Source organism: Pseudophryne corroboree, chromosome 4 (genome assembly GCF_028390025.1).
Source record: "Pseudophryne corroboree isolate aPseCor3 chromosome 4, aPseCor3.hap2, whole genome shotgun sequence".
In the NCBI taxonomy this organism is placed as follows: domain Eukaryota; kingdom Metazoa; phylum Chordata; class Amphibia; order Anura; family Myobatrachidae; genus Pseudophryne; species Pseudophryne corroboree.
In genome coordinates, this window is record NC_086447.1 from 544,749,560 (window position 1) to 544,893,738 (window position 144,179).

The 144,179-nt window shown below is 45.0% G+C and overlaps 1 protein-coding gene across 4 annotated transcripts; it reads left to right on the forward strand.

The window, feature by feature from the left end:
- Positions 1 to 4,705: 4,705 nt before the first annotated feature.
- On the forward strand, positions 4,706 to 112,235 carry MTCL3 (MTCL family member 3). 4 transcript variants are annotated; one of them, XM_063917351.1, is made up of 8 exons: positions 4,706 to 5,502; positions 6,003 to 6,227; positions 11,063 to 11,221; positions 23,588 to 23,659; positions 36,731 to 37,906; positions 43,526 to 43,628; positions 54,091 to 54,215; positions 71,962 to 72,049. In XM_063917351.1, the coding sequence occupies exons 1-7, from the start codon at positions 4,729 to 4,731 to the stop codon at positions 54,105 to 54,107; spliced, it is 2,526 nt and encodes an 841-aa protein (XP_063773421.1). In that variant the 5' UTR covers positions 4,706 to 4,728; the 3' UTR covers positions 54,108 to 54,215; positions 71,962 to 72,049. The 4 variants fall into 4 exon arrangements, with proteins under 4 accessions (XP_063773421.1, XP_063773422.1, XP_063773424.1 ...); XM_063917353.1 differs by lacking the exons at positions 4,706 to 5,502; positions 6,003 to 6,227; positions 11,063 to 11,221; ... (2 more) ...; positions 43,526 to 43,628; positions 54,091 to 54,215 and adding exons at positions 54,688 to 55,340; positions 73,291 to 73,542; positions 74,478 to 74,807; ... (1 more) ...; positions 96,227 to 97,424; positions 109,387 to 112,235 and having other exon boundaries at positions 71,962 to 72,129; XM_063917352.1 differs by lacking the exons at positions 54,091 to 54,215; positions 71,962 to 72,049 and having other exon boundaries at positions 43,345 to 43,618.
- The last annotated feature ends 31,944 nt before the right edge of the window (positions 112,236 to 144,179 follow it).

Consider the following 144,179-nt stretch of genomic DNA (forward strand, 5'->3'; position numbering starts at 1 on the left):
CTATGGAGGGCGCAATGGGGTAAATTCCCCCAAAACTGTCTTTTTTAATTATCAAATGATGTAAATAATAGCTTGATTATGTATAACTAGGTGCTTCATCGCGCCCTACGGGCGCTCTTCACACCGTCGCAAGGGGCTACGCCCCCTTAACCCTTGCATGCCTTTCTGGGGTTTAATATTTGTATTATATGGAGTATTACCTGCATTCCTTTGTTAGTGGTTAAATATTGCACAATGAAAGGGCGTGCGATGGTGAAGGAGGCGCAGCCCCTTGCGACGGCGTGAACAGCACCTGCAGGGCACGATGTACAGAATGTAGCGGGTGCGGGGGGGACTGCGGATGGTGTCTGTAGATGCTGCGGGTGGAGGGGAGGCAGAAGTGGGGGTGGGGCCCAGATGGGGAAGGTTCGGGAGGTGCTGCGCGTGGGGGAGGGGCAGAGGAGTGGGGGATGCAGATGGGGGAGGGGTCCGGAGGCACCGCAGGTGGGGGAGGGGCAGGGGTGCCACGGGTGGGAGAGGCAGGTGTGGGGATGTTGTGGATGGGTGAAGGGTTCCGGAGGTGCTGTGGGATGGGAAGGGACGGGTGTGCCGGGGGTTGGGTAGGGGACCGCAGGCACCATGGGTAGGGTAGGGGCAGGTACGGGTGTTGCGGCGGATGGGAAAGGAGGTCCGGAGGTGCTGCAGGTGGTGGAGGGGCAGGTGCAGGGGTGCCATTGGTGGGGGAGGGGTGGGTGAGGGGGGGACCGCTGATGGAGGAGGGTGTCTGCAGATGCTGCGGGTGGAGGGGGGCAGGTGTGGGGGGAGACGTATAAGGGGGGTGAATGGTGGAAGGGGCCTGGAGGTCCTGTGGGTGGTGAAGGGGTGGAGGAGTGGGAGCCACGGGTGGTGTAGGGGGTCTGGAGGCACAGCATGTGGGGGAGGGGTGGAGTGCCGCATGTGGTGGAGGGGAAGGTGCGGAGGTGTGGTGCATTGGGGAGAGGTCTGGAGGAGCTGCGGGTACTGTACATGCCATAAAAGGTAGTTGGAGGGTATGCAGTAACAGGGCCAGGACAGGGGTGACAGGGTCAGTACAGGGTTGACGGGGCCAGGACAGGGGTGACGGTGCCAGGATAGGGGTGACGGGGCCAGGACAGGGGTGACGGGGCCAGGACCGGGGTGACGGGGCCAGGACAGGGGTGACGGGGCCAGGACAGAAATGATAGGGACAGGATAGGGGTGACAGGGCCAGGGTAGGGGCGGCAGGATCAGGACAGGGGTGACGGGGCCAGTATAGGGTTCACAGGGCAAGCACAGGGGTGACAGGGCCAGGATAGGGGTAACAGGGCCAGCATAAGGGTGACAGGGCCAGGATAAGGTGAAAGGGCCAGAATAAGGGTGGCAGGGCAAGGCCAGGGACATGACAGAACACAGGGCACGGGAGAGATTGGTATTAGGGACAAAACAGTGGTGACAGACAGATGTGTCTTACCGGAGTCACTGCTGCTGGCTGCTGCTGTTCCATTCCAACCTGTTGGGATCTGCTGCTGCTGGAGACTTGGCATGGCTGACTCTCTCAGGCTGGAGTCCTGCTTTCTCTGCCAGTCCGCATCCCTCCCCCCCCCTCCTCAGTCACACACCGCAGACCTCGCGCAGCTGCCGGGCACTGTGGTAAGGTGAGACTGGAAATGACTGGTTAGCCCCCAGGAGATGCTGCGGCTGGAGGGAGGAGGGGGTCATAGCATGCACGTGGCGCGGACCTCGCGGCTTTCGGGCACTGTGGTAAGGGGAGACTGGGAGTGACTGGTTAGCTCCCAGGAGACGCTGCGGCTGGAGGGAGGAGTGGGTCAGAGCCTGCAAGCAGCTCGGATTTCTGCAGCGCTACCCGCCAGCTAAAGTGTGTGAATGAGCTGGGCGCACTCCACTGCGGGTGGCAGCGCTGCAGCTAGCGGTGGGGTTGCCGGGGCTGGAGATAACAGAGGTAGTATGGAACCTGCACAGCGGCAGGTGCCTCACTAAACTGCAGCTAAGAAGCGTGGAGTGTGTCAGAAAGTGACGCTCCTCCGCACCAGAGAGACCCTGCTGAGTATGCCGATGTGGGGGGTCAAGCACACAGTGAGCCGGTGCCCGTCTGTCTGTATGACATACCCCTCACACACCCCCATACCTCCCAAATGTCCCGATTTTTGTGGGACAGTCCCATTTTTTGGGGTCTGTCCCGCTGTCCCACCCGCGGGTCGCAGTGTCCTGCGGTGGGGGGGGGGGCAGTTGGAAAGCTCCTGTACTCGCTGTTCTGCTTAGCAGAGCAGCGGTGAATAGTGGAGACAGAGGGAGAGGGGGCATCAGGGGGTACGGATTAATGGGGGGGTTCCAGCAGCAGAGCCGGATTAAGGGGGGGGGGGGGGGGGCGGGGGATACGTACCGTTGGCTCCACAGTTTTAGAGGCCCCCCCGGCTGGAGTAGCTCTGTCCCAGCTCAGAAGCTCCCCCCCCCCGTCCTGCCAGCAACAGTGGCAGCATTGTGCTACAGTCAGCACACGCTGCTGCATATTGGCAGGTCTGTGGTGTTGCAGGGAGGCAGCAGTCTCCCTGCTTTCTTCTCCCTGTGCGGGTGTGTAGGGGGGAGCGACCACCTCCTCTGGATTTAGCCCTAGCTGAGGGGCCAAAATCCCATAAAAAAAATAAAAACAAAAACCGGAATTTGCATAAGGGGGCGTGGCCGCGCGGTCCGCGATTAGGCCACGCCCCCAACCCCCAGCAGGCACAGCAATGAGATAGGGCTCCCCTGTCTCAAGTGCCCTGGGCCCCCCGGACTCATAATCAGCCGCTGGGGGCATGCCAGCAGCTCACAGAGCGCTGGGCATGCCCCCTCACTGACGAAAACGGGGACCCTCCCGTGAAGCCACGCCCCCTTTTCGCCGAGTGTGTTTCCCTCCTTCTGCCTGGAGAAAGCTCCTGCAGAAAGCTGGGAGGTATGCAGCCCTGTCTGTGACATGCCCAATGTCCATGCTATCTGCTTCTGCTCCTAGTCTCCTGTAGATTTGGCCAGATCTCTGTGACTCATTTGAATAACTCCGCCCACTGTTGTGACTCCGCCCAGCGTTAGCAAATGAATCACAAGGTCACAGAATAGGGCTATTATATAGGAGATTGTATTGACAAATCTGTAGATTTATTAAAAATTATACTTAACCAAGTTTGAATAGCTATTGCGCATGCCCCGTCTACCCGCCAAAAGAGTTTGTGTACTACTCTAAATCAGGTCCAAAATCTTTTGGGTATTCATCTGCCTAAATTGTGCTAACTTTATCATTATCTTTAAAATATGAATATACTTTCTTAGGTTTCTCAAATCTACATTATGTGCTAATTCATTTATTTGAGTTACATTTACAGTCTGCTTTTTCTTTCAGTCAGAAAAGAACTGAAACTCAGATTTTTATATAGTCCATATAATCCAAAATTGTACCAATAAATGAACATGGCCAAAGGTTTGGAAAGTTAATATAGGTGTATTGATAATTAAATATAATAATAATTATTATTATTATTATCCTTTATTTATATGGTGCCACAAGGGTTCCGCAGCGCCCAATTACAGAGTACATAAACAAATGATCAAAACAGGAAAATAGTGACTTTCAGTTGAAGAAAATATAGGACGGGTGTGTGTCGGGTTACCGGCGGCCGGGATCCCAGCGGTAAGCATCCCAACGCTGGGATCCCGGCCGCAGAATGCTGGAGGGGAGCAAGCGTAACAAGCCCCTTGCGAGCTCGCTGCACTCACCACACCACAAGTGGAAATAGTCCCTGTTGGTCGGCATTGTGATGGGGCGGGATGTAGGGGGAGGTAATGTGACCACCAGTCTCCTGACCACCGGTCACATAACTACATCCCTATAGGACAAGTAAACTGTAAATAAACATAGTTACATCAGCAGATGACACTGACATTAGTATCAGGTGGCAGAAGACTGCTGGATTTGGTGCAGTTGAAGATTATAAAAGTAAGAAAAGGATAAGCACATGTGGCAAGAAGGCCCTGCTCGTGAGAGCTTACATTCTAAAGGGGAGGGGCAGACAGTAATACAGTATATGTATAAGAACATAAGTTAAAGTCTGTATTGTCTCACGGTCACCCAACTGTTGAGCTTATTATCTTTTGAGGTACAGTAACACTGATTGAAGTGCTCATGGCAGTATCCCAAGAGCAAATGCTATAATTTCTACGACCACTATATTCATTTGGATATTTTCTGTTATCATTGTTACTTTGCTATTTTTTCAATTTAAAAGGGAAGAACAAAATTACCAGTGGTGTGATTTCAACTACTGTATGAGCATGGGATAATGTAAGCTGTTATTCTAGTGCATTTTATGTCAAAAACATTGATAGTCACATGTTGTTTATTTTAAACAATGACAAGCACGCCATACTGTACTAACGTGGCCAATGGTGCCAATGTTTAATATGTACAGATACTGTAACAAGCTATTGCACGTTATTAACTGCAATCCGTCAATGTGTAAGCATAACATTGGTTAGAGCCAGCATGTTGAATCCATGTCATCGATGTGTATATGTTTCGTATACTGTATATGATTTCCTCCCACAACAGCAAACACCCTTCAGATGACTGTCATTATATCTGCGCTCCTCCCTGTCTAAGAGGGACTGGGTGGAGAGGAGAGTGACCTTTTGTGATGGATTTTTACATTCTCTCTGTTAACCAAGCTCAGTCCCAGTACCACCATGAGGCGGCCAGCCGGGGGCGCTGCTGGGACTGTTCCTGCTGCAGCTGAGCCTCGCCTGCATCCGGAGGGCAGCAGCAGCAGCATTGGCAGAGCATCGTCACCAGCCAGAGCCGGGGACACCGCAGCCAAATCGGTGGCCGGTGTGGGGGGCAGGGAAAAGCGGGCGATAGGAGCCAGGTTGCAGCTATCTCCCCAGCTCAGCGGCGATACGGCAGGCTCACAGCGGCCTCAACAGCAAGGAGCTGTCCCGAGCAGCCGTGGTGCTGAAATCGCAGCATCCAGGGCGGAGGCCGGCGGCCGGGAGACATCGCCAGGAGAGCTGGAGGGTCACCGCAGCAGGGACCCCCCCGACCTGCCCCCCGCAAAGACGGAGCAGGCACGGGCGGGTACTCCTGAGCAATCAGGGAATGGATCCCCAAAGAACGTAAAGGGTAAAGGTAAAACTGCAGCTAAGGGAGGAGATGGGGCGCAGTCGCAACCCGCCGCCGCGGTGGGGAAGAGCCCAAAGAAGCACAGCAGCAGCGGCGGCGGCTACTGGAAGGAGGGCTGTCTGCAGACAGAGCTTATGCAGTTCCACCTGAAGAAAGGCCTGGCTGCGGCCGGCGCTAGTGTCACCCCCAAAGGCGGCGGCGCTGCTGAGGCCGACACCGCTGAGATACAGCTCCGGGGGGGAGCACAGGAGCAGCTCGGTGAGGAGGAGACCGGGGCCGCCAGTGGCCCGATGCTACAGGATGAGCTGGAGCAGCTGCGGGATGAGAACGAGAGCCTCAAGGTGAGGAGGGAGCGCTGCGCCGCACTATTGTCTGTGCTGCACCAGGCGGTGATGTCATGTGTCAGGGAGACAATGATGAGTGGCTGCACGCAGCTCCTTCCCCGTCTGCTGCAACAAGGCCTGCAGCCGCCCATCTGCTCCGCTGCAGCACTGACACGTCACATTGTCACCTCTCCCGGCTGCAGTTTTAATACATCCCCTACATATATATATATATATATATATATATATATATCTATCTATCTATATATCTATATATATAAATATACCATGTTCACACGTCATGCACTAGCAATGACTCGCTATATACATATTCCCCTAGCTGTACCTCTATAGATAGGCCATACAATGTCTTTTACCATATACTAGCACTATCCTGTTCTTATGTCCTCAGTTAGGGAGTATCCTCATTGCACTGTGCTCCTAACATGTCTCCTTCCCCTGTATTTGTCACTCTCTTCCTCCCTTCTCCTTATTACCCCCCCCGTTGCCGGGAGCAGCATGAGATAGACGAAATGCGGACGGAGATGGACGAGATGCGAGACACCTTCTTTGAAGAGGACGCCTGCCAGCTGCAGGAGATGCGCCATGAGCTGGAGAGAGCCAACAAGAACTGCCGGATCCTGCAGTACCGCCTCCGGAAAGCAGAGCGCAAGCGCCTCCGCTATGCACAGACCGGGGAAATAGATAGCGAGCTTCTTCGCAGCCTGGAGCAGGATCTAAAGGTGAGACCAATCTGGTGATACAGGGGTAGATTTATTAAGCCTGGTGAAGTGATAAAGTGGAAGGTGATAACGCACCAGCCAATCAGCTCCTAACTGTCATTTCTCTAACGTCCTAGTGGATGCTGGGGACTCCGTAAGGACCATGGGGAATAGACGGGCTCCGCAGGAGACTGGGCACTCTAAGAAAGATTTAGTACTACTGGTGTGCACCGGCTCCTCCCTCTATGCCCCTCCTCCAGACCCCAGTTAGAATCTGTGCCTGGACAGAGCTGGGTGCATTTTAGTGAGCTCTCCTGAGCTTGCTAATAAGAAAGTATTTTAGTTAGGTTTTTTTATTTTTAGAGAGTTTCTGCTGGCAACAGACTCTCTGCTACGTGGGACTGAGGGGAGAGAAGCAAACCTACTAACTGCGGCTAGCTTGCACTTCTTAGGCTACTGGACACCATTAGCTCCAGAGGGATCGAACACAGGAACCTAACCTTGGTCGTCCGTTCCCGGAGCCGCGCCGCCGTCCCCCTCGCAGAGCCAGAAGACAGAAGCCGGCGGGTTGAAGCAAGAAGACTTCAAAATCGGCGGCAGAAGACTCCTGTCTTCATATGAGGTAGCGCACAGCACTGCAGCTGTGCGCCATTGCGCCCACACTAACACACACACTCCGGTCACTGTAGAGTGCAGGGCGCGGGGGGGGGGGGCGCCCTAGGCAGCAATCAAGTACCTCCTGGCAAAAGCAGCATATATACAGTTGGACACTGTTATATGCATGAGCCCCCGCCATTAATTTCACACAAAATCGCGGGACAGAAGCCCGCCGCTGAGGGGGCGGGGCCTTCTTCCTAGGCACTCACCAGCGCCATTTTCTCTCCACAGCTCCGCTGAGAGGAAGCTCCCCAGGCTCTCCCCTGCAGACTCACGGTAGAAAGGGTAAAAAGAGAGGGGGGGCACATAAATTTAGCGCATTAATCATATATACAGCAGCTACTGGGTAAACACTAAGTTACTGTGTGATTCCTGGGTCATATAGCGCTGGGGTGTGTGCTGGCATACTCTCTCTCTGTCTCTCCAAAAGGCCTTGTGGGGGTCCTGTCCTCATATAGAGCATCCCCTGTGTGTGTGGTGTGTCGGTACGCGTGTGTCGACATGTTTGACGAAGAGGGCTATGTGGAGGCAGAGCAAGTGCAGATGAATGACGTGTCTCCGTCGACGGCGCCGACACCTGATTGGATGGATATGTGGAAGGTGTTAAATGATAATGTAAACTCCTTGCATAAAAGGTTGGATAAAGCTGATGCCTTGGGACAGTCGGGGTCTCAGCCCATGCCTGATCCTACAGCGCAGAGGCCGTCAGGGTCTCAGAAGCGCCCACTATCCAAAATTGTTGACACAGATATCGACACGGATTCTGACTCCAGTGTCGATGAGGATGATGCAAAATTGCAGCCTAAAATGGCTAAAGCCATCCGCTACATGATTATAGCAATGAAGGATGTTTTGCACATATCAGAGGTAAACCCTGTCCCTGACAAGAGGGTTTATATGTATGGGGAGAAAAAGCAAGAGGTGACTTTTCCCCCTTCACATGAGTTAAATGAATTATGTGAAAAAGCGTGGTATTCCCCCGATAGGAAAGTGCTGATTTCCAAAAGGTTACTTATGGCGTACCCTTTCCCGCCAACGGACAGGGTGCGCTGGGAATCCTCCCCTAGGGTCGATAAAGCTCTGACACGTTTATCTAAGAAGGTGGCCCTGCCGTCACAGGATACGGCCGCCCTAAAGGATCCTGCAGATAGGAAGCAGGAAAGTATACTTTAGTCTGTTTATACACATTCAGGTACTCTACTGTGGCCGGCAATTGCGTCGGCCTGGATGTGTAGTGCTGTAGCAGCATGGACAGATAATCTGTCTGAGGAAATGGATACCTTAGACAAGGATACCATTTTACTGACCCTGGGGCATATAAAAGATGCTGTCCTATATATGAGGGATGCCCAGAGGGACATTTGCCTACTGGGCTCTAGAATAAATGCAATGTCAATTTCTGCCAGAAGGGTCCTGTGGACTCGGCAATGGACAGGTGATGCCGACTCCAAAAAGCACATGGAGGTTTTACCTTACAAGGGTGAGGAATTGTTTGGGGACGGCCTCTCGGACCTAGTTTCCACAGCTGCGGCTGGGAAGTCAAATTTTTTGCCATATATTCCCTCACAGCCTAAGAAAGCACCGTATTACCAAATGCAGTCCTTTCGATCACAAAGAAGCAAGAAGGTCAGAGGTGCGTCCTTTCTTGCCAGAGGCAGGGGTAGAGAAAAGAAGCTGCACCATACAGCTAGTTCCCAGGAACAGAAGTCCTCCCCGGCTTCCACTAAATCCACCGCATGACGCTGGGGCTCCACAGGAGCCAGGAGCGGTGGGGGCGCATCTCCGAAATTTCAGCCACCAGTGGGTTCGCTCACAGGTGGATCCCTGGGCTATACAGATTGTGTCTCAGGGATACAAGCTGGAATTCGAAGTGATGCCCCCTCACCGTTACCTCAAATCGGCCCTGCCAGCTTCCCCCATGGAACGGGAAGTAGTGTTAGCGGCAATTCACAAGTTATATCTCCAGCAGGTGGTGGTAAAGGTTCCCCTCCTTCAACAAGGAAGAGGATACTATTCCACAATGTTTGTGGTACCGAAACCGGACGGTTCGGTCAGACCCATATTGAATTTAAAGTCCCTGAACATATATCTGAAAAGATTCAAGTTCAAAATGGAATCGCTCAGAGCGGTCATTGCAAGCCTGGAAGAGGGGGATTTTATGGTGTCTCTGGACATCAAGGATGCTTACTTGCATGTCCCCATTTATCCACCTCATCAGGAGTACCTCAGATTTGTGGTACAGGACTGTCATTACCAATTCCAGACCTTGCCGTTTGGGCTCTCCACGGCACCGAGAATATTTACCAAGGTAATGGCAGAAATGATGGTGCTCCTTCGAAAGCAAGGAGTCACAATAATCCCATACTTGGACGATCTCCTCATAAAGGCGAGGTCCAGAGAGCAGTTGCTGATCAGCGTAGCACACTCTCAGGAAGTGTTGCAACAGCACGGCTGGATTCTGAATATCCCAAAGTCGCAGCTGATTCCTACAACGCGTCTGCCTTTTCTGGGCATGATTCTGGACATGGACCAGAAGAAGGTGTTTCTCCCGGCGGAGAAGGCTCAAGAGCTCGTGACTCTAGTCAAGAGACCTCTTAAAACCGAAACAGGTGTCGGTGCATCGCTGCACGCGAGTCCTGGGAAAGATGGTGGCATCATACGAAGCCATTCCCTTCGGCAGGTTCCATGCGAGGATCTTTCAGTGGGATCTGTTGGACAAGTGGTTCGGATCGCATCTTCAGATGCATCGGCTGATCACCCTGTCCCCGAGGGCCAGGGTGTCTCTTCTGTGGTGGCTACAGAGTGCTCACCTTCTCGAGGGCCGCAGGTTCGGCATACAAGACTGGGTCCTGGTGACCACGGATGCGAGCCTCCGAGGGTGGGGGGCAGTCACTCAGGGAAGAAACTTCCAAGGGTTGTGGTCAAGTCAGGAGGCTTGTCTGCACATAAATATCCTGGAACTAAGGGCCATATACAACGCCCTGAGTCAAGCGGAGCCTCTGCTTCGCAACCAACCGGTGCTGATTCATTCAGACAACATCACCGCAGTGGCTCATGTAAACCGCCAGGGCGGCACAAGAAGCAGAGTGGCGATGGCGGAAGCCACCAGGATTCTTCGTTGGGCGGAGAATCACGTGCAAGCACTGTCAGCAGTGTTCATTCTGGGAGTGGACAACTGGGAAGCAGACTTCCTCAGCAGGCACGACCTCCACCTGGGAGAGTGGGGACTTCATCACGAAGTCTTCACTCAGATTACAAATCGATGGGAACTGCCACAGGTAGACATGATGGCGTCCCGTCTCAACAAAAAGCTACAAAGGTATTGCGCCAGGTCAAGAGACCCTCAGGCGATAGCTGTGGACGCACTGGTAACACCGTGGGTGTTCCAGTCGGTCTATGTGTTTCCTCCTCTTCCTCTCATACCCAAGGTGCTGAGAATCGTAAGAAAAAGAGGAGTGAGAACAATACTCATTGTTCCGGATTGGCCAAGAAGGACTTGGTACCCGGAACTGCAAGAAATACTCACAGAGGACCCATGGCCTCTGCCTCTCAGACAGGACCTGTTGCAACAGGGGCCCGGTCTGTTCCAAGACTTACCGCGGCTGCGTTTGACGGCATGGCGGTTGAACGCAGGATCCTAGCTTTTTAGCATATTATTGTACTATTATGAAAACTACTTATACTCAATTATGTTTCTTTATCTTGGGTAATGAGTGCTGATGATTTATCATATGTAATATGAATATGACTTATTGGCTCAATTTTTAAAGCATATTATACATTTTTTAAATTGTTCTTTTGTTTCATAAAACATATTACTAAATGCTTCTTGTTTATGATTATTGTTATGCAGTTATCATGTATTGTAATATTATTTATACTAATATAAAATATTTTCCAGATTATTATTTAGTATTAGACTTATCTATTCTATGAAAAGATGCCAATATCAGAATTAGGGAAGATTAAATTGAAAACCATATTACCAGCCAACCTACTGGCTTTTAATGACAGACTGAAAAATATGAAATTAATTGTATAGGTAGACACTGTCATCTGTATAGAAACCACTCCACTGTATGTTTTCTATTTAGTATGTACAGAACATAGTTTAGGTAAATAACTAAGCTCTCACAGTATCATAGTACATTATTTTGTAGAATCAGTGCACCCATATACACCTGTGTTACTATATGTAGGTAGCCAAAGATGTATCAGTGCGACTTCACCATGAGCTGGAAAATGTAGAAGAAAAGCGGACTAAAACAGAGGAAGAGAATGAAAAGCTACGTCAGCAGCTTATTGAAGTTGACATAACCAAGCAGGCTCTGCAGAATGAGCTGGAGAAGCTCAAAGAGGTCAGTATGGTGAAGCACACTCTCTGTCAGGACGCACACAGTAGAGAGATAGACATGATTCCCACTACAGCATTTTTTCTTCTCGCTATATATATTGTGTAAATCCATCAACATGCGGGAATAGCTAATGGATCAGTTTTGCACAGTCATGAGAAGCTGCAGTACCAATTTCCACATGGTTGCTTCTGTTCATATACTGTTTAATGACATTACATTTATTATTCATGCCCCTTTAAACTTGCTTTCTGTGATGTTTTGACTTTGGAATTTTTAGAATTGTAGTATAAATCTGTGCAATGTAGAAGTTTTCCAAAAGGGAAAGTGTGTCCAAAAATAAAATAAAAAAGAGCTAATTATGAAAGGATAATTTAGGTAATATTGGAAGAGAAATGTATAAGAGGACCACTGGGATAGACACGATAGATGACAAGTCTTACCTACTATCCTTTTTAGACCATCTGCTGATTAATTACAGCTTGCATGTTTTTATGCTCTTGGAGTGCTCGATCATTATTTGTATGTCGTTTATGACTAATAAGGGGATATCAGTACATTATTTCATGTTTCATTATTGTACCCAAATTTGTTGTGTTTTTACATTATTAAATTTGCACCTGTCAATGTGCTCTTCTGTATACGGGTAGCAGTTGATTTACCGACGGACACAATACCAACGGTCATAATCCCGACAGCCATTGACCGACAATCAAAACACAGACATGGTCAAAATACAGACATTCATTATGCTGACATGTTCAAAATGGCGACATAGAATACCGACATTTGAAATGCTGACATGTCAAAATGCTGAAATGCGTTTTTCTTAAGGAATGTTTGCCCAAAAACAGACTTGTTCATACTTTACCATCCCAGTGGACATGGTGGGGGAATATAATAGTGTGCCCAAAGCATGGCGAGCGCAGCGTGCCACGCGAGGGGACACGTTACACTTAGGCGGTGTCCATGTCAACCTACAGTATGTCGACACTGACACAAGAAAAACAGAGAAAAATCGTGTCGGTATTTCGACATGTCAGCATTTCAAATGACGGTATTCTGACTTTCGGCATTTTGAACACATCAGCATAATAAATGCCGGTATTTTGACCGTGTCTATATTTTGACTGTAGATCAATGGCTGTCAGGATTATGACCATCAGTATTGTGTCCGTCGGTAAATCATACTGAACCCCTGTATTTACTCCACCAGGTTAATGCAAAAGGCATTTCGTAAAAATGTATTTGCTACTGTATTATCCTGGACACTTTCACTTGTTAAGCTGAGTTTTATAAGGTATAATGTCAGTTGTTAGATCTACTTTCTGAACAATAGACTCAGCCACTCAGCCCTAATTTTCTTATACAGGTTGAGTATCCCATATCCAAATATTCCGAAATACGGAATATTCCGAAATACGGACTTTTTTGAGTGAGAGTGAGATAGTGAAACCTTTGTTTTTGATGGCTCAATGTACACAAACTTTGTTTAATACTAAAAGTTACTAAAAATATTGTATTAAATGACCTTCAGGCTGTGTGTATAAGGTGTATATGAAACATAAATGAATTGTGTGAATGTAGACACACTTTGTTTAATGCACAAAGTTACAAAAAATATTGGCTAAAATGACCTTCAGGCTGTGTGTATAAGGTAAAATGGTGGTATCTGATTGCGCCAATCTTTAACGGTAATTAGAGATGTCTATCGTCAAATTCTTCCTAAAACTGGTTCATCTGTCCTTACCAGTATGTGGGTTCCTCAAAGAAGAATGTTCATATGAAAGAAAACAAAAAGGAAGTCCCAATGTGTAGTAAGGTCTTGATAAAAAAAGGGTCAAAGAAATAGTACGGGGGATCTTCAAATCCTCCACATATGTAGTGAGGAAAAGGTGTATGGGATCACCCAAACTGTGTAGAGATCAGAGAAGGTGATGCTCACTTCAAACCTTACTTTCAAAAGTCTGGTCCATGCATATAAAGGTATCTTTATCGGGGTCCTGGGAAGCGTTTTCTAAAAGCAGTCTTCTGTAGGCACCTTTTGTGCTTACACTGAAAAGCTGGATCAATACATATAATGGTATCTTTAAATATTCTTAATCGTCCGGTGTAAAATCGTACATGTATGCTTACTTGAAGTCAGCAAAGTCCACTCCTATCGCGGTTTCTTTCATGTGTCCTTCTTCCAGTGTATAAATAAGAGATGAAGGGCCGTTTAAACATAAAAAAACGGACTTTATTAAAAAAAGGAAAAATAAAAATGTTGTATTTCACAGATACAGCCGCCTGTTGGCAGGGGAGATGTAAACAACAGCAAAATGTGGCCAATGAATAATTATATGGGCCCAATAATTACCACTACCACAAAAAGCCGTATCCCTCAGGTGACAGATCTGAACAACATGTGAATAAACAACCACCAACGCGTTTCAACTATTACTGTCTTCCTCAGGGTGTGCTGTCTGATCCCAGAGCAATCTATTTATGCTTTGTTAAATCCAGCCCCTTTTTTGTGGGGGTATATGGGGATAAATAGATAATGATATTTGATAGTATGGATATTAAATATAGACCCATTCTAAGGTTCATACATGTATAAGAAAAATTAAATTAAACAAAAAATACCTCTTAAACTGAATAAAATAGTCTAATTGCTCTTAAAAACGGGTAACCATGGTAACCGCTATTATACCAATCAATGGAGACCCTCTTGATGGACATAGCATTCCTCCAATAGTATTATACATACAGTTTCCGGGTCAGACCAGACGGAATGTGCTGGCCGAGGAGACAGGCGTTGTTTCCGCCGTCCGTCCTCTCCCGTCTGGAACGCACAGTGAGTTCCAAATCCCGGAAGTGTCATTTGACATCAGGTCCTGTTGTCTTGAAACGCAAAAAGCGTTTCACCTTAAAGGCGGAAGTGTACCGCATCTAATAGATCGCGATGGATTGCAGATTTAGAGTAAAAAGGGTTACACGGACCTGGATATTGGGAAAACACTTGGGGGGCCATAGAATATAAAACCAGAAACATGTATATTATATAGTAATTGTAAACATATGAATGATGTAAAACAAAACCTATTACAAGGACCTGAATATTGGGAAGCCACTTGGGGGTCCATAAAATATAAAATAAAAAAACATGTATATTATATAGTAATTGTAAACATATGATTAATATAGAGCAAAACCTATTAATAATATGTTGATAGAGTAGATAAGCTTAAAAATGCACAATAAATGATGTTTAAAAAATAGAACAACAAATGAAAATATGTAAAGGAAAAATTGTTAATAAAGGAAAAATTGTAGATATTCTTCACTTATAGAAACCATTTCAATTCAAATTCTGCATTGAGGCCTCCCGGCATCAATGTTTTCATATTGTAAATGAGTTTCATTTCTGTTTGTGCCAACAAAGTGTTAATATCTTTCTTCCTCTAATTCCCAAATACTTTTTTAATAGTTGCTCTTTCTAGGTATATAGGAGTTGTTGTCGGTGCAAACATGTTTATGGGATACTGGGAGGACCAATGCATTTGGAAAAATAACATCTATATTGAAAATATCAGAATATGGAGGCGTTACATCGATGATATTTTCTTCATTTGGCGGGGAGAGGAAAAAGATCTGAAAATCTTTTGTGATATATTGAAAAATAATTCCTATAATATACACCTTACTTTTGAGATTAGTACTAAAGAGGTACACTTTCTCGATTTAAGTATATAAATAGAAAATAATCGAATAGAAACAAAGAATTATATCAAACCCACCGACAACAACTCCTATATACCTAGAAAGAGCAACCATCACCCTACATGGCTGAAAGGAATCCCGAAAAGTCAACTACAAAGGATAAGAAGAAACTGTTCTGACATCGAAGTATATGATGAACAGGCTTCAGCTATGAAGGCAAGATTTGAAAACAAGGGATATGATGGAGAAATTATCACCGAAACCATAAGCACAGTACAGAACATGGAGAGGAATACATTATTGAAATATAAGGAGAAAAATTCCATAAATACCATCCAAATTCCGTTTATCACCCAATATAATACCCAATATCGGGAAATAGAGAAGACTATCAAACGTCATTGGCATATCCTTAGAAGTGACCCACTCTTGAAAGAAATTATTCCTGAAAACCCCAAATTCGTTTATAGAAAAGCCAGGAATTTAAAATCAAGCCTGGTAAAAAGTGCCCTACCGGAAAAGAAATTGGGCAGGATAAAAACGACAGGCTTCCATAGATGCGGCGATTGCATTATGTGCAAACATCACACAAATACTCCAAAGAAAATTACAGAATTTATTGCAACAGCCAGTGGGCAGAAACATCAAATAAAGGAATTTATTACGTGCAATACAAATAATTGCATATATCTGATACAATGTATTTGTAACTTACAATACATTGGACGAACATCACGTAAACTCCGAGAGAGATGGGCCGAGCACACTCGAAATATCAAAAAAGGATTTGAGAAACATAATTTATCTAACCACTTTAAAGATAAACATATGTGCTCTCTGGACTCTATATCATTAGTTATAGGTATTAAAAAAGTATTTGGGAATTGGAGGAAGAAAGATATTAGCACTTTGTTGGCACAAACAGAAATGAAACTCATTTACAATATGAAAACATTGATGCCGGGAAGCCTCAATGCAGAATTTGAATTGAAATGGTTTCTATAAGTGAAGAATATCTACAATTTTTCCTTTATTAACAATTTTTCCTTTACATATTTTCATTTGTTGTTCTATTTTTTAAACATCATTTATTGTGCATTTTTAAGCTTATCTACTGTATCAACATATTATTAATAGGTTTTGCTCTATATTAATCATATGTTTACAATTACTATATAATATACATGTTTTTATATTTTATGGCCCCCCAAGTGGCTTCCCAATATACAGGTCCTTGTAATAGGTTTTGTTTTACATCATTCATATGTTTACAATTACTATATAATATACATGTTTCTGGTTTTATATTCTATGGCCCCCCAAGTGTTTTCCCAATATCCAGGTCCGTGTAACCCTTTTTACTCTAAATCTGCAATCCATCGCGATCTATTAGATGCGGTACACTTCCGCCTTTAAGGTGAAACGCTTTTTGCGTTTCAAGACAACAGGACCTGATGTCAAATGACACTTCCGGGATTTGGAATGCACTGTGCGTTCCAGACGGGAGAGGACGGACGGCGGAAACAACGTCTGTCTCCTCGGCCAGCACATTCCGTCTGGTCTGACCCGTAAACTGTATGTATAATACTATTGGAGGAATGCTATGTCCATCAAGAGGGTCTCCATTGATTGGTATAATAGCGGTTACCATGGTTACCCGTTTTTAAGAGCAATTAGACTATTTTATTCAGTTTAAGAGGTATTTTTTGTTTAATTTAATTTTTCTTATACATTTATGAACCTTAGAATGGGTCTATATTTAATATCCATACTATCAAATATCATTATCTATTTATCCCCATATACCTCCACAAAAAAGGGGCTGGATTTAACAAAGCATAAATAGATTGCTCTGGGATCAGACAGCACACCCTGAGGAAGACAGTAATAGTTGAAACGCGTTGGTGGTTGTTTGTTCACATGTTGTTCAGATCTGTCACCTGAGGGATACGGCTTTTTGTGGTAGTGGTAATTATTGGGCCCATATAATTATTCATTGGCCACATTTTGCTGTTGTTTACATCTCCCCTGCCAACAGGCGGCTGTATCTGTGAAATACAACATTTTTATTTTTCCTTTTTTTAATAAAGTCCGTTTTTTTATGTTTAAACGGCCCTTCATCTCTTATTTATACACTGGAAGAAGGACACATGAAAGAAACCGCGATAGGAGTGGACTTCGCTGACTTCAAGTAAGCATACATGTACGATTTTACACCGGACGATTAAGAATATTTCTCTAACGTCCTAGTGGATGCTGGGGACTCCGTCAGGACCATGGGGAATAGCGGCTCCGCAGGAGACAGGGCACATCTAAAGAAAGCTTTTAGGATCACATGGTGTGTACTGGCTCCTCCCCCCATGACCCTCCTCCAAGCCTCAGTTAGGTTTTTGTGCCCGTCCGAGCAGGGTGCAATCTAGGTGGCTCTCTTAAAGAGCTGCTTAGAAAAAGTTTTTTTAGGTTTTAAATCTCAGTGAGTCCTGCTGGCAACAGGCTCACTGCATCGAGGGACTTAGGGGAGAGATTTTCAACTCACCTGCGTGCAGGATGGATTGGAGTCTTAGGCTACTGGACATAGCTTCAGAGGGAGTCGGAACACAGGTCATCCTGGGGTTCGTCCCGGAGCCGCGCCGCCGACCCCCCTTACAGATGCTGAAGATCGGAGGTCCGGAAACAGGCGGCAGAAGACTCTTCAGTCTTCATGAAGGTAGCGCACAGCACGGCAGCTGTGCGCCATTGTTGCTACACACTTCTCACTGACCAGTCACGGAGGGTGCAGGGCGCTGCTGGGGGCGCCCTGGGCAGCAATATTAAATACCTTTAGTGGCAAAGAATACATCACATATAGCCATTAAGGCTATATGTATGTATTTAACCCAGGCCAGATTTCTCAAAACCCGGGAGAAAAGCCCGCCGGAAAAGGGGCGGAGCTTATTCTCCTCAGCACTCAGCGCCATTTTCCTGCTCAGCTCCGCTGTGAGGAAGGCTCCCAGGACTCTCCCCTGCACTGCACTACAGAAACAGGGTAACAAAGAGAAGGGGGGCATAAATTGGCGATATTTATATATTAAAAGCGCTTATAACAAAAACAACACCTTTTAGGGTTGTTTATATACATTTATAGCGCTTTTGGTGTGTGCTGGCAAACTCTCCCTCTGTCTCCCCAAAGGGCTAAGGGGGTCCTGTCTTCGATTAGAGCATTCCCTGTGTGGCTGCTGTGTGTCGGTACGTGTGTGTCGACATGTATGAGGACGATGTTGGTGTGGAGGCAGAGCAATTGCCGGTAATGGTGATGTCACCCCCTAGGGAGTCGACACCGGAATGGATGGCTTTAGTTATGGAATTACGTGATAATGTTAGTACATTACAAAAGTCAGTAGACGAAATGAGACGGCCGGAAAACCAGTCAGTACCGGCTCAGGCGTCTCAGACACCGTCAGGGGCTGTAAAACGTCCCTTACCTCAGTCAGTCGACACGGGTACCGACACAGATGAATCTAGTGTCGACGGTGAAGAAACAAACGTATTTTCCAACAGGGCCACACGTTATATGATCACGGCAATGAAGGAGGCTTTGCAGATCTCTGATACTGCTGGTACCTCAAAAAGGGGTATTATGTGGGGGGTGAAAAAACTACCTGTAGCTTTTCCAGAATCAGAGGAATTGAATGACGTGTGTGATGAAGCGTGGGTTAACCCAGATAGAAAACTGCTAATTTCTAAGAAGTTATTGGCATTATACCCTTTCCCACCAGAGGTTAGGACGCGCTGGGAAACACCCCCTAGGGTGGATAAGGCGCTCACACGTTTATCAAAGCAAGTGGCGTTGCCGTCTCCTGATACGGCCGCCCTCAAGGATCCAGCGGATAGGAGGCTGGAAACTAACCTGAAAAGTATATACACTCATACTGGTGTTATACTGCGACCGGCAATAGCCTCAGCCTGGATGTGCAGTGCTGGGGTAGTGTGGTTGGATTCCCTGACTGAAAATATTGATACCCTGGATAGGGACAGTATTTTATTGACTCTAGAGCAATTAAAGGATGCGTTTCTTTATATGCGAGATGCTCAGAGGGATATTTGTACTCTAGCATCAAGAGTAAGTGCGATGTCCATATCTGCCAGAAGAAGTTTATGGACGCGACAGTGGTCAGGTGATGCGGATTCCAAAAGGCATATGGAAGTGTTGCCATATAAAGGAGAGGAATTATTTGGGGTCGGTCTATCGGATCTGGTGGCCACGGCAACTGCCGGCAAATCCACTTTTTTACCTCAGACCCCCTCCCAACAGAAAAAGACACCGTCTTTTCAGCCGCAGTCCTTTCGCTCCTATAAAAACAAGCGAGCAAAAGGACAGTCTTATCTGCCGCGAGGCAGAGGAAAGGGTAAGAGAGGGCAGCAAGCAGCCCCTGCCCAGGACCAGAAGCCCGCCCCGGGTTCTACAAAGCCATCAGCATGACGCTGGGGCTTTACAAGCGGACTCAGGAGCGGTGGGGGGTCGACTAAAGATTTTCAGCAATCAGTGGGCTCGCTCACAGGTGGACCCGTGGATCCTGCAGATAGTATCTCAGGGTTACATGTTGGAGTTCGAAAGGTCTCCCCCTCGCCGGTTCCTAAAGTCTGCTTTACCAACGTCTCCCTCAGAAAGGACGACGGTATTGGAAGCCATTCACAAGCTGTATTCTCAGCAGGTGATAGTCAAGGTACCCCTCCTACAACAGGGAAAGGGGTATTATTCCACACTATTTGTGGTACCGAAGCCGGACGGTTCGGTAAGACCTATTCTAAATCTGAAATCCTTGAACCTGTACATACAGAAATTCAAGTTCAAGATGGAGTCACTCAGAGCAGTGATAGCGAATCTGGAAGAAGGGGACTTCATGGTGTCCCTGGACATAAAAGATGCTTATCTGCATGTCCCAATTTACCCCTCACACCAAGGGTATCTCAGGTTCGTGATACAAGACTGTCATTATCAGTTTCAAACGCTGCCGTTTGGTTTGTCCACGGCCCCTCGGGTCTTTACCAAGGTAATGACCGAAATGATGGTTCTTCTACGAAGAAAAGGCGTATTAATTATCCCTTACTTGGACGATCTCCTGATAAGGGCAAAGTCCAGAGAACAGCTGGAAGTCGGTGTAGCACTAACCCAAGTAGTGCTTCAGCAACACGGGTGGATTCTGAATCTTCCAAAATCTCAATTGACCCCGACAACACGTCTGCTGTTCCTGGGAATGATTCTGGACACGGTTCAGAAAAAGGTGTTTCTCCCGGAGGAGAAAGCAAGGGAGTTATCCGAACTGGTCAGGAACCTCCTAAAACCAGGAACTGTGTCAGTACATCAATGCACAAGAGTCCTGGGAAAGATGGTGGCTTCTTACGAAGCAATTCCATTCGGCAGATTCCATGCACGAACATTTCAGTGGGATCTGCTGGACAAATGGTCCGGATCGCATCTGCACATGCATCAGCGGATAACACTGTCACCAAGAACAAGGTTGTCTCTCCTGTGGTGGTTGCAGAGTGCCCATCTGTTAGAGGGCCGCAGGTTCGGCATACAGGACTGGGTCCTGGTGACTACGGATGCCAGCCTACGGGGCTGGGGAGCAGTCACACAGGGAAGAAACTTCCAGGGTGTATGGTCAGACCTGGAGACGTCTCTTCACATAAATATACTGGAGCTAAGAGCGATATACAATGCTCTAAGCTTGGCAAAACCGCTGCTTCAGGGTCAGCCGGTGTTGATCCAGTCGGACAACATCACGGCAGTCGCCCACGTAAACAGACAAGGCGGCACGAGAAGCAGAAGAGCAATGACAGAAGCTGCAAGGATTCTTCGCTGGGCGGAAAATCATGTCATAGCACTGTCAGCAGTGTTCATCCCGGGAGTGGACAACTGGGAAGCAGACTTCCTCAGCAGACACGACCTTCACCCGGGAGAGTGGGGACTTCATCCGGAAGTTTTCCACATGATTGTGAACCGTTGGGAAAAACCAAAGGTGGATATGATGGCGTCTCGCCTCAACAAAAAACTGGACAGATATTGCGCCAGGTCAAGAGACCCTCAGGCAATAGCTGTGGACGCTCTGGTAACACCATGGGTGTACCAGTCAGTGTATGTGTTTCCTCCTCTGCCTCTCATACCAAAGGTACTGAGAATTATTCGGAAAAGGGGAGTAAGAACAATACTAGTGGCTCCGGATTGGCCAAGAAGAACTTGGTATCCGGAACTTCAAGAGATGCTCACGGAGGATCCGTGGCCTCTACCTCTAAGAAGGGATCTGCTTCAGCAGGGACCTTGTATGTTCGAAGACTTACCGCGACTGCGTTTGACGGCATGGCGGTTGAACGCCGGATTCTAAAAGAAAAGGGCATTCCAGAGGAAGTTATTCCTACCTTGATTAAGGCTAGGAAGGAAGTGACCGCACAACATTATCACCGCATTTGGAGAAAATATGTTGCGTGGTGTGAAGCCAAGAAGGCCCCAACGGAAGAATTTCAATTGGGTCGATTCTTACATTTCCTGCAGGCAGGATTGTCTATGGGCCTAAAATTGGGGTCTATTAAAGTTCAAATTTCGGCCTTATCAATCTTCTTCCAGAAGGAATTGGCTTCAGTGCCTGAAGTACAAACTTTTGTCAAGGGTGTACTACATATACAGCCCCCGATTGTGCCCCCAGTGGCACCGTGGGATCTAAACGTAGTTTTGGATTTTCTCAAATCTCATTGGTTTGAGCCTCTCAAATCTGTAGATTTGAAGTATCTTACATGGAAAGTAACCATGCTACTGGCCCTGGCTTCAGCCAGGAGAGTTTCAGAGTTGGCGGCTTTATCGTACAAAAGCCCATATCTGATTTTCCATTCGGACAGGGCAGAACTGCGGACACGTCCTCATTTTCTCCCTAAGGTGGTTTCGGCTTTTCACTTGAACCAGCCTATTGTGGTGCCTGCGGCTACTAGCGACTTGGAGGACTCCAAGTTACTGGACGTTGTCAGAGCATTAAAAATATATATTTCAAGGACAGCTGGAGTCAGAAAATCTGACTCGTTGTTTATATTGTATGCACCCAACAAGGTGGGTGCTCCTGCGTCTAAGCAGACGATTGCGCGTTGGATCTGTAGCACAATCCAACTTGCACATTCTGTGGCAGGCCTGCCACAGCCTAAATCTGTAAAGGCCCACTCCACAAGGAAGGTGGGCTCATCTTGGGCGGCTGCCCGAGGGGTCTCGGCATTACAACTTTGCCGAGCAGCTACGTGGTCAGGGGAGAACACGTTTGTAAAATTTTACAAATTTGATACTCTGGCTAAGGAGGACCTGGAGTTCTCTCATTCGGTGCTGCAGAGTCATCCGCACTCTCCCGCCCGTTTGGGAGCTTTGGTATAATCCCCATGGTCCTGACGGAGTCCCCAGCATCCACTAGGACGTTAGAGAAAATAAGAATTTACTTACCGATAATTCTATTTCTCATAGTCCGTAGTGGATGCTGGGCGCCCATCCCAAGTGCGGATTGTCTGCAATACTTGTACATAGTTATTGTTACAAAAATCGGGTTATTATTATTGTTGTGAGCCATCTTTTCAGAGGCTACTTCGTTTGTTATCATACTGTTAACTGGGTTCAGATCACAAGTTGTACAGTGTGATTGGTGTGGCTGGTATGAGTCTTACCCGGGATTCAAGATCCTTCCTTATTGTGTACGCTCGTCCGGGCACAGTACCTAACTGAGGCTTGGAGGAGGGTCATGGGGGGAGGAGCCAGTACACACCATGTGATCCTAAAAGCTTTCTTTAGATGTGCCCTGTCTCCTGCGGAGCCGCTATTCCCCATGGTCCTGACGGAGTCCCCAGCATCCACTACGGACTATGAGAAATAGAATTATCGGTAAGTAAATTCTTATTTTAAAGATACCATTATATGTATTGATCCAGCTTTTCAGTGTAAGCACAAAAGGTGCCTACAGAAGACTGCTTTTAGAAAATGCTTCCCAGGACCCCGATAAAGATACCTTTATATGCATGGACCAGACTTTTGAAAGTAAGGTTTGAAGTGAGCATCACCTTCTCTGATCTCTACACAGTTTGGGTGATCCCATACACCTTTTTATCACTACATATGTGGAGGATTTGAAGATCCCCCGTACTATTTCTTTGACCCTTTTTTTTATCGAGACCTTACTACACATTGGGACTTCCTTTTTGTTTTCTTTCATATGAACATTCTTCTTTGAGGAACCCACATACTGGTAAAGACAGATGAACCAGTTTTAGGAAGAATTTGACGATAGACATCTCTAATTACCGTTAAAGATTGGCGCAATCCGATACCACCATTTTACCCTGTATACTTGTCTTTCTGGTTTGATAACACCAGTAGGTATTGTATTTGCTGCCTTTTGTTGTCCAGCGCAGAGTTGTATTTTTCTTTTGTATGCAATTATTCAAAATACGGAAAAATCCCATATCCAAAATACCTCTGGTCCCAAGCGTTTTGGATCAGGGATACTCAACCTGTACTATGTTTAGTTTCCCTTACTCATTATACCTTGTCTACTGTCATTGCTAATTGACATGTAGCCTCCCCTCAAGTTTAGATAAGGCATTTAACTGCCTAACAATGATGTTCTGCTATTGGTTTTTTTTTGTTTTGTTTTTTGTGTTATTTAGTTATCATTAAAAAGAAGAGGAAGCAAAGATGCGCTAAAATCAGAAAAAAAGACTCAACAGACACCAACAGAGGTATTTTGCATATTCTCTCCTTATTACATTAACTGTATTTCATCTAGTGATATAATATTAATTATTATTATTATTACTACTTGAATTGATAAGTGCTAAACGGAAAATGAAAAAAATAAAAGTTGTGCAGAGGTGATGTTCATTGGTGGAGGTGGAAAATGTCTTGCACGAAATCTCCTTTCTTTGACTCTTCACGGCTACACACAGAGCTCTAATCATCCAGTCACTGAATTCTCCAACTTTTATACCTGGACATTGTGGATATTTGCCAGCACTGTGTTTCATTTAACTGCTATGAGCATTTCCTATAACCTGGAACAACAAAAAGAAAGGAGTGACTCGCGCCCTAGCTGCAGCTCGGTACCAAACTCTCAAGAGCACAACACCTTGAACAATATATCAAAACAAAACAAAAATACCAAAATACCAGGTGGTATATTGCTTGTGGACTACTCTATTTTTGTTTTTGTATGTCCTATAACCTGAAAACAAGAGCCTGGCTTGAATATTTAATTTTGGTAGATAACAAACATGTAACAACATTATTAACTGCAACATAAAGTTCAAAATATAAAGATGTAAGAGCTCCATTAAATATAGCTATTTATTGGTCATTTAATGAAGAGCAAGGGAAGAATTCAATTAGCCATGGTAAATGACCACAGCTAATTGATTCCCGGGGTTGGGGGGTAATTTAAAAATCCCTGATAGCCGGCACTATCGTGGGATATTGTTTCACATGCCTGAGGCAGGAGAAACAAAATCCCTGATAACTGCAATTTTTTCACAGCCACGTTCACGATAAACACACAGATCCAGGAATAAGTTCCCAGATCCCTGTGTTTTCAAGCAAAAATGGGGGCGAAAAAAATGGGGTAATTAAATTACCCCGAAAAATAGGAGTGGCAAATCGGGTATTTACTGTGACCCTTGAAAACATTTAATAATTTAATATAATTTAATTTCCCTTAAGGGGGTGATTCAAAGGTCAACGCTATAGCAGTGGCAGCTAAGACTTCTGCTGCAACTGCTACTGTGAATTTATACCAATATTGCAGCCGATTGGCAGTCTTAATTATACAGACATAGGTTGCCGGTGCGCAAACAGTTACACCATCGGCCACTCCATTGGACTTCAGACTGTTTGGCGGTTTTTGGCTACCGGTGTCAATGGAACAGTGTCTTTCGACGCAGTCCCTGGCACTAGCTCATTCCCAGCACTCCCGCCAATACCAACAACCCCCGTCACTGCCCAGTAATACCTGTCTGAATTGCATGGATCTCCATGCAGTTTTGATCTGTTTCCGGCGACGGCAGCCATTGGGACCTGATGTTCTAAATCTGTCCACCTCTGAAACAGGCCCTAAATTATTTTGACTAAAACTTGTTTTTGCCCTAAATTTGTATATTGTGTGTAAATTGCGCACTAAACTTAGTCATGTGCATCCAGTTAGTTTCCACATGTTTATGGGGGATGCGGATAACTGCCGGTCACCCGATATCAACCCGTTTATGGGATATGTTGCATGTAGTGAGAACATTTGAAATGAATAGGTGAAACTGTCATGCAGGTTAGTAATATGGGGAGGAGCAGTATTCTTGCTGTTGAGCATTTTTATGTCACCTGTCACACTATGAGGCATTGTAATGAAACATAATGTTAGCAGCGCTAATAAACCCTATAGGAGTCATTTAGCACACTATCAATACCATAATAAAATGCATTACATAATTCAAGTCAACTAGATAAAATAAATAACATGCAATATGTATGCCCCAGATAAATAACTAACAATAAATAAATAAAGCACAAACAGTAATAAAAAATATTGTCTGGAAGATGTTTCCTGATATAATTCCACAGACCTAAAAAGTGGATTGAAAAAGTGGCAAAAAAAAATGAATGTTTTTCTATTAAATTGAAATAACAAATAAATAAATTATAGCAAATATGAAGTATAAATGCACGGTTTCAAACGGAAATTGTATTACAACAGTCCCAATCATAAACTGTATATCTCAGGAAAAAAGTTGCATTGATATTGTATCAAAACTGCACCCATACTGATTTTGTATAGGAATTCTTTTAAATGAACTACAGGTATATTGGGAAGTCAATTCATTGTAAATATTTGAACTTCACATAGTTATCTGTAGATAGTAAACTCCTCATGAAATTATATAATTACCAGTGTTGTACAAAAATGATGTACAGATATGTACAAAATCAGCAAAAGGCATAGGCTGACATGTTTCTTTGCACACTTGCAATTTCCACAGAGCCAATGAGGCATGATACATGTCTTTGATGGACAACATAAGATTTATTTGCAGACATTCTTAGTTTAATCCTGTTGCTCCTGAGTCTATTTTAGAATGTTTTGATCTGGTTAAATCCCAGTATCAATATCAGTAATTATTTATGCAGTACCCACAGAAATTATACCTTGTTTTGTCAGAAGACTTAATTTCCTGAAAATGCTATTGTTATGCATATTTCTCCTCCCAAGGCAAAGAAAACTTACCCACATTGGTGGTCATTCCGAGTTGATCGCAGCTAGCAACTTTTAGCTGCTGCTGCGATCAATAGTCCACGTCTATGGGGGAGTGTATTTTACCTTAGCAGGGCTGCGATCACTTGTGCAGCCCTGCTAAGCTAAAAAAAATTCAAGCAGAAGTAGACTAGGGCTGGACATACTTACCCTGTGCGATGGATCCAGCGATGATGGGCCCGGCTTTGACGTCACTCCTCCTCCCTCCGTTCTGCTGGACACACCTGCGTTATACTCACCACTCCCCGAAAACGGCTCCAAATGGTCCGGATCCACCCTGGCACGCCTCCTTCCTGTCAATCTTCTTTGCGGTCCTCTCTGCGACCGCTTCCATCTCAAGACGCGACGTATGCTGGTGACCCCTGCCGCCGGGCAACGTCGCGCACTGCGGCCGCCGCCCATTTGCACCGCAGCAAAAGACCGATGCGTGTGAACGGGTCGGAATGACCCCCATTGTTCCAAAAAGTTTTCTTTTCATTATTTTTTTTAATTGAACTTGAAAGAAAATGAACTGCAACCGCCACCAAGAAATACTTTGGTTCTTGCTTCAGGATTAATCCACCTTTCCAAAGCATCAAAAAAGCCAGATTTTAGGGGTGTGCATCATAGGGTCAACAGTAACTAGGTCGACAGTCATTAGGTCGATCACTATTGTTTGACAGTGACTAGGTCAACACCTGAAATAGGTCGACACAGTCATTAAGTCGACATGGAAATGGTTGACATGACAAAATGTCGACATGAGGTCTTTCTTTGTGTCCTTTTTTTGTAAAGTGACCGGGAACCCCAATTAGTGCACCGTGTCCCCTCGGTCCGCTACCGCTGCACTTTGCACAGGTTACTATTCCCATTCGTAGTGCACGTGGATCGTAAAGTATGAAATAGTTAAAAAAATGAAATTAAATGAAAAAATGTTAAAAACAACATTTTCATGTGACCTTTTGCCATGCCGACCTACTGACCATGTCTACCTAAAGACCATGTCGACCTAATGCATATCGACCAATAGTGGTTGACCTAATGAGTGTCGACCTAAGTGCTGTCGACCGAATGACCGGATACCAGATTTTAGCTGCACATTGTCATAATTTAAGGGTCTATGGGGGCAATTCAGATCTGATCGCGACAGCAAATTTAGTAGCTAATGGGCAAAACCATGGCCCTCATTCCGAGTTGTTCGCTCGGTAATTTTCTTCGCATCGCAGCGATTTTCCGCTAATAGCGCATGCGCAATGTTCACACTGCACCAAGTAAATTTGCTATGCAGTTAGGTATTTTACTCACGGCATTACAAGGTTTTTTCTTCGTTCTGCTGATCATAGTGTGATTGACAGGAAGTGGGTGTTTCTGGGCGGAAACTGGCCGTTTTATGGGTGTGTGTGAAAAAAACGCTACCGTTTCTGGGTAAAACGCGGGAGTGGCTGGAGAAACGGAGGAGTGTCTGGGCGAACGCTGGGTGTGTTTGTGACGTCAAGCCAGGAACGAAACTGACTGAACTGATCGCAGTTGCCGAGTAAGTCTGGAGCTACTCAGAAACTGCTAAGAAGTGTCTATTCGCAATTCTGCTAATCTTTCGGTCGCAATTTTACTATGCTAAGATTCACTCCCAGTACGCGGCGGCTTAGTGTGTGCAAAGCTGCTAAAAGCAGCTTGCGAGCGAACAACTCGGAATGAGGGCCCATGTGCACTGCAGGGGAGGCAGATATAACATGTGCAGAGAGAGAGAGATTTGGGTGAGTTATATTGTTTCTGTGCAGGGTAAATACTGGCTGCTTTATTTTTACACTGCAATTTAGATTTCAGTTTGAACACACCCCACCCAAATCTAACTCTCTCTGCACATGTTATATCTCCCCCCCCCCCACACCTGCAGTGCACATGGTTTTGCCCATTAGCTAACAAATTTGCTGCTGCGATCAGATCTGAATTAGGCCCTACAGGGCCGATTCAGACCTGATCGCTAGGCTGCGTTTTCTCACAGCCTGCGATCAGATCTGAACTGCGCATGCGTATGCGCCGCAATACGCAGACGTGACGGTCTGCAGCAACAGGAATCGCCATCAACGACGGGATGGTGCAAAAATTCAGAACGCACCGGTGATCGCAAGAAGATTGACAGGAAGAGGGCATTTGTGAGTGGCAACTGGCCATTTTAAAGGAGTGTCCAAGAAAATGCAGGAAGGACCAGGCATTTGGAGGGAGGGATTCTGACGTCAGCTTCGGCCCCGATCATCGCAGCGGCTAAATAAGTCCTGGGCTGAGCAGAAACTGCACAAACTTATATTTGTGCAGTTCAGCTACACATGCGATCGCACACCTGCACACAGCTAATACCCTCCCCCTGTAGGCGCGACTGATCGCAGGGATGCAAAAAAATGCACTCTAGCAATCAGGTCTGAATTACCCCCTATGTACTAAGACTTGAGAGTTATAAATAGTGATAAAGTGGACAGAGATAAATTACCAACCACCCAGCTCCTGTCATTTTTCAAACAACACCTGTAACATGGCAATTAGGAGTTGATTAAATGGTACTTCATCTCCGTCCACTTTATCTTCCTCCCAAGTCTTAGTACATAGACCTCTAAATCTTTATTTGAAAATTGTTATTTGTTTTTTACGTTTGTGATTGAAATGTATAATATGTATAAGAACAATATAGTGGCTGAAGGTTGCATACTGTTTTCAAAAATGTTCAGCCTTCCACATTAAATGAGGGGACCCCTGTGTTTGTTGATACCAGGATGTGGGGGATCTAGACATTAGAACACTCCCCATTTCTGGATTTGTTTACACTTTCTAAGGGAGTAGTATGGTATGCCAGTGGCCGGGCTCCCGGCGACCAGCATACCGGCGCCGGGAGCCCGACCGCCGGCATACCGACAGCGTGGCAAGCGCAAATGAGCCCCTTGCGGGCTCGCTGCACTCGCCACGCTGCGGGCACGGTGGCGCGCTAAGCGCGCCACATTATTTTATTCTCCCTCCAGGGGGATCGTGGACCCCCACGAGGGAGAAAAAGTGTCGGTATATCGGCTGTCTGGATTCCGGCGCCGGTATACTGTGCGCCGGGATTCCGACAGTCGGCATACTGAAGACCACCCCTTTCCAAGCGTACAGATGTAGCCATTTACATTATTGCCAACTATGTGTCCATAGCGTTCTGTAAGTGGGAGCGTGCTGGAAAACCACACACCACAGAAGCTAATCCAGGTAGCGGGGGAGCAATGCTTCCACTACCCAGAAATTAAAGGGGGGAGCCAGCGGAGGTCAGCTTGCCGCTACCCATTGGTTTTTAATACAGCACAGTGGCGGTAATGGGAGTATGCGTATGTATGCACCCGCTGCCTGTAGCACAACAATGGGAAGCTAGAGGCTGCAGTTGTCGGTGATAAGCTGTCTCCCTCAGCAACAATACATGTGTCCACATCTGTAGGATGTTTTTGAGGATTACCAGAAAACAACTACTAAGTGGGCATATTGTTTGAAAGAGGGAGCAAACCTCTTTAAAATTAGGGGGCCCCTGATTGTGTAGGTACTGTGCTGTGGTAAATCATGCACATTAAGTGCCATCCCCATCTATCAGGGCTATTAGTATTTATACAGTGCAGGGGGTGTTCTCTGTTAATTACACAAGATCACCAGAAAATCACTCGTAAAAGTGCACATTGTTTGAAAAAGGAGACTCAACCCTTACAAATGAGTATACCAATAAGTCTATGGGTGCCAGAATGAGGGTGATAGGGCACTTTAACGCTCTCACTCCCCTATTTCCTGGTTTGGAAAAATTTCTGCATTGTTTAACATGGAAGGGGAATGGCTTAAGGACATCATTGCAGGTCCGATGTGATTATATCATTGTGCTTTGCCCCCTTCCCACCCATTTTGTACCCCAGTTGTCCTTAGCAGCAAAGGGCTTAAAGAGCCTGGTGCCATGTAGTTACAGTAATGTACAAAAAATTCCCAATCACAAGAACCTGGCTCCACTAACATTCCACCTTTTTTCTTTTCATACTACCAGTAAGCTATTACTATTTACAGTTGTGCTCATAAGTTTACATACCCTAGCAGAATTTGTGATTTTCTGGCCATTTGTCAGATAATATGGGGTCTTTTCACTAAGAAAATGAAAACAGAATTGCTACTTATCACTATACATCGCATCGCTTCGATGCGATGTATAGCTGTAATAAGTAGCAATTCATGTATACTCACCCTTCCGATGATGCGCTGCGGTGTCTGGGGTTCCTGCGGTGAGGTGATCTCCAGCGGTCCCTCCGTGCTAAGCGCTGAGTCCAGCGGCGGGTCCCTTTGCTCATGCGCAGCTTGTTGACCTCCCGGCAGGCCGCAGTGGTTGCTGGGAGGTCGGGGGCGGAGCCAGCGCGAGGTGCCGAGCAGAGAGCAGGGAAGCATTGAGCTTCCCTGCCATCTCTGCACCACAGTTCAGGTTACGCCGTCCTGAGATGGCGAACCTGACTCCATGGACAAGCGGAAAGCTGAGCTTTCCGCACCTTCATGAATCGCACTCACCATACAAAGGTATGGTGATGCGATTCAGGCACAGAGCGGGGGTACCGCTGGAGAAGTCGGAGACTTCTCCTCGGTAACCCGCTCTGTGAATTGCAGTAAGCAGAGAAAAGCCCTGCTTAACGCAAAACAGGGTTTTTCACTGCTACATGAATAGACCCCTAAGAATGATAACTCACAAACTTTTCTTTCACTCATGGTTAGTGGTTGGGTGAAGCCATTTATTGTCAAACAACTGTGTTTACTCTTTTTAAATCATAATGACAACAGAAACTACCTAAATGACCCTGATCAAAAGTTTACATACCCCAGTTCTTAATACCGTTTATTGCCCCCTTTAACATCAATGACAGCTTGAAGTCTTTTGTGGTAGTTGTGGATGAGGCTCTTTATTTTCTCAGATGGTAAAGCTGCCCATTCTTCTTGGCAAAAAAGCCTCCAGTTCCTGTAAATTCTTGGGCTGTCTTGCATGAACTGCACGTTTGAGATCTTCTCAGAGTGGCTCAATGATATTGAGGTCAGGAGACTGAGATGGCCACTCCAGAACCTTCACTTTATTCTGCTGTAGCCAATGACAGGTCGACTTGGCCTTGTGTTTTGGATCATTGTCATGTTGGAACGTCCAAGTACGTCCCATGCGCAGCTTCCGGGCTGATGAGTGCAAATTTTCCTCCAGTATTTTCTGATAACATGCTGCATTTATCTTGCCATCAATTTTCACCAAGTTTCCAGTGCCTTTGTAGCTCACACATCCCCAAAACATCAGCGATCCACCTCCGTGTTTCACAGAAGGAATGGTGTACCTTTCATCATAGGCCTTGTTGACTCCTCTCCAAATGTAACGTTTATGGTTGTGGCCAAAAAGTTCAATTTTGGTCTCATCACTCCAAATGACTTTGTTCCAGAAGTTTTGAGGCTTGTCTCTGTGCTGTTTGGAGTATTGTAAGCGGGATGCTTTGTGGCATTTGCGTAGTAATGGCTTTCTTCTGCCGACTCGACCATGCAGCCCATTTTTCTTCAAATGCCTCCTTATTGTGCATCTTGAAACAACCACACCACTTTTTTTCAAAGAGTCCTGTATTTCAGCTGAAGTTATTTGTGGATTTTTCTTTGCATCCCGAACAATTTTCCTGGCAGTTGTGGCTGAAATTTTTGTTGGTCTACCTGACCGTGATTTGGTTTCCACAGAATCCTTCATTTTCCACTTCTTAATTAGAGTTTGAACACTGCTGATTGGCATTCTCAATTGCTTGGATATCTTTTTATATCCCTTTCCTGTTTTATACAGTTCAATTACCTTTTCCCGCAGATCCTTTGACAATTCTTTTGCTTTTCCCATGACTCAGAATCCAGACACGTCAGTGCAGCACTGGATGAAAGATACAAGGGTCTTTCAGGAGTCCAGAAACTCACTGACCTTTTATACACACACACACACACACACACACACACACACACACACACACACACACACACACACACACTGATTACAAGCAAACATATCACAGGTGAGGATGGTTACCTTTAGTAGCCATTCAAACCCGTTTGTGTCAACTTGTGTGCATGTTATCAGGCCAAAATCTCCAGGGTATGTAAACTTTTGATCAGGGTCATTTGGGTAGTTTCTGTTGTCATTATGATTTAAAAAGAGTAAACACAGTTGTTTGACAATAAATGGCATCACCCAACCACTGACCATGAGTGAAAGAAAAGTTTGTGAGTTATCATTCATATTCTCTGACAAATGGCCAGAAAATCACAAATTCTGCTAGGGTATGTAAACTTATGAGCACAACTGTATACTCACATCTTTTATATATGCACATTGGCAAGCCTACTTAACATGTGTTGTAAATGTAAATACTTTTAATTGTCAATTTTAAATGTTGCTCATAAATGACATCATAATAATTAGGTTTTCTACTGTACTAACTTCTGCAGTATTATAATTTGCAAAATGCTTTCACCTGCCCTCCATATATAACTATGTATTATATTCATTGTTTGAAGGTATACCAGATTAGTGTTTATAGTCTCGCTAAACCTTTCATCTGTGTGAAAACATTGATGCAGAAAACTACAGTATCACCTTTAATAGATACTTTATTTGGGATATATTTGACCGGCAGACAGAATGCCGGCTGTTAGTATACCGACAGCGGCATCCCGTCTGGCGGAATCCCGGCAGCATGGCTGCGCTCATCACAATTCGGGCTAGGTTGCTCGCCACAGGTTATATTTTGACTCGGTTGGAGCCACCAACCGAGTGGGAATAACCTGCGGTGATTGGGATTCCACCCGGCGGTATTTCACCAGCTGTCGGGATTCCAGCATCGGTCTCCTAAACACCGGGATCCCGACAGCCAGTATTTTAACTGCATCCCCTCTATTCAGATATTGGGGCTGATTCTGAGTTGGGTGTAATGCAACAAACAGGAAGTACAGTAACATTGCACCTGTGTAAAACCATGTTGCACTGTAGATGGACAGTTGTATAGTATAAATGTAATGTAATGTTTCCTTAAATAAAGTACAATCTTAAGGATTGCTACAGATGTTTCCACTTACGTTTAGTCTCACTGCACGTTAAACAGCCCTTGTAGTCACGCCATTCCATGGTTTTGACTCGATAGCACAGATTGCCTTTACGTGCAACTTTTTCCATGAAAATGCTTATTCACAAAACGATGTGAATAGGAATGCACGAGCAGCTTATGCTGATTAAAATGATATGAGGCATGCCTATATTCTGTGTGCGACCGTGACTGTATCTGTCCTTGAAAACACCATAATGTACCATATATACAGTATACAGATACAGCTGCAGGCACACAGAGAATATAGGCATGCCGCATATCATGTTATTGCTAGTTCTAGATCCATATTTGCCATTTATAAACCAGACTAAATTTTATCCCACTTATCCCTTATTTGGCTGTAATGTTGGTATACTTTGTTGTTAAAAATAATAATTAAAAAATGTTAATCTAGATTGTGTAAAGTAATGTAAATATTTATTGTACATCCCAATGATAACTGCTTTATTTTGTCTCTTTTTCTATAACATACTGTACATTGTAACTTGATGAGTGTTCTATTCAACAAGCCTAATGTGTTTCTAGATAAAATTTGCCACATAATTGAGAAAAATATAGGAAATGTTGCATACAACTGTTAATTTGTAAATGTAATATCATGGATCCCCAACACCCATGTTTTATTGTAGGGATATCAAAGTCCCTATTATCAGAATGTAATATCAGTATCATAAATGCTGACAAGGCATGGTATTACAAAGAATCTTTGCTGCTTTATTTTTCTTCTAAAACTTTCCATTTATTATACTGTAATGAACAACCATAGGACCAAATTTACTGCACTGCAGTTTCTACCACTGGATTTAGAGGGGCAACACACCTATGCCCTCATTCCGAGTTGATCGCTAGCTGCCGTTGTTTGCAGGGCAGCGATCAGGCTAAAAATCGGCACTTCTGCGCATGCGTATGGGGCGCAATGCACACGCGCGACGTACTTTCACAAAACTTTTACACAAGGTCTAGCAACGCTTTTCAATCGCACTGCTGGCCACAGAGTGATTGACAGGAAGTGGGTGTTTCTGGGTGGTAACTGACCGTTTTCGGGGAGTGTGTGTAAAAACTCAGGCGTGTCAGATACAAACGCAGGCGTGCCTGGAAAAACACAGGCGTGACTAGCTGAACGCAGGTCGTGTTCGTGACGTCAAAACAGGAACTAAACAGACTGAAGTGATCGCAAGCTAGGAGTAAGTCTCGAGCTACTCAGAAACTGCACAATCTTTTTTTGTAGCAGCGCTGCGATCCTTTCGTTCGCACTTCTGCTTAGCTAAGATACACTCCCAGAGGGCGGCGGCTTAGCGTTTGCATGGCTGCTGAAAGCAGCTAGCGAGCGAACAACTCGGAATGAGGGCCCTAGTTTTGTATTTAATTCAAAATGCCCCTTTAATTCAGCAGTTGAGCAAGTGACAACTTTGAAATGCACTTCTTGGTAAAATTTAGCCTATAGTGTCTATTACTGTGAGAGCACAGTTCAGTCTCGCTGATTGAAACTTGCTACCTTATGGACAGTTTTCTGGGGGTGGTATTTGACTGTTTTAATTCTTTAGGTACATTTTCAAAATGCTGGTTATCTCTTCTCCCTTTAACCCTTAGTATATCAAGGGGGTCTTCTGAGGACCCCAGAATGTTATTTTTTGTGATCCTGCCGTATCTATAACAACTATTTTACTTCTGATTTTTCTATATGTCCCGCATCGGATTAAGATCAATACTGTGAAATTAGCCTTATAAAATGTTCTTTCAAAAAAACGTAAATAATAAAAAAAAACACTATACTACTTTACAAATGCAGAACGTTTTATATGTGAGAAATACAGGAAAACAACCACAACTGTGACATATGCTAAGGACTGTAGTAATGGCAACACATGAATAGTGATGTATTGTTACCGTAGTAAAATTATATAACCTTTTTACAAGAATATACAGTAATACAGTATCCAGTCGGATGTAAGAATGTACACACTTTAATGAGGAAGAATATATGGCTTTTATTGGCTAACTACTCTTGAAATAAATAAACAAAATATTTTATGCTAACTGTCATACCCTTACTAGAGCTTGGTTAAGTACGTTGACGAGGTAGGCTTGGTATATTAAGGGTTAATGGGATTCTAAAGAAAAACGGTCACAAACACCTATGAGCATATTTCTTTTACAAATACTACATACTGCATACCTTCCAACATGACCCTCTCCAGGAGGAACAGAATGCTCTGCTTCTGGACTTCCCTCTAAATGTATGATTGCCGACACCTGTGCTGAAACACCTTTCTTATCCATTAACCTGTTCAACACAGGTGCCGGCAATCATACATTAAGATAAAAGTCCAGGGGCATAGCATGCTGTCTCTTCTGGAGAGGGTCATGTTGGGAGGCATGCATTCAGGTGTAAAAAATGAAGGCTGGCTCATTCAACAAATTGTTGTGGTGTGGCTGTTTGTAAACTTTAGATAGTTTGTTTAGTTAGTTCTGTATTAGTGCTGGGACTGCTGCCATAGCATTTCCTACTTGAGTACAGATGGCCCTACTAACACCACCTGATACTGGACCAGAAAAAGTTAAATTCTGATGCCAAGACACATCCCACTGCATTAAAATAAAAAAAACAAAATACCCTTGTCAGAAGAAAATATTTTTTTGTAGCCTAAAGTAATTCTCTTCTCTGTGTGGTCAATTAAAGCCCTTTTGCTAAATCTTTATTAGCTACAATGCAATTGAATCCATAATGCTATCTTGATCCTTATAGACCCCTTCCCCAAAAAAGCCTAAAATAAAAAGCCTTCAAAAATAATAATTTGGGAATGACAAAGCTAATTAAAATGAAAGATTTTCAGAAGAGAAGCTTTCCCCTGAACAGTCAATAGTTTAACCAATCAGAAAATGTTGGGAAAACTCCACCACTTCTATTGATTTATCAGATTTATTAGAAGTGTTGGGATTTTTTTTTTCAATTTTCTCTTATACAGCAAGTTCCTCAGTTCTCTCACCTACTTCGGTTTGGCTAACAGTGTCCCTCTCCTGTGGAAGCTTACAGTACATGCAAAAGGTCTTACTTTGCCATATGGAACTTGAAAATGCCAGCCAAGAAAAGTACTATTGTGATGGTTTCCATTGTTTGAATTCCTTTTTTATTGATGCATAATTCTTGCATTATTCAATAAAATATTTTATTGATAAAATCAGCTGTAATCAAAGGCTAAAAACATAGGCATATGAAATAAAGGAACTACTATCACAATCCTTATTGTTTCAAATTATGTTGTCCAGTTGTACAACTTTTACCAGTTATATCTAATAAATGATTTTATGTGTAAGCATTTCTGTTCTGGAAAGACAATAATTGATGTATATGTACATTTGCTCACATTATGTTTACTTTTATTTTTTCTTATGATAAGGAGGACAATGAAGATCTAAAGTGTCAATTACAATTTGTGAAAGAAGAAGCAATGTTAATGAGAAAGAAAATGGCTAAGATTGATAAGGATAAAGACAGGCTTGAGCACGAACTTCAGAAGTACAGGTCATTTTATGGTGATCTTGACAGCCCATTACCAAAAGGGGAGGCTAGCGGCCCTCCCACAACAAGAGAAGCAGAGCTGAAACTTCGACTTCGTTTGGTTGAAGAAGAAGCTAACATACTCGGTAGGAAGATTGTGGAGCTGGAAGTAGAAAATAGAGGTTTGAAAGCAGAACTTGATGACCTAAGAGGAGACGATTACTCTGGAGCATCAAATTCATTAATGAGGGAGCAAAGTGAGTCTGTTTCGGAATTAAGGCAGCATTTGCAGTTGGTTGAAGATGAGGCTGAACTGTTACGGCGGAACCTTACTGACTTAGAAGAACAGAACAAACGCATCACTGCAGAAATGAACAAGTACAAGTTTAAGTCTGGGACACATGAGACCTCTAGACATAATGACAATGTGAAGAATGAAGCACTGCAGGAGGAACTGAAAACTACACGTTTGCAGATCAATGAGTTGAGTGGGAAAGTCATGCAACTGCAGTATGAGAACAGAGTTCTCATGTCAAACATGCAGCGTTATGACCTTGCCTCACACCTAGGTATCCGTGGAAGTCCTAGAGACAGTGATGCAGAAAGTGATGCAGGAAAAAAGGAAAGTGATGATGATTCTCGTCCACCACATAGAAAACGAGAAGGCCCCATTGGTGGTGAAAGTGACTCAGAAGAGGTGCGCAATATTTGCAGCCTTACTCCTACTAGATCTTTCTATCCTTCAACTAATGTCTGGCAAAAGAACTTTGCTGAGCGGCAGCAGATGAAGGATATTCGCTCTGAAGCTGAACGACTAGGGAAGACAATTGACCGCCTTATTTCAGACACAAGCACTATCATCACTGAAGCTAGAATTTATGTGGCCAATGGGGATCTGTTTGGACTAATGGATGAGGAGGATGGGGGAAGTAGAATACGGGAACATGAGCTACTGTACCGGATAAATGCACAGATGAAGGCTTTCAGGAAAGAACTTCAAACTTTCATTGACCGGCTAGAAGTCCCAAAGTCTTCTGAAGACAGGGGCACTGATGACCCTCTTTCAGTCAGTCAGGTAGGTAATGTTAATGATACAGTACATCATTTCTATGTACTGTAGGAAATATTTATTTAGCACATTGTGGCAGCTAAAGAAAGTTATTTATCCTGAATTGCATCTGTTACACCATTAGGTCATTTAAATCTCTTAAAAATCTATATTATTTGACATGTTTCCTCAGAAATTGTTAGAAATACAAATAATTTAGCCCCCACTTGTCCTCCAACTTGACATTGCATGATTATGTTACTCTGAGTGCCAGATATGTTAGCATTGTAATCTCCTGATAGCGCCAGATTACTGTAACTGCAGTATAGGCCGAGCCGGATTGGAAGGGGTGCAAGTGTCCCAGACCCCCCTCTCTCAGGCTTCCCCCACCTTTAATTACAGCTGCAGTGCAAAACTGCACTGCGTGCTGCAAAAATTGTGAAGAAGAGGGGGATGGAATCCGAGCAGGGAGCCGGGGCTACATAGCACTATGCAGTCAGTGTCAGCAGCATAGGAGAGAGGAGGGGAGGAGCCAGAAAAAGCTGCACATAGTGTGCCAATTGATGATGCAAGGTAAGATGGGGGAACGTGGACATTTTATGTGTTGTATATGTGTATACAGTATGTGTATGACTATATGTATGTGTGTAACTGTATGTATATATATATGTGTGTACAGTATATGTTTATGACTCTGTGTGACACTATGTATATATGTGTGTGTGTCTGAATATGTATCGCTGTTTGTATGTGTTTGACTGTACATACGCATATGTGTGCAGGGCTTCCATAAGAAACTGTGGGGCCTGGGACAGACAAAATAGGCATAGCCCCCCCCCCCCCCTTCCCCCCCACCCCACCACCACCACCTCCCCCCGCCCCCACCCCATTTGCAATATAGAGTGTTGTCCTCCTTCACCAGAGGTGAAAAAGACTTTGGTGCTTTGCAGACCACAGCCCCCCACCATACAGTGTATGTCCCAAATAAATACAGAGCCCCCCACCCTGTACCCCCACTCAACAGCCCCCACATAAAGTCAGAGCCTATTTACCCTACAAAGCACCTCAACCCATAAAGAACCCACATTAGCCAAAGAGTCTGTCCCCTCCAGGTCCTATCCGTTAACTAACCCCTGGACCCTCTACCCGAAACCCCCCTACAGTAATTCACACCGTCTGAGCCCCCTTACTGTCCGGCACTCATGGCACCAGTTTGCACAACTTCCCAGGGTTTTTACCTGCTCCTAGCTGGGTATGGTGGCTGTCCTGTTGGTTCGGAGTTTGTGTGGGCAGAGTGTGGCCTTTTGTCAGGAGTTGCTGCTCGGTGGAGTCATGTGATGTACAGAACAGAGTCACAGTGTGCAGCACTGAAGCAGTTCTCCTCCATCTGTGTGGGAGTGGAGAGCTCCCTGGCAAGCTGCTAACAGCTATTACGTATTGGACCAAAAAAAAACCCAACACATACAGAGCACACACAGATAACTTTGAATGACACCGCACCCCCTGCATATTGTACATTGTGTGGTAGTTTCTGCATCCGCCCCACCCCAAAAAAAAAAAAAACATAAGCAAGCAAAAAAACAGAAGTAGCATCAGCACCACCTGGTAAAAGCTGCCTATAGGCCAGTAACAGCACAGCCATGACTCCCACCCAGCTCTGCCCTCCTTATATAGTGCAAACACCCTCAGTGTAACAGTCAGCTAACTCCTCCCCCCCCATCCAGGATGATTCACTACTTTACCTCCCTAATCATGGAGTAGATGTACTATAGTGGCACATACTGTATTGTGCCGCTATAGTTCTTCCTGTTTTGCCTCTTTACTGAGGTGAAGCAGGAAGGTACATCGACAAGATGTAAAAATATCTCATTTGCCGGAGCGGGGGAATGAAAACTCCCCCACCCCCTTCGGCGATCCCTATTAGAGAGCATAGCGCATGCGCAGATCTCACTACTCTCGCAAGATGTCACATGCAGTTCTGAGCCAGGAATAACGCTGTCCCTGCTTTGGAGATAACGCAATGACACCTGCAGCTGACCGTTTATGCATTACCCTGCACATTGGCTTGCTATTTTTTAGATAGCAGTGCCGGTAATGACGGGCGCATGCAACTGAGCACACACCTCTGCATTAATACATGGGCAGAAGCTGTATCAGTGCACAGAACGATACCTCTTCCCACTTACCAACCGTTCATACATCTACCTCCATGTCCCTATTACAGTAAGGATGGTAGAACACTTGTAAAGTGATCAGTTTTGTGTGCACTTCCCCTTAATTGTGTCCTCCCTATAATAAGCTGCCCAAACCCCCATATGGATTTAATATTTCATACTTACATGTTCCTTTGCTGCTTTCTGCTTCTACGGTATCTTCAGCTTTTCTTCTGATTCTTCTTCCTCTTCTTTCTTAAATGTCACATTCTGTTGACTGTTCTTTGTGGCTGTTCTGTTCTGTTTCTGCGCTGGGTCCTCTGTCTGTGCTGTGCAAGTGCAGCGGTTCTGTGTGGCTGCCCAAGGTGACCTAGCAGTATAAGGTGGACAGATTCCAGAGGCTATCTCCAATGCCGGGAAGAGGAGATGTAATGGGGAGATGTCTGTCACCAGCCCCGGCCACAGGAGACTGGCAACCGCTAACTGACACAATGGATGCTTGGGTGTTACATAGGTGATTGGTCCCTATCTGCACTGCAGAAAAGGGGGAGGTGGATTCCAGCAGCGGATGCTCAGAAGCAGCAGATGTCAGTAGGGGGCAGACAACAGGGGCGGTCATAGCACAGTGGCAGCAGCATGAAGTGAACAAGCTGGATGCAGGGGGAGACGGCCCTGGAGTTGCAACTGCACCCAGAGCAGGACCAGGCTGACTGTCATTCAAAAAATAGGGGCCACATGTAAAGAAAAAAAATAAAATCAAACAGCAGACAGGTGGCCCCACAAGTGCGTTGCAATAGCGAGAATGTGGCTGTGGTGTATAGTGTGCATAGGGGGTCTGTGTAGTATAACTGGAAGTGGCCTGAGAGATGTGTCTGAGGGTGATCTGTGCAATGTGGCTTAGGAATCTATGCAATATGATTGTCTGTAGAATAACTGTGCAGGGTGATTTGTGAAATGTAGATGGGCTTCAGTGCAATCTGAATCCTGAAAGTCTGCAATGTGGCTGGGAGATTTAATGCCAAGGGTAGAGTCTGTACAATTTGGATCGGGTTTTATGTAATCTGGCAGACGTTTTGCACAGTGCATCTGGCAATTTGTGCACTGGAGATTGGAGGACTAAATTCTGCCAAGCACAGCGTTATCTGTCAACACAATCCTGGACTCTATTGAGTAATCCTAAAGTCATTGGCACTAAGATGAAACAAATATGTAATGTTGAGGGAAGAACAAAAATAATAAAGCCAAGTATATTTAAGCAAATAAGCATCACAAAGTATAATAAGGTAGGCCAGTCACCTACCGTACATACAGTGGAGGCATCTATATTGTGGCCTCAACCAATATGCTGCTTATTCATTTGTCATTGCTTGACTAATATTTATGAGGTGTGATTTATATTCATGAGGTATTGGAATTGATAAGTTGCACTCTCATAAATATTGGTCCAGCCCACATAATGGATGTTTACTACATGTGTTGATCACAAGTCCATTTTAACATAAAATTTGTTATGTGCAAATACAACTTTTAGTCTTGATGATGAAGCAATGCTTGTTTAGGTAAATATAAACAGATGTGTCCACTTACATCTAACCTCACTGCACATTAAACAGCCCTTCTAGACTTGGTAGCGTCGAGCATCTTTTCTTGCGACTTTTTCCCTTAAAATAAGTATTATTCGCAAAACAAATAGGACACACATGCATCTTTTGCTGATTAAAATGATATGCGCCTATATTCTGTGTGCAATTGTGGCTATATCTGCATACAAAATGTTACACATATCATTTTATGCAGCAGAGTTTGCTTGTGCGTCCTTTTCACATAGCATTGTGAATAAGACGCATTTTCGGTAAAAAAAAGACGCCCGGCACTGCATGGACCTATCAGCTCACTCATGCTAGACATCTCCCGATGCGTGACGTATTGAGGCAAGATGTATGAGGACACAACTGTATGTTGTCTTTCATTTACCAGTGCAGAAGAAGTAATCTCTTGAATTTATTATTCAAGATTATTCTCTATTATGATTAAATGAGACAAAGGTAAAATAGCATTCTCGGTTATCATAACCGTAATGTTTTTCCTTTGTTTTGTTTTTTAGCTATTTCCAGTAATAAAGAATGTCCTTTTTTAAAGACAGTAATACATTGTAACTAAGTTGTAGCTGAATTTTGTTACACAATTTAGAAGGCATCACTATTTTGAAAGTGTATTGTGTTGAAAGCAACATTAAGCTGATGATATAATAAATAATCCTGTAAACAGTTTAACAATAAATCGATTTGGTGCACATCTGACACTTACCTAACAATATACTTACTGTCACCTAACACATCAGTTAAACATGTTTTCTATCTATGAGGGGTCCAACTAGAAATTAAAAATAACTTTTATTATCCCTTTGGTGCAGCCTTCAGAGTATTGCCAGTCATCGGGGGTATATTTACTAAAGCGCGGGTTTTCAGAAGTGGAGATGTTGCCTGTTGCAACCTATCAGATTCGAGCTATTATCTTCTAGAAGATGCTATATAAATAGTAGAATTTGATTGGTTGCTATGGGCAACATCTCCACTTCTATGAACCCTCACTTTAGTAATCATACCCCCTGGAGAGAGGAGCGTTGCAGTTGCTAAGATGGTTCTTACCGTATTTGGCAGCAGACATGAACTAGCTTATCAACATACTGTAACAGCTCCACTGATGTACACATCCACTAGTGGCCTGAGCAAGGAATCACATTAACTCTAGGGCTGGTAGGTAGGGCAGGGAGGTAAGTCATCTGCTGTGTCTGCAAAGGCATTTTTAGCTGATTCTTTACTTAACACTCTTATTGCCTTTGTATTATGCATTATCCCCTAATAGCACGTTAATAATTTACACTTTTAGTTGGAAGTAGAAGAAACAAAATGTTTTTTAAACCTTTGTAACTTGGATCTTAACTGGGATATTAGTCTAGCTCTAAACTCAATTAAGCATACTATAATGTCAAAGGACAGTTCTGTGATAGTGTACATGATCATTTGTTTTTTGCATTTGGAACACTGTTTTAACCAATTTTTCGGATGTTTGAATTGTTCTGTGACCTGTTTTATATTTCCAACTCAGAAACAAAACGCAAAGGAATTATCCTGTGGGTTATAATACATCATGTGCCCCATAGTATTAAATACAGTACATGATTGTGTGTTCCTGCCTGCAGTATCTGGGTTGAGAAGTTCATTTCATATGCGGTACTGTTACTTGTTCATGTGTATTGCTGGCAGCACTGTGAGTGAATAAATCTTTCTGTTTCTGTATTTACCTTCCCAGATGTTCCAGCCTATTATTTTACTTATCCTCATCCTAGTATTATTTTCTTCTCTTTCCTACACAACTATATTTAAGCTTGTCTTCCTTTTCACCCTCTTTTTTGTCCTGTAACCCTTTCCACCGTTTTCAGTTTTGTGTAGTTGTTTATTTTCAGTTTTGTTTGTTTTGTCCACTCACCAAGATAAGAAGTAAAAGAACTATAGTTTCTGCTCCAGCTACAGTTACAGAAAACACTGAAGACTATTTATATAACCCAATGCTACATTCTCCCGCAGCTTTTACAAGTAAGTAATTTGTCACTCATATCCTTTATTGAAAAAGAAACAATATTTTACACACATATATATATATATATATATATATATACATACATACATACATACATACATACATTTTTGTTTTTGGTCGGGGGGTTTGTTGCTTTTTGAATACTCTTTGGAGGGCATGTAAAGTGCACAACTCTGTGTCACAACATCTGCTCTGCTTTTGGAATCATATAACTTTTATTCACGGACACACCCTAAACTTGAGTCATGAAGCAAGACTTGGAGGAAATTCCTCAGTAAATCCATGTAAAATGGAATTAAGATGGGAATATTGCTATTTGCTTTGGTATTGAAACAGTTTTGCATGGCTACCAAACAATGACATCTTGGCCCACTAAAGAAAGAACACATTTAAAGCAAATACCTTTCCTCTGAGAGGCTTTCAGCTTGATGGAAATGATTGTGCAATCTCACTAATTGCTGTAATTCCTGCAATGTCACACTACTCTGCACCAGAAGTTATACTAATAAGCAAGCTCAGACGCTGTGACGGTTCTTTGTTACCACAATGGAAATGGACTTTAGATCAGAATGGCTAAAATATGTTTTTAAAGAACGATATATACTCAATAATGTGTCGTTATTCACACATACCCTCACATATTTTCTCTTTCTTCACCTTCCCATCTTCCTGAACCCAGGCCAACATTGCTGTGTGACTATATCATACAGCTCACCAAGAACCTTTGCAATCTAACTAGACCATGATGCAATAGATAACGCCTATCGTGTATAAATGCTTACAGTAGTTCTCTATAGATTGTAAGCTTGCGAGCAGGGCCTTCCTACCTCTATATCTGTCTGTTATTACCCAGTTTAGTTCTATCACTGTTGTTTCCAATTGCAAAGCGCAATGGAATATGCTGCACTATAAAATAAACTGTTAATAAATAATAATTATGTGCAAAGGACTGTGGTATAAAAATGTGAAATTCAGAATGTCAACACCAGCATGTTTACATGTTCTGAGTATTGTCAGTCTGGATGTCAACATAGACGTCATTTTGACATGGTGAAAATGGTGACATGTTCATTTTGTCAATTAAAAATGTCGACGTGCCATTTTATGACAGAGACTTGCTGGCCAACTTGTTGGAGCTGCGGCAGCTGCCTCGCACAACCCCGTAGGTCACGTAACTGGCCAGCAGTGTCGCAGGTGATCTGATGCTACGTCATAGGACGCAGCATAGATCACTAATGCAAACAGGAGGCGCCTGCTGCATTAACATATCAGTGCTATTACTGCTGCTTACCTTTATATTTGGTAGGAGGGAAGTGTCAGACTCAGGGAGAGAAAGACATCACTCACCAGAGACTCATGGGCAGATTGACACCAGCTTGGGAAGATCTTGGAGGGAGATTTATCAAATCTTGTAGAGAAATAAAGTGTAGAGAGAAAACGTATCAACCAGTCAGTTCTTAACTGTCATTTTTCTAGCACAGCTTGTACAATGACAGCCAGAAGCTGATTGGTTGGTACTTTATCTCTCTCCAAGCTTTAATTAGTCTTCCCTTTAGAGCACAGGTTCTCAAACTCGGTCCTCAGGACCCCACACAGTGCATGTTTTGCAGGTCTCCTCACAGAATCACAAGTGAAATAATTAGCTCCACCTGTGGACTTGTTAAAATGTGTCAGTGAGTAATTAATACACCTGTGCACCTGCTGCGTTACCTGCAAAACATGCACTGTGTGGGGTCCTGAGGACCGAGTTTGAGAACCTATGCTTTAGAGCACAGGTTCTCAAACTCGGTCCTCAGGACCCCACATAGTGCATGTTTTGCAGGTCTCCTCACAGAATCACAAGTGAAATAATTAGCTCCACCTGTGGACCTTTTAAAATGTGTCGGTGAGTTGCTGGGTTACCTGCAAAACATGCACTGTGTGGGGTCCTGAGGACCGAGTTTGAGAACCTATGCTTTAGAGTTTAAAAAGGCTTGTGTTTCCAGTGTATGGGTAGACAATGCTGGACAAGCTCACTGATCTATTAGAAAGTATAACTATGATAGGTTAGTGCTAGACATCACCAAGGGACAACTGTACTTCTTATTTCAATATTCTCGTCATCTGACAAATTAACAGAATGCTAGTGCACTGCTCATATTTACATAAGTGAAGTTAAATTAGCACATCTAAGGAAACAACATTGTAATGAGAACCCATTCATATCTATGCTTTTACATACATAAAAGTGTTTTATCTCTTTCATCTCATGGGTTTATAACTACAGTACTCTCTAGTGCAGTGGTAGCCAACCCTGGTCCTCGAGAGCTACCAACAGTTCACCTTTTCCAGGTCTCCTGGCAGGTGCACATGTGCAGTTATTATTAACAGTCACATTTTAAAAAATCCACAGGTGGACTCTGTGAGGAGACCTGGAAAACGTGCACTGTTGGTAGCTCTCGAGGACCAGGGTTGGCTACCCCTGCTCTAGTGTTTGGAAAACTTGAAACCATTTTTAGATTGAAGAACTAATTTCATAGACTCATTTATCCTGCACTTATCAATGACAAAATAGTCATTTTTCTTTATTTTTGGTGGGAAATATTTGGACAACTGATGATTTATAAGTTGATTATTAGAGGTAAAAATAGAGTATAATGTCTGAAAACTGAATATTCAGCCTGCTTTATTTTGGGGGGAAAGTACATCTCATACACTGCAGTTTAATAAATATATTCTTATATTGCACCTTCCTTTTTAGGAGATATCCAGGTATTTACTGATATCACAAATAATCAGAATATGGGTATCTGAAATGTTTTATTTTCCTGTATTTTTATTAAAAAGAAATGAAAAAAATAATAATAAAAATTAGTTTCTGAATTATATGTTTTTTTAATTATAGAACATAAAACATAGCAAGTACTAAATATTACACTAAAATCAAACAAGTTCTACTTAAAATTATAATTGTATAAAACATAGGACAGGTAAAATCTAAAGACAAGCTAGACAAAGGAAGTAAAGACACAAGACGGGGAAGAGGGACCTGCTCATGAGAGTTTATTGTCTAATGAATCAGAATCAGTTTATTGCCAGGTATATCAGTACATAATACACAAGGAATTTGTTTCCGATAACCACAGCTCCCAGACAGTATATGACATACGACAAGAAACATAAAGGAAGAAAGAACCCATGACGATGGCTTGAGTACATGAGTAGAGTACAGAAAGGATTTGACAATATGACTAAGCGATTGCTGAATTAACCAAGTTAGTTGCCTGCGAAAAGAAACTGTTTCTCTGTCTAGCTGTTCTCACGAGCTTCGACTATGGGGACTGGTGTCATTTATATATATATATATATATATATATATATATTTATATATATATATATATGTACGTATATACCATGCCCTCAGTGTGTCGAGTGCAGCAAGCCCGCAGGGGGCTTTCTAGTGCTCGCCCCACTGCCGGCATACTGTAGTAGCTAAATTTAGCCCTCTGCCCCTCGGCAGCTTAACTCTAACCCTCCTCGGCATACTTAAATTCGGGATTCCAGCGTCGGCATTATGAACAGTGTCGGGATTCCAACACCAGTCTTCTCACCAGTTTTGGGATTCTGGTGATAGTAGTTCGAATGCCGGCATCCCAAGGACCAGTATGTCAACTGTATGCCGTTTTAGGCCATGCAAGGAATAAAATAGAAACTCCTGATTTTTGAAGTGGTGGTCTTTAAAAGTTGACAAACCCGCCGAAAAAATTACTAGGATCGGACAGGGATGATTGCTGAAACAGCAGGTAAATTAAGTGATTTGAGTGGCAAGATTGATGGACAGGAATACCATCCAATTGGATAATGGAGGATTGTGATGCCTCTGCCCAGACATAAAATTAAATGTATGAATCAGAGATAAGAAAGACTACATAGCAGGTACACTCCATCCCTCAACAAGAATGTATTAAAATTTACATAGGTACTATAAAGTTTCATTATGTTCATGATCTAAAAATATTTCTAGCTATCATATATTTATAAATACCTAACACATGTAATGTAAACTCATTTTTATTCATCAATTATTATCTATAAGTAAATATATTAAAAATAAATGGTAAGTGAAATATCAAAAGATACTGTAGATAAATAGAAAAAGTGAATAATTAAACAAAAATCAGATTATAAGGGAACCGCCCCTTAAATAGACAAAATACAAAACTAGAAAGAAAATAACTTATAAAAAAAATCACTACAATTAGATGACTTTATATCTTTCTCTTTATTCCTACACCATTATCTTACTCAAACTCCTAACAAACCCACAAAGTGAAAAAAAATAGTATTTAGTAGTTATAATAGTAGTAGTTATTCTTGTGATTTAAATTGAATTGTGTTTTCTATAAAAGCACAATCTAATGATAATGAATAGAATAGCTTATTTTCCTCTGTGTTTTTTTTCTATGGTGTCAATTGAATGTTGCTTTCAATAATGAATAGAAGAGCACCAGTAAATGAATGTGAGTTAAATAGCCTGTAATCCACGTCAGATTGTATAGAAACTGCTGCCATATAAAGCATGCCATAGTGGGTTATTATTTATAATATGACAGGGGTCGACAGCAGATTATGTATAGACATCAAAACTATATCAAACTCGACGCTTAGTAAATGTAGCCTTAATGCTGAGCAAAATAATGCCTATCTACCCCTATTGTCTAGGCTGCAATTTTATTTTATTCCTACATGTTTTCTTGTCCATCTCCCTACTCTCTATTCAGCTACTTCTGCCCAAGGTGAAACCTGAGTTGCAGTCACACAAACTAAAACCTGGAAAATTTCTCAACATTCATTTTGTTGCCAGTTTTGAAGCTGCCGCACATGGCAGGTGTTTTTGCAGTGGTTTTGATGCTGTTAACAGTAACAACTGGCAATGTGGAGCATTTTTAAACTGATACATAACATGCCATTTTGCCCAAAGTGCATGTGTGGAACCTGCCATTAGTAATGTAACAATTAAAGCCCTCCCTCCTATACAGTGCTGTTTTACTTTGCTTTGGTCCTTATAAGGTTACCCATATCTATGGAGGGATGTGGTCAGTATCCCAGCGGTCAGGATGACGGTGGTCATGTGACCAAACCGGAATCCCAACACCACTTGGAATCCCGGCTCCGGAAAGCACAGACCGCCGACATCCTGAAGGTAAGTATTGTGGGGATGGTTAGGGTCAGTACTGTTTTTATGGAAAAATAGGGTTAGGAACTATGGGTCTGTGGGTTACTATTACGAAAAGATAGATTTTTTTCAAGAAAAGAAGGACTCAAAATGGACTTTAAAATAAAACTTATCTTATGGAAAATAAATTTTGGCCCAGGACAGGTTCAGGAACCCAGATTTTTTTCAAGAAAAGAAGGACTCAAAATGGACTTTAAAATAAAACTTATCTTATGGAAAATACATTTTGGCCTAGGACAGGTTCAGGAACCCAGTTCCCAATTATGCCATATTTAATAAGAGTTCATGCTGAAAAATAGCACTGGCTAGGGTTATGGACAGTGGGAAATGGAGGTGGGTTAGGGTTAGGCACTAGAGGGGGAGTTAGCCCCCGAGTCACCTAGCCCTACCAGCCTCCCCAACTATCTAAGCCCTAGCAGCCACCCCAGGCGGGCTAGGGGAGGGGTCAAATAATTACCCCGTCCCCTGTCGGCATGTGACCGCCAGCATCCGACCACTGGCCTCCTGTATCACACCCTCTAGGGGTGCATTTCATGTAGCATTGCAACCCTCCATGTACCCCTAGCCAGTGTGTTTCAGGGAATGAAATATTAATGTACCCATATAGGATATAAAAAGTAATTGTGACAAACCCTCTAAAATCAAACATTTGGAACACCCCTTCCAGAAATCCAGCGTTTGCCCCTGAATCAGGAGTGGTCTCTAATTTCAAGGCTGAGGACTGGAAACAATGCTATTTAGCACAGCCTGTTTAGAGATTGGAGGGAGGAGTTACTTTGTTACATCCTTCATCCTCTTTTTTCCTGTAGTTTGAGCTATCTTGCCTCTCTCAACTACCACATTTTCCAATATTTATTTTGTCCTTTCGAACGATGGGGCCAAAAGCACACAGTGATAAGTAACACTTTGTATTTTTCACATACAAAACATAGGGATGGAAATTTGCAGTGTAGCACTTTTTAAATTTGACACTTTTAAAACCGCCCGGAAAAAAAAACCTGCAGAAAATTTGATGGTTTTATAAAATTGCAGGTTGAAGAATCTCCCACCTAGACTTCTACTAAGTACTCAGCTTTATATGCCATTTATCCTGATGTTACATAATGTGGCATGCCACGCAGTCTGCCTATACACATGCTAGAATGCATTTTAGCTTGTGTGAATTATTTAAAATAAAATTAAAAATGCAAGCAAGGTTTTCATGCACAAATCCATAATGCTTATTAAGGTAAGAGCATAGACAGTACATATGATAACTTCAGCATTACTTAATTGATTGTATCAACATCAGGGCTGCCACCAGAAATTGTGGGGCCCGGGACTGACAAAATAGGCAGGGCCCCCTCCCTTTTACAAAAAATATTTTAAGCAGATATTTTGGCCAAAAATTATCAAGCCTGTCACCACGTCAAGGTAGACTCTTTAGGCAGGTACCTAACCACCCTAGTGCCAGATATGCCCCCAGTGCCACATACAGAAATGCCCCCACAGTGTCTGCCAGAAATGCCCCCAGTGCCAGATATGCCCCCAGTGCCAGATATGCCCCTAGTGCCAGATACATATATGCCCCCCAGTGCCAGATATGCCCCCACAGTGCCTGCCAGATATGCCCCCAGTGCCACATATAGAAATGCCCCCACAGTGCCTGCCAGATATGCCCCAAGTTCCAGATATGCCCCCAGTGCCAGATACAGAAATGCCCCCACAGTGCCTGCCAGATATGCCCCTAGTGCCAGATATGCCCCCACAGTGCCTGTCAGATATGCCCCCGGTGCCAGATATGCTCCCAGTGCCACATACAGAAATGCCCCCACAGTGCCTGCCAGAAATGCCCCCAGTGTCAGATACAGAAATGCCCCCACAGTGCCTGCCAGATATGCACCAATGCCAGACATGCCCCCACAGTGCCTGCCAGATATGCCCCCAGTGCCAGATATGCCCCCACAGTGCCTGTCAGATATGCCCCCAGTGCCAGATATGCTCCCAGTGCCACATACAGAAATGCCCCCACAGTGTCTGCCAGAAATGCCCCCAGTGCCAGATATGCCCCCAGTGCCCCACATACAGAAATGCCCCCACAGTGCCTGCCAGATATGCCGCCATTGCCAGATACAGAATTGCCCCCACAGTGCATGCCAGATATGCCCCCAGACCGCAGTGCCAGATAAAAAAATGCCTGCACAGTGCCTGCCAGATATGCCCCCAGTGCCAGATACATATATGCCCCCAGTGCCAGATATGCCACCAGTGCCAGATACAGAAATGCCCCCACAGTGCCTTCCAGATATGCCCCCAGTGCCAGATACATATATGTCCCCATTGCCAGATATGCCCCCACAGTGCTTGCCAGCTATGCCCCCAGTGCCAGATATGCCCCCATTGGCAGATACAGAAATGCCCCCTCAGTGTCTGCCAGATATGCCCCCAGTGCCAGGTACACATGTCCTCACAGCCCGGGCCCCCTTCTCACAAAACACACAGTCACAGACAGAGACAACAACTTACAGTACCTTTACAAATCCGTCCTCTCTGTTCTCTCTCCCATGCTGTCTGCTGCTGCCGGCCTCCTCCTGTCCCTAGCTCTGCGGCTCCTCTTCACCAGATGCGGCGTGACGTCATGCTGCGTCGCATCCGAATAAAATAAACTTTATTAAAAAGAACAGCAAGCAGCAGCTTGCTGTGATCAGCGGCGGGTGGCGGGCCAGCTGGATATGAAGGGGCAGTCGGCCAGCCGCGGTCATTGTCACCCGCGGCGGCCGCCGCCGGGAATAGCCACGGCTGGCTGTGTGTGCAGTCCGGGCCCTCCACTCTGTCAGAGTGGCCGGGCCCGGGACAACTGTACACCGGGCACCCCCTTGATGGCGGCCCTGATCAACATGCATAATGCATACCTCCCAATCATGGCAATTTCAGCATGACAGTCCCACTGGAGGCTGTGGAACAGTGTCACCTCTGCCATAGCTGCAGTTCAGCGGTGTGAATATATGCCCCTGGCATGCATGCATTTTTTCTGTGCAGGAAGATGGTGGGGGAAAGCCTAGCAGTTGTCAAAGTGCTGAGATCACCCCAAGCATGACAAGAAAAAGGGACTAACCATGTTGGTAATACTTCAGGAGGCGTGGTCTGTCAGACACAAGGTCACACCCCTTTTCCAATCCAGGAAATAAAAAAGTTGGGAGGTATGATAATGTCAGGAATTTACCTGCCTGATGATTATTCACTTTGAGCCATATTTAGATTTAGAAGTAAAACCGTTACCTTGACAAAATGGGTGTGGTATGTAGACAGACTAGACTTAGGTCGACAGTGTCTAGGTCGACCACTATTGGTCGACATTAAGTATGTCGACATGGTTTCTAGGTCGACAGGGACTCTAGGTCGACATGAGTTTTTTACAAAAAATTGATGTAGTTTTCTTCGTAGAGTTACCCGGAACCCCAATTAGTGCACCGTGTCCACTCTCAGCTTCGGGCAATGTGCCTCGCTCTGCTACTCAGCAGAGGTTACCGTTCCCAATCATAGTCCACGTGGATCGAAAAGTATGAAAAAATTGTGAAAAACTCATGTCGACCTTTTGTCATGTCGATCTACTACATGTTGACCTAGAGTCCCTGTCGACCTAGAAACCATATCGACCTACTTACTGTTGACCAATAGTGGTCGACCTAGACATTGTCGACCTAAGTCTTGTCGACTTAAAGACCGGATCCCGACAAAACCATGGTGTTCTACAAGTGGGCAAATTTAAAATATGTAGACAGATTTAGAAGGGAGCTTTTTAGCTCAGCTCAAGTCAGAGTGTTCTGACAAAGATGCCCTGTATTTGCTGGCGACATGTAAATAAGAGGCAGTATCATCCCTGTATGAACAAACAAAAAAATTGCATTTGCGCCACTTGCATCTCCACATGCTTGCCAAGTGCAGGACTGCTGAGAGCTGAGTGGTAACTGGGGGCGTATTATTATTATTATTATCCTTTATTTATATGGCGCCACATGGGATCCGCAGCGCCCAATTACAGAGTCAAAAAATAAGCAAAACATGAAGACAGTGACTTACAATTCAATACAATATAGGACAAGTACAGGGTATATAAACATAGCTGCGTCAGTAAACAGCACTGAAATAAGTATCAGGGTGGCAGAAAACCAAGGGATTTGGTGCCATCAAAGGGAGTATTGAAAAGAAGATAGGTTAAATAAGAGACGTAAAGGCACATGAGGGAAGAGGACCCTGCGTGTGAGAGCTTACATTCTAAAGGGGAGGGGCACACAGACAGGGTAGTTGCGTGCGCTCGGATACGGGTTTTCTGCATAACTAACTTGCATTTAACTCTGCATCAGCCGCTTTATCCAGATTTACTCCTAAAGGCCAGTACTCACTTGCCGATGTGGGAGAGATGTGTGCTGAGCGAACCGCTCAGCACACATCTCTCCCCCCGCTCAGCACAGCGCGATGTGTGCTGAGCGTGTGGGGGGAACGGGGGGGGTCGCTCATTTCACCCAGCGGGTGAAGTGAGCGACCCACTAGATTGGCCTGCATGCAGGCCAATCTAGCACCAGCGATAGCGATGCGCATGGCTGTCGCTGTGGGGGCTACACACAGAGCGATCCTGCTTAAAATCTAAGCAATCTAGTCAGATTGCTTAGATTTTAAGCAGCGATCGCTCCGTGAGTACCCCCCTTAACTGTAAATCAGGCAATTTACGTGGCTTTACATTAAATATTTTTTTTTTAAAGTTTAAACATTGCTGATTAATCTCATCCTCACTTGGTAAGATAGTTGGGCTTAATTGCCGTAGAAGTTAACACTCTTGTAGGTAGCGCATTCCTCCTCTTAGCACTTATAACAGCATTATTTTATTCACTCATTAAAACAAAACTAGGCTTATGTAACTTGGAACTAAAACTGGCAGCTATTAAAGTTTGATGTAAATTCACGTGGGTTCATTTTTGTTCCTGTGAATTTCTAAGCTACACTATAAAAGCTAAAAATGTCTTGGACTTGAAGTTGTTTATACAGAATACCAGCAGATCTAAAGTTACAGAATGGGGGCTGGATGTGAAAGCTGTGAAGCTGTCCACTCCCAAGCTTACGTCACTGGGGACTCATCTGCCTGGGTCATTTTTATCTGGACTAGTTTTAAACATTTGAATGTTGCTGGGTTCTTTTTTTTTTCTTGCAAACGGTTTTCTCTGCACATCACAGATGAAGTGACTGCTTTGCTCCCTCTCTCTTTGTAGTTGGAAGAGCTTCATAGAGATTCTGTACAGCAATCCGTACTGTTAGGTTCCGTCTGCATCCAGCTGCTTATTGTACTGCACTGAGAATACGGCATATTCAGGGGATCGTCAGTAATCCATAGAAGGTAAGGCTTTACAGATGATTAACATATGCTGCCTATATTTCAGGAACAATTAAACACAGCCAAAATTCTTAATTGGTTTGTCTAACTAAATGAGCCTTAGAAGACAGAGGGTGGGATCTGCAGACACCTCAGCTGTTCATCTGCTGTTTAAGACAGTGATTTATTGACAAGACAATATTGACAAGTGCTACTGTCACTGATATGTCACTAGGTGGTAATCATGGCATTCCTTTTATGTACGTTTTCTTTAACAGCTGTTAAGAGAAATGAGAACAGGGATGAACTTAGTTGACATGTTCTTTATATAGAAAAAGCAACAGATTTCTTCCCCGGTAGCATTTTTTGTTTATGATGCCCCGTGTACATGTCTATATATTTACACAGAATGCCATGCCATAAAGTCTACTTGTTAAAAATAACAAGCATGCTTTTACGTCAGAGGAGGTTTAGATTTAGATGCCGCGTAGAGCTCATAAGGTTTTCCGCTCTTTCCCCAGCTTGCAGGCAGTAGGTAACTATAGTGCTAGAAATGAGGGACAGAAATTCAGAATAAACTTTGGCTCCGTGACAAAGATTGTGACTGAACTGAGGAGGTTTATTAGTAGAAGTATGAAGACAGTCTCCTGGTGACCTTGTAGAAGTCACATGGAAAATGCAGATGCATCAACATGATACAGACCCGTGATACAGAAGGAACTTATGGCTACAGCTAATAATGGTTGTTTACACCTAAAAGGAGAAGCAATGCAACAAGGGGGGAGGGAGTAGGTAGATATCCCATCTGTTGTGTCTGATCAAGCTATGTGGGATGGAAATGAGAACACACCAAGGTTATGTAATTGGCAAGGATACCAGTGCAGGTATGGTACGTGTAATTTGTCTGCGAGCCGCAGTAAGGTAAAAAATAGAGCCAGAAGTCACAGCCCTTTAAAGAACAGTGTCAGTCACCCTGCTGGTGCTGCTCTGCTGGAAGGCAATTCATGTCAATACACCATACTCAGCTTTCAAGAACAGAACGTGTGTTTAAAGCAGAAATGTGATGAACTGAGGAGACAACACAAGAAGGAAAGGAAAGTGTGGATGAAGGAGAAGGAAGGACTCTTGAAGGAAACTACAGAGTTAAAAGTAAATGTGGTTCCTTTTTCACAATTTTGCATATTATTAGTGTGAAACAATTATGTCCAGTGTTATAAAAAAGTCATTTTCCATGCTACCTAGATTCATGATAAAATGCGCATGTACTGTATTCTACTGTAGTGCAAATTTGTAATTTTGCCTGCTTTAACAAAGTCTTGTTCATTCTAGATGCATGCAGATTCATGTTGTTAAATAGAGATAGTATTATTTTTGGTATTCATTTTATGGTCCTTCATATTGATACTGAACATTTGCAGAATAGCTGCAGAATTGGCATAGACATAGAGTGACTGATTCAGAGGCGCGTGCAATGCCAATATTCACGTTGTTGGCCGATATTGGATGTACTGCGCTTGTGCCCCAATGGTTACTGGTGGGAGACGCAGAAGGAATTTGGACACAAGGGCCCTGGATTTCAGTGGGCATTCCTAGGAGGTACCATGGGGGTGATTAGGCAGTCACAGGTGTGTCGCGATCAACGGCTGTGCCTGAAGATGCATTCGCACTGATACAGGTGGCCATATTCAGATGGACATTCTGCGCTACCATAGAGCTGATGGTGTCTCTAAACTCGCACAGCGATGGATAATTGCCGCAGCTGGTGTGCCTCTCAGTAGGAAGACCGTCGGCTGTAGCATTAGCATGAATTAGCATCTCCACTTCTGATTCAGGCTCAGAGGCTCATGTACAGTTGAAAGTATATTTATTTTTTCTCATAATCTTTGCACATTTGTACCAAAAAAAGGTAAGATTTTCCAAATATGTGATGTATGGGAACTATTGCAGGTGTAGACTTTTTATTCTACTATGATATTTTTAATATGTGTATATTACTAATATAGAATATAAACAATTATGGAAAATTTGCATCCACACATAAAATAATTTAGAAACTACAATGTGTGAAGCATATGGTTGTACAAACACATTGGGGGTAATTCTGAATTGATCGCAGCAGGATTTTTGTTAGCAGTTGGGCAAAACCATGTGCACTGCAGGGGGGACAGATATAACATGTGCAGAGAGAGTTAGATTTGGGTGTGGTGTGTTCAATCTGCAATCTAAATTGCAGTGTAAAAATAAAGCAGTCAGTATTTACCCTGCACAGAAACAAAATAACCCACCCAAATCTAACTCTCTCTGCACATGTTATTTCTCTGACGTCCTAGTGGATGCTGGGAACTCCGTAAGGACCATGGGGATAAGCGGCTCCGCAGGAGACTGGGCACATCTAAAGAAAGCTTTAGGACTATCTGGTGTGCACTGGCTCCTCCCCCTATGACCCTCCTCCAAGCCTCAGTTAGATTTCTGTGCCCGAACGAGAAGGGTGCACACTAGGGGCTCTCCTGAGCTTCTTAGTGAAAAGTTTAGTTTTAGGTTTTTTATTTTCAGTGAGACCTGCTGGCAACAGGCTCACTGCATCGAGGGACTAAGGGGAGAAGAAGCGAACTCACCTGCGTGCAGAGTGGATTGGGCTTCTTAGGCTACTGGACATTAGCTCCAGAGGGACGATCACAGGCCCAGCCATGGATGGGTCCCAGAGCCGCGCCGCCGGCCCCCTTACAGAGCCAGAAGACTGAAGAGGTCCGGAAAATCGGCGGCAGAAGACGTCCTGTCTTCAACAAGGTAGCGCACAGCACTGCAGCTGTGCGCCATTGCTCTCAGCACACTTCACACTCCGGTCACTGAGGGTGCAGGGCGCTGGGGGGGGGCGCCCTGAGACGCAATAAAAACACCTTGGATGGCAAAAAATGCATAACATATAGCTCCTGGGCTATATGGATGCATTTAACCCCTGCCAGAATACACAGAAAAACGGGAGATAAGGCCGCCGAGAAGGGGGCGGAGCCTATCTCCTCAGCACACTGGCGCCATTTTCCCTCACAGCTCCGTTGGAGGGAAGCTCCCTGGCTCTCCCCTGCAGTCACTACACTACAGAAAGGGTTGAAAAAAGAGAGGGGGGCACTAATTAGGCGCAGTATTAATAAAACAGCAGCTATAAGGGGAAAAACACTTATATAAGGTTATCCCTGTATATATATATAGCGCTCTGGTGTGTGCTGGCAAACTCTCCCTCTGTCTCCCCAAAGGGCTAGTGTGGTCCTGTCCTCTATCAGAGCATTCCCTGTGTGTGTGCTGTGTGTCGGTACGTTTGTGTCGACATGTATGAGGAGAAAAATGATGTGGAGACGGAGCAGATTGCCTGTAATAGTGATGTCACCCCCTAGGGGGTCGACACCTGAGTGGATGAACTGTTGGAAGGAATTACGTGACAGTGTCAGCTCTGTATAAAAGACAGTGGTTGACATGAGACAGCCGGCTACTCAGCTTGTGCCTGTTCAGACGTCTCATAGGCCGTCAGGGGCTCTAAAGCGCCCGTTACCTCAGATGGCAGATATAGACGCCGACACGGATACTGACTCCAGTGTCGACGGTGAAGAGACAAATGTGACTTCCAGTAGGGCCACACGTTACATGATTGAGGCAATGAAAAATGTTTTACACATTTCTGATAATACGAGTACCACCAAAAAGGGGTATTATGTTCGGTGAGGAAAAACTACCTGTAGTTTCTCTATCGTCCTAAGTGGATGCTGGGGTTCCTGAAAGGACCATGGGGAATAGCGGCTCCGCAGGAGACAGGGCACAAAAAAGTAAAGCTTTACTAGGTCAGGTGGTGTGCACTGGCTCCTCCCCCTATGACCCTCCTCCAGACTCCAGTTAGATTTTGTGCCCGAACGAGAAGGGTGCAATCTAGGTGGCTCTCCTAAAGAGCTGCTTAGAGAAAGTTTAGTTTAGGTTTTTTTCTTTACAGTGAGTCCTGCTGGCAACAGGATCACTGCAACGTGGGACTTAGGGGGAAAGTAGTAAACTCACCTGCATGCAGAGTGGATTTGCTGCTTGGCTACTGGACACCATTAGCTCCAGAGGGATCGAACACAGGCCCAGCCGTGGAGTCCGGTCCCGGAGCCGCGCCGCCGACCCCCTTGCAGATGCTGAAGCGTGAAGAGGTCCGGAAACCGGCGGCTGAAGACTCCTCAGTCTTCATAAGGTAGCGCACAGCACTGCAGCTGTGCGCCATTTTCCTCTCAGCACACTTCACTGGGCAGTCACTGAGGGTGCAGAGCGCTGGGGGGGGGCGCTCTGAGAGGCAAATATAAACCTTATACAAGGCTAAAAATACCTCACATATAGCCCATAGGGGCTATATGGAGATATTTAACCCCTGCCTGACTGGAAAAATAGCGGGAGAAGAACCCGCCGAAAAAGGGGCGGGGCCTATCTCCTCAGCACACGGCGCCATTTTCTGTCACAGCTCCGCTGGTCAGAACGGCTCCCAGGTCTCTCCCCTGCACTGCACTACAGAAACAGGGTAAAACAGAGAGGGGGGGCACATTAATGGCTATATATATATATATTAAAGCAGCTATAAGGGAGCACTTAATATAAGGATATCCCTTGTATATATAGCGCTTTGTGGTGTGTGCTGGCAGACTCTCCCTCTGTCTCCCCAAAAGGGCTAGTGGGTCCTGTCTTCATTAGAGCATTCCCTGTGAGTTTGCGGTGTGTGTCGGTACGTGGTGTCGACATGTATGAGGACGATATTGGTGTGGAGGCGGAGCAATTGCCAAATATGCAGATGTCACCCCCCAGGGGGTCGACACCAGAATGGATGCCTTTATTTGTGGAATTACGTGATGGTTTATCTTCCCTTAAACAGTCAGTTGAGGACATGAGGCGGCCGGACAATCAATTAATGCCTGTCCAGGCGCCTCAAACACCGTCAGGGGCTGTAAAACGCCCTTTGCCTCAGTCGGTCGACACAGACCCAGACACGGGCACTGATTCCAGTGCCGACGGTAGAAATTCAAACGTATTTTCCAGTAGGGCCACACGTTATATGATTTTGGCAATGAAGGAGACGTTACATTTAGCTGATACTACAGATACCGTAAAACAGGGTATTATGTATGGTGTGAAAAAACTACAAACAGTTTTTCCTGAATCAGAAGAATTAAATGACGTGTGTGATGAAGCGTGGGTTGCTCCTGATAAAAAGTTGATAATTTCAAAAAAGTTATTGGCATTATACCCTTTCCCGCCAGAGGTTAGGGCGCGCTGGGAAACACCCCCTAAGGTGGACAAGGCGCTCACACGCTTATCCAAACAAGTGGCGTTACCCTCTCCTGAGACGGCCGCACTTAAGGATCCATCAGATAGAAAGATGGAAGTTATTCAAAAGAATATATACACACATGCAGGTGTTATACTACGACCAGCTATAGCAACTGCCTGGATGTGCAGTGCTGGAGTAGTTTGGTCAGAATCCCTGATTGAAAATATTGATACCCTAGATAGGGACAATGTTTTACTGTCGTTAGAACAAATAAAGGATGCATTTATCTATATGCGTGATGCACAGAGGGATATTTGCACACTGGCATCTCGGGTGAGTGCTATGTCCATTTCAGCCAGAAGAGCCTTATGGACACGACAGTGGACAGGCGATGCGGATTCAAAACGTCACATGGAGGTTTTGCCGTATAAAGGGGAGGAGTTATTTGGAGTTGGTCTATCAGACTTGGTGGCCACGGCTACTGCCGGGAAATCCACTTTTTTACCTCAAGTCACTCCCCAACAGAGAAAGGCACCGACCTTTCAACCGCAGCCTTTTCGCTCCTACAAAAATAAGAGAGCAAAGGGCTTGTCGTACCTGCCACGAGGCAGAGGAAGAGGGAAGAGACACCAACAGGCAGCTCCTTCCCAGGAACAGAAGCCCTCCCCGGCTCCTGCAAAAACCTCAGCATGACGCTGGGGCCTCTCAAGCGGACTCGGGGACAGTGGGGGGCCGTCTCAAAAATTACAGCGCGCAGTGGGCTCACTCGCAGGTAGACCCCTGGATCCTGCAGATAATATCTCAGGGGTACAGGTTGGAATTAGAGACGGATCCTCCTCATCGTTTCCTGAAGTCTGCCTTACCAACCGTCTCTTCCGAAAGGGAGAGGGTGTTGGAAGCCATTCACAAGCTGTACGCTCAGCAGGTGATAGTCAAAGTACCCCTATTACAACAAGGAAAGGGGTATTATTCCACTCTATTTGTGGTACCGAAGCCGGATGGCTCGGTAAGGCCTATTCTAAATCTGAAGTCCTTGAACCTCTACATAAAAAAGTTCAAGTTCAAGATGGAGTCACTCAGAGCAGTGATAGCGAACCTGGAAGAAGGGGACTTTATGGTATCCTTGGACATCAAGGATGCGTATCTACACGTTCCGATTTACCCCGCACACCAGGGGTACCTCAGGTTCATTGTTCAAAACTGTCACTATCAGTTTCAGACGCTGCCGTTCGGATTGTCCACGGCGCCTCGGGTCTTTACCAAGGTAATGGCCGAGATGATGATTCTTCTTCGAAGAAAAGGCGTATTAGTTATCCCATACTTGGACGATCTCCTAATAAGGGCAAGGTCCAGAGAACAGCTGGAGACAGCTTTAGCACTATCTCAAGAGGTGCTAAGACAACACGGGTGGATTCTGAATATTCCAAAATCCCATTTAATCCCGACAACTCGTCTGCTGTTCCTAGGAATGATTCTGGACACGGTTCAGAAAAAGGTTTTCCTTCCAGAGGAAAAAGCCAAGGAGTTATCCGATCTGGTCAGGAACCTCCTAAAACCAGGAAAAGTGTCAGTACATCAATGCACAAGAGTCCTGGGAAAAATGGTGGCTTCTTACGAAGCAATTCCATTCGGCAGATTCCATGCAAGAATATTCCAAAGGGATCTGTTGGACAAATGGTCAGGGTCGCATCTGCAGATGCACCTGCGAATAACCCTGTCACCAAAGACAAGGGTGTCACTTCTGTGGTGGTTGCAGAAGGCTCACCTATTAGAAGGCCGCAGATTCGGCATTCAGGATTGGATCCTGGTGACCACGGACGCCAGCCTGAGAGGCTGGGGAGCAGTCACACAAGGAAGAAACTTCCAGGGAGTATGGACGAGTCTGGAAAAGTCTCTTCACATAAACATTCTGGAACTAAGAGCAATCTACAATGCTCTAAGCCAGGCGGAACTTCTCCTGCAAGGAAAGCCGGTGTTGATTCAGTCGGACAACATCACGGCGGTCGCCCATGTAAACAGGCAGGGCGGCACAAGAAGCAGGAGTGCAATGGCAGAAGCTGCCAAGATTCTTCGCTGGGCGGAGAATCACGTGATAGCACTGTCAGCAGTGTTCATCCCGGGCGTGGACAACTGGGAAGCAGACTTCCTCAGCAGACACGATCTTCATCCGGGAGAGTGGGGTCTACATCCAGAAGTCTTCAACATGTTAATAGACCGTTGGGAAAGACCAATTGTAGACATGATGGCGTCTCGCCTCAACAAGAAACTGGACAAATATTGCGCCAGGTCAAGAGATCCACAGGCAATAGCTGTGGACGCACTGGTAACTCCTTGGGTGTACCAGTCAGTGTATGTGTTTCCTCCTCTGCCGCTCATACCAAAGGTATTGAAGATCATACGGCAAAGAAGAGTAAGAACAATACTAGTGGTTCCGGATTGGCCGAGAAGGACTTGGTATCCGGAACTTCAAGAGATGCTCACGGACGAACCGTGGCCTCTACCTCTGAGAAGGGACCTGCTACAGCAGGGTCCCTGTCTTTTTCAAGACTTACCGCGGCTGCGTTTGACGGCATGGCGGTTGAACGCCAGATCCTAAAAGGGAAAGGCATTCCAGAAGAAGTCATTCCTACCTTGATTAAGGCACGGAAGGAAGTCACCGTGAAACATTATCACCGCATTTGGCGAAAATATGTAGCGTGGTGCGAGGATCGGAGGGTTCCGACGGAGGAATTCCAACTGGGTCGTTTCCTACATTTCCTGCAATCAGGATTATCTATGGGTCTCAAATTGGGATCCATTAAGGTTCAAATTTCGGCCCTGTCAATATTCTTCCAAAAAGAATTGGCCTCTGTCCCTGAGGTCCAGACTTTTGTCAAGGGAGTACTGCATATACAGCCTCCTGTGGTGCCTCCGGTGGCACCGTGGGATCTAAATGTAGTTTTAGATTTCCTCAAATCCCATTGGTTTGAACCATTGAAAAAGGTGGATTTGAAATATCTCACATTGAAAGTGACTATGTTACTAGCCCTGGCCTCTGCCAGGAGAGTATCTGAATTGGCGGCTTTATCTTATAAAAGTCCTTATCTAATCTTCCATTCGGATAGGGCAGAACTGCGGACTCGTCCGCATTTTCTCCCTAAAGTGGTATCAGCATTTCATCTGAACCAACCTATTGTGGTGCCTGCGGCCACTAGCGACTTGGAGGACTCCAAGTTGTTGGACGTTGTCAGAGCCTTAAAAATATACATTGCAAGGACGGCTGGAGTCAGAAAATCTGACTCGCTGTTTATATTGTATGCACCCAACAAGTTGGGCGCACCTGCTTCTAAGCAGTCGATTGCTCGTTGGATTTGTAACACAATTCAACTTGCACATTCTGTGGCAGGCCTGCCACAGCCTAAAACTGTAAAAGCCCACTCCACAAGGAAGGTGGGCTCATCTTGGGCGGCTGCCCGAGGGGTCTCGGCATTACAACTCTGCCGAGCAGCTACGTGGTCGGGGGAGAACACGTTTGTAAAATTTTACAAATTTGATACCCTGGCAAAGGAGGACCTGGAGTTCTCTCATTCGGTGCTGCAGAGTCATCCGCACTCTCCCGCCCGTTTGGGAGCTTTGGTATAATCCCCATGGTCCTTTCAGGAACCCCAGCATCCACTTAGGACGATAGAGAAAATAAGAATTTACTTACCGATAATTCTATTTCTCGGAGTCCGTAGTGGATGCTGGGCGCCCATCCCAAGTGCGGATTATCTGCAATACTTGTACATAGTTATTGTTAACTAATTCGGGTTATTGTTAAGGAGCCATCTTTAAGAGGCCCTTTCTGTTGTCATACTGTTAACTGGGTTTAGATCACAAGTTGTACGGTGTGATTGGTGTGGCTGGTATGAGTCTTACCCGGGATTCAAAATGCCTCCCTTATTGTGTATGCTCGTCCGGGCACAGTACCTAACTGGAGTCTGGAGGAGGGTCATAGGGGGAGGAGCCAGTGCACACCACCTGACCTAGTAAAGCTTTACTTTTTTGTGCCCTGTCTCCTGCGGAGCCGCTATTCCCCATGGTCCTTTCAGGAACCCCAGCATCCACTACGGACTCCGAGAAATAGAATTATCGGTAAGTAAATTCTTATTTTTCCTGAATCTGAGAAATTAAATGAGGTGTGTGATGATGCGTGGTTTTCCCCCGATAACAACTGATAATTGCTAAAATGTTATTGGCATTATATCCTTTCCCGCCAGAGGATAGGTCACGTGGGGAGATATCCCTTGGGGTGGATGAGGCGCTCACACGTTTGTCAAAAGGTGACACTACCGTCTTAGGATACGGTCACCTTGAAGGAACCTGCTGATAAAAAGCAGGAGGCGATCCTGAAGTCTGTAATTACACACTCAGGTTATACACTGAAGCCTGCTATTACCTCAGCATAAATAGTGCTGCTGCAGCGTGGTCTGATACCCTGTCAGATAATAGCTAAGACAGGGATAATGTTTGCTAACATTGAGCATATTTAAGACGTTGTCATATATATATAAAGGATGCACAGAAGGATATTTGCCGGCTGGCATCCAGAATTAATGCAATGTCCATTCTGCCAGGAAGGTATTAGAAACCTGGCAGTGGACAGGTGATGCTGCATTTAAAAGGCACATGAGATTCTGCCTTATAAGGGTGAGGAATTGTTTGGGGATGGTCTCTGGGACCTCGTATCCACAGCAACAGCTGGGAATAAAAATTTTTTACCTCAAGTTTCCTCACAAAAGCCTAAGAAAGCACCGTATTTTCAGGTACAGTCCTTTCGGCTTCAGAAAAGCAAGCGGGTCAAAGGCGCTTCCTTTCGACACAGAGACAAGGGAAGAAGGAAAAAGCTGCACCAGTCAGCCAGTTCCCAGGATCAAATCTCTTCCCTCGCTTCCTCTGAGTCCACCGCATGACGCTGGGGCTCCACAGGTGGAGACAGGTGCGGTGGGGGCGCGTCTCGGGAACTGCAGGGACCAGTGGGCTTGCCCACAGGTGGATCCCTAGGTTCTGCAAGTAGTATCACAGGGATACAGGCTGGAGTTCGAGACTCCCCCTCGCCGTTGCCTTCACATCAGCCTTGCCTGCTGCCCTCGGAAAGGTAGTACTGGCGGGAATTCACAAGCTGTACTTCCAGCAGGTGAAATCAAGGTACCCCTCCTTAAACAAGGCCGGGGTTACTATTCCAAAATGTTGTGGTACCGAAACCAGACGGTTCGGTGAGACCCATTCTAAAATTGAAATCTTTGAACACTTATATACGAAGGTTCAAGTTCAAAATGGAATCGCTCAGGGCGATTATTGCAAGCCTGGAAAATTTCAGGGTATCACTGGACATCAAGGATACTTACCTGCATGTCCCTATTTACCCTCTTCACCAGGTGTACCTCAAAATTGTGGTACAGGATTGTCATTACCAATTCCAGACGTTGCCGTTGGTCTGTCCCCGGCACTGAGGGTATTTACCAAGGTAATGGCCGAAGTACTTATTCAGTACTTGGACGATCTCCTTATAAAGGCGAGGTCCAGGGAGCAGTTGTTCGTCGGAGTAGCACTATCTCGGGAAGTGCTACAACAGCACGGCTGGATTCTGAATATTCCAAAGTCGCAGCTGGTTCCTGCGACGCGTCTACTGTTCCTGGATATGGTTCTGGACACAGAACAGATTAAAATGGGTTTCTCCTGGAGGAGAAGTCCAAGGAGTTGGCGTCTCTAGACGGAGACCTCCTAATACAAATACAGGTATCGGTGCATCAATGCACGCGAGCCTTGGAAAAGATGGTAGCTTCTTACGAAGAATTTCCATTCGTCAATTCCCATGCAAGGGATCTGTTGGACAAGTAGTCCGGGTCGCATCCTCAGATGCATCGGCGGATAACCCTGTCTCCAAGGACCAGGGTGTCGCTGTGGTGGTGACTACAGAGTGCTCAGGGGCAGTCACACAGGGAAGAAACTTCCAAGGCCTATGGAAAAGTCAGGAGACTTCCCTACACATAAATGTTCTGAAACTATGGGCCATTTACAATGCCCTAAGTCAGGCTAGACCCCTGCTTCAACACCGGCCGGTGCTGATCCAGTCAGACAACATCACGGCGGTCGCTCATGTAAACCGACAGGGCGGCACAAGAAGCAGGATGGCGATGACAGAAGCCACAAGATTCGCCGATGGGCGGAAAATCATGTGTTAGCACTGTCAGCAGTGTTCATTCCTGGAGTGGGCAACTGAGAAGCAGACTTTCTCAGCAGATATAACCTCCACCCGGGAGAGTGGGGACTTCATCCAGAAGTTTTCCAAATGATTGTACACCGTGGGGAAAGGCCACAGGTGGACAGGAGGGCGTCCCGCCTCAACAAAAAGCTACAAAGATATTGCGCCAGGTCAAGGGACCCTCAGGCGATAGCGGTGGACGCTCTGGTAACACCGTGGGTGTACCAGTCGGTGTATGTGTTCCCTTCTCTGCCTCTCATACCCAGGGTAATGAGAATAATAAGAAGGAGAGGTACAAGAATTATACTCATTGTTCCGGGGGGCCAAGAAGAGCTTGGTACCCAGAACTCCAAGAAATGATCTCAGAGGACCCATGGCCTCTGCCGCTCAGACAGGACCTGCTGAAGCAGGGGTCCTGTCTGTTCCAAGACTTACCGCAGGCTGCATTTGACGGCATGGCGGTTGAACGCCGGATCCTGAAGGAAAAGGCATTCCGGAGGAAGTTATCCCTACGCTATTTAAAGCTGGGACAGAAGTGAACGCAAACCATTATCACCGCATATGGCGAAAATATGTTGCGTGCTTTGAGGCCAGTACGGCCCCAAAAGGAGGAATTTCAGCTAGGTCAATTTCTGCACTTCCTACAAGTCAGAGGTGACTATGGGCCTAAAATTGGGTTCCATTAAGGTCCTGATTTCGGCTCTATCAATTTTCTTCCAAAATAGAACTGGCTTCACTGCCTGAAGTTCAGATTTTTGTTAAGGGAGTGCTGCATAGTCAGTGGCACCGTGGGATCTCAACGTAGTGTTGGATTTCCTGAAGTCGCATTGAGTTGAGCCACTTAAATCCGTGGAGCTATAATACCTCACGTGGAAAGTGTTCATGCTGTGAGCCTGGGCGTCGGCCAGGCGTGTATCAGAATTGGCGGCTTTGTCAAAAGCTCTTATCTGTATTTTATATGGATAGGCGGAATTGAGGACTCGTTCCCAATTCCTTCCTAAGGTGGTAGCAGTTTTCATGTGAACCACCCTATTGTGGTACCTGCGGCTGCTAGGGACTTGGAGGACTCCAAGTTGCTGGACGTAGTCAGGGCCCTGAAAATATATGTTCCAGGACGGCTGGAGTCAGAAAATCTGACTCGCTGTTTATCATGTATGCACCAAACAAGCTGGGTGCTCCTGCTTTTAAGCAGACTATTGCTCGTTGGATTTGTAATACAATTCAGCTTGCACATTCTGTGGCAGGCCTGCCACAACCAAAATCTGTAAAAGCCCATTCCACAAGGAAAGTGGGCTCATCTTGGGCGGCTGCCCGAGGGGTCTCGGCTTTACAACTTTGCCGAGCAGCTACTTGGTCAGGGGCAAACACGTTTGCTAAATTCTACAAATTTGATACCCTGGCTGAGGAGGACCTGGAGTTCTCTCATTCGGTGCTGCAGAGTCATCCGCACTCTCCCGCCCGTTTTGGGAGCTTTGGTATAATCCCCATGGTCCTTACGGAGTTCCCAGCATCCACTAGGACGTCAGAGAAAATAAGAATTTACTTACCGATAATTCTATTTCTCGTAGTCCGTAGTGGATGCTGGGCGCCCATCCCAAGTGCGGATTGTCTGCAATACTTGTACATAGTTATTGTTACAAAAATCGGGTTATTGTTGTTGTGAGCCATCTTTTCAGAGGCTCCTCTTTTATCATGCTGTTAACTGGGTTCAGATCACAAGTTATACGGTGTGATTGGTGTGGCTGGTATGAGTCTTACCTGGGATTCAAAATCCTTCCTTATTGTGTACGCTCGTCCGGGCACAGTATCCTAACTGAGGCTTGGAGGAGGGTCATAGGGGGAGGAGCCAGTGCACACCAGATAGTCCTAAAGCTTTCTTTAGATGTGCCCAGTCTCCTGCGGAGCCGCTTATCCCCATGGTCCTTACGGAGTTCCCAGCATCCACTACGGACTACGAGAAATAGAATTATTGGTAAGTAAATTCTTATTATCTGCCTCCCCTGCAGTGCACATGGTTTTGCCCAACTGCTAACAAAAATCCTGCTGCGATCAACTCAGAATTACCCCCATTGTGCAATATATTTATGTCGGGTGTACACCTGGTGGTCAAAAGCAGTACTGCAGTGTTTTCCTTGAGCATCATTTGCTTCTCGGACACTTTGTTTTGACTTTGGAGAGTCCAGAAACCTGTGTTCCTCTCCTAAGCACACTAATGATAACAGACATACAGAATGTAAGCCCATATCCCACATATATTACAACAATAGAGTCACATGTGACTCTTTAGTAATGTATAAAGCTACCATATACATTCTGACGCTATATTATTATGTAAATAGTTCATTCTTGATAAGCATTTGCATCATTTTTTCTTTCCCATGAACTTACAGTATAGTGTTAATTGTGTCAACCTGTATGAATTGCTCTTTTAAATGTGATACATTGTTTGCAGATTACTGGTGAGGGAGATTTACACATTTTTGGTGGGATGTAATGGAGTCCGAGATAACCGAAGGTGCGAGATGCTGGCCGATCTCAGACATTTTTTTAAAGCGGCAATCACTTTCAAGAATTGGTTTTGCTTTGTAAGTGTCTGCCCCTTTAAAAAAGGCAGAGATCTACCGGCATCCCGCACCTCCGGTGATCTCGGACTCCATTACATCCCGCCGTTCATCTCTATTTTCTCGTCTTGTTTTTGGACACTACTAATTTTTTTCATTGACATCTATTAAATATATGAAATTAAAGCTGAGCTGCTAGCATTGTATGTATTATTATATGAGGTGCATTTAATGTTGTTTATGCTATGGTTTTGCAGCAGCATCAAATTAGAAAAGATGATACTGTGAGATGCTGATTACAAACAGGTCTAAACACATTAATAAATGACATACATGTGTGTTAAGACTATGTTATGTGTGCGGGGGTGGGGTGAGTTACTAATTTTAGATGCAAAATAATACAGTTCTACCAGGCTGTACTTCTCTTTGTAGACAGAACCATTAATAAATGTTGTCACACAGCAGGAACTACATAGTTATCGAAAAGATTAAACTTCGATACAGAATTTTCCAAATGTCCTTAAAATTTTAATACACTTATATAGAACATCTGTAATAATGTTTAGAAAGAAAATGGAAAGCCTGAGTTTATATTTTGTCATAGGACTTGAACATATGGGTGCTACTATTATGCATTCAGTGGGGTAAATTTACTAAGGTGGGAGTTTTTTTTTAGAACTGGGGATGTTGTCCATAGCAACCAATCAGATTCTATTATCTACCAGAAGCAGCTAGATAAATGTTAAGTAGAATCTGATTGGTTGCTTTGAGCAACATCACCAGTTCGAAAGAACTCCCACCTTAGTAAATTTACCGCAGTGTGTCTACCTAACCATGGTAGTCCAGTAAATGTATATTATAGTAGTTACAATGTTGAAAGTAAGAGAGATTCCATCACTGTATGCAGAGTGGTAGATAAATTAAGACAAACTGCCTCCGTCTAGAGTTCCAATCTATAAAAAAAAAAAAAATAACTTGTACTCTATGGCTTACCATATTGCTGGTTCCTAAACTAAATTTGGTTTAGTTCATGTAAAATGGCAGATGTTGTTGATAGAACATGGGTCCTAATTCACAAGACCCTTGGTTGACTTCAGATGGTTACACACTATACGATATTTTGTCCGATTTGCTGATTTCAGACAAACCAAAATGACAAGTCGTTCAAATAGTCTAGTGTGTACGCACTAGTGCACACTCCCACGGGTCATTCGTTGCATCTTGAAATTGGCCATGCATGCAGGTCAATCTGAAGGTATCGTTTGCGGTGCCATACAGTGTAACGAAGGCCGGAATGAGGGATTGTTCCATTGTTCATTACACTGGCTAATGTGTAACGGCTATCTTGCCTGGTTCAATGCGAGGGTAAAATCGTCCCAACCATTGTCAAGATTGCCGGTCGTCTAGTGTGTATCCAGTTTTAGAATGTAAACAGGAGTTCCTTTTTGAACCACTTCCAAGTATTCCAATTTCAGTGTTGGCTGCAGTGATAAGCAATAATGTTTGGTACAATATATTAATGTTCTATGGGAGTAAGTACTAGAGCCTCATTGGCAATTAGTTTAAATCAGTCTATGAGGTGCAATTTTGCACATTTGAAAAACTGACTTGTACTGTAGGGTTTATAATATGTAGACAGGATAGGCCCATGGTACGCTAATATATTGAGAGGTTTTGAGAATATGCTACTAATGCTTTCTTAAAAATGGGCACAGTATCTTTGACCTCTCCCTCCCCCTTCCTTTGTTAATTATTATTTAATTATTATTATTATTATTATTATTATTATTATGGGGGTGGGGGGGAGGGGGTTGATATTATTTTCTGGATTGTCAATATTGTTTTAGTTTGTGTTACATGCTATGCTTGAGATGTTGGAACAAAGAAGAATAACTCTGCGCTTAGAAACACCTTGTAAATTTAATTACGTGTGGTCTGTCATGTAGAATAAATAACTCAGTGAGACTTTATATATTGATATTTTTTATCTAAGATTGTCAACATGTAACATTTATCACAACATACAAATATTAGTAATTTAGTAGCTTTTATGTATAAAAAATCTAGTTAATGGTAAATATGTAGTTAAAAAACTTGTAATTCAGCACTAAAAATTACACTTTATATAACGGTATAATTTGATGTTTATAAACACATAGTACCAAGGTGTAAAACGTTACTCTCCTAGAATAACGGTGTAATTGAACACATAGTAACAAGGTGTAAAGCGTTACTCTCCTATTAGGTATTTATATATAGTTACACTGGCGTCCCAGTGTGTTACTATAATGAATGTCCCACAGAAGATTCACAGTGATTAGAGTCTCATTAAAACAGCATTGGCTTAAGTATAATTACCCCCGTGTTGGTTCCTAAAGGTTCCGTTTGGCAATTTTACACGTGGTATACTTGTTGCTCAATGATAATGTACAGAACAGCCCCGCTGGGAGATAGATGTGTCCCCACTCTCCCGTCGATGCTGCCCGCTGTTACACTCTGCGGCTTATTGATTGTATAATGATGTACGGTCCTCGCAGCGGAGGTCAGCCCAGACTCACCCGGTATACAGCAGCAAGTCCCTGTGATGGTTAATGCTGATGCTGTTTGGTGGGGTCTTGCACATTCACACGTGATGTTATTCGGTGATCTGGACCTTTGTAACAGAAGGCGCGGGGTTCAGCCGTAGATAGCCGGGTGTATTTACAGCGGTGTGCGGGAGCTGTTCGTAATAGCGGTGAATGGTAGTCTGAGAGTAACTTCAAAGAAGTGGGCGTCAACGCGTTTCGTCTCCTAGCAACCGGAGACTTCCTCAAGACGGATGCTTGAGATGTTGTCCAGATGCCTTTGTATTGCGTTATACTATTTCAATAAATATCTAATTCTGAAAAAAAAAAAAAAAAGAGGACAGAGGTTTTGTCTACACTTTAAACAGGCAATAAACATTCTATAACAGTGGAGAGTGAACTAAAGTAACTGAATGCTAAATCATACATTTTAGCTGTCAAGAAATATAGACTAATGTGATAAGTGCAACATAGTTTCATTGGCTCAGGAAATGTGATTCAGTTATCAAAGTCCAGCAGATGAATCACTGGCAGATGTTCATTCTGAGCTCAGATCAAACCGAACACAATTGGAATCGCCAAGGTTTAGAGAATATTCTATCTGTTATTAACATATGCTTAAGGGCTGGGCACATTGTCAGGGGGAGGAAAATAATGTCTTGTACACTGTAGTGTTTTTCTTTAAAGTTTTTATTTCCTTTTCTTAAGAGCCTCATGAGAGTACAAATGAGTTGGATTCTTTGGTTATATTACTGTCCATACATTTACCTCTTCTCCAGTGTACAGTAAAGGATGCATTGGTAATATTTATTTTAGTATCGCATATAAAAACATGAATCAGTGATGAACTCAAAGGAGATCTATTTTACTTATCAGTGGAAAGGTCCATTAAGTCACACATAAGTGATATACTAATATATAGGCCAGCACTGACTCGTGATAAGAAAGTAGCATTGTCTTATGCTTTTATGAAAGTGTCCTCCTTTTTGCTTATTGGCTGTCTTGTGCTGGACATTTTCCATTTGATGGCTAGGGACTTGGCTTATCCAAAAGTAGTAACAGATTTATTTTGTCTTAGGAATGTTGTGTGCTTGCTTTGTGTGTATGGTGATATTCCATCACATAAATATCTTGCATGTTACAGGCAGGTGAAAACAGAGGGATTTTGCTAGAGCTGAAGGCAGTTTTGGAAGTGATTCAGAGAGAACAGAGAAGAGAAGAAAAAAAATGGACTGACTTTCTGCTGCAGTTCCTAAGCGATCGATGTGGGTGGGGGACTGACCGGATTGAACTACAGCAACACATCCCCAAGGTATTTTAAATGCAGTGATGTAAATAATGAAAAATGTATGAACTATAGAGCTGCACAGCAAACACTAAAGGATGTATCTTAAACATCACTCATGTTCATGGGTATGGCCTTAATTTATTTAGTATAGTCCCGTTTCCCAGTAGTTTCCCTAGAGCCACAGTATTCATATTTGGCATTTAGCCAATCCAATTATCAGCATATGATTGAATGAGCTAATGTAATCACTACAATATCCAGGCATGTAGGACATAAATGGGGCCCTAGTACAGGAAAAGTATCTGTTTAGGTTAGGGAAAGTCTCACTATCCACCATAATCCACTCTGGTACACCTGCTTTGGAGAAAACAGGTGCTCTGATAGCCCAAATATTGTCATTCTGATAGTGTGTCACCTAGACCGCTGTATTAATAGGGAAAGTATGCATGTTGGGTGTGGTATTGAAGGTCGACCACACTTTGGTCGACAGTGTCTAGGTCGACCACTATTGGTCGACAGTAACTAGGTCGACAGGTGAAAAGGTCGACATGAGTTTTTTTTATCTTTTGTGGTGTTGTTTTCGCCGTACAGTGACCGGGAACCCCAATTAGTGCACCACGTTCCCTTGCTTCGGGCAGGTTACCGTTCCCAGTCGTAGTCCACGTGGATCGTACAGTATGAAAAAGTTTTTAAAAAAGAACAAAAATGTGAAAAACTCATGTCGACCTTTTGACCTGTTGACCTAGAACATGTCAAACTAGAGACCCTGTCGACCTAGAAACCCTTTCGACCTAGTTACTGTCGACCAATAGTGGTCGACCTAGACACTGTCGACCTAAGTCTTGTCGACCTAGAGACCGGATACCATGCATTATATGAGTGTTGTAAGGATCAAAACTTACTAGCATACAATATTAACAATATTTTGTGTTATCATGGACATAGGAAATATATCAATTAATTTTAAATGTAGAAACTGGGCTGATTTGTTTGTATTCCTTCCCTGAAATCTGGGAAAAAAGATGTATACATAAATATTAAAGTTTTTTCCCTTTCGGTGGTGGCAGCAATTCACTTGTTTTTCCTTATCTTTCATTTTGAGTAATAACATATACTGTCACATACATTCTAAACTAAAGGTTCTAATGAGGTTTTGATCATTTTGTCTCACACAACTTTTTATAGCCAGAAGCTAATTCAGCCAAGACATGTGCTAATAAAAGTATTCCAGACATCCCGAAAGACACAAGGAAGGAAAAGATAGAACAGAGGCGCCTGCTTGAAGACACTCACACTGCGGCCATGGAACTCAAGACACAGTTAGAGAATAATGAACGCAATTGGAAAGTGGAAAAGATAGAATTATTGGAAAGATTTGACAGTGAAAGAAAAGAGTGGGAATGCCAATGGAAAACCATGCAGAAAAAGATAGAAGAGGTATATTTAGATTCGACTGGTCCTACTGTCATATTTATGCAACTACTAAAAATTATTAAAGTTACATGGAAAAATAAAATGCTATGGCAAATAAAAAATGTTAGCAAGGAGCTAGGGTGGGGGCTAAGCTTAGAGAATTGTGACAGGGTTCTACATGTGCCAGAGGAATATGTTGCCACAGCAGACCAATGTGAGAGGTGACTGTTTAGTAAACAGTCTGGATATTTTGTACTTTTCTTAAAGAAACTCAATTTAAAGAACATCATCTATTCAATTATATCAACATCATACTATTTATTATGTATTTATTGTTTTTGCATCTGTCCATTGAGGTTAGAGGAAATGTCTTAAGGCCCGTACATACTGGCCAATATATCGTCCGTTCTCTTGAACGGCCGATATATCGCGGGTCCATCGGCCAGTGTGTACGGCCGATACGTCTGTGAACTCCGTCGTTCACAGACGTATCGCGTCGGCCCCGCAGCACAGCCGACAGCCAATATATCTTGCGATATATTGGCGTGTCGCTGTTTGTGTACGGCGGTCGGCCGACCGCCCGTACACATGCTGTGGCGGTCGGCGGTGATTGACAGCTGAACTGGGCGGGCGTGTGTACACGCCCGCCCAGTTCATGACGTCAGTCCCTGACGGATCGAGCAGTGTGTATGCTCAACACACTGCCTGATCTGTCCATAGATATATCTGCAGATGCAGGTCTGTGTTCCTTTTACAAAACGATAGATAGATAGATAGATAGATAGATAGATAGATAGATAGATAGATAGATAGATAGACAGTATATGTGTGTGTGGGTGGGTGTGTTTCTGTGTGTATATTAATGCAAACTCATGCATTCTTATCTGATTAGGTATATAAATCTGTGGGTCTTGAGAGTCACAAAATAAACTCTAGTCATATTTGTTATTTTTGTGCAGCTGTATCAGGAAGTGAAACTGAGAAGGGAGAAAACCCTGAATGGAGATGATGATCGCACCCAGGAAAAAATGCTGCAATTTGCGTTGCCTTTTTCACAGCCTGAAGCTATGGAAACGCCAAATATAGAAAGACAAAGTCACCAAAATCATATGGTCAACACCAAGATGGAGAAAAGTAATAGAATATTGCTGAATGATTGTCTTCATATAAATAAGGAGAGAACAGCTGAGCTGAAATTGTCCCATCAAAAGCATGATGTTCGCAGTATTGAATCAGAAAAGGGGATTAGCCAAAGAATGTCCAAAACTGAAAATGATACCTTGAATGATGTGAGTACTGGTTTCATTGACAAGTTGGATATGGTTGTATACTGTATTATAACAGTCAGTAACTGCAGTTTACATTTGTCATTCACATCAGGCATTAAAAGAGATTGCCAGAGTCAGTGAGGAACTATGTAAATACCAGGAAGAAATCCGAACAAGAACCAGCTCCAAAAAGTATGTATTGCGGTGTGATCTGACCAGCGGGTCTAATTTAGCTTTGCAGCAGATTATGCAGAATAAGTGATTTATGGTTACAACATAATGTTAGATGTGATGGAACCATAAATCACTTATTCTATATTTTATGGAACTATTTGTGTCAGTAGGATGTAGTTAATATCCTGGCACTCAGTATCCTGAAGGTTAGAATGCCAGTAGCTGCATCCCAATGGTCAGAATCTTGACGGTAAGTACAGAGATAATGGTTATTATAATTAGGGTTAGGACAAGGGGGAAGGGGGCATGGCTTAGGTAGGGATAGGCAGGAGGGGGCTTGTTTGGTTAGGGTTAGGCTGCAGGAGAGGTGGGTCAGGGTTAGGCTGTGGGTGATGTGGATTAGGGTTAAAGTGCTTACCAAAATCCATTATGACTTTTAACATTGGAATGAAACACTTGGTTTTATGACAGTCAGGATCCTATGCGCCAAGATATCAATGTCAAACCGTGTCAGTTTATTCTTGTATTTACTGTATTGATTTTCTTCTTTTCTGGTTAGAACAGAAAAACACATTTTGTAGGCCAACTCATAATAATATTATGTGTTTGAACAGAATATCTTATTACAAACAACATATTAAACCTCAGTTATTAATAATTCACTTGTTATATAATATCCAGTTAAAAACCTTGAGCATGGTCAATGTAGCTGTCTGATATTGCAAAAAAATTTCAAATGACTTTGTTCATCTCTAAATACACGGAAGACACTCACTCATTCCTTACCTCCAGTGTTTCAGTCAGGGATGATTTTCTTCAGGTCTTACAATGAAGTATATATTGAAGTACCAGAACAAGTATGCAGGTGGTCGATTAGCGTTGTGTGCCTGAGTACTAATTTTCAGACCCTGCCACATTAAATATGTTCCCCTGCACACTGCTGTATATTGCGCCAACATAACAGTAGTATTGCAAGCTGCTTCTGGGTGTTCTGTTAGATGCTTTTTTGCCACTTTCAGGGCAGAATGAGGGGCATGCAGTGACATACTGTATATTAGGTCAGTCATACTTGAAAATGTTATGAGGATGTGAGTAGGGAGATCCCAATAATGTGATACCTTGCTTTGGAATGAAGTGGTTCTCAGCCACACAGGGGCAAAGGAAGGGTAGCCAGCACGCTGATAGAATTCCAGAGGTTCTGGAAAGGGCATATTGGTGCACCAGATAAGAGCTATGGCAGAGATGTAATTTCATCCAGAGGTGTGCAGTAGCTGTTAAAGTACTGGCCAATGCTTGGTCCATTGTTTTAGTCTTTGCTTTGTATATTGTGTTCTGTACTGCTGGGTATATGTGGTTACTGCTTGTGTATTGTATGCTCTAGGTATGAATGGATAATTATCTAAGAAGCTACACAAAGAGGCACAGACAATATTTTGCATAACCACAATTGCTGGCAATATTTAACAAAACCAGATTTTGTTCATAAGTGAAATGTTCTCTTATGTTATGAGAACAACTTAAAGGGAACATGGATGCAGCTGACTTATCATGATTATTTAGTAGTATATTATCATGAGTATTATTAAAATGATGTCTCTTTCTCAAGCCAATTTATCAAAATAAAACTACAGATGGGATGTGGTTAATTTACCGGCTGTCAGGATCCCGGTGGTCAGGATACTGACACCAGAATCCCGCCAGCCGGTGAAATGCCGGCAGTCGGAATCCTGACCCAAGCCTGGTATGTCCAGTCGGATGGTGGTCCACGCCACCACCCGAGGGGTAATTTAATTGTGTGGCGAGTGAAGCTCACCACTGGCTCTGAAGCGTGGCGAGCGCAGCGAGCCCGCATGGGGACTTGCGCTTGCTGATGGGATACCAGCTGTTGGGATTCCCACGTTGGTCTCCTGACCGCTGTAATCCTGACTGCTGGGATCCCATACCGAACCCCTACAGATGAATGTCATGATGAAGTGTCTGTTAGACAATCTATTGCTTGTATTGTCACCTCTTTTTGCACTGTAAACCCTCGCACACACTGAGTGACATTACCCTAATAAGCGACTAGCGCTACATTGCTGAACACTATTGCTATGGTATAGCGCATACACACTGAACGATATCATGCAGTGACGTCAACCCCCGCATTCCCCGAACATGCAGCTCAATGATGTAGTCAAAGTTGAGCTGCATGTTCGATAGACCATAGATGAACGCGAATGACTCGCGGATGCGCACATCATTCATCGTTCAGGCATACTCACTAGACGACATGAACCATAGATCTTTGAAAAAAGGCCGTTATCATTCATATCGCCCAGTGTTATCGCCCAGTGTGTAGGGTGCCTAACTCTACAGTGTTACTACAGAGTGGGTTGTAACTTTAAACAGTTCAGAAGGTCACATGTGTCAAATTGAAATTTATGTTGTCATGGTTAATTCTTTATTTCTCTGACGTCCTAGTGGATGCTGGGAACTCCGTAAGGACCATGGGGAATAGCGGCTCCGCAGGAGACTGGGCACAAAAGTAAAAGCTTTAGGACTAGCTGGTGTGCACTGGCTCCTCCCCCTATGACCCTCCTCCAAGCCTCAGTTAGATTTTTGTGCCCGGCCGAGAAGGGTGCATGCTAGGTAGCTCTCCTGAGCTGCTTAGAGTAAAAGTTTAAATAGGTTTTTTATTTTCAGTGAGACCTGCTGGCAACAGGCTCACTGCATCGTGGGACTAAGGGGAGAAGAAGCGAACTCACCTGCATGCAGAGTGGATTGGGCTTCTTGGCTACTGGACATTAGCTCCAGAGGGACGATCACAGGCTCAGCTTGGATGGGTCCCGGAGCCGCGCCGCCGGCCCCCTTACAGAGCCAGAAGAGCGAAGAGGTCCGGAAAAATCGGCGGCAGAAGACGTTCCTGTCTTCAATAAGGTAGCGCACAGCACTGCAGCTGTGCGCCATTGCTCTCAGCACACCACACTCCGGTCACTGAGGGTGCAGGGCGCTGGGGGGGAGCGCCCTGAGACGCAATAAAACACGTTTTAAACCTTATATGGCTAAAGAAATGCATCACATATAGCTCCTGGGCTATATGGATGCATTTAACCCCTGCCAGTTTTCCTAAAAAAAGCGGGAGAAAAGGCCGCCGAAAAGGGGGCGGAGCCTATCTCCTCAGCACACAAGCGCCATTTTCCCTCACAGCTCCGCTGGAAGGACGGCTCCCTGACTCTCCCCTGCAGTCCTGCTACAGAATCAGGGTAAAACAAGAGAGGGGGGGCACTAATTGGCAGATAATACAAATACAGCAGCTATAGAAGGGAGAAACACTTATATAAGGTTATCCCTGTATATATATATAGCGCTCTGGTGTGTGCTGGCAAACTCTCCCTCTGTCTCCCCAAAGGGCTCGTGGGGTCCTGTCCTCTATCAGAGCATTCCCTGTGTGTGTGCTGTGTGTCGGTACGATTGTGTCGACATGTATGAGGAGGAAAATGATGTGGAGGCGGAGCAATTGCCTGTAATAGTGATGTCACCCCCTAGGGAGTCGACACCTGACTGGATGGTCGTATGGAAGGAATTACGTGACAGTGTCAGCACTTTGCAAAAAACTGTTGACGACATGAGACAGCCGGCAAATCAGTTAGTGCCTGTCCAGGCGTCTCAAACACCGTCAGGGGCTCTAAAGCGCCCGTTACCTCAGATGGTCGACACAGACCCAGACACGGATACTGACTCCAGCGTCGACGGTGACGAGACAAACGTAATGTCCAGTAGGGCCACACGTTACATGATCACGGCAATGAAGGAGGCTTTGAACATTTCTGATACTACAAGTACCACAAAAAGGGGTATTATGTGGGGTGTGAAAAAACTACCCATAGTTTTTCCTGAATCAGATGAATTAAATGAGGTGTGTGACAAAGCGTGGGTTTCCCCCGATAAAAAACTGCTGATTTCTAATAAATTATTGGCATTATACCCTTTCCCGCCAGAGGTTAGGGCGCGTTGGGAAACACCCCCTAGGGTAGATAAGGCGCTCACACGCTTATCAAAACAAGTGGCGTTGCCGTCTCCTGATACGGCCGCCCTCAAGGAACCAGCTGATAGAAAGCTGGAAAATATCCTAAAGGGTATATACACACATACTGGTGTTATACTACAACCAGCAATCGCCTCAGCCTGGATGTGCAGCGCTGGAGTGGCTTGGTCGGATTCCCTGACTGAAAATATTGATACCCTGGATAGGGACAGTATATTATTGACTATAGAGCATTTAAAGGATGCATTACTATATATGCGAGATGCACAGAGGGATATTTGCACCCTGGCATCAAGAGTAATTGCGCTGTCCATTTCTGCCAGAAGAAGTTTATGGACACGACAGTGGTCAGGTGATGCGGATTCCAAACGGCATATGGAAGTATTGCCGTATAAAGGGGAGGAGTTATTTGGGGTCGGTCTATCGGACCTGGTGGCCACGGCGACGGCTGGGAAATCCACCTTTTTACCCCAGGTCACCTCTCAGCAGAAAAAGACACCGTCTTTTCAAACTCAGTCCTTTCGTCCCCATAAGGGCAAGCGGGCAAAAGGCCACTCATTACTGCCCCGGGGCAGAGGAAGGGGAAAAATACTGCAGCAGACAGCCTCTTCCCAGGATCAGAAGCCCTCCCCCGCTTCTGCCAAGTCTTCAGCATGACGCTGGGGCTTTACAAGCGGACTCAGGCACGGTGGGGGCCCGTCTCAAAAATTTCAACGCGCAGTGGGCTCACTCGCAAGTGGACCCCTGGATCCTGCAGGTAGTATCACAGGGGTACAAATTGGAATTCGAGACGTCTCCCCCTCGCCGGTTCCTGAAGTCTGCTCTACCAACGTCTCCCTCCGACAAGGAGGCAGTATTGGAAGCTATTCACAAGCTGTATTCCCAGCAGGTGATAATCAAGGTACCCCTCCTACAACAGGGAAAGGGGTATTACTCCACGCTGTTTGTGGTACTGAAGCCGGACGGCTCGGTGAGACCGATTTTAAATCTGAAATCATTGAACATTTACATAAAAAGGTTCAAATTCAAGATGGAGTCACTCAGAGCAGTGATAGCGAACCTGGAACCCTTCTCACCAAGGGTACCTCAGGTACAAAACTGTCATTATCAGTTTCAGACGCTGCCGTTTGGATTGTCCACGGCACCACGGGTCTTTACCAAGGTAATGGCCGAAATGATGATTCTTCTTCGAAGAAAAGGCGTCTTAATTATCCCTTACTTGGACGATCTCCTGATAAGGGCAAGGTCCAGGGAACAGTTAGAGGTCGGAGTAGCACTATCTCAGGTAGTGCTACGTCAGCACGGGTGGATTCTAAATATTCCAAAATCGCAGCTGATTCCAACAACACGTCTACTGTTCCTAGGGATGATTCTGGACACAGTCCAGAAAAAGGTGTTTCTCCCGGAGGAGAAGGCCAGGGAGTTATCCGAGCTAGTCAGGAACCTCCTGAAACCAGGACAAGTGTCAGTGCATCAATGCACAAGGGTCCTGGGAAAGATGGTGGCTTCTTACGAAGCGATTCCATTCGGAAGATTCCATGCAAGAACTTTTCAGTGGGATCTGCTGGACAAATGGTCCGGATCGCATCTTCAGATGCATCAGCGGATAACCCTATCTCCAAGGACAAGGGTGTCTCTCCTGTGGTGGTTGCAGAGTGCTCATCTTCTAGAGGGCCGCAGATTCGGCATTCAGGACTGGATTCTGGTGACCACGGATGCCAGCCTGAGAGGCTGGGGAGCAGTCACACAGGGAAGAAATTTCCAGGGCTTGTGGTCAAGCATGGAAACGTCTCTTCACATAAATATCCTGGAACTAAGGGCAATTTACAATGCCCTAAGTCAAGCAAGGCCTCTGCTTCAGGGTCAGTCGGTATTGATCCAATCGGACAACATCACGGCAGTCGCCCACGTAAACAGACAGGGCGGCACAAGAAGCAGGAGGGCAATGGCAGAAGCTGCAAGAATTCTTCGCTGGGCGGAAAATTATGTGACAGCACTGTCAGCGGTGTTCATTCCGGGAGTGGACAACTGGGAAGCAGACTTCCTCAGCAGACACGACCTCCACCCGGGGGAGTGGGGACTTCACCCAGAAGTCTTCCACGTGATTGTAAACCGTTGGGAAAAACCAAAGGTGGACATGATGGCGTCTCGCCTCAACAAGAAACTAGACAGATATTGCACCAGGTCAAGGGACCCTCAGGCGATAGCGGTGGACGCTCTGGTAACACCGTGGGTGTACCAGTCAGTGTATGTGTTCCCTCCTCTGCCTCTCATACCCAAAGTATTGAGAATCATAAGAAGGAGAGGAGTAAGAACTATACTCGTGGCTCCGGATTGGCCAAGGAGGACTTGGTACCCGGAACTTCAAGAGATGCTCACGGAGGACCCGTGGCCTCTACCTCTAAGAAAGGACCTGCTCCAGCAGGGACCTTGTCTGTTCCAAGACTTACCGCGGCTGCGCTTGACGGCATGGAGGTTGAACGCCGGATCCTGAAGGAAAAAGGCATTCCAGATGAAGTCATCCCTACCCTGATCAAGGCCAGGAAGGATGTAACCGCGAAACATTATCACCGCATTTGGCGAAAATATGTTGCGTGGTGTGAGGCCAAGAAGGCCCCTACAGAGGAATTTCAACTGGGTCGTTTCCTGCATTTCCTGCAAACAGGACTATCTATGGGCCTAAAATTAGGATCCATTAAGGTTCAAATTTCGGCCCTGTCAATATTCTTCCAAAAAGAACTGGCTTCAGTGCCTGAAGTTCAGACGTTTGTCAAAGGGGTACTGCATATACAGCCTCCTTTTGTGCCTCCAGTGGCACCTTGGGATCTCAATGTAGTGTTGAGTCTCCTAAAGTCACATTGGTTTGAACCACTCACCACTGTGGAATTAAAATATCTCACATGGAAAGTGGTCATGCTGTTAGCCCTGGCTTCAGCCAGGCGTGTCTCAGAATTGGCGGCTTTATCATATAAAAGCCCTTACCTAATTTTTCATTCAGACAGGGCAGAACTGAGGACTCGCCCTCAATTTCTCCCTAAGGTGGTTCAGCGTTTCACATGAACCAGCCTATTGTGGTGCCTGCGGCTACTAGGGACTTGGAGGACTCCAAGTTGCTGGACGTAGTCAGGGCCCTGAAAATATATGTTTCCAGGACGGCTGGAGTCAGAAAATCTGACTCGCTGTTTATCCTGTATGCACCCAACAAGCTGGGTGCTCCTGCTTCTAAGCAGACGATTGCTCGTTGGATTTGTAGTACGATTCAGCTTGCACATTCTGTGGCAGGCCTGCCACAGCCAAAATCTGTAAAAGCCCATTCCACAAGGAAGGTGGGCTCATCTTGGGCGGCTGCCCGAGGGGTCTCGGCTTTACAACTTTGCCGAGCAGTTACTTGGTCAGGGGCAAACACGTTTGCTAAATTTTACAAATTCGATACCCTGGCTGAGGAGGACCTGGAGTTCTCTCATTCGGTGCTGCAGAGTCATCCGCACTCTCCCGCCCGTTTGGGAGCTTTGGTATAATCCCCATGGTCCTTACGGAGTTCCCAGCATCCACTAGGACGTCAGAGAAAATAAGAATTTACTTACCGATAATTCTATTTCTCATAGTCCGTAGTGGATGCTGGGCGCCCATCCCAAGTGCGGATTGTCTGCAATACTTGTACATAGTTATTGTTACAAAAATCGGGTTATTATTGTTGTGAGCCATCTTTTCAGAGGCTCCTCTGTTATCATGCTGTTAACTGGGTTCAGATCACAGGTTGTACAGTGTGATTGGTGTGGCTGGTATGAGTCTTACCCGGGATTCAAAATCCTTCCTTATTGTGTACGCTCGTCCGGGCACAGTATCCTAACTGAGGCTTGGAGGAGGGTCATAGGGGGAGGAGCCAGTGCACACCAGCTAGTCCTAAAGCTTTTACTTTTGTGCCCAGTCTCCTGCGGAGCCGCTATTCCCCATGGTCCTTACGGAGTTCCCAGCATCCACTACGGACTATGAGAAATAGAATTATCGGTAAGTAAATTCTTATTTTAACATACAGATAACAGGTTTCTTCAACAGGAAAGAATGCCCGGTCCTTCCAGAACACTGAACTACTCGATGCAGTTCAGTCCATCCACTTATTCTTAGCAATGCTGCTCATACTAACAAATATCAGCAGAAATATCACTATCAGCTACCTACGGGGGCCCTGTCTGTTTGGGCGTAACATGCACAATATGCATGGGTGCCCAGACACAAATGAATCCTGACAATTCATTGGGCGTCTAAGCAGTCCCGTTTAGACGAGAAAAGTAGACACCCAAATGTTTTCATTCAGTATTTTAAGCGCCAGTATCACTCCTTTATATGTTTATATGTTTTTTTAAAAGGTTAAATGTACATATATGTTCAATTATATTGTGAAGGACAAGATTCACTTCTGTTTGTCCAAATAGTTTATGATTGGAAGCCATAAGCACTGGTATAGACAATAAGTAATTTTTACTGGTCCTGGACTATCTGCCAAGGCACCCCAGGGTGTGGCACACAGTTTGGGAACCACTGTTATATACTAACATAAATAAAGCCACATTTTCACATCCTCTTGCTACACTCCATATTTCCAATCATGAGTCCTACTTAGAATGTAATGTAACCATATAAGGTTATTTCCAGACTGGCATTAAAAAATGGTGCTTTCACTAGAGTTTTTAACACCATTGAAAGCATTTAAACAAGCAGGGCCGAAACTAGGATTTTCGTCACCCGGGGCAAGGCAGTAATTTGATTTCTGTGACATCAGTGACTGCACCTGTTAACAAGCAAAAGCCAGTGTCCTCTCAATGGTGTGTAGACGGCAGCTTGTTATCGATTGGTGCTGGCCAGGCAGCCAGGATCATAGCCTGCTGAAAAACACAGCACCAACAGCTCGCTTCTATAGCTTGCAATGTGCACCGCACGCTAGTCACAGCACTGCATGGCAAAGAAGAGAGTTTAAGACAGTAGCTGGCACAGGAGAGATCCCAGGTACAGCGTAAGAGCCAGACAGGTGGGTCAGAGTCACAGCCCAGGGAACCGTCTGCTGTCTCACTGGAGCAGCACAGCACTGCCAGTAAAAAAAACCCTTCTTCTCTGTAACTCCTTGGCGCCCCCTCAAAACCTGCACCAGGGGTGCATGCTCCCTTAGCCCCCCCCCCCCCCAGTTGCGGCACTGAAACAAGTGTTGGTGTCAATGATTCCATAACCACTTCTGTTTGCACCTTCATTCAGAAGAGGCAGCTGCAAAACTGCATTTTATATGATGGCGCCTGCTCTACTTATTTACTGTATACATTATGTAGTGTAAGTGCGAGTGAGCTCCTTACCTGTGCTGTATGTCAAATTGAGAAGTGTCATTGGTGTTTTCTTTATGCCAGTGGGCAACCGCTCTTACAGGGGAGTTTTAATACAGCTATAGATTTAGAAATATGCACTGGGGCTAGTATCCACTCAGATAAAAAACAAACATTGGAATCTTTATTACTATTAAAACAACATGGTGTTTCCAAGATGTTCAGAAAATACATTCAAAAATATTTTTGGACACATCTAAATCACATTTTCCCAAGAGGCTGAACATGATGTTGCCAAATCCCTTTTCATCCTTGAGTTTTACTTGATGCAACAGGCAAGATATTGGCCTAGATGCAAAGTATGGAATAAAAAGTCCTTTGTATTTAAAAATAATTTTAGTCTCTCAAAAGTAATGTGTTTCTTTTCAGACATAGACACATTTCTGTATTTTCCTCCAGCTTGGGATTACTGTGTTAGAGACTACAATATACGTACACACTGATTTATTAATTTTTTTCTTTTGGGATTTTTTGTTTTTTGTTTTGGTACCTTAACATTATCCTTTGTCATCTTTTAGGCGGGAATATGAAATGCTAAAGTTTTAAGTTTTAGTTTTAATTCATAACAAGTAACAAATGGCTGGATGGTGAGGTAGCCCCTTTTGGTTTACATGCGAAGATCCAATTAGTGGAATGATTTACTGACTGCAAGTTGTCTAGGAGTCAGTTTGATGGTAGATACCCACTGTCGTTTGAGTTTAAACTGATTTTGAGGGGTATATTTGTGAAGCGTTGGGTTGTAAAACCTGGATCGTGTTTATGCATGATAATTAAAAGGACAATGCTTTACATGGCTAGGTCTTGCTAGCAAAAGCATTGCGCTTTCAAAAAATAATAATAAACATGATCAGAACCGCTTCATAAATTAGCTTATTAGTGTCAGAATTGTTTACATGTGTATACATTGCATATGGATGTATGTAAATGAATCTGCCAATGAAAGTCATTGCTTTAAATGATATCACAATCATTTACGTTTTGCAGGTATTTGGCTTGTGTCGTGGTGCATTTTTTGGCAGTCATGTACACGCTAAAATTAAAGGCTCTAACACTTCAAAATGCTAATTCTGATACATGTAAACCACATTACCTGTTTCACTCAATACGCATTTCAGTTGCATTATATATGTGTTTTGATGTTATTATAAGTGTGTAAAATATGCCATTACAAACAAACCTGTAATGAAACAGGAAGATAACACCACATGCAAGTCAAATTCATGATGAAACTTACAGTGTATCTCTATACTTGCTACACGCATCTTTGAGATGAATGGAAGTTTACAACTGCACTAACACAGAGTACGTCACGTGTCGCACACTGGCTTGATGGGTGTATAAAGTGTGCAATAGGCTGTCTGCACACATATTGCTCTCATGGGTCAAAGGGGCGATTTATCTGAGTTGCAAAAGGGAATGATTATCGTGTTTCGGGCCAAGGGTGGCAGTATTTCTGAAACATCGCAGTTTGTGAACTGTTCGCGTGCTGCTGTGGTGAAGGTATACCGTGACTGGATAAATGGCACCATTGCAAATACCTGATGTGGAAACTGCGGAGCACCACGTGCTATTGATGGGAGAGGTGAACGTCGGCTACAAAGGTGCGTGAGGGCTAATCGACACGCTACAGTGGAGCAGCTCACCGTCAAAATTAACCTGGGTGCTACCAGACTTGTCTAAAATGACAGTACAGTGCACCCTGCTGCGTTTGAGGCTCTGAAGCAAATGGATGATCACTGCACCTAGTTGGTCTTAATAATAATGTGGCTCGACCATGTACTGTAGATATCTCTTTCTATCCATCTAGGTGTTGGTGGTGCAAGGTGGTGTAGAGAGAATGGAGGAAGGTAGAGCTGAGGGGGAAGAGTGGATAAACATATGAAATGGGAGATGAGAAGGGTGCAGGGCTGGTCCCAGAGGAGAGGCCACACAATGTATTGTAGGGGCTGGAGCTGGGTGCAGGGTGGAGGAGGGCCCTAGAGGAGGACTGAGAAGGGCTGTGGTGAGGAAGGAGGTGGAGCAGCCGGAAAGGGGATTATCTCCATCATGACACTGCTCACTCAGTACATTGACTGGCACCTCATACCTATGCCTGAAGAACTCCCTTTTTACATTACAGACTGAGTAAAGATTCTTAGTGCATGAGTTGGGATGTAGTCATGTGACCAGCAGACGGGATACAGCCGGTCACTATACCGACGCTGGAATCCCGATCGTTGGCCAGACCGACAGTCGGCATGCCGACTAACAGGGACTATTCCCACTTGTGGGTGTCCACGACACCCACAGAGTGGAAATAGAACCTATGGCAAACGCAGCGAGCCACCGAGCTAACTGCGTCATGATCTGGCAACCAGGCCACGCGGTGGGCCACAGAGCCCACTTCGTGTAGATAATCGGGCGACCGCGCCTCGCAGTGGGCCACTGAGCCCACTGCGTGGCGATCTGGCAACCGGGATCCCAGGGTCGGTATGGTGACCTCTGGGAACCCAAACAGCGCTCTCCCGATACCAACCCCCTGAGTTGTTAGGACACAAATATTGTGTGTCAAATCATTCATACTAATGTAATAAAGCATTTTCATATGATTTAATAATTACGTTATAATTTTTGTGTTCCAAAGTCTGAAAGTCTAAACATTTTTTAAATGGTCTAGGCTTTCAGCACAAGAGGAATGACTGTGTGCAAAGTTCCTGTAGCTGTGAGCAGCGCTGTTGCCTAATTTACTACCTTATGCTAATGCAACAATCCATAGGGCTAATGCGAGCGTTAATGTATCCGCAAACAGAAAGCTGTGCAGCACATTGATTTTATGTCATCCACCACAACCGCAATCATTAGTATCTGTACTTGCACCTTGTACATGCAAGAGATCTGTCAGACAGATGCTCCCCTTCCTCAATACAGACATGTTCCTTCTGACTCACAGAGCACAGAGATGCACAAATATGCATACATTCCCAGCTGCATGCTCTGTATGCAAACACTTGTGAACAGATATTTATCTGACTCATAATCAGGCCCAATGTGAATCTGAAAGGCAATATTTATGTTCCAAAGCAGAAGATATAAGTATGGTATTCCGCCAGTGTCGGACTGGGGCATGGAGAGCCCACCGAGGAAATACAGTGATAGTGGCCATGCTTAGAGGCTTGGCTAACCAGTAGTGCAGTTTCTGGGCCCCTTGATACATATATATATAGCAAATACCGCTAGTGCATGCATGATAATGTACCAGATTAATAACACTGTAGAAAGTACACCATAGTGCTGTGCAGTATAATGTAGCATATGCATAATGTGTAATTCAAGTGCAAAATCTGATCACTAGAGGAGGGAGTGGGGGGCCCAGGCAGTGGGGCCCACCGGTGGTTTCCCCTCTACCCCTGTGGGCCAGTCCAACACTGTATTCCACTATCTAGGTATGCATTGTGTGTACTAATTCACTTATGCATTGTATTTCAAAGTGACTGAACATAGTCATGTGGGTAAAGTCTCTTTAATGAGTATCATTTGGGAGGAAAAGTGCATCATGCAAAAGGAGGAGGTGTGTAATTACCTTTGACAAGACAGAAATAGTCTGGGTTCACTCACAGCCCTTTGTTATTTTTTTATTATTTTAAAATGAAAAATTATTTCTTAACAGTGAAGCATTTATATAGTTTTATATTAAATACATTTTCTAGAGTGTTAACTAATACAATACAACCTATGGACAACCCCTACTATAGTACATAGGGATATAACATTCATGTACCTCTAAAAGGGTGGTCCCACAAGCAATGGATGCAGCGATCTGCTGACAGGTGGAGAGAACTGTTAGGAGTGGTTAGTGATAACTACAGTAGGTAGGAGAATCAAGCTCGGTAACTATACAGTAAATATGGCTTCTGATTGTTGGCACCCAGTTCAACAAGAATTTGAGTTTATTGCAAAACCATTAATGGTCAGATTCAGTTAGCTATGAGCTGCTTTTAGCGGCTTTGTGGAATGTGTCTCAGAGCTGATTTCTGCTTAGAGATGAGCGCCTGAAATTTTTCGGGTTTTGTGTTTTGGTTTTGGGTTCGGTTCCGCGGCCGTGTTTTGGGTTCGAACGCGTTTTGGCAAAACCTCACCGAATTATTTTTGTCGGATTCGGGTGTGTTTTGGATTCGGGTGTTTTTTTCCAAAAACACTAAAAAACAGCTTAAATCATAGAATTTGGGGGTCATTTTGATCCCAAAGTATTATTAACCTCAAAAACCATAATTTACACTCATTTTCAGTCTATTCTGAATACCTCACACCTCACAATATTATTTTTAGTCCTAAAATTTGCACCGAGGTCGCTGTGTGAGTAAGATAAGCGACCCTAGTGGCCGACACAAACACCGGGCCCATCTAGGAGTGGCACTGCAGTGTCACGCAGGATGTCCCTTCCAAAAAACCCTCCCCAAACAGCACATGACGCAAAGAAAAAAAGAGGCGCAATGAGGTAGCTGTGTGAGTAAGATTAGCGACCCTAGTGGCCGACACAAACACCGGGCCCATCTAGGAGTGGCACTGCAGTGTCACGCAGGATGTCCCTTCCAAAAAGCCCTCCCCAAACAGCACATGACGCAAAGAAAAAAAGAGGCGCAATGAGGTAGCTGTGTGAGTAAGATTAGCGACCCTAGTGGCCGACACAAACACCGGGCCCATCTAGGAGTGGCACTGCAGTGTCACGCAGGATGTCCCTTCCAAAAAACCCTCCCCAAACAGCACATGACGCAAAGAAAAAAAGAGGCGCAATGAGGTAGCTGACTGTGTGAGTAAGATTAGCGACCCTAGTGGCCGACACAAACACCTGGCCCATCTAGGAGTGGCACTGCAGTGTCACGCAGGATGTCCCTTCCAAAAAACCCTCCCCAAACAGCACATGACGCAAAGAAAAAAAGAGGCGCAATGAGGTAGCTGTGTGAGTAAGATTAGCGACCCTAGTGGCCGACACAAACACCGGGCCCATCTAGGAGTGGCACTGCAGTGTCACGCAGGATGTCCCTTCCAAAAAACCCTCCCCAATCAGCACATGATGCAAAGAAAAAGAAAAGAAAAAAGAGGTGCAAGATGGAATTATCCTTGGGCCCTCCCACCCACCCTTATGTTGTATAAACAAAACAGGACATGCACACTTTAACCAACCCATCATTTCAGTGACAGGGTCTGCCACACGACTGTGACTGATATGACGGGTTGGTTTGGACCCCCCCCAAAAAAGAAGCAATTAATCTCTCCTTGCACAAACTGGCTCTACAGAGGCAAGATGTCCACCTCATCTTCACCCTCCGATATATCACCGTGTACATCCCCCTCCTCACAGATTATCAATTCGTCCCCACTGGAATCCACCATCTCAGCTCCCTGTGTACTTTGTGGAGGCAATTGCTGCTGGTCAATGTCTCCGCGGAGGAATTGATTATAATTCATTTTAATGAACATCATCTTCTCCACATTTTCTGGATGTAACCTCGTACGCCGATTGCTGACAAGGTGAGCGGCGGCACTAAACACTCTTTCGGAGTACACACTTGTGGGAGGGCAACTTAGGTAGAATAAAGCCAGTTTGTGCAAGGGCCTCCAAATTGCCTCTTTTTCCTGCCAGTATAAGTACGGACTGTGTGACGTGCCTACTTGGATGCGGTCACTCATATAATCCTCCACCATTCTATCAATGTTGAGAGAATCATATGCAGTGACAGTAGACGACATGTCCGTAATCGTTGTCAGGTCCTTCAGTCCGGACCAGATGTCAGCATCAGCAGTCGCTCCAGACTGCCCTGCATCACCGCCAGCGGGTGGGCTCGGAATTCTGAGCCTTTTCCTCGCACCCCCAGTTGCGGGAGAATGTGAAGGAGGAGATGTTGACAGGTCGCGTTCCGCTTGACTTGACAATTTTGTCACCAGCAGGTCTTTCAACCCCAGCAGACCTGTGTCTGCCGGAAAGAGAGATCCAAGGTAGGCTTTAAATCTAGGATCGAGCACGGTGGCCAAAATGTAGTGCTCTGATTTCAACAGATTGACCACCCGTGAATCCTTGTTAAGCGAATTAAGGGCTGCATCCACAAGTCCCACATGCCTAGCGGAATCGCTCCGTGTTAGCTCCTTCTTCAATGCCTCCAGCTTCTTCTGCAAAAGCCTGATGAGGGGAATGACCTGACTCAGGCTGGCAGTGTCTGAACTGACTTCACGTGTGGCAAGTTCAAAGGGCATCAGAACCTTGCACAACGTTGAAATCATTCTCCACTGCACTTGAGACAGGTGCATTCCATCTCCTATATCGTGCTCAATTGTATAGGCTTGAATGGCCTTTTGCTGCTCCTCCAACCTCTGAAGCATATAGAGGGTTGAATTCCACCTCGTTACCACTTCTTGCTTCAGATGATGGCAGGGCAGGTTCAGTAGTTTTTGGTGGTGCTCCAGTCTTCTGTACGTGGTGCCTGTACGCCGAAAGTGTCCCGCAATTTTTCTGGCCACCGACAGCATCTCTTGCACGCCCCTGTCGTTTTTTAAAAAATTCTGCACCACCAAATTCAAGGTATGTGCAAAACATGGGACGTGCTGGAATTTGCCCATATTTAATGCACACACAATATTGCTGGCGTTGTCCGATGCCACAAATCCACAGGAGAGTCCAATTGGGGTAAGCCATTCCGCGATGATCTTCCTCAGTTGCCGTAAGAGGTTTTCAGCTGTGTGCGTATTCTGGAAAGCGGTGATACAAAGCGTAGCCTGCCTAGGAAAGAGTTGGCGTTTGCGAGATGCTGCTACTGGTGCCGCCGCTGCTGTTCTTGCGGCGGGAGTCCATACATCTACCCAGTGGGCTGTCACAGTCATATAGTCCTGACCCTGCCCTGCTCCACTTGTCCACATGTCCGTGGTTAAGTGGACATTGGGTACAACTGCATTTTTTAGGACACTGGTGAGTCTTTTTCTGACGTCCGTGTACATTCTCGGTATCGCCTGCCTAGAGAAGTGGAACCTAGATGGTATTTGGTAACGGGGGCACACTGCCTCAATAAATTGTCTAGTTCCCTGTGAACTAACGGCGGATACCGGACGCACGTCTAACACCAACATAGTTGTCAAGGACTCAGTTATCCGCTTTGCAGTAGGATGACTGCTGTGATATTTCATCTTCCTCGCAAAGGACTGTTGAACAGTCAATTGCTTACTGGAAGTAGTACAAGTGGGCTTACGACTTCCCCTCTGGGATGACCATCGACTCCCAGCGGCAACAACAGCAGCGCCAGCAGCAGTAGGCGTTACACGCAAGGATGCATCGGAGGAATCCCAGGCAGGAGAGGACTCGTCAGACTTGCCAGTGACATGGCCTGCAGGACTATTGGCATTCCTGGGGAAGGAGGAAATTGACACTGAGGGAGTTGGTGGGGTGGTTTGCGTGAGCTTGGTTACAAGAGGAAGGGATTTACTGGTCAGTGGACTGCTTCCGCTGTCACCCAAAGTTTTTGAACTTGTCACTGACTTATTATGAATGCGCTGCAGGTGACGTATAAGGGAGGATGTTCCGAGGTGGTTAACGTCCTTACCCCTACTTATTACAGCTTGACAAAGGGAACACACGGCTTGACACCTGTTGTCCGCATTTCTGGTGAAATACCTCCACACCGAAGAGCTGATTTTTTTGGTATTTTCACCTGGCATGTCAACGGCCATATTCCTCCCACGGACAACAGGTGTCTCCCCGGGTGCCTGACTTAAACAAACCACCTCACCATCAGAATCCTTCTGGTCAATTTCCTCCCCAGCGCCAGCAACACCCATATCCTCCTCATCCTGGTGTACTTCAACACTGACATCTTCAATCTGACTATCAGGAACTGGACTGCGGGTGCTCCTTCCAGCACTTGCAGGGGGCATGCAAATAGTGGAAGGCGCATGCTCTTCACGTCCAGTGTTGGGAAGGTCAGGCATCGCAACCGACACAATTGGACTCTCCTTGTGGATTTGGGATTTCAAAGAACGCACAGTTCTTTGCGGTGCTTTTGCCAGCTTGAGTCTTTTCAGTTTTCTAGCGAGAGGCTGAGTGCTTCCATCCTCATGTGAAGCTGAACCACTAGCCATGAACATAGGCCAGGGCCTCAGCCGTTCCTTGCCACTCCGTGTGGTAAATGGCATATTGGCAAGTTTACGCTTCTCCTCCGACAATTTTATTTTAGGTTTTGGAGTCCTTTTTTTTCTGATATTTGGTGTTTTGGATTTGACATGCTCTGTACTATGACATTGGGCATCGGCCTTGGCAGACGACGTTGCTGGCATTTCATCGTCTCGGCCATGACTAGTGGCAGCAGCTTCAGCACGAGGTGGAAGTGGATCTTGATCTTTCCCTAATTTTGGAACCTCAACTTTTTTGTTCTCCATATTTTATAGGCAGAACTAAAAGGCACCTCAGGTAAACAATGGAGATGGATGGATTGGATACTAGTATACAATTATGGACGGACTGCCACGGTTAGGTGGTATAAAAAAACCACGGTTAGGTGGTATATATTGTAATACAATTATGGATGGACGGACTGCCTGCCGAGTTCCGACACAGAGGTAGCCACAGCCGTGAACTACCGCACTGTACACTGGTTGATAAAGAGATAGTAGTATACTCGTAACAACTAGTATGACTGACTATGACGGTATAAAGAATGAAAAAAAAACCACGGTTAGGTGGTATATATTGTAATACAATTATGGATGGACGGACTGCCTGCCGAGTTCCGACACAGAGGTAGCCACAGCCGTGAACTACCGCACTGTACACTGGTTGATAAAGAGATAGTAGTATACTCGTAACAACTAGTATGACTGATTATGACGGTATAAAGAATGAAAAAAAAACCACGGTTAGGTGGTATATATTGTAATACAATTATGGATGGACGGACTGCCTGCCGAGTTCCGACACAGAGGTAGCCACAGCCGTGAACTACCGCACTGTACACTGGTTGATAAAGAGATAGTAGTATACTCGTAACAACTAGTATGACTGACTATGACGGTATAAAGAATGAAAAAAAAACCACGGTTAGGTGGTATATATTATAATACAATTATGGATGGACGGACTGCCTGCCGACTGCCGACACAGAGGTAGCCACAGCCGTGAACTACCGCACTGTACACTGGTTGATAAAGAGATAGTAGTATACTCGTAACAACTAGTATGACACTATGACGGTATAAAGAATGAAAAAAAAACCACGGTTAGGTGGTATATATTATAATACAATTATGGATGGACGGACTGCCTGCCGACTGCCGACACAGAGGTAGCCACAGCCGTGAACTACCGCACTGTACACTGGTTGATAAAGAGATAGTAGTATACTCGTAACAACTAGTATGACTGACTATGACGGTATAAAGAATGAAAAAAAAACCACGGTTAGGTGGTATATATTATAATACAATTATGGATGGACGGACTGCCTGCCGACTGCCGACACAGAGGTAGCCACAGCCGTGAACTACCGCACTGTACACTGGTTGATAAAGAGATAGTAGTATACTCGTAACAACTAGTATGACTGACTATGACGGTATAAAGAATGAAAAAAAAACCACGGTTAGGTGGTATATATTATAATACAATTATGGATGGACGGACTGCCTGCCGACTGCCGACACAGAGGTAGCCACAGCCGTGAACTACCGCACTGTACACTGGTTGATAAAGAGATAGTAGTATACTCGTAACAACTAGTATGACACTATGACGGTATAAAGAATGAAAAAAAAACCACGGTTAGGTGGTATATATTATAATACAATTATGGATGGACGGACTGCCTGCCGACTGCCGACACAGAGGTAGCCACAGCCGTGAACTACCGCACTGTACACTGGTTGATAAAGAGATAGTAGTATACTCGTAACAACTAGTATGACACTATGACGGTATAAAGAATGAAAAAAAAACCACGGTTAGGTGGTATATATTATAATAATACAATTATGGATGGACGGACTGCCTGCCGACTGCCGACACAGAGGTAGCCACAGCCGTGAACTACCGCACTGTACACTGGTTGATAAAGAGATAGTAGTATACTCGTAACAACTAGTATGACTATGACGACGGTATAAAGAAAGAAAAAAAAATACCACGGTTAGGTGGTATATAATTATACAATTATGGATGGACGGACTGCCTGCCGAGTGCCGACTGCCGACACAGAGGTAGCCACAGCCGTGAACTACCGCACTGTACTGTGTCTGCTGCTAATATAGACTGGTTGATAAAGAGATAGTATACAACAATATACTACTATACTGGTGGTCAGGCACTGGTCACCACTAGTCACACTGGCAGTGGCACTCCTGCAGCAAAAGTGTGCACTGTTTAATTTTAAATTAATATAATATTATGTACTCCTGGCTCCTGCTATAACAACCTGCAGTGCTCCCCAGTCTCCCCCACAATTATTATAAGCTTTTATACATTGATGTGCAGCACACTGGGCTGAGCTGAGTGCACACAGACTGAGTCACACTGTGTGACTGCTGTGTATCGTTTTTTTCAGGCAGAGAACGGATATAGCAGAGAACGGATATATTAAATAAAAGTTAACTTAACAACAACTGCACTGGTCACTGTGGTAAACTCTGTCTGCACAATCTCTCTCTCTCTTCTAATCTATTCTAATGGAGAGGACGCCAGCCACGTCCTCTCCCTATCAATCTCAATGCACGTGTGAAAATGGCGGCGACGCGCGGCTCCTTATATAGAATCCGAGTCTCGCGAGAATCCGACAGCGTCATGATGACGTTCGGGCGCGCTCGGGTTAACCGAGCAAGGCGGGAAGATCCGAGTCGCTCGGACCCGTGAAAAAAAAAGTGAAGTTCGTGCGGGTTCGGATTCAAAGAAACCGAACCCGCTCATCTCTATTTCTGCTCTCAGCCTATTGCAAAATGCAAGCAGAAATCAGCTATGAGTTAATATGCGCACAGAGCAATCTGCCGGCAGCTGCTTTTGACTAATTGAATCTGGCCATTAGAATGGGTTGGGTCTGAGAGCATCTGCAGTTTTCTCCTCTTATGTCTCTGCATTGTTAGCTGATGGCTGTAATCCGATAACATTAGAGGCTTCAAGGGGGAGATGTACTAAGCCTTGAAAAGTGATACATTTCACAGTGATAAAGGGGGTGATTCAGATCTGATCGCTGGGCTGCAAACTATGCTTTCCTGCGTTCTGATAGTCGCCGCCCCAAGGGGGAGTGTAAATTCGCTGTGCAAGTGTGCGATTGTATGTGTACGCAAAGCTGCAAATATCGAGTGTGTGCAGTGTGTGTGTAGCCCAGGACTTACTCCTCCAGTGCGATGAGAAGAGGCTGATCGGGGCCGGATCTGATATCAGACGCGCTCCCTGGAAACACTTGGCCACGCCTGCATTTTTCCGGACACTCCCAATAAACGCTCAGTTGCCACCCACAAATGGCCTCTTCCTGTCAATCACCTTGCGAACACCTGTGCAAACAGAGTTTTCGTACCATCCCATCTTTGACTGGCGATGCCTTTTGTGGTTGTCTGACGCACGTGCGAATTGCGGTGCATACACATGCGCTTTTAGGGCCTGCCATGTTACAGGCTGGGTTTGAAAAATAACAGGTAGGAGCTGATTGGGTGGTTCTTTATCACCGTGCAATGAATCACTTTTCAAGGCTTAGTACATCTCCCCCAACACCAAATTGGTACATGGGGATAAGAGTGGCTGTAAATGTGAATTGAAGGAGAGATGCATCTTGTTTTTTATTTTATTTCAGTTTGTATGAGTGGACTGTTATCTCTTGATGTTACACTACTGTATACTCATTATATTAGTATTCCTCTTTGTTTTACAGAATTGTGTCCAGTAAAGGTTCCACCAGTGAATACAAGAAACATTTTTATCTAAAAACTGAGAGGAATCGTACATCTTGTTCTAAAATGTCTACAACCAAACAGAAGGACAGTGTGAGTAGCAGTAAAACTATACAAGCTGCCTTGTTCTCTACTGCAAAATCTCTGCATTCTGAAAAAGATGCCCTATCTTCACAAGCTCAGGATCCCACATTTCCTTCTTTCAGTTTCTCATGGCATTTACCAAACTCTAGTTTTCCAGACATGAATACAACTTCAGCTATGAAAGACAACCAAGTTTCTAGCAATGGAGAGGCTGCTGACTTTGGACTGAATGATAATAGTGATGGGCTTTGTACCATGCAATGGTTATGTGACATTGGAGGACTTGAAGACATAAACATCACAGAGTCTTTATTCAACAGCTTTACGGATGTGAAGTGCCTAACTCCTGAGAAGAACAAGCAAAATATGTCACTATCACAACATGGGTGTTTACACTCTAACAGCCTATACCCTGACGTGATAATGTTAGAAGATCCCACTACAGACCCTGGGTATAAAGACAGTAATAATAAAGAGAATGGTAAATTGTCAGCAAAGATTGATGAGTTTAATAGAATTGTATTTAAGACTGGAAAAGGAAATGCAGTTATTCACGAGGCGTCAATGGACGTGGTACTGGATGTAATAGATGAAGATGAAAAACCTTCAAGTCTCTCCTTGTGTGAGCGTCCAGTTACTGGGAATACTACTAAAAAACCACTAAGTGTAAATGAGATCATCGAGCCAACTTGTGCAAATGGCAGTTTTCATAATTCCAAGAGTGTGAAAGCTACATCTCAACAACATCACACAACTGCACCTCAAACTGCAAAAAGTTACAAGAACCGACTACAAGAACATAACTGGAAACAAATCAACCTGTCAGGACGGCCACGGTCAGCAGACTCTAGGTCCAACTATGGGGTTGTTGAAAAGCTTTTGAAAAGCTATGAGACCAAAGCTGCTGCTCCTTTTTGTAATTCTAAGCAGTCACTAAGCAAATGGACACAGTCAGACTTCCTGCTGACTGATAATAGTTCTGAATCTTTGACTCAGTGTTTAGAAATGCTTCATCTCGAACAAGCAACAAACGTTTTACAGAGTGACATTCATTGGCAATCAAAGCAGGAAGCAATGAGCCTCAAGCTGCCTGAGGTAAAAATACAATTATAATGCCTTTGTTTATTGTTCTGTTTATCCAGTTACTTAACCTCCTTTAAAAACTGGGCCTAAGGTTTTATGTCAGTAGTAGAAGAAATCATTTCCCACCATTAAACTTCAGATCTATTTTTATTAAAATACACTGATCTTTGGGCCCAATTCAGCATGGATCGCTATTCAGAGAAATTGCAGTTGTCTGCGATTAGAAAGACGACACCCTGACAGGAAGCAAAAAAGCCCCTTGCAAAATTGCAATTGCATCACAGTTCGCTATCCACTCGCAGATGCATATGCAATTCACGGAACATCGAAGAATCTTTGCCGTCTGAGCAAATGTAAGTAGGTCTGAGGCTGCCACTAATCTGCTACTGACATGGCCTGGAAGTGGTCTGCGCTGACATCAGACACCCTCCCCAAAATCGCCTGAGCAAGCCTGCGTTTTTTCTGACACACCCAGAAAACAGCTGGTTTCCTCCCAGAAAAGCCGGCTTCCTGGGAGTCAAACAGCTGCTACACTGCGATTATGATCTGTACGCAATTTCTGTCGCTATTACCCATCACGTGTGTGTCGTTTGATAATTGCTCAATTTGCGATTTCTCTAAATAGCGATCCATGCTGAATTTGGTCCTTTATCTTTTATCATAAAACCTAAATATTTTATAGTAAGTTTACAGTATCTTGTAATCTTTAAATTAGAAGCTAATGTTATTTTCAGTGTTACACATATGAAACCTGTGTAGTTTTATTGGTTGCATTAAAAATTGGCAGCCCAAATGGCGATAAACAAATAATTATGGGCAAAGTAGTAGCACTGAAAGTAACAAAAGTCAGGGGTTAACCATAAAATGTAAACCAATATACTATATTAAATAACAATACTTAATAACCACAGATCTGACTGCTGCTTCTGCAGCAAAAAAATGGGTAAACTGAAACATCAGAAAAGCCAAAAGTAAAAAAGATAATAGAAGCACTGTCAGCGCTAATAATTTATTGGGATACTAGCTGGAGTACCCGGCGTTGCCCGGATTTTAAGAATGTCTGTTTACAAAAATAAATGTAAATATTAAACACACAGTATTAATAACATTGTAGATAGCTGAATACCCGTGCTTTGCTACAGGATGAGGATGGTAAATTAGAATGATAGTTCGTTAATTTACGTTGGTTGGAGATCTAGTATATAGGCATATCATGCTTCCCTGACCCACTTTGTGTAGTGGCCGGACCCCTATTTGGTCCCCCAAGGGACCCTGCTCTTCCCACTATACAATTCTCAGTCTGTGGCTTCCTGCTGCCTCCATTCCCCTCCTCACATCATGTCAGTGCCCCTGTGAAATTATAGATTTTTTTTACAGTTTCTTATATAGCGCAGCACATTATGTATCTCCTGATATACTCTGTGCTGCTGGGGGACCCTGTTACTTCCACTATATCATTCTCAGTGTGTGGGTTTGTGCTACCTGCATTCCCCTCATCACATCATGTCACTGGCCCTGTCACATGCAGCCCTGTCATCACTGACATATCATGCATGTCCTGATATAGTGTGTGCTGCTGGCCCACCCCTAGGGGTGCTAGTGGTGTGTTACCCCCACAGTGTTTGTTCCCAGAGTGTAAGTTACATGTGTAGCAAGTTTGATGTAAATTGCTTCAGCCATTCCAGAGTTATGCTGTCTGCTGAAAAACTCTGTGCTGCTGCCTCACCCCTAGGGGTGTTTTACCCTCACAGTGTTTGTTCCCAGCTTGTAATTCATATGTGTAGCAAGTTTGTTGTAAATTGGTCCAGGCATTCGGGAGTTATGCTGTCTCCTGGAATACTCTGTGCTGCTATCCCACCCCTAGGGGTGTCTGACCCCCACAGTGTTTGTTTCCACAGTGAAATTCATATGTGTACCAAGTTTGTTGTAAATTGCTGCAGGCATTCCAGCTGTCTGCTGAAATACTCAGTGCTGCTGCTTCACTCCTAGGGGTGCTAGGGGTGTCTTCCCCCCACAGTATTTGTTCCCAGATTGTAAGGCATATGTGTACCAATTTTTGAGTACATTGCTCCAGCAATTCCAGAGTTATGCTGTCTCCTGATATACTCTGTGCTGCTGTGTCCCCCCTAGGGGTGCTAGGGATTTCTAATTGTTTTAGTTGCCTCGGCCGTGTTTTAATATGCTCGTATGTAGAATTTCACAATCTTCTCTTGTAAACTGTGGATTTGTATAGAAAGACAGAAGGACGGATTTTTGCTTTTATATAGTAGATATTCATAAAACATACTGTATATTCATAAAACAATACTGTACATAGTCATATCACACGGCAGATGTGTTAAGATTTAACACAAATACACACACCCAGTAAACGGTCACTTACCGCCCACAAACGCCCTCTTCATGTCAATCAGTTTGCGAATGGCTGTGCGATCAAAATTTTCGTACCATCCTGTTGCTGTTTCACGATGCGCATTGCGGTGCACACACATGCACAGTAGTTTAGATAATCGCACGCTTTGCGAAAACGTACAGCAGTGATCAGGTCTGACTCAGGCCCTTAGCTATATAGAAGCTGATTGGCTAGTACTTTATTCTCACAATTGTATCTCTCTCCGAGCTATGATAAATATCCCCCTGTATCACAGGAACGTGTGGTGAGGTAAATGACTGAGGAGGCACTGGCTTGTACTAGAGCCAGATTTACATACAATCTATAAGCCCAAGGGTTCATGTGGGCATTATACACAGGTGCAGCAGTATATACTGCTGGAAATGTATTAGAGCTGACAGCGCTTCCATTATCTTGTTTGCTTATAAAGTAGCAGCACTACTTCACAAAACATTGGGATTTAACAAATGTAATTAGCAGAATTTGCTAACCTTCCGTTCGCATGCTGGGGGCTGCCCATCAAAGGGCAAGGCTGCCCAGCATATGCTAACCACCGCCTCCCCCCCTTCAACAAGCAGAAATTACAGGCTGAGTGGATCGCATTTTCTGTGCCCCCCCTGCAGAAAATGCAGGCACATGCGCAGGACTTGTGTGCGCATGTGCCTGCATCTTTTGGTAATTTTTGCCGTGATTCAACCTGAATTAGCCCTTTTGTGTTTAAAGGTTCACAGAGATAGCACATTTTTGGAATAAGAGTAAAACATCTAAAACTATAAGGGACTCCAAAGGAATTGCAAGAGGATATACAATAAATACTTGAAACTGGAAGGAAATAAATCACTTTTTTTTAAACAAAGTGATATAGATGTATGCCACAGTGGTAAGCATTACTGTCTTATAGCATTTGGGTCTTAGGGGTGATTCAGATGTGATCGCTGGGCTGCTAAACTTGTTGTGCTGCGTTCAGATAGTCGCTGGCCAAGGGGAGTGTATATTCTCCCGTGCATGTGTGCGATTGCATGTGTACGCCGAGCTGCAAAAAATCCCTCAGTCAGCGGACAGCTGCAAATCCATTCGCACCTCAATCACCATCTAATGATTTTACCACTGTGTGCAGTCTGTGTGCAGCCCAGGACTTACTCCTATAGTGCGATGAGAACAGGCAGATCGGGGGCCAGAGCTGACGTCAGACACACTCCCTGAAAACGCTTGGGCACACCTGCGTTTTTTCCGGACACTCACAATAAATGGTCAGTTACTACCCATGACCGGCTTCCTCCTGTCAATTACCTTGCGAACGCCCGTGCGATCGGATTTTTTGCACCATCCCGTCGCTGACTGGCAATGCCCTTTGTTGCTGTCTGACGCGCGTGGCATTGCAGTGCATACGCGAAAACACACAGCAGTGATCAGATCTGAATGACCCCCTTAGTTTCAATTTCTACCAGGGCAGTATCTGTGGCTTATCTGTGTGCAGTTTGTTCTACTTATGTTTACATTCTTTTCCAACAATTAAAAAAAAAATCATTCTGGTGGTTAATTGGCTTTTGACAAAAATGTACCTAGTATGTCTGCTAGGGAATTTACACTGTACTGTAAATTCTAATGAAGCAAGGACTGATGTGAATGATATAGATTACTAACTGAGTGCACCCAAGATGGCTGCCTATCCTCTAATAAATATGTGATATGCTTTCAGTCCTATTGGGAGAAAGACTCTAAAAAGTTAATTATTATTATAGATCCATCATACAGACCATCAGCAAATGTAATTTGGAATAATACACTGCGACTTTATTGGATATGCAGTCACACATTGGAAATACCATTTACATGACACAGCCTTTTAAGTCAATGCATTAGACACTGGGACTTATAACTATAATTGATGTTTAATTGTCTCCTGACCATTATGTGAAACCCTATGGAGAATTCAGTGTGGATAGAAATCTATACTATACCCTAATACACCTTGCAATAGAAAAGACACAATGGGACTGATGCTTAAGTTATCCACAATTTCTTTCTTAATCAAGTTCAAATTTTGTTCACTTAACAAGATACAGTTGCATTAATAGTGAGGCCGGAATTCAATTAGCCGCGTAGATCGCCCCATGCTATTTGATCCCCCCGAGACTACCCTGAAGCCAGGAGTTATTAGGGAATTTTTTTTCACATGCCTCAGCATGGTCAAAAAAAAAATCTCATATAACTAGTGGGTTAACGAGTTCCAAGACCCTGTAAACGCACAAATCCGTGTGCTAACACCGTTAACCCTTGTTAACGCTCATTAGGGGGTATATTCAATTGATGTCGAAAGCTGCCGAATATTTAATATATTCGACAAGTTGAGGAATTCAACTTGTCGAAAAGCACGTGGATCGGCGGAATAGCTGCCGATCCACGTGCTTGTGTCGAAAACGGGACCAAAACCCGACCATCTCAGTCCGACATAAAAAGATGTCGGACTGAGATGTGGACCCAGAGGAGGAGAGGGGGGAGAGCAGCAGGGAGACTGGGGACAGCCGCGGGCAGCCAGGGAAGATCAGCGCTACAGCACAGCGCTGCAGCAGGATGTCACACAGCCGCACTGCTCACGGCAGCGTCCACCCGGTAACGCTTGCTGGAGCCGGGTGGACACTGCCGTGAGGTCGGGCGGCTGTGTGACATCCTCCTGCAGCGTTACTGTAGCGCTGTTCCCCTCCGTCTGCCCGCAGCTGTCCCCGCTGATCTCCCCGCGGCACCCCCCCCCCCCCCCCCCCTCCTCTGGGTCCCTCATCTCAATTCGACTTGAAAAAGTCGACTTGAGATGAGATTTGAATAGGGGTTTGTCGGATCCATTCCGAAACATGCATGTCGGAATGAATCCGACGCCAATTGATTATACCACTAAAACTCTACTTTAATGGGTGTTGACATGACGATCGGGTGAAAAAGGGAGTGCAATTGAATAGCGTTGGGCATTAAAGTCACTACTGCGGGTAATTGATTTCCGACCTAAAAGCTATAACTATCTGAAAATGCGTACCATTCAGCAACAGTTGCATACAGTATGTGTCTGGTTTATGCCAAGCACACTTCACAGACACTTGTGTCCCACTTGCACAATATTTTAAACCAATTCTCTTATGTGCAACAAATCCATTTAGTCTTATGCATAACTGAAACTTAAAAACATCTGTAATGCCTCTGTATGTATGAAAATAAAAATGCCAGGTCATCTCAGTCCGCCCGATGCTCTGCTCTGCCCTCTACCTGTTGTGTATACTTTTGCTGGGCAAGCACATGTTGCAGATAAAATGCCTGTCAGACCGGCAGACATTTTATCTGCCACTGACAATATCCGGGACATACACTGTGAGATCTCTCAGTATATTGACTGTGATATTGGCGCTCCGCACCTCCGGTGAGGAGACATTTCTCGGTTCCTTCCCATGTCAGTCGGCCACAGTAGGGCATACACTGCCCGATGCAACCGACATGACACTGACATGGCATCGGATGGACATGCTGGACGTTCCAACATGCAGACCGATCGATATTTTCAGATTGGTCGGCCACATACACACTGCAATTATCTAGACAATATACTGATATCGGGCAGATCGGCCAGATAATTGTAACGTGTATGCCCAGCATTACTCCTTCCTGGCACAGACCGATGAGGTTCTCCAGCTAAGGTCTTTCCCATCGTACTGCTCTGTGAGCTATTTGAGAGTTAAGGAGACCATACCAAATTATATTATTAAACTGTGGTAAATTATATTTGTTTTTTGGGACATTGCAACAACTGGTGGGCATGGGTAGCAAGCATCCAGATTCTCTGCTGACAGGCAACATTTTTCCACACTAACCTCCCAGCACAATGATGCTGCACCTGCATAACAGGCTAGGTTGTGCTCCGGTCACACGCACACTAGCAGCTGGGGATGGGGCTACTACTCACTAGGTATGGCCATCTTTGTGTTCGCCATTGATGGTTGCCATTGATGGCAAAACTGAGTGGCCATCGATGGTCACTAACTATGGGAGACCATCGATGGTTTCACTCATTTCGATGGTCATCCCTGTTATTTCAGAGAATGGTCCGTGGGCCAATCACAGCCTGGGGCGTGGCTTCACGGATGTCGTGGGTGTGGCTATGCTCCGGGTCCCGGCACCTTGCAAAAAAAAAATATATATTCGTTTATGCTGTGCCATCGATGGAGGGAAACCATCTGGTTCTCTCCCATCAATGGCTAAAGCATTCTACATTGGCCATAAAATATTGATGATTAGGAATCATCGGTGGTCAGTGGTCATCCCTACCATTCATGAGGCAGATTTTTCTTCAGCACTGAAGGAAGGAGTACACAGTTTCAGTCACTCTGGCTGACACACAGTTTTTTTTTCCTCATATATTGTTAAAATGGAGATAAAAAAACATTGGAAAAGGATACATCAGTGTCCACTATTCCCTCATCTGAGAAACATATTTTTTACAGTGAATAAGAAATCATTCAGCCATAATACCTGATGACCAATACCCCTTTTACACCTACGAGCACGGGTCGCAGCCGGGAGCCTGACACGGGAGCTGCCCCCTGCTGCGACCCGTGCTCGGTCCCTTTCCCATTAGCAGTCACAACCCGGCATATGCCGGGTTGGTGACGCTTCTAGCTACACGGCAGGGGCGGCGCAGGGAGATCACATGATCTCCCAGCGCCGCCCATCCATACAGTGTAAACGGGAGCCGTGTCGCATCGACACGGCTCCCGTTTACACTACACCCTACCCGGATCATTCCCGTGTCCTACCCAGGTAAATAGCCGGGTAGGATTCACGGGTCACTTGATCCGGGTTTACCCTTTTCCACTTGCCAAAAACACGGGTAAATGCGCGCCCCCGTGCATTTACCCGTGTTTTTTGAGCTAGTGGAAAAGGGGTACAATTTACCTCACATTCTGAGGTAATGCTTTGATCTAATCGTTCAGGTTTATCTCCATATTATGGTTTAGTTAGTATGTTGCTATAAATAAATAAATAAATAAATAAATACAGATATTATGGATTTCTCACAGGGACACCTGTTAACACAAATCTATTTTATCATTCCTTGGAATTGGCTGCAGCAGGCAAATATATCCTGTCTGGAGCCGACAGAACAGTACCTCCCATAGCTGGCATAGTACCTCAACCCCTTGCTGGCATCAAATGGAGACCTACAATCTGACTAAAGGGTACTCATATAATCAGGGGCGTGTGCCAGGATGACACTGGCCAGAAATGCCAGCCGAGGAGGGGCGCCGTCCAACGATGCCACCTGCGGCCAGTAGGTAGACTCACTTTTAGAGGCAGCAGATATCCCCCCACCCCCATGTAGTTTATCACCAGCAGGGATACCCAGTAACGATCACAGCATGCAGCAGTGGCAGCCACTGTAATTGGCGCCGGGGTCCGGCACAGCACCACACTACAGTCAAGAAACTCTAAATAAACTACACCTTCCAGCAGCCCTTGCTGCAAAGAGCTACATCTGGAAATGCAGCCAAAACTAAGAAAACAGGATTTTCTGTGTTTTGGTCACATTTTCGGATTTAGGACACCCTGCCAAATATTACTGCTGGCCAACTTCACTAACACTTTCCCAGGGGTGTCACTGGAAAAGCCCCTTTCCCCCCGTTTGTGCAGAAAAAGAGGTGTGGCATCAGAAGGGGGCATCGCCTAACAGCTGACCCTCGTTTTCATTCCCAGAGATGATAGGCTGCCCCCAAAGACCCCTCTTGCTACTGTACTGTGACAGGAGCCCAGTGCTGCACCTAGGCCCTCATTCCGAGTTGATCGCTCGCTAGCTGCTTTTAGCAGCAGTGCAAACGCTAAGCAGTCGCCCTCTGGGAGTGTATCTTAGCTTAGCAGAAGTGCGAATGAAAGGATCGCAGCGCTGCTACAAAAAAGATTGTGCAGTTTCTGAGTAGCTGGAGACTTACTCCTAGATTGCGATCACTTCAGTCTGTTTAGTTCCTGTTTTGACGTCGGGAACATGCCCTGCGTTCGGCCAGCCACGCCTACGTTTCCCCAGCCACTCCTGCATTTTTATCTGGCACGCCTGCGTTTTTACACACACTCCCCGAAAACGGTGCTACCACCCAGAAACACCCACTTCCTGTCAATCACTCTGCGGCCAGCAGTGCGACTGAAAAGCGTCGCTAGACCTTGTGTGAAACTGCATCGACTTTTGTGAAAGTACGTCCCGCGTGCGCAGAAGTGCCGATTTTTGGCCTGATCGCTACGCTGCGAACAACGGCAGCTAGCGATCAACTCGGAATGAGGGCCCTAATGTCACAGTGCAGCACCTGGCTCCTGTCATTGAGGAGGAGTCTGCATTTTGGTGTCACCCCTCGGAGGGAGTGTGGCCCCCCTAGTGACGCTACTACACTTTTCCTTCCTGATAAATCCCACACTACTGAATTGCAAGGGCGGCTCTGTCTGCCAGGACACCTTCTAATAACCTATACACCTCACACTGGGCTTTTCGTGAGCATTCTGTTGTGTATAAAATGTCTAAGCAGGCAGTCTGGTCTACACTTATAATAGAGTATTATATGGGGCTCAGAAGTTTCATAGGCCTTCCCAATGTGCCCATCTCTCTTCTCTCAGATATTGGTGGTCATTCCGAGTTGATCGCTAGCTGCATTAATTCGCTGTGCCGGGATGAGGCACAAAAACAGCACTCCTGTGCATGCGTTTTCGGCGCAATGCGCACGCGTAACGTACTATTATAATGGCCGAAGTAGTTTCACACAGGGTCTAGCGAATCTTTTCAGTCACACTGCTGGCCACAGAGTGATTGACATGAAGTGGGCGTTTCTGGGTGTCAACTGACCGTTTTCAGGGAGTGTTCGTAAAAACGCAGGTGTGCCAGGAAAAACGCAGGCGTGGCTGGGCGAACGCAGGGCGTGTTTGTAACGTCAAAACAGGAACTAAACAGTCTGCAGTGATCGCAAGGTTTAGAGCTACTCAGAAACTGCACGGAAAAAAAAATTGTAGCCGTTCTGCGATCCTTTCATTCGCACTTCTGCTAAGCTAAAATACACTCTCATTGGGAGGCGTCATAGCGTTTGCATGGCTACTAAAAACTGCCCCCCATTGACATAGCTCTTAATGCGTTTTAATTGATAAACTGCTGATTTCATAAGACTCTGAGAAAAGGCAATTAAAATCACAAAAGTTGCAGCAGGTCCTCTGCTATAGATATAATATATATATATATTATATAATATATAGATATACATTAGATATAATATATATATTCTGCCTAGGCAGAAAATGAAAGGTGATCCGTATGCTCCCTCGATAAACTTTCTCAATTCCTTCCAAAAACTATCAGCAGGGCTACTTTATTGCGGGCCGAGCATTTAACTATTTTACAAATTCTAGAATAGCACGATGGCTCACTACAGCAGGCTCATCAGAATAGTACCTATGTCTCTGGACTGTTGTAGTCTTTCACATGCAGACATTTTTGGACCAGAGTTTCTGTCAGAAGCAAGCTCTTGTTATTAGACTCGCAGATCCTTTGCTAGCCTAAAGCCTAACGTGCAAAGTAAATGCATGAAGCCCTTTCTGCAAGGGTCTTGTGCTTCCAGAGTTTAATAGAGACAGCTTACCATAGACAAATGGTTAAAGACAATACAGTTTGGGGTAAACTTGCTATTAATTTGATTTATCTTAAAAGGAATGTACATTGTTTAAGATGCAGCTCCATCTGAATAATATCTTAAAAACCGTTTTCTGGTCAGAACAAAATCGACTTTACAAACCCAGCTATGTTTATATACCCTGTGCTTGTCCTATATTGTCTTGAACTGTAAGTCACTGGTTTTTCTTGTTTTGCTTATTTGTTTATGTACTCTGTAACTGGGCGCTGTGGATCCCTTGTGGCGCCATAGAAATAAAGGATAATAATAAAGGATAATAATACCATTACAGGATACATTGTGACATTATAGCGTCTGGAATTGCTAGTTCTCAATTTAAGCACCTCTCTTTTCTGGGTTACATTGCATCTAAAGCTGCCCTATATCACACCTCTTCAAACTATCATGCACGCTGCAAGCTGGTCATCTGCGCATACATTTGCTGAATACTGTGGAGACTGGTAATCAGGAGGCTTACTGCCCATACCCTCTAATTAGATTGAAGGGAATCTTACCTCACACTGACATACCCTTAACTTCAGTGGATTATGGATCCTTATTCAGAGATGAACGCAGATCGCTGCATGCGCAGCCAGATCTGCGTTCATCTCCTTACATGCTGGAGTCCACCCAGCACAAGGCAAGGTCGCCCAGCATGTGGGAGGCCACCTCCCAATGTGCATGCGCATCAGAACTAAGATTGATCCCAGACGCGCTGTCAGGTGGTTGGCCGCCTTTTTTGGGGGGGGGAGTTGCTGCGAGTAATGTCACATAGCTACCCCGAAAATGGCCCCGGCCCACCCCCATTAGGCTCGCCCCACACACCTAACTCTACATTGCTTCCCCACGAACGCCCGCTGCTGTCAATCACATTGCATTGCAGTCGCATCCGTCGGGGATGCGACCACAATGTGTGTGCCGTGCAGATCTTTTGACTGTCGACCTTTTGACCCTATCAACCTTTTGACCCTGTCGACCTAATGCATGTCTACCATTAGTGGTTGACCTATTGAATGTAGACCTTTTTAGTGTACATCTATAAACCGGATACCCAGGAAGAGGTAAAGGGTACTGTACAGTGGGAAAAAGGGAGAGTCAGTGGGGGATGGGGAGAGCCAGAGGGTGACGGAAAGTTGGTGAAAGGGAGAGACAGTAAGTGACGGGGAGATCCAGAGGGTATGTGAACGTAAGGGGGTAAATTGAATTGAAAGGCTTCACTGGGACATGAAGGGAAAGTATTAGTGGGGGGAAACAGGCAGACAAAAAACAAGGGGGTTTAACACGAGAGTTAAGGTAAGACAATTCTAGTAGAAGAATTTAGTGAGGGGATAGAAGAGAAGGGAAGTGGAGAGGAAGCAAGAGTCAGCTCTGTGGAAAAAGATCACTGCTACACAGTATATGTCTGTATGTGTGAGAGAGAAATGGAGAGGGAGAAAGAGAGACTTTGAGAGGAAGACATGGAGAGGGATAGAGAGGGCAAAGGGGAAGAGAGGGAGAAGAGAAGGAGAAGGAAGGAAGGAAGAGAAAGGTGGGAGAAAGGGGAGAGATGTGGGAGAAAGAGAGGGGGGTGAGAGAGGGGAGAGGAAGAAAGGAAGAGAGTGAGGGAGAGCAAAGAGGGGGAGAAAGAAAGAGGGGGAGAAAGAATAGAGAGGAAGAGTGTGAGAGAGGGAGAGGCAGAGAGAGGGGAGGGAGAGAGAGGTTGGAGAGTGAGAGGGAGGAGAAAGAGGGAGGGGAGAGGGAGAATGGGGGGGGGGGGTGGAATCCAGGCTGCAATGCCCAGTTGCATACCCCATTACTATGCAGTTGTCATTATGTCAAATTAAATGTTTCTTAAGCACTTATTGACCATTCCATCTTTATCTTACTGAACACTCCCAAGTAATACGCACTTTATTTTCTGTCCTAGATATCATTGACAACATCATCAAATGGAAAAGGATTTTCGCGTCCTGCACGACCTGCTAATAGACGCCCGCCTTCTAGATGGGCATCAGCAAGATCTCCTTCGATGTCTGCAGCTGTTAGGAGAGCAACACACTAAGCTCTGCTGTAATATGTTTTTCAAGCCTGGATGACTGTCCACATTTATAATTATGTTGTGATTTCCAAAGTGTTACAGCGGACTGGTATATTAAATATAGGAGAGATAAGTGACTTAAGTCAGTATTTGACCTAAAATAACCAGTACAACATGTCTCTTCATGATAGATATTATGCAATCAGCGGACTAGACAGATATGAGTGTTGTACAGCATCTTATAGGCAGCTAATTGTACCATAGAAAAATACTTTTTCCCAGGTAAAATGCTGTATAGTACAGTATACCACATTTTAAATATTTAATTCCCTGCACCTTTGTTAAAGGAACAGTAACATAAACCATCTGAAAACGAAATATTATTTTCTACCTAGAAAACAAAGAATCAGTACCAACAGGAAAGTCATATAAACATTTATGTACTAATTTCTATACTTTCCGTCTGATTTAATGCAGAGGTTTTCCGTACAATCCCAATTTCTCATTTATCAGGCTGTTTAAAATAATATTTAAGGTTTACTTATTTCATCTATAATAAATGACGGTATATGATATGAATGCGTTTAATGCAGTGTGTGTTCCTTTAACACTTGTGCTCATGAAAATCATGATAATCCATACAAATCGTCATAAGACCACGTTGATAACATTATTAAACTAGACTTCAGTGTTTTGTGACTGGCAGAAACATATTTCTGTACTTTTTATATTATATAGTTTGTATGCATTTTTATGGTTATCGTTCATTTAATAATATTTGGTAGACATATGTACAGTTCCATTTTGTTATGTATTTCCAGCATTAAAGCAGGTGTAAATGTCATATGCATGTAACATGATCATAATGCATGTATGTAAGTATGCAGTGTCCTGTGTTTAGACATTGCTGGAGCAATGCTTACATATAAACTACAGGACGTACACATATTATTTAATCTCTGCAGTCTTTATCTGCAGAAAATATTCAATACGTCGTATATACTTCTAATTTTATCTATTAGCCTGCAAATATGATTTTTATTGTATAACTTATGTAATTGTTTCATAAACATATATGTTAGTTCTGGTTAGCAAAAGCCATGTATCTCAGCTGACATACATGTACTTGCTATATGGGCTTTTCTCCCTTTCCTGGAAGTTAATTCACTTCCATTTTGGATATAAGGGAGTTTCTCATTAGGCCCTAAAAACATTTAAATTTTCAGCAGATAATATTGTATTATCAGCCTGGATCCTTTATGAAATAAGGGGAAGGGTCGTTAGTAGACTGGTATTTATATAGCAGGCTGGTGAATATACAAAGGATTTAGTGTCAAATATAAATCATTGTTCCTTACCAGCCCAGCTATTTCTGATAATTTACTCGTTAGTAATATGGCTTTTTATGTACAGAGCCATTCCAAAAGTATATTTATCTCATTTCATAGGACCATTACATGTCATTTGCCAAACTGTAGTGTCTAAGTAGTTCTATTTCTATTATGTGGATCCATAGTTCTAGTAAAATTGAAAATCTGAGGATGTCATGAATGCAGAATGTGTGGTGTCAATATTCCCTGGCAGTGTTTGTAAATGTACATGATAGATGGAGGGAAGCACTAGCACTTATGGCCATCAATACTCTGTTAGCATGTTTCTCGGCATCTTTCAGCCAACAGGTAAACCGTTGACTGATATTTTAGGACAAGTATAAACTTAGCTTATATTTTGGCATCAGCTCACATACACAGATATTGCATCAGTAGCTTCAAGGAATATGATAGCTCTGGTGCCAGATATCCTACAAATATGTTTTTATCATGTCCAGTTACTAGTCATAAATAGTATTTCTGCTTTTAATAAAGCGGTATCTTACTGGTACTCTATTGGAGTAATAGATGTCTTCTTGGATAGATGCAGCATTAATTTGTCTGGCACCAGGAATTTCGGAAAACTATGTCTTATTTACTTTTTATTAAAGCTTTTTTAAACCATTTCATTTTTATTGAAGTCATTGTTGAAAAGAAACTCCTGACAAAAGCCATTATAAAATGAGATTATATGAAGAAAACAATTATGTATTGGCAAATTCAAGTTACATTCATAATTTTTATTCAAACGTCATGTCTTGGTGTCATACTCTCATACCCATGTGATGCTGTATGCGCTGCTGATTTAGTAGAGGTGCTGAATAGGCACAGAGGCCTGAGTGGCATTTCATGTGCGTGGAAGAATTTCATAGTTTGTAAGTGTGAATCAGAAAGCGTGGCACATTTTCTATTTAGAAAAAGGAAGAAGCCATGTTGTGCTCTCCAGTCACTACTTAAGAGTGAGGAGAAATGCTCTCCAGTATACGGGAGCTTCTTCCTGGTACTCTTTGCATTTCCCATGGCCAATAAGTTCTCAGTTTAGTGTCATTCTTTCTGCACTTTATGCCAGCGCTCTTTTACAAGAAGGAGTCCCTACACTTTTCATTAGAGGTTGGTGATTGATTTGTCCGGTCAAGGTTTTACCACATAGTGTCTCCCTGCTTAAGTTTTGATCCAGAGTATTTGATGTTCTTACTATACCATGTTATCCATTTAATATATTTATTACTTTTTATGTAAAATAGGGGTGGTCGAAATGTAACGTCCCCAAGCTTTGGTGCCTTTAATTCTCTGTGATCTGCATTGAGTTTTATATGGCTGTATAAAGTGTTCTCTGAAACAATAAAAACATCAGTGTCTGCAGACAAATGAATTTGTCCCTTTTTTCAAGCACTTGTCAAATCTTATTGGTTACGTGTAAAATTAATCTGGGACACGGTTATATAATTCAACAACATATTCAAGCTTTTGCTTACTGTGAACAAATTAATGAGTGACTTTTTGATCACTCATAGGTGTCAGAATGGGGGGAGGGGCAAGGTGGCGACTCGCCTTCCCCAAATATTTAAGAGGCGCCAGTCAATGTGCAGTCTAAAATCTACTTAAGCTCAGTGTGCAGATTCTATTATATATGATTCATTAGAATTCGACCAACAAATACACCTAATTCAGATTTCTCTGACGTCCTAGTGGATGCTGGGACTCCGTAAGGACCATGGGGAATAGCGGCTCCGCAGGAGACAGGGCACAAGAATAAAAGCTTTAGGATCAGGTGGTGTGCACTGGCTCCTCCCCCTATGACCCTCCTCCAAGCCTCAGTTAGATTTTTGTGCCCGAACGAGAAGGGTGCAGGCTAGGTGGCTCTCCTGAGCTGCTTAGAATAAAAGTTTATTTTAGGTTTTTTATTTTCAGTGAGTCCTGCTGGCAACAGGCTCACTGCATCGTGGGACTAAGGGGAGAAGAAACGGACTCACCTGCGTGCAGAGTGGATCGGGTTTCTTAGGCTACTGGACATAAGCTCCAGAGGGACGATCACAGGTTCAGCCTGGATGGGTCCCGGAGCCGCGCCGCCGCCCCCCTTACAGAGCCAGAAGAGCGAAGAGGTCCGGTGAAATCGGCGGCAGAAGACGATCCTGTCTTCAGACTAAGGTAGCGCACAGCACCGCAGCTGTGCGCCATTGCTCTCAGCACACTTCACACTCCGGTCACTGAGGGTGCAGGGCGCTGGGGGGGAGCGCCCTGAGACGCAATATAACAGATGATACCTTAGGTTGGCAAAAGAATACATCACATACAGCTCTTGGGCTATATGGATGTATTTTAACCCCTGCCATTATTACAGAAAAGAGCGGGAGATAAGGACGTCATGAAGGGGCGGAGCCTATCTCCTCAGCACACAAGCGCCATTTTCCCTCACAGCTCCGCTGGAAGGACGGCTCCCTGACTCTCCCCTGCAGACTTGCTACAGAATCAGGGTAAAAAAGAGAAGGGGGGGGCACTATTGGCAGCAAAAAATTATATAAACAGCAGCTATAAGGGAATAACACTTATATAAGGTTATCCCTGTATATATATATAGCGCTTGGTGTGTGCTGGCAGACTCTCCCTCTGTCTCTCCAAAGGGCTTGTGGGGTCCTGTCCTCTATCAGAGCATTCCAGGTGTGTGTGCTGTGTGTCGGTACGTGTGTGTCGACATGTATGAGGAGGAAAATGATGTGGAGGCGGAGCAATTGCCTGGGTTAGTGATGTCACCCCCTAGGGTGTCGACACCTGACTGGATGATCGTATTTAAAGAATTAAGTGATAATGTCAGCACTTTGCAAAAAACGGTTGATGACATGAGACAGCCGGCAAATCAATTAGTGCCTGTCCAGGCGTCTCAGACACCGTCAGGGGCCCTAAAACGCCCGTTACCTCAGTGGGTCGACACAGACACAGATACTGAGTCTAGTGTCGACGGTGAGGAGACAAACGTAATGTCCAGTAGGGCCACACGTTACATGATCACGGCAATGAAGGAGGCATTGAACATTTCTGACACTACAAGTACCACAAAGAAGGGTATTATGTGGGGGGTGAAAAAACTACCAATAGTTTTCCCTGAGTCAGATGAGTTAAATGAGGTGTGTGATAAAGCGTGGGTTTCCCCCGACAGAAAACTGCTAATTTCTAAAAAATTATTGGCACTATATCCTTTCCCGTCAGAGGTTAGGACGCGTTGGGAAACACCCCCTAGAGTAGATAAGGCGCTCACACGTTTATCTAAACAAGTAGCGTTACCGTCTCCTGATACGGCCACCCTCAAGGAACCAGCAGATAGAAGGCTGGAAAATATTCTTAAAAGTATATACACACATACTGGTGTTATACTGCGACCAGCAATCGCTTCAGCCTGGATGTGCAGTGCTGGAGTCGCGTGGTCGGATACCCTGACTGAAAATATTGATACCCTGGATAGGGACAATATACTGCTAACTATAGAGCATTTGAAGGATGCATTACTATATATGCGTGATGCACAGAGGGATATCTGCACCCTGGCATCAAGAGTAAGTTCTATGTCCATTTCTGCCAGAAGAGCGTTATGGACGCGACAGTGGTCAGGCGATGCTGATTCAAAACGACATATGGAAGTATTGCCGTATAAAGGGGAGGAGTTATTTGGGGCTGGTCTATCGGACCTGGTGGCCACGGCAACGGCTGGAAAATCCACCTTTTCTCTATCGTCCTAGTGGATGCTGGGGTTCCTGAAAGGACCATGGGGAATAGCGGCTCCACAGGAGACAGGGCACAAAAAGTAAAGCTTTAGGATCAGGTGGTGTGCACTGGCTCCTCCCCCTATGACCCTCCTCCAAGCCTCAGTTAGATTTTTGTGCCCGGCCGAGAAGGGTGCAATCTAGGTGGCTCTCCTAAAGAGCTGCTTAGAAAAGTTTAGCTTAGGTTTTTTATTTTACAGTGAGTCCTGCTGGCAACAGGATCACTGCAACGAGGGACTTAGGGGAGAAGAAGTGAACTCACCTGCGTGCAGGATGGATTGGCTTCTTTGGCTACTGGACATTAGCTCCAGAGGGACGATCACAGGTACAGCCTGGATGGTCACCGGAGCCTCGCCGCCGGCCCCCTTGCAGATGCTGAAACAAGAAGAAGGTCCAGAATCGGCGGCATGAAGACTCCTCAGTCTTCTTAAGGTAGCGCACTGCAGCTGTGCGCCATTTCCTCTCAGCACACTTCACACGGCAGTCACTGAGGGTGCAGGGCGCTGGAAGGGGGGCGCCCTGGGAGGCAATGAAAACCTATTTTTGGCTAAAAATACCTCACATATAGCCTCCGGGGGCTATATGGAGATATTTAACCCCTGCCAGAATCCGTTAAGAGCGGGAGACGAGGCCGCCGAAAAAGGGGCGGGGCCTATCTCCTCAGCACACAGCGCCATTTTCCCTCACAGAAAGGCTGGAGGGAAGGCTCCCAGGCTCTCCCCTGCACTGCACTACAGAAACAGGGTTAAAACAGAGAGGGGGGGCACTAATTTGGCGTTAGAAATATATAAAAAAGATGCTATAAGGGAAAACACTTATATAAGGTTGTCCCTATATAATTATAGCGTTTTTGGTGTGTGCTGGCAAACTCTCCCTCTGTCTCTCCAAAGGGCTAGTAGGTCCTGTCCTCTATCAGAGCATTCCCTGTGTGTGTGCTGTGTGTCGGTACGTGTGTGTCGACATGTATGAGGACGATGTTGGTGAGGAGGCGGAGCAATTGCCTGTAATGGTGATGTCACTCTCTAGGGAGTCGACACCGGAATGGATGGCTTATTTAGGGAATTACGTGATAATGTCAACACGCGGCAAGGTCGGTTGACGACATGAGACGGCCGACAAACAATTAGTACCGGTCCAGACGTCTCAAAAACACCGTCAGGGGTTTTAAAACGCCCGTTTACTTTAGTCGGTCGACACAGACACAGACAGGGACACTGAATCCAGTGTCGACGGTGAATAAACAAACGTATTCCTTATTAGGGCCACACGTTAAGGGCAATGAAGGAGGTGTTACATATTTCTGATACTACAAGTACCACAAAAGAGGGTATTATGTGGGATGTGAAAAAACTACCGTAGTTTTTCCTGAATCAGATAAATTAAATGAAGTTAGGGCGCGTTGGGAAACACCCCTTAGGGTGGATAAGGCGCTCACACGCTTATCAGAACAAGTGGCGGTACCGTCTATAGATAGGGCCGTCCTCAAGGAGCCAGCTGACAGGAGGCTGGAAAATATCATAAAAAGTATATACACACATACTGGTGTTATACTGCGACCAGCGATCGCCTCAGCCTGGATGTGCAGAGCTGGGGTGGCTTGGTCGGATTCCCTGACTAAAAATATTGATACCCTTGACAGGGACAGTATTTTATTGACTATAGAACATTTAAAGGATGCATTTCTATATATGCGAGATGCACAGAGGGATATTTGCACTCTGGCATCAAGAGTAAGTGCGATGTCCATATCTGCCAGAAGATGTTTATGGACACGACAGTGGTCAGGTGATGCAGATTCCAAACGGCACAAAGGTGTATTGCCGTATAAAGGAAGAGGAGTTATTTGGGGTCGGTCCATCGGACCTGGTGGCCACGGCAACTGCTGGAAAATCCACCGTTTTTTACCCTAAGTCACATCTCTGCAGAAAAAGACACCGTCTTTTCAGCTTCAGTCCTTTCGTCCCTATAAGAGTCATATCTGCCCAGGGATAGAGGAAAGGGAAGAAGACTGCAGCAGGCAGCCCATTCCCAGGAACAGAAGCGTTCCACCGCTTCTGACAAGCTCTCAGCATGACGCTGAGACCGTACAGGACCCCTGGATCCTACAAGTAGTATCCCAGGGGTACAGATTGGAATGTTGAGACGTTTCCCCTGCGCAGGCTCCTGAAGTCTGCTTTACCAAGGTCTCCCTCCGACAAGGAGGCAGTATGGGAAACAATTCACGAGCTGTATTCCCAGCAGGTGATAATTAAATTACCCCTCCTACAACAAGAAAAGGGGTATTATTCCACACTATATTGTGGTACTGAAGCCAGAAGGCTAGGTGAGACCTATTCTAAATCTAAAAAAATTTGAACATTTACAAAGGTTCAAATCAAGATGGAGTCACTCAGAGCAGTGATAATGAACCGGGAAGAAGGGGACTATATGGTGTCCCGAGACATCAGGGATGCTTACCTCCATGTCCCAAATTTGCCCTTATCACTAAGGGTACCTCAGGTTCGTGGTACAGGACTGTCACTATCAGTTTCAGACGCTGCCGTTTGGATTGTCCACGGCACCCCGGGTCTTTACCAAGGTAATGGCCGAAATGATGGTTCTTCTTCGAAGAAAAGGCGTCTTAATTATCCCTTACTTGGACGATCTCCTGATAAGGGCAAAGTCCAGGGAACAGTTGGAGGTCGGAGTAGCACTATCTCGGATACTGTTACAACAGCAGGGGTGGATTCTAAATATTCCTAAATCGCAGCTGATCCCGACAACAAGTCTCCTGTGCTTAGGGATGATTCTGGACACAGTCCAGAAAAAGGTGTTTCTCCCGGAAGAGAAAGCCAGGGAGTTATCCGAGCTAGTCAGGAACCTCCTAAAATCAGTGCATCATTGCACAAGGGCCATGGTAAAAAAATGGTGACTTCCTTCGAAGCAATTCCAGTCGGCAGATTTCATGCAAGAACTTTTCAGTGGGATCTGCTGGACAAATGGTCCGGATCGCATCTTCAGATGCATCAGCGGATAACCCTATATCCAAGGACAAGGGTGTCTCTCCTGTGGTGGTTACAGAGTGCTCATCTTCTAGAGGGCCGCAGATTCGGCATTCAGTTTTGGATGTTGGTGACCACGGAGGCCAGCCGAGAGGCTGGGGAGCAGTCACACAAGGAAAAAATTTCCAGGGAGTGTGATCAAGTCTGGAGACTTTTCTCCACATAAATATAGCTAAGGGTAAATTTATAATGCTCTAAGCTTAGCAAGACCTCTGCTTCAAGGTCAGCCGGTATTGATCCAGTGGGATAAAACATCACGGCAGTCGCCCACGTAAATAGACAGGGCGGCACAAGAAGCAGGAGGGCAGTGGCAAAAACTGCAAGGACTTTTCGCTGGGCGGAAAATCATGTGATAGCACTGTCAGCAGTGTTTCATTCCGGGAATGGAAACTGGGAAGCAGACTTCCTCAGTAGGCACGACCTCCACCCGGCAGAGTGGGAACTTCATGGGGAAGTTTTCCACATGATTGTAAACCGTTGGGAATTACCAAAGGTGGACATGATGGCGTCCCGTCTGAACAAAAAACGGGACAGGTATTGCGCCAGGTTAAGAGACCCTCAGGCAATAGCTGTGGACGTTCTGGTAACACCGTGGGTGTACCAGTCGGTGTATGTGTTCCATCCTCTGCTTTTCATACCTAAGGTACTGAGAATTATAAGACGTAGAGGAGTAAGAACTATACTCATGGCTCCGGATTGGCCAAGAAGGACTTGGTACCCGGAACTTCAAGAGATGCTCACAGAGGACTTATGGCCTCTGCCGCTAAGAAGGGACTTGTTTCAGCAAGTACCATGTCTGTTCCAAGACTTACCGCAGCTGCGTTTGACGGCATGGCGGTGGAACGCCGGATCCTGCATTCAGGAAGAGGTCATTCCTACCCTGGTCAAAGCCAGAAAGGAGGTGACCGCACAACATTATCACCACATGTGGCGAAAATATGTTGCGTGGTGTGAGGCCAGGAAGGCCCCACGAAGAAATTTCAACTCGGTCGATTCCTGCATTTCCTGCAAACAGGAGTGTCTATGGGCCTCAAATTGGGGTCCATTAAGGTTCAAATTTCGGCCCTGTCGATTTTTCTTCCAGAAAGAATTGGCTTCAGTTCCTGAAGTCCAGAAGTTTGTCAAGGGAGTATTGCATATACAACCCCCTTTTGTGCCTCCAGTGGCACTGTGGGATCTCAACGTAGTTCTGGGATTCCTCAAAACACATTGGTTTAAAACTAGAGATGAGCGCCTGAAATTTTTCGGGTTTTGTGTTTTGGTTTTGGGTTCGGTTCCGCGGCCGTGTTTTGGGTTCGAACGCGTTTTGGCAAAACCTCACCGAATTATTTTTGTCGGATTCGGGTGTGTTTTGGATTCGGGTGTTTTTTTCCAAAAACACTAAAGAACAGCTTAAATCATAGAATTTGGGGGTCATTTTGATCCCAAAGTATTATTAACCTCAAAAACCATAATTTACACTCATTTTCAGTCTATTCTGAATACCTCACACCTCACAATATTATTTTTAGTCCTAAAATTTGCACCGAGGTCGCTGTGTGAGTAAGATAAGCGACCCTAGTGGCCGACACAAACACCGGGCCCATCTAGGAGTGGCACTGCAGTGTCACGCAGGATGTCCCTTCCAAAAAACCCTCCCCAAACAGCACATGACGCAAAGAAAAAAAGAGGCGCAATGAGGTAGCTGTGTGAGTAAGATTAGCGACCCTAGTGGCCGACACAAACACCGGGCCCATCTAGGAGTGGCATTTTTGTTCTCCATATTTTAATAGGCACAACTAAAAGGCACCTCAGGTAAACAATGGAGATGGATGGATTGGATACTAGTATACAATTATGGACGGGCTGCCGAGTGCCGACACAGAGGTAGCCACAGCCGTGAACTACCGCACTGTACTGTGTCTGCTGCTAATATATAGACTGGTTGATAAAGAGATAGTATACTCGTAACTAGTATGTATGTATAAAGAAAGAAAAAAAAACCACGGTTAGGTGGTATATACAATTATGGACGGGCTGCCGAGTGCCGACACAGAGGTAGCCACAGCCGTGAACTACCGCACTGTACTGTGTCTGCTGCTAATATATAGACTGGTTGATAAAGAGATAGTATACTCGTAACTAGTATGTATGTATAAAGAAAGAAAAAAAAACCACGGTTAGGTCACTGGTATATACAATTATGGACGGGCTGCCGAGTGCCGACACAGAGGTAGCCACAGCCGTGAACTACCGCACTGTACTGTGTCTGCTGCTAATATATAGACTGGTTGATAAAGAGATAGTATACTCGTAACTAGTATGTATGTATAAAGAAAGAGAAAAAAACCACGGTTAGGTCACTGGTATATACAATTATGGACGGGCTGCCGAGTGCCGACACAGAGGTAGCCACAGCCGTGAACTACCGCACTGTACTGTGTCTGCTGCTAATATATAGACTGGTTGATAAAGAGATAGTATACTCGTAACTAGTATGTATGTATAAAGAAAGAAAAAAAAACCACGGTTAGGTCACTGGTATATACAATTATGGACGGGCTGCCGAGTGCCGACACAGAGGTAGCCACAGCCGTGAACTACCGCACTGTACACTGGTTGATAAAGAGATAGTAGTATACTCGTAACAACTAGTATGACTGACTATGACGGTATAAAGAATGAAAAAAAAAACCACGGTTAGGTGGTATATATTATAATACAATTATGGATGGACGGACTGCCTGCCGAGTGCCGACACAGAGGTAGCCACAGCCGTGAACTACCGCACTGTACACTGGTTGATAAAGAGATAGTAGTATACTCGTAACAACTAGTATGACTGACTATGACGGTATAAAGAATGAAAAAAAAACCACGGTTAGGTGGTATATATTATAATACAATTATGGATGGACGGACTGCCTGCCGACTGCCGACACAGAGGTAGCCACAGCCGTGAACTACCGCACTGTACACTGGTTGATAAAGAGATAGTAGTATACTCGTAACAACTAGTATGACACTATGACGGTATAAAGAATGAAAAAAAAACCACGGTTAGGTGGTATATATTATAATACAATTATGGATGGACGGACTGCCTGCCGACTGCCGACACAGAGGTAGCCACAGCCGTGAACTACCGCACTGTACACTGGTTGATAAAGAGATAGTAGTATACTCGTAACAACTAGTATGACACTATGACGGTATAAAGAATGAAAAAAAAACCACGGTTAGGTGGTATATATTATAATAATACAATTATGGATGGACGGACTGCCTGCCGACTGCCGACACAGAGGTAGCCACAGCCGTGAACTACCGCACTGTACACTGGTTGATAAAGAGATAGTAGTATACTCGTAACAACTAGTATGACTATGACGACGGTATAAAGAAAGAAAAAAAAATACCACGGTTAGGTGGTATATAATTATACAATTATGGATGGACGGACTGCCTGCCGAGTGCCGACTGCCGACACAGAGGTAGCCACAGCCGTGAACTACCGCACTGTACTGTGTCTGCTGCTAATATAGACTGGTTGATAAAGAGATAGTATACAACAATATACTACTATACTGGTGGTCAGGCACTGGTCACCACTAGTCACACTGGCAGTGGCACTCCTGCAGCAAAAGTGTGCACTGTTTAATTTTAAATTAATATAATATTATGTACTCCTGGCTCCTGCTATAACAACCTGCAGTGCTCCCCAGTCTCCCCCACAATTATTATAAGCTTTTATACATTGATGTGCAGCACACTGGGCTGAGCTGAGTGCACACAGACTGAGTCACACTGTGTGACTGCTGTGTATCGTTTTTTTCAGGCAGAGAACGGATATAGCAGAGAACGGATATATTAAATAAAAGTTAACTTAACAACAACTGCACTGGTCACTGTGGTAAACTCTGTCTGCACAATCTCTCTCTCTCTCTCTCTCTTCTAATCTATTCTAATGGAGAGGACGCCAGCCACGTCCTCTCCCTATCAATCTCAATGCACGTGTGAAAATGGCGGCGACGCGCGGCTCCTTATATAGAATCCGAGTCTCGCGAGAATCCGACAGCGTCATGATGACGTTCGGGCGCGCTCGGGTTAACCGAGCAAGGCGGGAAGATCCGAGTCGCTCGGACCCGTGAAAAAAAAAGTGAAGTTCGTGCGGGTTCGGATTCAAAGAAACCGAACCCGCTCATCTCTATTTAAAACCAGTCAAATCTGTGGATTTGAAGCATCTCACATGAAAAGTGAACATGCTCTTGGACCTGGCCTGGACCAGGCGAGTGTCAAATTGGTGGTTTTTTTCTCAAAAAAGCCCATATCTGTTTGTCCATTCGGACAGGGCAGAGCTGCGGACTCGTCCCCAGTTCTCTCCCTAAGGTGGTGTCAGTGTTTCACCTGAACCAGCTTATTGTGGTGTCTTGCGCCTACTAGGGACTTGGAGGACTCCAAGTTGCTAGATGTGGTCAGGGCCCTGAAAATATAGGTTCCAGGACGGCTGGAGTTAGGAAAACTGACTTGCTGTTATCCTGTATGCACCCAACAAACTGGGTGCTCTTGCTTCTAAGCAGACTTTTGCTAGTTGGATGTGTAATACAATTCAGCTTGCACATTCTGTGGCAGGCCTGCCACAGCCAAAATATGTAAATGCCCATTCCACAAGGAAGGTGGGCTCATCTTGGGCGGCTGCCCGAGGGGTCTCGGCTTTACAACTTTGCCGAGCGGCTATTTAGTCAGGGGCAAACACGTTTGTAAAATCCTACAAATTTGATAACCTGGCTAAGGAGGACCTGGAGTTCTCTCATTCGGTGCTGCAGAGTCATCCGCACTCTCCCGCCCGTTTGGGAGCTTTGGTATAATCCCCATGGTCCTTTCAGGAACCCCAGCATCCACTAGGACGATAGAGAAAATAAGAATTTACTTACCGATAATTCTATTTCTCGGAGTCCGTAGTGGATGCTGGGCGCCCATCCCAAGTGCGGATTATCTGCAATACTTGTACATAGTTACAAAAATCGGGTTATTATTGTTGTGAGCCATCTTTCAGAGGCTCCGCTGTTATCATACTGTTAACTGGGTTCAGATCACAGGTTGTACAGTGTGATTGGTGTGGCTGGTATGAGTCTTACCCGGGATTCATAAATCCTTCCTTATTGTGTACGCTCGTCCGGGCACAGTATCCTAACTGAGGCTTGGAGGAGGGTCATAGGGGGAGGAGCCAGTGCACACCACCTGATCCTAAAGCTTTACTTTTTGTGCCCTGTCTCCTGCGGAGCCGCTATTCCCCATGGTCCTTTCAGGAACCCCAGCATCCACTACGGACTCCGAGAAATAGAATTATCGGTAAGTAAATTCTTATTTTTACCCCAGGTCACTTCACATCAGCAGAAAAAGACACCGTCTTTTCAAACTCAGTCCTTTCGTTCCCATAAGTACAAGCGAGCTAAAGGCCATTCCTTCCTGCCCCGGGGCAGAGGAAGGGGAAAAAGACTGCACCATGCAGCCGCTTCCCAGGAGCAGAAGCCCTCCCCTGCTTCTGCCAAGTCTTCAGCATGACGCTGGGGCTGTACAAGCAGACTCAGACATGGTGGGGGCCCGTCTCAAGAATTTCAACGCGCAGTGGGCTCACTCGCAAGTGGACCCCTGGATTCTACAGGTAGTATCGCAGGGGTACAAACTGGAATTCGAGGCGTTTCCCCCTCGCCGGTTCCTGAAGTCTGCTCTACCAAAGTCTCCCTCCGACAGGGAGGCAGTTTTGGAAGCCATTCACAAGCTGTATTCCCAGGAGGTGATAATCAAGGTACCCCTCCTACAACAGGGAAAGGGGTATTATTCCACGCTGTTTGTGGTACCGAAGCCGGACGGCTCGGTGAGACCAATTTTAAATCTGAAATCCTTGAACACTTACATAAAGAGGTTCAAATTCAAGATGGAATCACTCAGAGCGGTGATAGCAAACCTGGAAGAAGGGGACTATATGGTGTCTCTGGACATCAAGGATGCTTATCTCCACGTCCCAATCTACCCGTCTCACCAAGGGTACCTCAGGTTTGTAGTACAAAACTGTCATTATCAGTTTCAGACGCTGCCGTTTGGGTTGTCCACGGCACCTCGGGTCTTTACCAAGGTAATGGCCGAAATGATGATTCTTCTTCGAAGAAAAGGCATCTTAATTATCCCTTACTTGGACGATCTCCTGATAAGGGCAAGGTCCAGGGAACAGTTAGAATTCGGAGTAGCACTATCTCAGGTAGTGTTACGTCAGCACGGGTGGATCCTAAATTTTCCAAAATCGCAGCTGATTCCTACGACACGTCTACTGTTCCTAGGAATGATTCTGGACACAGTCCAGAAAAAGGTGTTTCTCCCGGAGGAGAAGGCCAGGGAGTTATCCGAGCTAGTCAGGAACCTCCTAAAACCAGGCCAGGTGTCAGTGCATCAGTGCACGAGGGTCCTGGGAAAAATGGTGGCTTCTTACGAAGCGATTCCATTCGGAAGATTCCATGCAAGAACTTTTCAGTGGGATCTGCTGGACAAATGGTCCGGATCGCATCTTCAGATGCATCAGCGGATAACCCTGTCGCCAAGGACAAGGGTGTCTCTTCTGTGGTGGCTGCAGAGTGCTCATCTACTAGAGGGCCGCAGATTTGGCATTCAGGATTGGATCCTGGTGACCATGGATGCAAGCCTGAGAGGCTGGGGAGCAGTCACACAGGGAAGAAATTTCCAGGGCTTGTGGTCAAGCATGGAAGCATCTCTTCATATAAACATTCTGGAACTAAGGGCCATTTACAATGCCCTAAGTCAAGCGAAACCCCTGCTTCAGGGTCAGGCGGTATTGATCCAATCGGACAACATCACGTCAGTCGCCCACGTAAACAGACAGGGCGGCACGAGAAGCAGGAGGGCAATGGCAGAAGCTGCAAGGATTCTTCGCTGGGCGGAAAATCATGTGATAGCACTGTCAGCAGTGTTCATTCCGGGAGTGGACAACTGGGAAGCAGACTTCCTCAGCAGACACGACCTCCACCCGGGAGAGTGGGGACTTCACCCAGAAGTCTTCCACCTGATAGTAAACCGTTGGGAAGAACCAAAGGTGGACATGATGGCGTCCCGTCTAAACAAAAAACTAGACAGATATTGCACCAGGTCAAGGGACCCTCAGGCAATAGCGGTGGACGCCCTGGTAACGCCGTGGGTGTACCAGTCAGTGTATGTGTTCCCTCCTCTGCCTCTCATACCGAAGGTACTGAGAATCATAAGAAGGAGAGGAGTAAGAACTATACTCGTGGCTCCGGATTGGCCAAGAAGGACTTGGTACCCGGAACTTCAAGAGATGCTCACGGAAGAACCGTGGCCTCTACCTCTGAGAAAGGACCTGCTCCAGCAGGGGCCTTGTCTGTTCCAAGACTTACCGCGGCTGCGTTTGACGGCATGGCGGTTGAACGCCGGATCCTGAGGGAAAAAGGCATTCCAGATGAAGTCATCCCTACCCTGGTCAAGGCCAGGAAGGACGTAACCGCAAAACATTATCACCGCATTTGGCGAAAATATGTTGCGTGGTGTGAGGCCAAGAAGGCCCCTACAGAGGAATTTCAACTGGGTCGTTTCCTCCATTTCCTGCAAACAGGACTATCTATGGGCCTAAAATTAGGGTCCATTAAGGTTCAAATTTCGGCCCTGTCGATTTTCTTCCAGAAAGAACTGGCTTCAATGCCTGAAGTTCAGACATTTGTAAAAGGGGTACTGCATATACAGCCTCCTTTTGTGCCTCCAGTGGCACCTTGGGATCTCAATGTTGTGTTGAGTTTTCTAAAGTCACATTGGTTTGAACCACTCACCACTGTGGACTTCAAATTTCTCACATGGAAGGTGACGATGCTGTTAGCCCTGGCTTCAGCCAGGCGTGTGTCAGAATTGGCGGCTTTATCATATAAAAGTCCTTACTTAATTTTTCATTCTGACAGGGCAGAATTGAGGACTCGTCCTCAATTTCTACCTAAGGTGGTTTCTGCATTTCACATGAACCAACCTATTGTGGTACCTGCGGCTACTAGGGACTTGGAGGACTCCAAGTTGCTTGACGTTGTCAGGGCCCTGAAAATATATGTTTCCAGGACGGCTGGAGTCAGAAAATCTGACTCGCTGTTTATCCTGTATGCACCCAACAAGCTGGGTGCTCCTGCTTCTAAGCAGACGATTGCTCGTTGGATTTGTAGTACAATTCAGCTTGCACATTCTGTGGCGGGCCTGCCACAGCCAAAATCGGTAAAAGCCCATTCCACAAGGAAAGTGGGCTCATCTTGGGCGGCTGCCCGAGGGGTCTCGGCTTTACAACTTTGCCGAGCAGCTACTTGGTCAGGGGCAAACACGTTTGCAAAATTCTACAAATTTGATACACTGGCTGAGGAGGACCTGAAGGTCTCTCATTCGGTGCTGCAGAGTCATCCGCACTCTCCCGCCCGTTTGGGAGCTTTGGTATAATCCCCATGGTCCTTACGGAGTCCCAGCATCCACTAGGACGTCAGAGAAAATAAGATTTTACTTACCGATAAATCTATTTCTCGTAGTCCGTAGTGGATGCTGGGCGCCCATCCCAAGTGCGGATTGTCTGCAATACTTGTATATAGTTATTGTTACAAAAATTCGGGTTATTATTGTTGTGAGCCATCTTTTCAGAGGCTCCTTTTCGTTTTATCATACTGTTAACTGGGTTCAGATCACAAGTTGTACGGTGTGATTGGTGTGGCTGGTATGAGTCTTACCCGGGATTCAATATCCTTCCTTATTATGTACGCTCGTCCGGGCACAGTATCCTAACTGAGGCTTGGAGGAGGGTCATAGGGGGAGGAGCCAGTGCACACCACCTGATCCTAAAGCTTTTATTCTTGTGCCCTGTCTCCTGCGGAGCCGCTATTCCCCATGGTCCTTACGGAGTCCCAGCATCCACTACGGACTACGAGAAATAGATTTATCGGTAAGTAAAATCTTTTTTTTTTTTTATTAGAAAAAATATGTTATACATTTCAAACCATACAACTATAAAGTGGAGGGGAGAAGTGACAGCGGTAGAATATAAAAAGTTTGTGGCAACTGGCAGTTGTAAATTATCTTCAGAGCAAAATTAACTTCACCTGAACTCTAGACAAATCTAAAGCTGGATACACATGAGCCGATTTGTGTACCCGGCGATATCGGCGGCGATGGGAATCGGCTGGGTTTCTGGCATTGGTAATTGCATCCACACTTACCAGGGGGCAATAATAGATGCATATATAATTTGGATAAAAACATACTGCAGTATGCACTGTTCATACTCAGAAAGCAAGTGCACAGCTGGAGAGGCAGAACAGGAGAGCCCATGTACAGTAAGAACATGTTACCACAAATACTGTCAAAACCAGCCCTGTAGAAAACTGCATATGGCTATCTATAGGCGTAACTGTTGTTGGTAAAAATAGTGCTAGTGTAAGACTCTAATGATACAGTATCTGGCAACTTATCCTGTTCACTATAAAAGAATTCGAGGGACGAATAGGCCCGAGAATAAATAAGCGTCCTGGGTTTTTTAAAAGAAGGAAGCCTGGGACAGGAAATAGGAGAAAGGGGGAGGGGAGGGGAGGGGAGGGGGAGGGGGGGGGGGATAGAGCAGGTAGCATAGCAGCATCCTATAGGAAAAAGGGGAGGAGAGTTACCTGGGAGGTACAAAAGACCAGGAATGCCAGGCAGGCTCCCTCTTTTCATGCTGATCAAGGATCCAAGAAGGCACCTCGGCTCCAGGATCCAAGGAAGGATTAAGTACCATTTTTCTTATTATTAGCCATCCCCCCCTTTAGTCCACCTTTTACGGCACCCTCGGTCATCTGCAGGCCCAGCATCCCCGCACACTCCGTCTTATTAATAGCAGCGGCTAACCCCCACTATGCCCAGGCCTAGTAGGTTTGCTCCCCCCCCCGGCGGCTCATACAGGCGGACACAGGGCCGTCCACGCCAACGCGCAGCTCTGCTCCCCCTCGCGGGCTCCGGCCTGGACCAGGGCACGGATCCCCCCTCTACAATTGGCTAGCGCACGGCGGGCCTGAGCCGGGCTCCGGAGCGCTAGGCCAAAATCCACCGGATGCCGCGGCCCGCCCCCCCGGCGCCGGGAGATCGCGTCACGCCCGGCGCCGGACAGCGCCATCCACATACTGCGGTCCCCCTCCCCCCGGCGCCGGGCGATCAATCACGTCACGCCCGGCGCCGGCCGGCTCCAGCCGAATACCGCGGCCTCCTCCTGCCTAGTGCCCGGCGATCGCCCCACACCCGCAGCAACTGCATACCATAGCTCCGGCCGGGCTGGCCCCCCGCCGGAGCCTGTGCATCCTCTTCCCACGCCGCCCAGCGCAGCCCAACCAAACTTTCCCCCCACAGATTACACGAGGCATCCACCCCCCACCCCCCCCGCCTCCCACACGCAGGCATCACAGGCTGTGTTTGCACAGCCAGAGCAAGTAGGATGGGGGCAGCAGCTTGCAGCGCTCCCCTCCCCCCCCTCGGTTCACCACGCGGCGCCGCTCCCCCCCGGGGGCCCCGGCCGGGATCGGCGGGACCGCCGCCCGCATCACCCCTCCATACGTGGCTGGCGCGCGGCGGCCCGGAAGCAGGCTCCGGCGAGCCAGCCCGCAGCCAGTCACAGGCCCACCCCCCCTCCTTCCGGCGCCGAGCGATCGCGTCACGCTCGGCGTCGCCCAGCCGCAGCAGCAGCCACAAACCCCGGCTCCGGCGGGGCAGGCCCCACCGCCGGAGCCCACACTTACACCCCCAGCGAAGCTTAAATAGTTAATATTTAAACACGCTTAAATAGTTAATTATTTATTTCCATAAATTTTCCCTTTTCTGTCATGTTACTTTGTAACATGGTACTTTTCCCTTTCACTTACTGTACTTACTTACAGATGATCAGACTACTCGTCTCGTTTCTCCTTACGGCTTAGCTTCGGGGGGAGCCCACGCGAAACTTTGCAATCTAAGGATTCCTTAGGATGCACGCAGAGGGACCACCCAGATAAGTATCATGTATTTACGGGCTAGGGGTATGGCTTCTGCGCTGTGGCTTAGTGGGTTAAAGCGACTGTCTGATTAGCAGGCCTCAATGGTCAATGAACATAATGAGTGAAAAGTCCAGCACTGTCCACCAGTATAATCGTGACGTTAGGGCAGGAACTTTACTATACGTTCTCCAGTAAACTGCAAATAAATTGTATGTGGAAGCATAAGATAATCACTCCAGCCTTGGAGTTTGTTTTAAAAGACAAACGCATGGGAAGCAGATCATATAATAGCAGGATGGGACATTCAGCTGCTGCAGGGATAGCAAACCCCACATCTAAGCAACCCTCCCTTCCCTGTTGCTAAGGCTTCCCTCATAAAAGCTTTGCTCTCACAGTAATACACTAGCTTCCCCCCTTCTTAATTACTGATAGCATGTCCAGCAGACGCTATCTGGCTGGGGGTTATCTTATCTCCACTCCTCCAACAATGGTGGTGGTTCCCTTTCATCTTCTCCCCTGCACATAACCCCTCCCAGCAGTGTGACCAGTGTACGGTATACGAGGGAGGGGGTGTAAAAATAAAAATACAGAAATAAATGAAATAAAAGGGCAGGGGGTGCTGGGTAGAATTACAGGGTTGTGGGAGTTATTGCAGCGCATAGTGTGTAATAGTGTCATAGTAGACAGTATAACATGGGTCAGTGGTTACATGGCAGAGTCAGTATTAAATTACAGCGTATAAAGTATGATAGGGTTATAGTATGCGAGTGATGCAAGGTTCGCAGAAGTGCAACGGCATGTATATATTGCAGGGTAGAATAGGTACTAGTATTGCTGCTTTCACATCGCAAAACCTGCTTTTGAAATGGTATTTGAAACGGTTCTTAAAACGGGTCTGAGCAGTTAAACCCATTTCACATCTCATGTTGTAACCAGTAAATTACCATTTCATTACCGTTTTGGTACCTTTCACACTGAACCCGTTTCACCCATAGAAAACAGTGGTTGTCATTATAAATGGATTTTTCTAGCCCACACATTATTAATAATTATTAATTAATTCATTATTAATAATTTTGGATAGTAGTGCGATGGAACCCAGCAGCTCGAAGCATTTTTGCTATGTTTTATATATGAGGGTATCCTTGACGGTCCCAGTAATTTGGCAGCAGATTTCCTCATCCCCTCTGATCCTAAAGCAGCTCCATCACCTCTTCATCACTCCAATTAGACATTTTATAATGGTTTTCAGTCTAAAAGTTTATAAAGCCACTCTCACATGCGCCTCCTGTGTTTTCCAAGCTGTTTCCTGGTTGTGGCTGCTGACATCACACGTGGAGACAGCCTATGAGCTGCTGGGGCTTGCAAATACCGTTTCAGACCCTGTCACACTGCACAGTGGAATGGGACTGAAACGAGTAGGACCCTTCTTTTTCACCGTTTCAAAATACCGGTAGTTTTGGAGCGGTAGATTGAAGGGGACCCTTTCACATTGCAGCTTGACCCGTTTAGGAAGCCAGTTAAAACGGCAAAATACCGGGTACGGGCTGCGGTGTGAAAGGGGTATAGTATACGAGATAAAGCAAATCAGCAATGTCATTGCCGCAAGGGTATATTACAGGGTACGGGTCGTACTAGGTATACAGCGTAATGATTACTGAGGGCAGTGCGGCAAGAGCATATTTCAGCATCATAGGTATACTAGCGGGATAATATAAAGCTTAATACCTGATCGAATGGCCGGGGGGTATTTTGCAGATTATAGAGGGAAATAGCGATAAATTATACAATATAAGGCAGAACAGTCATTGCATTGCCGTGAACATGTAGTATTGCATTGATAGTAGGTATATAAGAACAGTATAATACAGATCAGTGTGGGACAGTCACGCGCCATATCGTTCATATTAGCAAATTTTTCGGTATTACCCGTGGCCTTAGCTCCATTATTATTGTATTGCAGTTAGTCGGAAGGCGTCACAGGCGATTTGCAATGCCTTGCACAGTCCATACATTAGAAAAATGCCTGGGTACACAGAGCATAACGAGGCAGTAACAAAAACCAAGAATAATAATAATAATAATAATAAATAAATAAATAAAAATAAATACAAAATAGACAGGCCACGATTTGCATAGCGCGGTACAGCCCAGCGCTACGCAGTACAACTTCCACTGTGCTAAACGCAGGGTTTAATCCCCTGGCATTGTATTATGTGGTATATAGTTATAATGATAACCGCTTAGTACAAAGTAGCGTGTTATATAACCTGAGTGTCATACAAAAGGCAGGCCTGGGAGACAAAGCAAGTAGCGATAGCGATCTCAATAGAAAAACCATCAACATCAAAGCTGCTTTGGGGATTGCGCAGTATTATGTTCACTTAGGTAGCAGAATAGCAGAAACGCACCATTTATGGGGCAATGGTTAGCATTACGGCCTCGCAGCACTGAGGTCATGGGTTCAATCCCAGTTCTTAATTCATATTACATTTACTAGCTATGTCTTTAAGCGCTGAATAAGTTTGTTCCATAACCAAACGGTCACACAAAATGCAAGGCAAAGCAAGTAGCGGTAGCGATCACAGTAAAAACCCATCAAAGCTACTTTAGTGAACGTGCAATATGATGGTCACTTATGGTATCATAATAAGGTAGACAGGACAGAAGGAAAAGGAAAGCCAAAGGTCCAGGCGCAAAGCGAAGGTTTAAGGGCTGAATAGTACCTCATCTCTGCATAAAGTAGAGGTCAAGGCTGCATGTGCCTTAGCGGTATACGCGATAACGTAGGACAACTATAGTCTGGCGCAAGGCATGAATATCAATTCAGCGTAAACGCACCAGTTATGTGGCAATGGGTAGTATTACGGCCTCACAGTGCTTAGGTCATGGGTTCAATCCAGTTAAGAGCATTCTTTGTGGAGTTTGTATGCACTCTCGGGTGTCTTATTTCATATGATAGTTGCTAGGTATAGATCATAGGGCGCTATATGATGAGTATACCTAACCGGATTGAACCCGTTAGGATGTAGAATTTGTTTTTTATTTTCGGTGGAGGCGCCATCAGGATGTGGAAATTTTTTATTTTCGGTGGTGGCACCGTTAGGATGTAGAAATTTTTTATTTTCGGTGGTGGCACCGTTAGGATGTAGAAATTTTTATTTTTGTTTTCGGTGGTGGCACCGTTAGGATGTAGAAAATTTTTTTTATTTTCGGTGGTGGCACCGTTAGGATGTAGAAATTTTTCATTTTCGGTGGAGGCACCGTCAGGATGTAGAAATTTTTTATTTTCGGTGGTGGCACCGTTAGGATGTAGAAATTTTTTATTTTCGGTGGAGGCACCGTCAGGCCATTTGAAAGTGTAATTATCAACTGACAAGACATGGCAGTATTGGCACGTAAGGGGTTGCCAGCGGGCGAGATCAAAAAGCTGGGCAGGTGGAAATCAGGAGCGTACAAGGTATACTTACGCGCGGAAAAGCAAGACTAGAAGGCAGCTCGGCGTCTTTCGCGAAACCCAAGGCCTTAAGCTGCCCGCCATAAATGGGGGAATGAAGGACTTTTTCCAATTTTGCCCTCAAACAAAAAGAGGTTTTGTGGTTTTCACCTTCATATGGGTCGCGCGAAAGTTCACACCATAGGTCCGCATACAACAGGGGGTAACGATTATTTGTAATTCTACTTTTCAGGAGTGCAAAAGGTCTAGGGGGCAGCGATCTAGGAAAAAGCAAGGGGAGCGAGCTGATTACGGCAATTCAAGCCGACATACAATGGATGAAGGGCCGGTGGCCTAATACACGGATCACATGGTCCGAGATAGTCCCAAGGGCACAGGGGGGCCCGGGGTTACAAAGGGTCAGAAGAAAAGTGAACAAGGCGGTAGCCCGGCTCTTAACGGGAGAAGGCGATACAATCGCCAGGCACCCGTTGTTGAGGTTCGGAGAGGAGGGACTATTCAGGCAAGACGGGGTACACCTGACAGAGAAGGGTTTAGCTTTATTCTTGGGCGACATAGCTGAAAGCGTCAGTGGGAGGCAGGAGGTAGCAGCGGGTGGCGGGCCTGGGTTCTAGGAACCAGGCTATGGTGGCAAGCAGTGCTCCTCGGCAGTCTGTAGTAGCGCAACGTCGGTTGGCCGGCACTTCCCCCAGATACTCGGCGAGTTTGTCGTGGCCTCAAGGGCCGACACGGTCGTCATCTTAAGGGTGGACCGGTGCTATGCCAATGGTGGGAAGTGGTACCGCTCAGCTAACTTGCGCAAGGGCGGGACTTAGGTTCCGCCCCGTTGTTTAATTTAGAAGAAATGAATATGTAGGCTGTAGCCGGGGGTACGCACTGCTTTCTCGCCACCCACTTATAGAGTTCCAATTCTAATTCGATCAATAAATTTGGCTGTGACCTTTTAAATCGCAATGCAGTTGTCCGAGTGTTTATTGGGGAGAAAAGGGGGTAGGGGGTGAACGGCGAGGGCGTTAATAAAATCAATGGACGGCTTAAAGAATTCGAGGGACGAATAGGCCCGAGAATAAATAAGCGTCCTGGGTTTTTTAAAAGAAGGAAGCCTGGGACAGGGAATAGGAGAAAGGGGGAGGGGAGGGGGAGGGGGGGATAGAGCAGGTAGCATAGCAGCATCCTATAGGAAAAAGGGGAGGAGAGTTACCTGGGAGGTACAAAAGACCAGGAATGCCAGGCAGGCTCCCTCTTTTCATGCTGATCAAGGATCCAAGAAGGCACCCACCCTCCCGCCCAGTTGGTAGGGCAATTGGCCCTGGTGATTAGGAATTAAGATTTGTTTGTTATTTTTGGTGGTGGCACCGGTAGGCCAGTCCAGAATTTTCATTATCACCAGGGCAAAGGTGAGGTAACTGGAATTTGAAATTAAGTTTACGTCCGGTGGAGGCACCGTCAGGCCAATTCGGTCTTTAATTATGGTCTGGCAAAAGAGGTCCAGCAGGCGCGGCAAGCAGTGCTCCTCGGCAGTCTGTAGTAGCGCAACGTCGGTTGGCCGGCACTTCCCCCAGATACTCGGCGAGTTTGTCGTGGCCTCAAGGGCCGACACGGTCGTCATCTTAAGGGTGGACCGGTGCTATGCCAATGGTGGGAAGTGGTACCGCTCAGCTAACTTGCGCAAGGGCGGGACTTAGGTTCCGCCCCGTTGTTTAATTTAGAAGAAATTAATATGTAGGCTGTAGCCGGGGGTACGCACTGCTTTCTCGCCACCCACTTATAGAGTTCCAATTCTAATTCGATCAATAAATTTGGCTGTGACCTTTTAAATCGCAATGCAGTTGTCCGAGTGTTTATTGGGGAGAAAAGGGGGTAGGGGGTGAACGGCGAGGGCGTTAATAAAATCAATGGACGGCTTAATGTGTGTTAGGCTCTAAGAGTCGTACCTTTTTATCCGATCTTCCTGATCTTCACAGGGAGGAGAGGCCAATTAATGTATTACAGTCCAGTAAGCATAAAAAAAAACCAATTCACTTTATTTCCCAATAACAGGGCTCACAAATACCCTTACTTTACATAAAATAAAATAAAAAAAAATGGCAATATCAACGTTTATATTGTATACTGTACATCCACACTACCATATAACGGCATTCAATCATACACTTCAAGAAATAAATAAGTTTTTATTTCACTGCAACTGATGATCTCAGCAGATCTCTGTCCTGAAAGGGTAAAAGGATTAAAATATAGGCAACAAATAAGCCAACATAGACCTCACATGGATACAGTTGCAGTGAACAATTTAAATATGAAACAATATTGTAACAAGCAAGACCTCTCAGTATTTTCAATCATATCTAGTCTGCAAACTATATTAAATAGTCTTATTCACCCTTCAATGTCTATACTGCGCAGTTCCTAATGGCCATAATGTTGGTGCACATAGAGTTCTTGTCACTTAACCCTCCCAATTGTGATGCACAACTAGGGTTATCCTTTGTATAAGGTAGTAAATAATCTCAGATGGACTCTCTGTGATGTTTAATAAAATTAAACTTTTATATTCCACAAAGTGAACTGGAGTAGCTCTAATCCAAATAATATTGAACACCAGCCATGGCTCTCAACGTCTGAGAGAAATCCTGGGATGACTAGCGTGCAATTGTCTGACTTTAGCTGACTTATATTTGCTCAATTATTCTGCACTGTCGCTCCTTAGATAAACTGAAAGAACTGACGATAATTTATCTCTGGCCAATTTGGCTGACTACCGCTTACAGCTGAACACTTTCTGTCCTTGAAATCACTTATAAATACTAGCTGAAGGGATATCCTAGAGCATAGGTTCTCAAACTCGGTCCTCAGGACCCCACACAGTGCATGTTTTGCAGGTCTCCTCACAGAATCGCAAGTGAAATAATTAGCTCCACCTGTAGACCTTTTAAAATGTGTCAGTGAGTAATTAATACACCTGTGCACCTGCTGGATTACCTGCAAAACATGCACTGTGTGGGGTCCTGAGGACCGAGTTTGAGAACCTGTGTCCTAGAGGATTACTTATTATGGTGTCTATGCTGCTGTGATGGTAAGTCTATGCCTCAGTAAGTCACAGATGCAATACTCCGCTGACAAGCTATGTTTCTCTACCTCCTTAATAGGTTGAAATATTAATTGATTCCGTCTGAACAGTTTATTTGGTTAACTTTTCACTATAAATGTCACTTTCAGCTGATCAAGTGTAAATTGTAAGGTGCTGTAGTAAATCCCCTTCTGTATGAGGCCGCTTTACAACATTGTCTATTGGGGTATTGTGCTAAATCCCCTTCAGCATAAGGCCTTTCCTTGATGGAGTCTGTGTGGATCAACCCCATACCTTATATGGGGTGTCGGTAGCTGTCTCCCTCCCCTGCTCACTCACTGCTCCTGCATCACCGCTGCTCCAGTCGGGTTGGCTACACTCGTTTGGGGCCGCCTCACTGAAGGCGACCCTGCCCAGTCAGGACTCTCCCTCACGCCCTCTGTCACAGCTGCGGCCGCACCTCCGTGACACGGTTCCGACTGGGTCCTCTACTCCTCGCGATCGTCTCTCCTGCACGGTGGTGACCGGAGATTCCCGCTGGTAATTAATTTCACTTTCTCCTTCGGGTGAGCACACCCACGAGCTCTGCGACTGTACAATGTGTTCACAAGGTTGCCGCACCTCAGCGCCCCGGGGTCACCTCAGAGTCTCTACTCAACGGTCTTTCTTTCCTACTTTTATATCCTCGGTCTTCCCGGCTCTCTTCCCGCTCAGCCCACGCGCTCCTTCTTTCTCCTGCTGAGCGCTGGGGAACCCCTTGTAATAATCAATGGATTAGTCTCCGGGCCACGTGCCCATTTTACGTTTGGGCCATTAACTGCTCTGCCCAAACCATTTATCCTCCATGAGGGTCCATAGCTTAAAGTCTTTTCTTCTGTGATGATAATATACATTTTGATAACATTTACCACTGAAGTGGAATTTCTTTATAATGGAACCCACATAAAATTCGCATTAATCACTAAATCAGTGACCTAACACCACATATACATATATATCTATACTGTATTATTTTACTAATACCAGTGTACTACATGCCTCCCCGCTAAAAGGATGTGTGTCCTCACGCAATGCTGCTGTCAAGTAGAATTTCCAAACAAAAGTCCTTAGTTCTGGCGTAACAATCAGAAGTAATATAACTTTGTACATATTACATACATTTCCATGGGGCCAATATTAATAAATGCAGCAGTTATCGGTACATATCAAAAGTATCTCAATCGCGATACCTCAGAGGTAAGGTGCCTCTAGTACTGCGTTTCGACCTTCGATTTGCCGGGGTAGGTACCTCACCCTCGGCCTGGACATTCTCCATACCAAAGGAATCGTCGCATTCAATGGACTTTACCACCATGCGTTCTAGGGCTACTTTTTCTACTGAGCTTGGCGGAAAGGTGCCACTTATGAACAACAGGAACTCTATAGGATCATGTAATGGAATGCCCCCTGTGGTTCCCTGCTCTTCTGCCAAAGCTGAGTCCTCTCCCACTCTCGGGACTTCCACAGTGCAGGGTTTTAGTTGATCTTGGGATATGACTCTGACTGGTCCTTCTTGACCATGACTGATCTGATAGGTATAGTTATTACTGGCTGGAACACTGACCACGACGTATGGAACATCCTCCCACATGGCATCAAGTTTGCTAGAGTGATGATTCTTTTTCATCCAGACTTTGTCACCTACATGTAAAGGAATGGGCCTAGCCTTTGTGTTATAGTCTTTCTCTTGTCATTGGTGGGCGGCCTTCATTCTTTGTTCTACAATCTGTCTAGCTGTTTCAATCTGCTGTTGGTGCTCCCGTACCCAGTCAACTCGGGGATCTACAGGGTCAATTGCAACTGGGTTAAATTCCAAATCTCTAGGCAGCTTGCCCTGCCTGCTGAACATGAGGTAGTAGGGCGTGGACCCGGTGGAACAATGTTCAGTATTATTGTATAAGTAGGTAAGTTCAGGCAAAAGGGCAGGCCACTGTGTACGCTTCTTGGCAGACAAACTCCGGAGCATTCCAATGATGGTCTGGTTCGCTCGTTCGCATAAACCATTCCCCTGTGGGTGGTAGGCTGTTGTCCGTACTTTTAGGCAGCCGTATAGCTTACTTACAAAGTTCATGGAATAGTTGCGATTCACAGGCTGGGCCTTGGTCGGTCAAGATTTCGGGTATCCATAAGGTCTCTCAAAGTATTTCAGGAAAAGCTCAGCCGTGGTTTTGGCAGTTAAGTCTCCTGTGGGAACGACGACGAGACTCTTGCTATAATGATCAGTCATTGTTAGTGCGTACTGATATCCATTAGTGCTGGGTTCTAATTTTATGTGGTCTAAGGCAACGATCTCCAGGGGGCGTTGACTTTTGATAGACTGCAAGAGATCTTTTTGACTGTTGTCTGGATGCCTTTTGAGGTTGCAAGGTATACAGTCACTGCACCATTTCTCTATGTCCTCCCTCATCCCGACCCAGAAGTATCTTTTCCGTAACACTATCTTGGTTTCCTGGGTCCCCAAAAAATGTCCAGATTTATCATGATAGGCCTCAAGCAGATGGGTGGCCTGCTGTCTTGGGACTACTACTTGCGTAATGGTTTGATGGGTGTCGGGGTCAATGCTGATACGTAATATAAGCCCTTGCTTTACCTGGATGCGGTTTCGGTGTCTCAGCAACTTGACTAGTTCCGGGTCAACTTCAGCTCACTGTGCCTTGTTCAGGGGGCACTTCTGCTGGATAAGGCCCATAAGTTTGTTCAAAACTGGGCTTTCTCACTGGATTTTTGTCCACTCTACTGCGTGTAAAGCAGGATGAGGACTTTCAGGTCGTGCGGGGGCCTTAGCAGAGACTGGATCAGATGTCACGACCCATCCTCTATTCACGGGATGGAACACCAGGGTCTCTACCTCCTCAGCATTGTCTTTTTCCACTTCAGGAAGGTTGGCGATGGGTAGGTGGGACAAGGAGTCGGCATTACCATTCATCTTTCCACTCCGGTAGGTGACTGTGTATTGAAAGTTGGCCAGGCAGGATACACAACGTTGCTCGAGTGCTCCCAATCGAGCATTGGACAGATGAGCCAACGGGTTATTGTCGGTCATGATAATGACTGGGGAAGCAGCCAGGTAGTTCTTGAACTTCTTGGTGATGGCCATATGAGAGCAAGTAACTCTAACTTAAAGGTACTGTAGTTCTCGCTGTTTTGCTCTGTTTTACGAAGGCCTCTACTGGCATATGCGATTACCCTCTCACGGCCATCTTGCATCTGTGATAACACAGCTCCTAACCCACGGTGACTTGCGTCTGTATAAACTTGGAAAGGCTTCTCATAATCTGGATAGGCGAGTAGGGGAGCAGTTAACATAGATGTCTTGAGTAGTTCAAAGGCACGTTGCTGATCCTCACCCCATAGAATTGAAGACGAACTCCTCCTTTCCTGTCCATACTTGCCACTCAGTAATTCCTGCAGCGGAGCTGCCAGTTTAGCAAAACCTTGCACGAACCGTCTGTAATAGCCCACAAAACACAGGAAACTCTATACATCCTTCACTGTCTTTGGGATGGGCCACTCTTGTACAACACGTATCTTCTCTGGGTCTGGCTTGACACCCTTAGCGCTGACAATATCTCCCAAGTATTGGACCTCTGGTTTGAGTAGATGACATTTTACCTGCTTAAGCTTCAACCCCGATTTGATGAGCTGCTTGAACACCTCCTCTAGATGTCTGAGATGCTCTTCATAACTTTTTGAAAAGATGATAACGTCATCTAGGTACAGCAGGACCATTTCACAGTTATGATGTCCCAGACAGTGTTCCATTACACGTTGAAAGGTAGCAGGCGCATTGCAATGTCCAAAGGGCATTCAAATAAACCCATCGGCGTGGTGAAGGCAGTTTTTTCCCGGTCCTCCGATGCCATCGGAATCTGCCAATATCTGCTAGTAAATTCTAGAGTAGAAAAGTAGGCCGCTGTCTTCAAGGCCGTCAATGACTCTTCTATTCTTGGTAGCGGATAGGCATCTTTATGTGTCACGGCATTCAGTTTGCGATAATCCGTGCAAAACCGTAGACTTCCATGCTGTTTGTGACGCCAAAGTTTGTAAGACTCTAATGATACGGTATCTGGCAACTTATCCTGTTCACTATAAATGTATGTTAAGCTTTAAGAGTCGTACCTTTTTATCCGATCTTCCTGATCTTCACAGGGAGGAGAGGTCAATTAATGTGTTACAGTCCAGTAAGCAAAAAAAAAAATCACTTTATTTCCCAATAACAGGGCTCACAAATGCCCTTACTTTACATAAAATAAAAAAACAAATGGCAATATCAATGTTTATATTGTATACTTTACATCCACACTACCATATAACGGCATTCAATCATACACCTCAAGAAATAAATATAGTTTTTATTTCACTGCAACTGATGATCTCAGCAGATCTCTGTCCTGAAAGGGTAAAAGGATTAAAATATAGGCAACAAATAAGCCAACATAGACCTCACATGGATACACTTGCAGTGAACAATTTAAATATGAAACAATATTGTAACAAGCAAGACCTCTCAGTATTTTCAATCGTATCTAGTCTGTAAACTATATTAAATAGTTTTATTCACCCTTCAATGTCTATACTGTGCAGTTCCTAATGGCCATAACGTTGGTGCACATAGAGTTCTTGTCATTTAACCGTCCCAATTGTGATGCACAACTAGGGTTATCCTTTGTATAAGGTAGTAAATAATCTCAGATGGACTCTCTGTGATGTTTAATAAAATTAAACTTTTATATTCAACAAAGTGAACTGGAGTAGCTCTAATCCAAATAATATTGAACACCAGCCATGGCTCTCAACGTCTGAGAGAAATCCTGGGATGACTAGCGTGCAATTGTCTGACTTTAGCTAACTTATATTTGCTCAATTATTCTGCACTGTCGCTCCTTAGATAAACTGAAAGAACTGACGATAATTTAACTCTGACCAATTTGGCTGACTACCGCTTACAGCTGAACACTTCTGTCCTTGAAATCACTTATAAATACTAGCTGAAGGGATATCCTAGAGCAGGCTTTTTTAACCAGTGTGCCGCGACCAGTTGGAAGGTGTGCCGCGGAGTCAGAGTCGTTGCCTGCACCTTCAAAGCAAACTGTGGCCCAGGCTCTTCTTATAGGATCATTCGTGCTCTGCCTGTGACCTATGCCTTGAAGACACGGCAGTGTGACATCATAGGTCACGGCCACCGCGTCTCACCACCCAGCCAGCACACTCGCCTGCATACACATCTTCCAGTTCCCGCCCACATCCACAACTTTCCTTGCCCACCCTCATCCACACTTGTCCGACCGCCCGCTGCTCAATATTCGCAGCACTCCACTATGAACATCCCCCACCACTGAGGGACAGGTAGGAGGACAGCTGACTGGTAGGGGCTAATATTTGTTATTTTATTTCTCCTGTGGGGAGTAATAGGATTTAGGGGGGGAACAATGTGAATAATTTATGTGGGGAGCAATAGGATTTGTGTGTGGAGGAATGTGATTTATTTATGTGGGGAGCAAAAGGATTTATGTAGGGAGCAACATGATTTATGTGGGGAGCAATGTGATTGTTTGTTTTTTCTGTGTAGGCCAATGTATGTGTGGATTATTTTTTTTACTGTGGGTGCCAATGTATGTGTTTTTTTCCGTGGCGAACAGATGGTGTGCCTTGGCAATTTTAAAATATTGTTCAGTGTGCCGCGAGTTAAAAAAGGTTGAAAATCACTGTCCTAGAGGATTACTTATTATGGTGTCTATGCTGCTGTGATGGTAAGTCTATGTCTCAGTAAGTCACAGATGCAATACTCCGCTGACAAGCTATGTTTATCTACCTCCTTAATAGGTTGAAATATTAATTGATTCTGTCTGAACAGTTTATTTGGTTAACTTTTTCCTATAAATGTCACTTTCAGCTGATCAAGTGGAAAATTGTAAGGTGCTGCAGTAAATCCCCTTCTGTATGAGGCCGCTTTACAACACTCTCTATTGGGGTATTGTGCTAAATCCCCTTCAGCATAAGGCCTTTCCTTGATGGAGTCTGTGTGGACCAACCCCATACCTCATGGGTCTTCATCCTGTGGCCCTCCAGCTGCTGTGAAACTACACATTCCAGCATGCACTGCCACAGGTTTGCTATTAAGGTATGCTAAAACTGAGACACGGCATTCTGGAATGTGTAGTTCCGCAGCAGCTGGAGGGCCGCAGGTTGAAGACCCATGCCATACCTTATATGGGGTGTCGTTAGCCGTCTCCCTCTCTCCCCTGCTCACTCACTGCTCCTGCGTCACCGCTGCTCCAGTCGGGTTGGCTACACTCGTTTGGGGCTGCCTCCCTGAAGGTGTCTCTGAGGCCGGATCACTCACTCTCCCTCACGGCCTATCACAGCTGCGGCCGCGCCTTTGTAACGCGGTTCCGACCGGTTCCTCTGCTCCTCGCGATCGTCTCTCCTGCACGATGGTGACCGGAGATTGCCGCTGGTAATTCATTTCACTTTCTCCTTCGGGTGAGCACACCCGCAAGCTCTGCGACTGTACAATGTGTTCACAAGGTTGCCCCACCTCAGCACCCCGGGGTCACCTCAGCGTCTCTATTCAACGGTCTTTCTTTCCTCCTTTTATATCCTCGGTCTTCCCGGCTCTCTTCCCGCTCATCCCACGCGTTCCTTCTCTCTCCTGCTGAGCGCTGGGGAACCCCTTGTAATAATCATTGGACTAGTCTCTGGGCCATGCGCCCATTTTACGTTTGGGCCATTAACTGCTCTGCCCAAACCATTTACCCTCCATGAGGGTACATAGCTAAAAGTCTTTTCCCCTATGAGGATAATATATATTTTGAAAACATTTACCACTGAAGTGGAATTTCTTTATAATGGAACCTACATAAAATTTGCATTAATCGCTAAAACAGTGACCTAACACCCCATATACATATATATCTATACTGTATTATTTTACTAACACCAGTGTACTACATGAGCACTAATAAATTTGGATACGGTTGTAATTGCAAGAAATACCAGTACGACACAAATGTAAAATATTAATACATTTATATAATTAAACAGAAAAGCATATCAAAAGAACACATACTATGGGCCTAATTCAGACCTGGTCGCTGCATCATATGCAAGCTGAAGGTCAGTGCAGTGTGCGCATGCGCAGAAGCCGCACTGCGCGTGCGTACAGAGTGGGATGTGACGGCAGAGGCAGTCGGGGGCATGTCAGGCCAGAGTTGCATCAACATGGGGGGTGGAGCTGTCCAGACAACAGAGGCATGTCCGGACTGTTGCTGGGGCGGGTCACAGTGGCTGCGTGACATGCAGCCGCTACGGCCAAAAACATGGCAGGTAGCCGTCTGCCTTCGCAGCTAGGCTGTGTAGGCAGAGAGCTACTCAGCAGGCGCGAAAGCATTGCTGCTGTGCGCGTCTTTTGCATGTCTGTGGGGGGGGGGCAGGACCTAGCATGCAGGGTGGTCTTGCCCTGTGTTGGGCGTCCCCCCGCATGTCAAAGATTTTGAACGTAGATGTGCGATCTATGATCAGGTCTGAATTAGGCCCTATATACGCTATAAATATAAAAAAAGAATGAATATAAATAGCATAAGGCAGTGGCCCCAAACTTTTTGAGTCACGGCACCACAGTGTATCAGATTTATTTTTTCACAGCACCCCTAGGACAAAAGTTTCTTATTGAGAAATTCCGAAAAAAATATTGACTTGAGTAAAATGTGCCTATACAGTATGTTATCCTTAGGCTCAGTTATGTTGTGAGGGACAGGATTCACTTCTGTTTGCCCACATAGAGTATTGTATGATTGGCAGTCACCAGCACTAGTTTGCCTATTATATTGACCATAACAATTTTTAATTGGTTCTGGACCATCAACTCAGGGCACCCCTGCAAGTCTCCCGAGGCACCCCAGGGTGCCATGGCACACAGTTTGAGAACCACTGGCTTAAGGATAATCTAGCTGCAAGGAGTTACCACCTGCGCACAGAGGCGATGTTATCTAGTGAATTTGGTGAGCTGCTAATGTTTGTAGGTGATCTATCCTACTAAACAAATTACAAAGCACGTGAAACACTGCGCTCAGCCAGTGATGTCTGTCCTTAACCGTAAAGGATGTCAATATTATCTCTGTGCGTGTGCAATCTCAATTCTAATTTGGGTATGTGCTGTATAATGGGAACTGAATGGTTCGGCAATTTATGTCAAACAGGTGTAAAAAGCACAAATGTAAATGTCAAAATATCTTTTATTGCGTAGTCACAGTGCTCCTGCCAAACACCTTGTCGATACTGTAAGCTAGCTAGAAATTAATTCTGTCCATGCAAATGGCGTAAATTAATCCCATACAAAGTCCCTTTAAAAGTCTCTAGTCACTGGTGATATCTAGCAAAATTAATGCACATAAATGATCCAGTTATCAAAGTACATGTTCGAATGCTGATCGCAAATAAGTGTACATTAAAGATGGTTTTTCACCCTTGACAAAGAGGTCCTTGGTGCTGCTGACCGCAGTAAATGTTCAATTAAACAAGACAAATGTGTGGTGGGGGATATATGTTCTGGGCAGTGGCGTAACTAGAAATTTTTCTCCCCCAAGCCAAAAAATTCTTCGGCGCCCCCCCCCCCATAATTGGCAGTAGTAAAGGGGCAAATATGCGGGTGTGTGGCTTCGTTGAAATGGGCGTGGCTTCGCATAAAGGGGCGTGGTATTGCAGGAAAAGACTTCCTTATACCCCAGTTTTGCAACCTGCACGCCCAGACGTTGGCCACCACAGGAAAGAAAAAATAATCCTGATTCATGCCCCTTACATTATTTGTCATTTTTCCTCCTTATAGTAAAGCCCAGTATACATTATGCCACATACTGCAATGGCCCTTAGACATTATGCCACACACAATAATGCACATGACACAATATGCACACACTGTAATGCCCCTGACACA

Bases quoted from the DNA above. Each gene is read 5' to 3' on its own strand.
- MTCL3 (XM_063917351.1), top strand. From the start codon at position 4,729: ATGAGGCGGCCAGCCGGGGGCGCTGCTGGGACTGTTCCTGCTGCAGCT. The intron at 5,503-6,002 runs GTGAGGAGGGAG...TGCCGGGAGCAG, and splicing joins ATGAGAACGAGAGCCTCAAG to CATGAGATAGACGAAATGCG. The intron at 11,222-23,587 runs GTCAGTATGGTG...TGTGTTATTTAG, and splicing joins AGCTGGAGAAGCTCAAAGAG to TTATCATTAAAAAGAAGAGG.